The sequence below is a fragment of the Balaenoptera borealis genome (genome assembly GCF_965194805.1).
Source record: "Balaenoptera borealis genome assembly, chromosome: 4".
NCBI lineage: Eukaryota > Metazoa > Chordata > Mammalia > Artiodactyla > Balaenopteridae > Balaenoptera > Balaenoptera borealis.
Window position 1 is genome coordinate 63,388,370 of NC_138861.1, and position 144,179 is coordinate 63,532,548.

The 144,179-nt window shown below is 35.0% G+C and overlaps 1 protein-coding gene across 1 annotated transcript; it reads left to right on the top strand.

Moving 5' to 3' along the window:
• The first annotated feature begins 6,796 nt into the window (after window positions 1–6,796).
• SULT1B1 (sulfotransferase family 1B member 1) lies at window positions 6,797–102,548 on the top strand. The gene is made up of 15 exons (XM_082391619.1): window positions 6,797–19,027; window positions 22,899–23,060; window positions 25,093–25,218; window positions 26,221–26,318; window positions 36,203–36,329; window positions 38,255–38,349; window positions 41,552–41,732; window positions 43,651–43,760; window positions 87,555–87,726; window positions 88,008–88,136; window positions 91,825–91,922; window positions 93,689–93,815; window positions 94,457–94,551; window positions 96,462–96,642; window positions 101,375–102,548. Exons 2-15 carry the CDS (start codon window positions 22,910–22,912, stop codon window positions 101,485–101,487), a joined length of 1,803 nt encoding a protein of 600 aa, XP_082247745.1. The 5' UTR covers window positions 6,797–19,027; window positions 22,899–22,909; the 3' UTR covers window positions 101,488–102,548.
• The last annotated feature ends 41,631 nt before the right edge of the window (window positions 102,549–144,179 follow it).

Here is a 144,179-nt window from a genome sequence, read left to right on the forward strand (position 1 = left end):
TCATTTTCATCCAAGTCAGCATGGGCCATTGCCTGGATAGCTGCAAAAGCTCCTGCCAACTAAAGAATGTTGTTTGCCATCCGGCTCTACAAGGATTAGGTCATTAGCCACTGTGATTGCTGACCTTTAACACACCCTGAAAGGAGTTCAGGGTGGAGATTAGGAATGAGACACTCTGTGCTCTGGGAAAACTGGCAGAACAAACCTTCAGATAGTTAGGTACCTTCAGGAGAAATTCTTGAACCCCAAATCTTGCATCTTCTCATACCTAGAGAGGTACTAAAATCATTAATGGAGACATCTGCTCCCTGTGACTAGCAGCAACCTTCTACAGAGATGTGGACTTGGTTTCACATACCCTCTTCATGAAAATCATGTATATATACTGACCTCCCCACTACCTCTTCAGAGAAGTTCCTCACAGCTATCTGAGAGGCTGTCTCCCAGGCTATAGTCCTCAGTAAGCCCCAAATAAAACTGAACTCACAGCTCTCACATTGTTGTGTGTGTATGTTTTTTAGTTGAAACCCCAACTATTCTTTCTGCTCTACTCTTGCCTGCACCTCCAACCTCACATTTATTTTCAGTGCAGTCACCAGGGTAAATCTTTTAAAATAGAAATCAGATCTCTCAGTCCTCTGCTCAGATCTCTGTGATGAGTTCTCCCAGAACAACCAAAGATGTTACAGTAGACTGCAAACCCTTCTGTAATCTGGCTCTCCACTGCTGTTAACCTCTTCTCCTCCTACTTATCCCTTTTTCTCCTCCTTCCATACTAACAGCCTTACTATTCCCCAAACATACTTGGCACATTTGCACCTGCTGTGCCCTTTTTTCTGGAATGCTCTTCCCTAAAATATCTTTATGGCTCACTCACTTTTCTTATTCAGATCTGTGTTCAAATGCTACCTACTCAGAAATGAATTTCCTGATCACCATATTTAAAATAAACTACTCCTTACCCTATCATCCTGCTTTACTTATTAGAAATTAATGCTAATCACTATTTGGAATTCTATATGTCTCATTTATTTTGTCTATTGCCTGCTTCATCTCAACAGATTGTGGGGAATTATATCTGCTGTTATCCACTGTTGTACTTTGGTGCCTACTAGGCCCTCAATAAATACGTGTGAAACGAAAAAAGGAAAAATAATGTCTTTCAATCTCTGTTCTGAAAATGATGGGATTTTAAAAAAAAAAACACCAGGGAGACAGACACCTTCAACCCTGCCACAAAAGTATGACGTTCGATGAAATTGAATAACAGTGTTGTGGTCAGTTTTTAATACCTATATTTGTTCATATTATCTGAAAGTAAACATAAAATTTCTGGAGCAGAGATCAGAGGTATTATTACTCACCATCATAACTTTATTAATTCCTTTTTACCCTAATTCTTTCTCTGAAGTAATGTGATAACCAGATGGACACGCCTGCAAGTACAAATGCTGTTTTTGCATTACAGGAGTGGAACCTGAAAAATATAAATACGAGTTTATATACATGTTGCCTTCCTCTGGTCCAGAGAGAGGAAGGAAAGCTTAATTTCCCTAATTTAAACAAATTATAATTGGGAAATGAAGGAGAGGGTTTCAAGGTTCTTATCCTTTGGAATGTAAATGAATGTCTCCAGGGGTGTTGGAATGTGTCAAATACCTCCAGTTTTGCAAGCCCAGGAAAGTTTCCTGGATTCCAAATGTAAATGAATACGTCCCAGATAGTAAATCTCAGTCATCTTTTAACTGCCAAGGCTTGTTTCTTAACCTAGGTCCCAGATTTCTTTGCTCAGAAAGACTTAACTATACAAAAATTTAAAAATATTTTCTCTGCAGTCCTGCCATCCAGTCACCTTTTTATCTATGCTCTTTTTCTTCTACTGAGCATTCTTATTCTTTCTTCTCAACAAGTTTTTAATTTCCCAAGTAATACACGAATATACACACATACACACAATCCTACACAATCACATTTTATAAATTCAAATGATTAGAGAAAGCAAAGTCACTCTTTTGTACCACCCAATTTCATATTCTTTTTCAGAGATTCTTCCAAATCAGTTTGCAAGCATTTTGCCTGTATATATAGATATACAATCAGATATGTATACATATATTAAGAAATATATAATTGTTCATTTTACATTAGAGAGATGACACTTTATGAATTGTTTTTCTCCCAGCTTTTGTCACTCAAGAATGTCTTAGAGATAATTTCATATCAATATATCCACATCATTATTTTTAAGTACTAAATGATTAGATGTCTTACACCTGCTCTTCTCTCTAATTAGAATGTTATTTCTTCTCTTCCATTTTGTTCTTAAGAGAAATTTGACTCATCCTTTAAAACCTAGCTCAAGTATTACCTCTTGTATGAAACATTTCCTTACCATTCAGGGTACGTTAACTTCTGTTCTAATGGCCCGAAAGGCTGGGAGGAGAAGAGGAATAACCCCTGAATTAAAGGACCTGACCCATGTGTAGGGTTCATCCCCTTGGAGGGGTATCATAAATTAAAGCACAAGGTCCAGTGGAGAGGGATAAACTGGAGTGTAATTGTGGACAGTATTCATATCTATGGGCGAAAAGAGTAATATTTACAAATCAGCGGGCAAGAGGAGGAAGGTTTGTACTGGGGTTCTAGATATTTTCCTTTTTTGAAATAGAATTTTTTTCTACTAACTAAAGTGACCAAGGAAAACATCTGATCCTAAAGGAGATAGAATTGGGATCTGTGTCAGGATCTCTTCCAGTTTGTCTGAAGTTCAGCATAGAATTCCAGTCCCACTAAGGGACTATGGAAGAAATGGTTTCATGTGGATTAGTACACTTTTGAAATTAATGGAAAAGGTTGTAATAACACCATGAATAAAGAACTTTTCTGAGGAATGATCTTAAAATAAGAAAAATAATTTTAAATCCTTCTTTCCTAGCAGGCTCTATCAGGTTTGGTTCAAGAACTTGAGGGAATGACACTAGAAAAAAATGTTTTTTCTGAAATTGATTATGGATGGGAGAGTGAAGGCACATCCTTTTTCTCTCTGTACTTCCTTTGTATGTTACTGTTATCTTTAACGACATTTTCTGATAGTTAATATAGTATGAGTTCCTTGAAGGTAAGATTTACGTATGATTGAACTATGTGTGTTCAGTGACTAACGTAATACCTGGCACTTAGTTGATGCTAAGACATTGTTTCTCGAATTAATTTCTAAATCACTAACTATTTGAATCGCTTCAAAAAATGAAACAAAAATTTATTTACTCTTAAAGAACTTAATGAAACAGCAGAAAATTAGTAGAATTGATTCTCTTTAAACTTTCTGATCATCTTTGATATTCACTGTGCTCCAAGCCAGAAATCTAAAAATGAACTAATGTTGCAGTCAGTCTAGCAGCAGATATTGATATGTGCCAGTAGAGAGCAGCATGACCCTTTACTGCTAGTAGCACAAGGATTCTTTCCAGGACAAAACTTTAGTCGGGCTTCTCCGAGCCCTCTGCTCAACTAGGCCTGATCTTGGGATTATCTTAATACTTGTAGAGTCTAGTTTTGGCAGAATCCTGCTAAGTCCATTTAGCCAGAATCCCCCATGATTAATATCTGATCACCCTCAATATCTGCCCAAATTCCTTTATCCTCTACTATCCCCCAGGTAATATCTGATCATCCTGGCCTACCTTCAGCAAGAATCTTGTTAGGTCAGTTTAGCAAGAATAAAACCTTTCCCTCTTACTAATTTTCCATTTATTTCCACCATGTCCCCTCTTATTTGCTCCTTGACTATAAATTTCCACATTTCCTTGCTGTATTCAAAGCTGAGCCAAATAGCTCTCCCCTACTGCACAATTCCATTGCAATAATCCCTATACAAAGTGCAGCAGTCCTGAATAAAGTCTACCTTCACATCTCTAAGAAGTGTCATGAATAATGTTTTCTTTAACACAAGCATAGTCTAAAACCTCAGAAAATTCTGGGGTTGATCAGCTGGTATAAAGTCTTCTACAGTAAGTTACTCTACTTCTTTATATAGAAATGTACTTTATAAATAAACAATTCAAATAATTAAAAGATATAGATTTTGCCCTCAAAGGGCTGATATTTCTACAATTAATAAGTGAAATTTTCTTTTTGTATTGACATTGCATCAATTTTGCTCAAATATTTCCCAGATAATGAGATTTAAACAAGAACCTTGGATATCTAAAGTTTGAAAGGACTTATATTTATTTATTCATATGCCTTCTTTTTCTACAATATATTTGAGACTACTCTAAAATAAACAAATATATACATATACCACAAAAAAAGGAAAATTAATGTGATTATTTCTAGGAAGTGTAACTGATACTTAATATTCATTTCATCTATTACAATATTTTTGGTTTTATGGTTTGTTTTTTTCTTGGTACAATGGCTATATATGTCTTTCTAAATTAAAATGTAAATGTGGGGAAAACACTTAAGGTATTTGGTGTCAACTTGTTCTCTTGAGTTGAGATTGGCCAAATCTGATAGTGAAGAAGTGAAAAGAAGAAGGGCAGGAAGAGTACTAACTAGTGACCACCGTCAAAGTGGTGAAAAGCTCACTCTGCAATGCAACTCCAAGAGCTTGCAATTAATAAGGGAATCACCTGATAGAAGAGATAATGAAGAAAACTATTTACAAAAGCAGCAGTAATAACAAGAACAGCAATAACAGCAACAAAGATGAAACACCCTTCCCCATAAAGCTGGATTCATGTAAGACTTAAATGAAAAAAATCATGAAACCTACAGAAGGATGCAAACTAAGACTTGAGTAATTGAAAGATTCTGTGATTTTACATAGACACAAATTCATACAGTTAAGAATTCTTCCTAAGTTAGTTAATAAAACAAAAGTGATAAAAATACAGAGTTTGTTTTATATTTTAATTAGATATGCTGAATCTAAGGAAAGTCATATAGAAAAGTCAACTCCTGTGAGGTGGCCTCTTCTCCAGCTCTCACTGGGTTCTCGTAATATCCTTTTCCCTAGCCCCTTCAGGCCAAGAGTGGTGATCGCTTTCTACTGAAGCCAGTCTCTGGGTGCCTCATTATTCCTTATCAGTTCAGGTCCCTTAATCTTGCCTGCATCTTTGGAAATAGCCTCATGAAACTCACTTTAGTCAAATCCTCTTGAGTGGAATTATTCTTGCTTAGCTACAATCCAGTTTTCTGAGTGATTAGGTGGTAAAACAAAACTTGCCACCCCAAAATGTGTCTCTTTGGCTTGACAGTTAGTTTGAGCTGATAGTTTTTAAGAATCAAAAGGCTCAGGAAGTCTTTCTTTTTTCCTCCCCCTTAACTGCCTAAAAGAATTTAGATAAGGGGCCCTGTCCAGGAAGAGCCCTCTCACCAGAGATATCTGCAGAGAACATGGGCTACTGTGGTAGGGAAACTCAGCAGGGCCTGGAGACCAAAGTCCACTCTGTGTCCCACTGTCTCTATGGCATAGCAAACATTTGTTTACCAAAAATTTGTTTTTCCATCTCCATGTGAATTGACTTCCTCCCCTCTGAAACCTCAAACCCCTACCCCCTTCTTCTCTCAGATGGCATATAAGCCTTGATTGCCTAACTTGTCTTTGGGCCTCATAGTCTTATGGAAGCTCTATGCATATGCAGTTAAATTTGGTTTTTCTTCTGTTAATGTTTCATGTCAATTTAAGTGTTAGTCCAGTCAGAAGAACCTAGAAGAATAAAGTTTTTTCCTTCCCCAACAATTATAAATTGACTTCTGCAATTAGAGATTTTTTCAAATGAGGGTTCAACTTGTGTTGATGAGTTTACGCTGGATGAGAACAAACTATTGAGAGAATATTTAAATTTAGTAATAATTGAGTATGTCTTGATTTCCATTTAAATTAATTAAATACTAAAGCGGTATAGGATGCTGGTTTCATCAATAAAGTACACTCCTTACATGGATGCACGGATCATATATATAATCTCTCCTTTTCATTTAATCTTATTCTGATCCAATTTTCAATTTTCCTTTCTAAAAATAAAAAAAGGGAACTTCCCTGGTGGTCCAGTGGTAAAGAATCTGCCTTACAATGCAGGGGATGTGGGTTTGATCCCTGGTCAGGGAACTGAAATCCCACATGCCGTGGGGCAACTAAGCCCGCGTGCCACAACTGCTGAGCTCACGTGCCTCAACTAGAGAGCCTGAGTGCTGCAAACTACAGAGCCCATGCGCTCTGGAACCCGTGTGCCACAACTACAGAGCCCACGCACCCTGGAGCCTGCACGCCACAACTAGAGAGAAGCCCACACTCTGCAAGGAAGAGCCCGTGTGCCACAACTAAGACCCAATGCTGCCAAAAATAAATAAAATAAGTAAATAAATAATAAGTCTTTAAAAAATAAAAAATAAAAATAGAATAAATAACTGAAGAAGTTTGTTATAGAAATATACAGCTTCTGAAACTAGACACACAGTTTTCCCATGAGGGTAATCTTGGATCCTATGTCCAGGGGTGCAGCCTTCAGAAAGACACTTGAGACCGAAGAGAAAAGCTCCCAAGGATTTATCTTTTTCTCACATCTGCTCTTTTCTTCTCTCCCTGTATGGCTCTATCTACTCTTCAATTTCCAATGCAAACATAACTTTGCTGCTCTGGTGCCATAACTGAATTGTTTAAGAGCCCAACCCCAAATCCTACAGAACCTCTAGGTTTAGATTCCTGGTCATAATCTGATTAGCCCTACCTGGGGGAATATCTAATTCCTTCTTGATCATCTGTGATCAAAAGGGTCACTTTTACAAAATTGACTTTTGAGGTTCTAAAGCTGTAGAGTTCAGAACATCATTTTTAGCTGGAAACATACCCAAAAAGGTTTATTATTTCCAGAAATGGTGATCATCTTTTTGAATATATAATTTCATATACTTTTCCAGAAACCCTATAAGGAAGTTACTATATGAACATAATTAATAGATAAACCTCAAGAAGCATCAATCAATTGTTCGAGGTCACAACAATTAAGTGACAGAACCGGTATTTAAATTCAGGTCTGCCCCAAGTCTAGAGTTGGAGCTCTAAGCCACTCCATGAAACTCCTGTATTGAGTCTTGGCTCAATGAAATTATTCTGTGAGAAGACAAAATAAGCGAGTGTAAGTACATAGCTCTTTGACGGCCTGCCTTAATCCAAAAGTAACATTTTAAAATATCCAGAGAAACAGAATTCACTCCCTCAAACAGGTCTCTATAAATATTGCTTTTCATAACCTGGCTTTTGATGTGTACTGGACAGCATAGAATTCAAAGTTGCTATCTCTGGCAAGCTAAACCTAATTTACTCTTTCCTACTTAAGCAAGATGTGGAGGCAAGCTAGGGCGGAGGGAGCAGTATGTTCTAACAAACTAGCAGAGAGAACACTGGGCTCTTCCTGTCCCCTTGCACCTCTGCACCCACTCATTTGTTCAGCCAATATTCATTTTACACCTATTAAACTCATGTCTGATATTTTGCAATTTACAAAGCGTTTCCAAAGATTTTCATATTTGCCCCATTCCTTATAGTAAGAGAAGATGTGTTATTCTCTTTTATATTAAGAAATAGTAGTTAAAATAATTCCCTTGTATTGCTCAGTTCATCACAAGGAGACCAGGTAGCCTCACTATCAGGTCTATTTTCATTCACTATCTTGTTTGGTATTCTATGGAGGGCACCATGAACTTCAAGGGAAAAAATTACATTTGATTTCTCAGTGAATTTATAATTTATAAATTATAATTATATATTATATAATTTAATATATAATATATAAAAATTATAATTTATAACTTTAATTTATAATTTTATATAATATATATAAATTATAATTTATAATGTATATATTATATAATTTATATAATATATTCTTTATATTTAGAATTTATAATATCTCAGTGAATTTATAATTATGCTGACAATATTGAACTTTACCTGTTGTTCTCTGGAAAAGGGATTATTGCAAAGAAACACCCTTTCCTATATGACTTTGACAAGAGTCACAGATGCCCCCTTGTTTACTGGTAACACAGACACTGTTACCCTCCACATTTCCATTCTTGCCTTGTAAATGATTAACTGAACACAATGTTTGTTGACTAAACTTTGGTTTTGATTCTTTCCTTCCCCCAGGAGCCTGAACTTTGTCCTACCATCTGCCTGAATCAATAAACAACCCCATTTTATAAAATTTATTTTATGAGGTAACATTTGTTTAGAACATTATGTAAGTTTCATGTGCACAACATTATATTTCTACTTCTGTATAGACTACACCGTGCTCACCACCAAAAATTTAGTTTCCATCTATTACCATACAGTTGGCCTCTTTACCCATTTTCCCCTCTTCCCCCACCCATTCCCCTTTGGTAACCATTACTCTGTCCTCTGTATCTGTGTTCATTTTCGTTTGGTTTGGTTTGTTCATTTATTTTGTGTTTTTGTTAGTTTGTTTTTTAGATTCCACATATGAATGAAATCATACGGTATTTGTCTTTCTCTGTCTGACTTATTTCACTTATCATAATATCCTTAAGATCTATCTATGTTGTTGCAAATGGCAATATTTCATCTTTTTACATGGCTGAGTAGTAACAACCCCTTTTTAACAGCCCATCTGAGAATAGGCTGGCTTCAGGGTGAGACATTCTCTGATCGTCTATTCCATCATACCACCCTTCATCCCACTTCTCCACTCATGGTTCTTTCTAGCCTTGTTGACTTCTCCATATGAAAGAAAAAACCTTTTGCCTATCTCTTCCACCCCCAGCTTTCCTGAGGTATAACTGACAAATAAAAATTGTGTACATTTAAGTTGTGCAATGTGATGATTTGATATAAGCATGCACTGTGAAATGATTACCACGATCAAGTTAAATAACATGTCTATCATCTCTTACAGTTAACTTTGTCTGTGTGGTGAGAACACTGAAGATGTACTCTCAGCAAATTTCAAGTATACAATAGAGTATTATTAACTATAGTCACCATGCTGTACATTAGATCCACAGAACTTATTCATCTTATAGCTTGAAGTTTGTACCCTTTAACCAACATCTCCCCATTCTCCCACCCACTAGCTCCCTGGTAACCACCTTTCTACTCTCTGCTTCTACAAGTTTGACTTTTTAGATTCCACACATAAGTGAGATCACATAATATATACCTTGCCTGACTCTTAAGATGCTTGCTGATCTATCAGTCAGAATGTTCTCCCTATTGCAGTGGTTCTTCCTCCACCCCCCCCAATCCCCTGTCATCTTGAAATAGTTTAATTCTTTTAAATAAAGTTTCTTTCTACTAAGTCCATATTTGTTTGTTTTTTGAAACTACAATATTACAATCTATAAGGGACATTCTCCATTTCACTGTCAGAGTAAATGTTCTTTTGAAACAGTAATCTGACCTTATCCTTATCAAAGGTCAGATATTCCCATGTTCTTAGCTCTAGGTATTGTCCAATTCTCTCCATAATACCAACCCTAATTTTTAAAGCCTTTTATAGCTCTTCACTTCTAATTACATATGCCTTATGTCCTAGATAAAACAAGACACCTTTATTGTATTACAAAACCGTATTTTTTTCCTTAAATCTGTGCAAAGGTCCATAATACTAGGTTACTTTACTGTGCTCTGTAATATTTTTCTAAAATGCAGTGTACTTCCCTTATATTAATCAGTATCATATGTAGTATCATATATATCATGGCATGAATTAATTTGACCACTATTTGTTTAATCAGATTGGTTCATTTAGAAAGATACAGCTTTATTTTCTAGGATTTGCTCATTTGGCATTTATTGAAAGAACAGACAACTGCAAAACATCAGTGACTTATAATGAGAAAAATTAATTTCTTGCTCATGCCACTTGAAGGCTACAACTCAGTTATGGTGTAGTTGGGCTCTGCTGAGCTTCATTTGTCTTCTCGTTCAAAGACTGAAGATGAAGGAGGAGGTATTATCTGGTACATTATGTTCTCTTGGTGGAGGATAACAGAATCACAGCCAAAACACACAAAGACATTCCAAGCTTTTGCTCAGACATGGCCTATGTCATGTCTTATCATATTCTATTGGACAAAGCAAGTTACATGGTCAATTGTAAGATTATTGTAGTAGAGAACTATACTTCACCTTCAGGTAACAACGGCTGTGCATTTGTTTCCTAAGGCTGCCACAGTACCACAAATTAGGAGGCTTAAAACAACAGAAATTTATTCTCTCATAGTTCTGGAGGTTAGAAGTCCAAAATCAATATGTCAGCAGAGCCATATTTCCTTTGAGACTGTAGGTAGAATCCTTCCTTGCTTCTTCCTAGGTTTGATGGTGTCTGTCAGTCCTTGGTGTTCCTTGGATTGTAGATGCATAACTCCAATCTCTACCTCCATCTTCACATGGAGTTTTCCCCTTATATCTTTACACTGTCATCTATAAGGACATCATTATATTGGATTAAGGCTCCTCCCTACTACAGTAAGATCTTAACTAATATTCTGAGGTACCAGGGGTTAAGATTTTAACATATATTTTGAGGGGACATAATTCAACCCATAACAAGCAAAGAGGGAACTCATTCTTACAAATTATAAATCTGCCACCATTTTTCTTCCTTTCTCCCTGTTCATAACCTTTCAAGAATATACACTATAACAGTTACCTCAGTTACCTCCGAAATTGAGGAAGTAGAGGAATGGATCAAGATTCAAGATGGAATTCTTTCTTAGAAGATGGCCAGAATAGTAGAAAGTAGACTGACTACAGAGTGGAGATCAGAGCAGAAACCCACAGTTGCAGTGGACCCGCATAGGTGCAAGCTATTTCTGTGGCTTCAGATCTTCAGGAATTGCCCCAGTTCACCAGTCCCCTGGTGTAGTTGACTATGAGATTCCTGTGAGCAAAAGGAATATGGAAATTACACCTGAGTATAATGCACAGAGGCAGAAGCCCTTAGGTAGGTTAGAATGATTATCCCTTTCAGAATTGGCTCAACTCTAGCTAGGCAATCTCATCAGAGACAGAACTATTAGGAGCTAGTGAAAAAAAAGATGAAAATAAAGTTGGAATTCAATATGCTGATTAAAGATTAGAGAATTACTGGACTTGACTAAGCAATTGGGGGATATCTAAAAAACCATCTCTTCTCACTCCCCCAAAATCTTTCTGGTTTCCACAGCTGTGGCATCTCCTCATGCCCTGAAGCCAATCCTGCTAAGAATGAGGATGAAGTGAGAAGATGAAGCTAGACGTGGTGCAGGGAAGTGAGGTGTACTTAACTGCTACAGTCCTTTGCCACAGGGTTCTTTGAATGAGCTTTTGAATCAGTTGGCTTGGGTTCAAATCCCAAGTCAGCCACTTAGTGGCTGTAAATTTTTGCTACTTACCTAACCTAACTGAACTTCTTTTCTTTTGTCTTAAAATGAGGATAAAAGAACTAATTGATGTGAGGAGAAAAAGAGACAATCTATGAAAAGCACTCAGCATAGTTCCTGGGCTGAAATAAGCCCTCATGAAATTTGAGATAATTTTAGCAGTTTTACAAATCAGGTGAGGAACTCTGTCTTATGATAAAACCTGCATTATATCCCATTATATCCCAGGTTTCTCACTTTTCTTCCACATCTGAATCTTCATCTGGGTACCTTAAGTTCCTCTCATATAGGATTCAGACTTGTTTTTTTCTGTCTCTCTGGGAATTAGTCCTGCTCCTGAGCTCCAGGTTTATAGCAACACCTCTATCATCTGCTCAGCTCTTTCTGACCCTGTTCTCCAATTCCTGACTCTTAATACTCACCTTTCTGTTACCTACTACCCCATGTTCCCTGAATTCCATTGTCCTAGCACTTTCTGCCTATCTGTTCTGTGATAACATGGTTTTTTTTTTTTTGATCAAGAAATCTAATTCAAATCTGAATCATTTTAAAGAAGAAGACCATGACTTCTGGAAAGAGTTTAAGATTAGCCTAGGTTTCTCTCACTCTCTCTTCACCATGATGCGTCTTTGTGTAGTTGGTTTCCAGTATCACAGGTGTGTCCTCCCACCTGCATATCTCAGGACATAGTTGTAGGACATACTTCCATGGGATAAATGTGAAGATCACAGATAACTGTACACAAACTGAGTGGCATATAAATTCTGTAAATTTTACTATGTCCTCTTCTTATTGTCATTGTTGCTGCTGCAGACACATGAGTAGAGAAAGAGCCCAATTACTAGATACAGGCTAACAGTGGACCAGTAACAGGGCTGACTTACCATAAAAGAAATATAGTATTAATATTTTTTCAAAATAATTTTTAATTTGCCAAGAATTGGGAGTAGAATGTTCAGGAATGGTAAAATGAGGAAACTTGAACCTGCATATTGATATCATGTTTGAGAATTAGAGCCATCAAGAGGAATGGAATCAAAACAGTAAGAGGAACATATGATTTCATAATCTTCCTGGAAGCTGATACTTGCTTGAACTTAAGGTAAAAAATCCCTACAAAATAAAGAAATCCATGAAAAATAGGACTATAATGTAAGGATTTTAAAAGTATTTACCAAATTACCAGTGCCGTATTTAAAGTACAGCAATATTACACTAATAATGTCATGACCCATGTAGCAAAATACTATGAATTATAGTCTATTTTATATGTAGTTTATTACTTTCAAATGTACAACATTGTTAAAATAATTGGATAAGGCTCATTTGGAATTCACAGTATAATTTAGAGGCCAACAACTACTGTTTGAGCTTTAAAGGTAACTCTATCAAGTGGATAGCAAGTATATATCTGATAGGAATGAAAAATAAAGCACGAAATTTGATGTTGAAAAAACCTGAGTTCAAAAAGATTTTCTTTTACTAAGATAAACAAAGATGTTGAGTTTTGTAAGTCATTTAAAGATTTCTGGCATTCCAAGTATCAGGCATTTCAAAGAAGCTATCCGCTCTAATGAACACTACTGGAAAGTTAGTGGTGATGTCTTTTTTCCCTGATAAGACTCTCAGGGGACTTTTCACGAGTGGGAGAAGACTGTAGTCACTTTACATTTTTAGGCTCACAGAATATCAAAAAGTGAAGCCACATAGATGCATTAAAGTGCTGTCAGACTCCTGGATTTGCTCTGACATATAAAGAGCATGTAAATAGTCAATCATATCCCCACAACAAGAAAAAAAAAAACTGAACTGAACTGGAAATCAACAATGCGTCTTAGATCCATCAGAGAAATGAGGTCACAGGGCAAACTGCAGCCCCCAAAACTGGAGAGACAGGAGAATACATAGAATGAGAGTCAAGGAAAGTGAAAGCCAGTGGAGCCAGTAACTGGTAGGAACTGATGAAATGCTGGAGGCTCAGTGTGGATTAGTTTAAGAGTTAAAAACTCCTGAGGGCCCAGTCAGAGAGAAGCCCCAGGTTTTTGTGAGTTTTACTTCCAAGAGTCTCACCAGGTTATCATGTTGAAGAACAAATGGAGAAAAATCCCCTGGGTTCAGGCAGAGAGAGGGGAAAAATAACCATCTTAAAAAAAAAAAAAAAACCTAAAGGGAAAAAATGAGAATGCAAATTTCAAAAGTACCTGAAATTAGAAGGCTTTGAAAAGTGTCTATAGTCGTTAGTATCTTAATATAAACAGATGAAAGTAAAAATTCTAGTCATAGAGATATGGATGATAAATTGAACTTTGGGTCATTTATTTAGATGTTTGATATTGGGTGAATCCAGCCACATATTAAAGGAACTCTTATCCTTTGTTCTGCCTTCTTAATATTACAGTTACACAGATTTTCCAAGAGGAACATTATTTCATCAATATTTTGCTTACTTTCTACGCAAAGCTCACAATGTCTTCATGATTAATATGTACAGAGACAATGTCAAGGTATTTGATTTGTGTCTGTGTTTATTTTTAAAATACATTTAGGCCTAGTTCAAATATGAGAAGTCTCTTCAAACTTGAGGGTCATGGAAAAAAAGCATAGATGCATCTACTTAATAAAGTCTTCCTGAATGTTAGAGGATATTTTGAAACCTAAATCTGCTTATAAATAAAAGTTCCATCTGTGAGAAAGAATTGGAGATAAACAAAAAGAAAAATGTAGCTAAATATTCTGTCTAGTATTTGTACTGTTGAAAGATAATTGTCTTATTTTCTTCACCCTTCAAAATTCATTAAAAAATTTAAATATTTAAGGAAGTGTTTCCTAGAGTTATTCTTTTCAGAATTTCCATAGCTATTTTTGCTCTGTGTCTTTCAAATAAACTTTATAACCAACATGTTTTGCCGAAGAAAAGAAAAATAATAATAAAATAAACCTAGAGTGTCCTCCACAATAAGGGTCTACTCGTTAAAGAAAAAGATCTTACCATAATCTTATCTCACCCGGGGGAAGGGAAATACTCAACTACAGCCCCCTCTGGGCTTCCTGTCTCATAAAGGGGAGGAAAAAGACAACAGAGGAGACCAAAGCAAGGACACTAGAGGAAATTCAAGTATGTGACAGTATAGCAAACATTAAATACAGCCTAACTCTTAGATAATATCCAAAATTCTTACAGTACCAAATGCTGGCGAGGATGTGGAGCAGTAGGAATGCTGATTCACTGCTGGTGGGAGTGCAAAATGGTACAGCAACAGTGACAGTTTCCTACAAAGTCAAACATAGTCTTAAGCATTCAATCTCACAATAACACTTCTACATATTTACTCAAATGAGGTGCAGACTTATTTCCACACAAAAACCTGCACATGAATCTTTTTTTTTTTAACATCTTTATTGGAATATAATTGCTTTACAATGGTGTGTTAGTTTCTGCTTTATAACAAAGTGAATCAGTTATGCATATACATATGTTCCCATATCTCTTCCCTCTTGCATCTCCCTCCCACCCTCCCTATCCCACCCCTCTAGGTGGTCACAAAGCACCGAGCTGATCTCCCTGTGCTATGCGGCTGCTTCCCACTAGCTATCTATTTTACGTTTGGTAGTGTATATATGTCCATGCCACTCTCTCACTTTGTCCCAGCTTACCCTTCCCCCTCCCCATATCCTCAAGTCCATTCTCTAGTAGGTCTGTGTCTTTATTCCCGTCTTGCCACTAGGTTCTTCATGTCCTTTTTTTTTTTTTTTCTTAGATTCCATATATATGTGTTAGCATACGGTATTCGTTTTTCTCTTTCTGACTTACTTCACTCTGTATGACAGACTCTAGGTCCATCCACCTCACTACAAATAACTCCATTTCATTTCTTTTTATGGCTGAGTAATATTCCATTGTATATATGTGCCACATCTTCTTTAGGGTGTTTCTGTAGTGTAGTAGTTATCACGTTTGCCTCGCACATGAATCTTAATAGCAGCTTTATAGATACTCGTGAAAATTGGAAGCAGCCAAGAAGTCCCTCGATAGGTGAATGGATAAACAAATTTTGGTACCTTCAGACAATAGGATGTCATTCAGCAATTAAAGTAAATCAGCTATCAAAGCACCAAAAGACGTGGGGGAACTTTGAATGTGCATTGTTAAGTCAAAGCAGCTGATCTAAAAAGGCTACACATGCTGTTTGACTTCAACTATATGGCATTCTGGAAAAGACAAAACTACAGATACAGTAAAAGAATCAGTGATTGTCAGTTCACAGGCGGGGAATCAGGATGAATAGATATTCTTTTGTGTCGGTGGGGGCGGGGGTGGCGTTGAAACTATTCTGTATGACACCATAATGGTGGATGCTTGACATTAAGCATTTGTCAACACCCACAGAAATGTACAATACAAAAAATTGAACCTTAATGTAAACTATGGACTTCATTTAATACTAATGTTTCAACAACGGTTCTTCAATTATAACAGATATACCACATTGATGCAAGATGTTAATAAATAGGAGAAAGCAAACAGGGGATAAGAGATATATCAGACCTCTCTGTACTATCTGCTCATTTTTGTAAACCCAAAACTGTTCTGAAAAATAAAGTCTGCTACTAATAATAACAATAAAAACCCCTCCGTCACACAGCCACAGGTTTTCACTATAAATATCGAAATCTTGTCATTTATGAAACAAGTGTTAGGACCCTCAAATTAGATGTAAAAGAAGTAAGTGTGTCATACAGAAGGAAAAGAAAAAGCTAAACGCTCACAAATAAGGAAAAACCATTGTCTTGGGAGCATTTTGTCACACGGACATGCCAGTGCCACATTTGTTTTCAGTGTCGTAGAGTTTGACAGCGGTATGCTATCACATCTGCCCAAACTCTAAGAATCAAAATAAACATTTTAAAAATAGTTCCTTATTAGGGATTTATTTTCCTAGATCGAATGTACAAAGGAGGAAAGATCAAAACATGGACTCAAACGTTTTCTAACTTCCTCTATACTCACTGCTCATGGAGAAAGATGAAGGTTAATGTGGTCATTTTGCCTGTTGCTTTTTTTTTTATCAGCAAGTGAATCCTCATCATTTGAAAGATTTGTTAAGGCTAAATGTGTTTTGGACTTCAGTGGCTGCTAGCATCACATGGTTTAGAAACATTTGTAGTATCCTTGCAGCCAATTGCTTACAAGTGAAAGACAAGAGAGATGGCCTGAAAGACAAGAGAGAAGGTTAAATCTGTTCAGATTAGCCTTTGCTCATACCCTGACTTTTTAGATCAAAGAATATCTTGGTAAACAATGAAGGAAACATCACAGATCCTTATCATTAAATAATGATAATTTAAAAATTAAATTAAACTACACAATAGTGTTAAATATTACAGTCCATATTAAATTTGTATATTTAACAATTAAATGTTTTAACACATTTTATTCAACTCAAATAAATATAAAAAATAAAATGACCAACTACATAAGACCAAATAATATACAATCTAAAAATAAGCCCCTGGTTAAGCCTGCTCTACTTTGATTTTCTATCATGAAAAATTACCATTTTTCAAAAACCACCTAACTTTTCTTTTTTTTTTTGTTTGGTTTTTTTTTTTTGGTTTTATTTTTTGTTTGTTTGTTTTTGTTTTTTTGCTTTTTTTTTATTGGAGTAAAATTGCTTTACAGTGTTGTGTTAGTTTCTGCTGTACAATGAAGTGAATCAGCTGTATGTATACCTATATCCCCTCTCTCTTGGACCTCCCTCCCATCCCCCCCACCAACCCACCCATCTAGGTCATCACAGAGCACCGAGCTGAGCTACCTGTGCTATACAGCAGGTTCCCACTAACTATTTATTTCACACACGGTAGTGTATTTATGTTGTAGGGCTGGATATTAATGCCTTTTACAATTAACAACCACAGTTCTCTTAACTCCATTTTTTTCTTGAACACATGAGCCACTTTCATTCAGTTAATATGTATTCAATGCCCAGCCTGCTAAATGCCATCCAGTGAGCTAATTACGGAATAGCACTCTGTTTTAAATGTATACACAGACTAATAAGGGAGTTGGACAAGTAAATTTTAATTACGGCACAATGAGACAAATGCTAAATAGGTTGCGGTGCAAGGTTTCAAAGGTCACTTGGAGGGATATTCAGTCTTGCAAGAGTCAGTAAAAGCCTTTCAAAGAAAGTGCAATCAAATTAGAGTCAAGAGACAAAGGAGAACTAATCAGGCTTTGAACTAACTGGGTTGGAGGTATTGATGGGGGTATAAGGTGGGAGCAAAGGAGAATATCCTCAGCTGAAGACAGAGTAGGTGCAGAGACATGAAAAGAAAAAAATGTGAAGGATTCATGTGTTCCAAAACCCTTGGACTTTTTTTGAATTGAAGTATAGTTGAGGTAAATATTATATAAGTACAGGTGAAAAATATAGTGAGTTACAATTTTTAAGGGTTATACTCCATTTATAGTTATCATAAAATATTGGCAATATTCCTGGTGTTGTACAATATATCCTTGTAGCTTATTTTATACCTAACAATTCGTAACTCTTAATCTTCTATGCCTATCTTTCACCTCCCTCCTTCTCTCTCCCCACTGGTAACAGCTAGTTTGTTCTCTATATCTGTGAGTCTGCTGTTTTTTGTTATATTCACTAGTTTGTTGTATTTCTTTAGATTCCACATATAAGTGATGTCATATAGGATTTGTCTTTCTGTCTGACTTACTTTAATTAGCATAATGCACTCCAAGTCCATTTTTCTCATTCTCTTATCGAAATTCCAATGGTGCCAATGGTGCCAATGGCTAACTTTACCTGGAAATTTCACACTATATCATTGAACATGTGATTGGGAGCAGAGAGAAGTGAGATTTTAAAAATAATAATCCAAAGGTGAGTGCTGTTTACATTCTTTCCTTAGCTGTCACCTGTTTTTGATTTTCAGGGATACTTAAGAGTTAAAGGCAAAGATTTTTAAATAGAAGGTGTTTTCCAAGTGACTTAGAACACAAGCAAGTACTACAATGCCTTCTTTGACAGGTCTCCCTAAACTAATCTAGGTCTCCTGATCCAGGGTCCTCGATGCCCTCCTGTTTCTTCTCTGTTTCTTACTCCCCTAGTAAGTTTATTCTCTCAAAGGTCAAGCCCGCCCATTTGATTATTCATCAGTGAATGAGAAAGGGACGCTGTCTTCCAAGCTCTCTTATGTTCTGTTGCATCATGTTTACATTTTTCTCCCTCTTCTTTGCCTTCACTTCCTCTCCCTCCTTCTCCTCAACCCACAGATGGCTATTGGCAGATTTAGAAATTTGATCATGAACCAAGAATGAAAAATAACAGGAGAATTTCTACATCTCTGTATGAATAAACATGACTCTGTGTGGCTCACTGCATCTGCAGGTATGATTCCATATTTGTATTACTCCTTTGCAACACAAACTCCAGAAAGCCTAGCCCTGCAGATTAATCTCCGCCTCCTTCTCTGGCATTCAGAATAAAAGCTCACCAGAAACATTCCAAATGCACAGTAGTTCTCATCTTTTTTTGCAGCTTGAAACCTGAGTGGAGATTTGAAGAAAACTGGATTGGATCACCAAGTTTCTTTCACAGGACCGTCTGGACAGGTTTTATCTCATTATTGCTGACATTAATATTTAGATTTTAGATATAGGAAATACAGAATGCAAATTATTTATTACAAAGCTGTTTTAAAAAGGAAATATAGAGATAATGAAGTTTTATCAATACTTTAGTCACTTAATAATGTACATGTAAAGCTTTATTAAATCACTTATTTATCATTAAAGATAATATCTTGTATTTATATAATGCTTTGCTGTTTAAAGAGTTTTAACATAAAACTACAGTATCCTAATGGCCTTGTAAGTCCTGCATGTTGGACATGTTCTCTATTTTACTGATAAGAAAACAAAGCAACAGAGTAGAAAAGTTAGAGGGGAGACTGAATTCTAGTCAGGTGTTTACTTCTGTGAAATATGTCAGAAGCAGTCTATTACCACCAGAGGCCTTGAAAATATTACTATCACTTTTAAGTGAGAGATATGAGATACACAAGAGCAGAAATCCAAGTCCCTGGTAAGTCGTTGACAGGTAGACCATTGTCAGGATGGTACTTATTTTATCTAGGAGACTTTAGTGGAACCTAGAGAGCCCGAAGAGATTTGATCTAACAATTAAATAATTGAAATTAATGAGGATTTTTTAGCATCTATTTTGTGACACAGTGCTGAGGTTCTGGATAGAATGATGTACAAGAGGATATTCTCTACTTTCAGCCACTTTGCTCAAATCCATGTAAGTCGAAGAAGGTGAGGCTGAAGTGAGCTCTTTGCATCTACACTCACCCTGGTATTCAGCACTTACCACTGTGCTTGGTAACAACAGAGGAACTCAGGGAGAGAGTACTTGCTGAATGAAAGGCAGATTGGGAGTGGAGAAGGGGAGGATGGAGAAACACAGAAAGAAAAAGAGGAAGGAAAGAAGAAACAAAGAGAAAGAAGAAATATTTCTTCCTTCAACTGAATTTATGAATCACAGTTTTAATAATTTTTGTTGGTTTTTCTAGACAACAGTAACCTACATACTCAGGAAATGAAATTGACAATTTCTAACTGAAATAGGTCTTTTGAGAAAGAAAAAAGCAGCTAGAGGTGAATCTATACATTGTGATGTGAGATAATTTACTAAAAGAAGTTAAGTAAACAAAGCAAGAGATTTTATTATATGCCACCTAGTTTAACTCTGAGATTCAAATTGACCATGAAGGGTCAGCCAGAAGTCAGTCAACTGTTTGATAATAAATCAGCTACTCCCGATTGACTATAAGCCAATTCTTACAAACTTGGCAGAACATCAAGAAAGTTGTTCACATGAATAAACAAATCAACAGACAGGGCAAGGGATGCCTTCCGCACACAGTTTTTTCTAGTGATTGTATGAACAATAAACTTCTATGCAAACCATTAAGAAAGTTAAAGACAACTGGAAATACATGATGGGGAAATCTACAGATATCTTCAATTTATAAATAAATAATAAATTACTAGCTGTACATCAGTTAGGACAAAACAACACTCTGATGGGCAAAATTGATCAAAATGATTAAAAGAACCAATAAATTTATGAACTATGAAAACATGAAAAATTATAAAATATCTATGAAATACAGATTTTAAATAATATATATTCTATTATGAAAGATTGCAACAAATAAATTTCCAATACTTATGATGCAGTGAGAAAATAGGCAATTTCATATACTGCGCAAATGTGCACACTCTTTTAGTGATTTATTAAAGACAATTGCCAATTTCTTACATGTGTATACCTTTTACTTTGGCAATTCCATCATCACTGCAAAAATAAGTGTGAAAAGACATATGCTTGAAGAAATTTGTTGCAGTACTATTTATATTGGAAAAAAGGAAAAACAGGGATTCCCAACAATAAAGAATTGTATCATCTATGTTACATCCATACTATGGATTGCTATGTGTTATTTATAAAAATAAAAACAGAATTTGTGTACCAGCACCAAAATATGTTCACATCATACAGTTCAGTGTAAAAATAGATTACAAATGAATGTAAAATAGAATACAAATTAAACTACATTCATAAGTGTATAGATTTTATATATATTTAAATATTTAGAAACATAAAAACAGCATTATTAGGAATGGTCATTTCTTATGTGTAGAATAAAGGGAGCACTTTCATTTTCTCTATATCTTTTAATGTTTTCAACATGTCAAAAATAAGGATATTTATATGTGCATGTTTACATGAATGCATGAATGTGTGCAAATTTATCCTTCCTTGTGTAAGACGGATATGGTTCAATCCTCAAAAAGTCTCCTGCAGGACAAACTTAACCTAATCTATAATGATGTCTGCTTTTTCATAGAACCTTATGACATATGCATAAGGTTTTAAAATAAAACTTTTCAGGTCTGGCAAAAAGTGTCTAATAAATAACATCTATTTTCTTTCCAAGGGTGGTTTTAGAAAGAAAATAGGCACTTCTTACAGTGAGGCCATCTGGAAGGCTATTTTCATATTCAGTCAATAGTTGTTGAGCTTCCTAACTAGGGCAGTGACCAGGAAGATAGAAAAGAGAAGAAAATAATGGAGATGGAATCAATGGGTTTGAGTGCCTGGTGCTAGTGAGGGAGAGATAGGAGGTAACATCTGAAAGTTTTCATCTCTACTGTTTAGCCTGAAATGTAGTAGGGGAAACACTACCAGAAGGAGCTTTCAGTGTAAGTCAGTGGTCTAAATACTTGGTTCGATTTGTAGGTCACATCTTTCTAAAATTTTACCATCAGTTACTTCTTCCTTTGGGTTAATACATTTCTTACAATATCTGCTAGTTTCACTTCCTCTTTAGAGTGTACTTCTTCTCATAGTTTGGGATGTTCTGTATTAAAGGAAACATATTAGGTGACTAAAAGAACTACTGCCTCCAAGAGGCTCCTGTTATGGTATGAACTTTCTGAAAAAGACAGTAAAAGCCACAGCAGTCACAAATGTATAGGGGTATAACAACTTATCTGGCAGTTTTTTGGGCAAGGGTGGATATTAGCTGTAATGCTAATATCAAAGAAGGACATTTGTTGAGATGCTATATCACAAACTCAGAACGGGGTAAGTTTGGGGAGTAAAAATGTAGTGAAAGAAGTTGAAAGCCAATAAAGGAAAGTGTGCTTAATTAAAAATTTTAAGACTAACTCTGAACATGAAATGATTTAACAGGGGATCAGGAGAGGAACTGTCAATGATAAACATGTTGTTTAACCTTATAATTGTGACACAAGTCACTCAATGGGAGTGTTGACTTCTTTACTGATCAGGTGAGAGAGAAAAGTATAAGTAATGCTAGGGGTCACACAGGAATCTTCTCTACCCTCAAGAATCTGTGTCTTAGACATATCCATTACAGTGTCATTAATTTCATCTTCTTTTTAATACACTCAACAAGCATTTGATTTTTTTTCATTAAATGACACATATTCAGGAACTAAGGAAGCTCTGATTTTGATATCTGGCAATAACTATCAAATGTGACCATCAATCTTTATTGTTATTTAATGTATACAGAATTAATCAAAGTGATTCTTTGCCAAAGTATTGTTGTATTTTCTCAATCTCTTAGCTTTTTTATATGCCCCATCAGTTTTAACAGAGAAATCGAAGGCTCTGTTGAATGTATCACACATTTTGACATAGTTTTGAAACATCTTACTTTATTGTGTTTTGTACTTATTCTTTCATATGTTAGACTTATTAATAGGATTAGAAACTGTTAAAACACTAAGACTATGTTACATCCTTCTTTAATATGCCTTTACCCCATATGCTCAACAGCTAAGAAATGCTAGACACACAAGATAAACTCAATGTACTGGGCTATTATTAATGTTAAAACATTTTAAAGTACATACAAAGTGGAAAGCATATCTTTTTTTCTTTCAGTGTACCACTATATGATGAATTCTTCCAAACCTGCCTATTTAGATTACTTTGGCAGAATTCATGGAATTCTACTATATAAAGAATTTATCCAATATTGGCATGATGTGGAGGCATTTGAGGCAAGGCCAGATGACCTTGTCATTGTCACCTATCCCAAATCTGGTAAGTCTCTTTGTTATGTCAAAGTCATTCCCTTTTCACCTAGAAATGACAAACCCACCTTGACTGGTAAATATTGACCCATTCACCCCTCCCACACTCACTCTCTATATTAAATAAGGACAGATATAGCAGTTTTGGTATAGACATAGAAAAAGTGGCATACGCTAGGTCTATTCTAAGACCACAATCTGTACCTATAATTTGAGCAGCACATTGGCAAATGGGTATTGTTGGCCACTTTAGAAAATCACATAATATAGGTGGATGAATATGGAACCATAACTAAAATTTAAAACTACCCACTGTTTACCTTATGTCATTATTGTCATTGTTGTATAGACAAGGTATAAGCAATTTTCACAGATTTTTAAAAAATTAACACTTTTTCAGCTAACCAGCTCCTCTTTATAAAGTCCATCTCTGAAACTCTATTTGCAAGCAACGTCTTTTTTCCTGAAATTAGATTGTTAGTCATAACTCCGGAGTCTTACAATCCTAGACCTTTAGAAATTAGAAAGGTCCAGTACAGACTTCTTCTCTATCTTCTCTATCTCTAACTGTTCCAATTAGCAGTTAAGTATGTCAAACACTAAATATGTCTTTGGCTACTCTGACTGTAAAGAGCTCCTGCATTTCTCTTCCTTGTCTAGATCTATGTCAGCACAAAACCAGTCACATGAAGAGGACACCTGAGAGCTATTCCAGAGTCAATTTCTCTTACTCCTGCATCTCCCATATTCAATCAATCAATGTGTTTTGCCCATTTAGTCTCTTAGATATACCTCACAGTCAGTCTCTTACAGGTCTCTTGTCACCTTTCTTATTGACCCCTCACTCCATTGTTTTATTTACTTTGGCTCTAGAGGAATTCTTCCAAAATATAACCATGATAATCTTGCTTTCTTGCTTAATGTATGCTAATGCCTTTGAAAAACTTTTAGAAAACAACTTGAACTCTAGAATGAACTACAAGGCTTTTTAGGCTCAGTATCTGGTTGCTGCTGTAGGCTCATCTCCACCCATCCCTTCAGGTAGCCTCTGATTTAGTCTTTATAATCTACATCCAATTTGTTTCCTTGCCACTTTACTATTTGTAAGTATCTGGTCTTTGATTATAAAAAACAAACAAACAGATCTTCTGTCTGGTAGACCACTTTCCTACCTTACAAAACTTGTGAATTTATGCCAATAATTTGTTAAAGCTAAGCTCAATTATCATGGTCTTTTTTTTTTAAACATCTTTATTGGAGTATAATTGCTTTACAATGGTGTGTTAGTTTCTGCTTTATAACAAAGTGAATCAGTTATATGTATATATACGTTCCCATATCTCTTCCTTCTTGCGTCTCCCTCCCTCCCACCTTCCCCATCCCACCCCTCTAGGTGGTCACAAACCACCGAGCTGATCTCCCTGTGCTCTGAGGCTGCTTCCCACTATCATGGTCTCTTGAAGGCATTTCTTGTGGAAACATCACAGCAGCAGCAGAAGCACACAAAGTTCCTCCTTTACAGTCCTTTGAATCCCTGTGACCATCTGTATTACAACATCTTAAGGAAAAAGCAGTGTTGTAATTATTGAACATTCTTTCTGACTTTTCAGAGGGCCTGTGAACATCACAGGACAAGGACCAGATTTATTCTTTTCTATATACTCTGTACTAGGACTCAACCTGAGGCATAGAAGCTATCCAGAAAATTTGTGGATGAAAGCATGCTTACTTTCTAGATGTAAACATTTAGTTCCAAGACTGTTATCAGCTTGTACAGTGTCACAATTCATCATCGACAAATTCAGATTTCTACCACAGGTATATCTTATTACAATGTTCTTCCTTATTTATTGATGCTATGTTTGGATCCTATAAGATTAAATTTTAGAAGAAATATTTCTTGAGTCCTGTGGTTATTCTGGCATCTTTCAAATACTATTGCATTGGTAACTTCCTACTTTATCCGACTAGAAATCTATCACTCCCTGCATCATCAGCTATGCATCCTCAGTAGGAGACTCAGATTTGTTTAATTTTTTCAGGCACAACATGGGTTAGTGAAATTGTATACATGATTTATACAGAGGGTGATGTGGAAAAGTGCAAAGAAGATGCCATTTTTAATCGAATTCCTTACCTGGAATGCAGAACCGAAAAGGTGATGAATGGTAATGCTTAAGTTAATTTTAAAAGCTATATACATATAATTTTAAGTGTGGGTGTAAATGGTGCAAGGAAAGAGACTATAAGCAAAAGTGGTAATTAGTATTATGTCTTCTACATAGGAAAGAATGTAAATTTAATTTTCAATCTTGACAGAGTTTATGGTATAGCATATGCCTGGAATAGAGTGAATAACGATAGCTCTGACATGCTTTCAGCAGAGCCTAGTAATATGTGAGCATTTATCTCTTTATGGGATGTAGGCAACAGTACTTTAAATGCCAGGAAAATATCCATAAATTTTTCAAGGATGTATGCAAAAATATTTTTATCACAGATTCTTTTATTATTATGAAAAATTAGAAACAATATATATGTTAATCAACAAAAGAAGAGTTAAAAGTGATATGAAATCATTAAACATATTATGATGTCATATGTTTCTTGACATTGAAGTGTTGCTATAATATATTGAGAAAAATGCAATTAGGGAACTTCCTTGTCTGTCCAGTGGTTAAGACTTCACCTTCCAATGCAGAGGGTGCAGGTTTGATCCCTGGTCAGGGAGCTAAGATCCCACATGCTTCACGGCCAAAAAACCAAAACATAAAACAGAAGCAATATTGTAACAAATTAAATAAAGACTTAAAAAAATGGTCCACATGAAAAAAATCTTAAGAGAACAGAAAAATGCAATCAGAAGATATTAAAAATTTCATCTGTGTGTGTGGTATTTGTATGGCTGTGAGTCTGGGCGTATAGACATTCTTGTATGGAAGGATGCTTACCAAAACGTTAATAATGATTTTTTTCAAAGGTGAAATTTTATTTGATCTATTTTTTCTCTATAGTTTTCTCTACCTAAACTTCTGTCATAGTGAATATGTATTATTATTATGAAAACAATATAGAATATATAGTTACCTCTATTTTCTTAAATCTATGAAAATCCATATAAATATTTATAATTTTTGAAGTTGTCTAACTTTTGTTTTTTTAAAAATTAGGAGTAAAACAATTAAAACAGATGGCATCTCCTAGAATAGTGAAGTCTCATCTCCCACCTGAGCTTCTTCCAGCCTCATTTTGGGAAAAGAACTGTAAGGTAACCAGAGTCAAGTGTTCTTAGAACTTCACCCAACTCAAAGAATTTTACAATGATAAAGTTACGTAACATCCTAACTGTGTCTTATACACACTTGTTTATTTATTCCTTCATTGAATCTATAGACATTTTAAAAATGTGGATCATAGTCAGTACAGTCAGAGAGTCCAGATTTCAGTTCTAACTCCAGAGGTGATTCTGAGAAAAATAGGTAAACTCTCTAAGCTTCAGTTTCCTCATCTATAAAAGAGGGATAATAATTGCATTCCGCATAGAGTTGTTATAAGGATTAACTAAAATCATTCTTGTAAAGTGCTTAACATAGTACCTAGCATGTTATAAATAACATATGGTAGCTACTTTTGTATTTGCTGTTATTAGTAATTGCATTCAATGTACTCTTTTTGCAAACTATTGTGCTTGGCATTGTGAGGCATGCAAATGAACTAGACAAGGATAAACCAGAAAAAATAATATAATAATTATTTACTGAGTGCCTATGATGAGCCAGCAATGTGACAATTAACAAGATGCATGTAATCCTTGTCTTCATGGACACATGGTCCACAGGGGAAAGTGACAAATAAACAAACAATACAGAAGGTACTATGTCAAGAAGAGAAGAATTCTAGCCCAGACATTGAGGACATAGAAGTTATCCAGGAGCAAGTAACATCTCAGCTGCTATATGAAGGATGCATAGGAATTAGTCTATATAATCCCAGAGGCAACCCAAGGTGGGATGTGAAACCAGTTCAATTTAGCTGGAAAGCTGAGTGTCCATGCTGGCTGGATGAGTGAAGGGAGATAAGCTGGGTTTGTTTATAACAGATATGGAAGCCAATTTAGAAAGTTTGGGTTCCACTTTGATGATAATAAGGAGTTACAGCCATATTAAGCTGTTGATTTATATGATCAATTTTGCTTTTTAGAAAGAATAATACATGAAATCCTAAAGTACAGGCAAAACATTGTCTTAAAACACTGAAGCTGTTTCTCAAGACCTTACTAGCTTTATTAGGACACACTATGACCCATACTAAACATATAAGATATTAAAGCACTATATGTAGTCATTACTGACAAAGAAGGGGATCTATCTGAGCCATGAAACATTTCCATTTTGTACTCTGATGTAACAGGGCATATATGACATTTTCTGGAGATCCATGGTGCAAAATTTTGAAGATTCCAGTGATTTTTGTTTGTTTGTTCGTTTTTATCAAAGGCAGTCTTAGAAAGATCACATACATCCTGCTGAAGTCATTCCATACATAAGAGCTCTCTCTTTAATAAACGTTATTTATGTATCTTTTGGGAAACATGTCATTACTATTTTTTCAAGAGATTTGGCCAAGTTACTTGTTTTCTTTGGAGAACGGGATGAAGCCTTGATACCCCTTTATTTATTTATTTATTTTAATTTTAAAAAATTTAAAAATTTTTTTTTTATAAATTAATTAATTTATTTATTTTTGGCTGCGTTGGGTCTTTGTTGCTGCACGTGGGCTTTCTCTAGTTGCAGCGAGCGGGGGCTACTTTTCGTTGCAGTGCATGGACTTCTCATTGCAGTGGCTTCTCTTGTTGCGGAGCAGGGGCTTTAGGCTCACAGGCTTCAGTAGTTGTGGCATGCAGCCTCAGCAGTTGTGGCGTGCAGGCTCAGTAGCTGTGGCACATGGGCTTAGTTGTTCCGTGGCATGTGGGATCTTCCCGGACGAGGGCTTCAGCCCATATCCCCTGCATTGGCAGGTGGATTCTTAACCACCGTGCCACCAGGGAATTCCCCCCCTTTACTTTTAAATGAAAATTCATTCTGTACCTTTATAATAGCCTCAGTCTTCACAAAACTGCTGATCATCTCAGAGGTCATCAAAGACTAGGAGACAATTGGATGGATTCACATCCTGAGTACTTCCAGGGTGATTCACTGGTAGACAAGAAGAGACGTGGATTGAGACTGTTAGTAAAAGTGTGTTTGGAGTGTTGGACTAGAAACTTTAAGTTATAAAAAAGAAGAAAGTAAAAAAAAAAAGGGAACAGGCTAATAGATAAAAGAAACAATTGAGGCCAATAAACTTGAGAACTTGGAGTTGTTGCAGAAGAGGTATATTCCTGATAAGAAAGAAAGAATAAAGAAACAGGACTGTCTTGGAAGAAAACATGGTGCTCAAGGACAAGGCTTCAGAAATTTTAGGGTACTGACAAGTTTCAAGATTTGGCTAAAAATATTGTTAGCTGAAGTAATATAGAGGTAATGATCAATGACCACATGAACCTAGAGAATCAGATGGATCATGCATACAGACACTAAAATTATACAGTGTGGTGAAAAGTTTTGGTATGGAGAGTAACGCTATGAGGCAGGTGTTCAAATCTTCAATTAAAGCAAGGGAATGACCACAAACTTAAAAATGGCTCAGCTGGTTGAAGTATGAATTATTATACGATCAGGGGTTTTTCAAGTGTAGGAATTTTAAGATAGATTATGATCCCAAGTGAATTGTGGGCAAAATAGAAACTTTGACTTGAGAGAACTGAGTGGAAAGACCTAGATTTACCTCGAAGGCAGGAAGAGCATGTGCAGTGAAAAGTTAAGGAAGAGAATAGGATCTTCCAAAAAAGAGATAAGACAAACTGATGGAAGTTTAAGGAAAGAGGAATTGCTTTAACTTCCCACCTTCCTCCGTCCCACATCCTGGAGAATAAAAACTTTCATGGAGGACCTGGAGCAAAGGTTTAAATATGGATAGTATTTTTTAAAATTTAATTTAATTTATTTATACAGCAGGTTCTTATTAGTTATCTATTTTATACATATTAGTTTATATAAGTCAATCCCAATCTCCCAATTCATCCCACCACCACCCACGCCCCACTTACCCCTCTTGGTGTCCATACATTTATTCTCTACATCTGTGTCTCTATTTCTGCCTTGCAAACCAGTTCATCTGTACCATTTTTTCCAGATTCCACATATATGCGTTAATATAGGATATTTGTTTTTCTCTTTCTGACATACTTCACTCTGTATGACAGTCTCTAGGTCCATCCATGTCTCTACAAATGACCCAATTTCGTTCCTTTTTATGGTTGAGTAATATTCCATTGTACCACATCTTTATCCATTCATCTGTCGATGGGCATTTAGGTTGCTTCCGTGACCTGGCTATTGCAAATAGTGCTGCAATGAACATTGGGGTGCATGTGTCTCTTTGAATTATGGTTTTCTCTGGGTATATGCCCAGGAGTGGGATTGCTGGGTCATATGGTAATTCTATTTTTAGTATTTTAAGGAACCTCCATACTGCTCTCCATAGTGGCTGTATCAATTTATATTCCCACCAACAGTGCAAGAGGGTTCCCTTTTCTCCACAACCTCTCCAGCAATTGTTGCTTGTAGATTTTCTGATGATGCCCATTCTAACCAGTGTGAGGTAATACCTCACTGTAGTTTTGATTTACATTTATCTAATAATTAGTGATGTTGAGCAGCTTTTCATGTGCCTTTTGGCCATCTGTATGTCTTCTTTGGAGAAATGTCTATTTAGGTCTTTTGCCCATTTTTGGATTGGGTTTTTGTTTTTTTAATATTGAGCTGAATGAGCTGTTTATATATTTTGGAGATTAATCCTTTGTCCATTGATTCATTTGCAAATATTTTCTCCCATTCTGAGGATTGTCTTTTTGTCTTGTTTATAGTTTCCTTTGCTGTGCAAAAGCTTTGAAGTTTCATTAGGTCCCATTTGTTTATTTTTGTTTTTATTTCCATTACTCTAGGAGATGGGTCAAAAAAGATCTTGCTGTGATTTATGTCAAAGAGTGTTCTTCCTATGTTTTCCTCTAAGAGTTTTATAGTGTCCGGTCTTACATTTAGGTCTTTAATCCATTTTATTTTATTTATTTATTTTATTTGTGTATGGTGTTAAGGAGTGCTCTAATTTCATTCTTTTACATGTAGCTGTCCAGTTTTCCCAGCACCACTTATTGAAGAGACTGTCTTTTCTCCATTGTATATCTTTGCCTCCTTTGTCAAAGATTAGTTGACCATAAGTGCATGGGTTTATCTCTGTGCTTTCTATCCTGTTCCACTGATCTATATTTCTGTTTTTGTGTCAGTACCATATTGTCTTGATTACTGTAGCTTTGTAGTATAGTCTGAACTCAGGGAGTCTGATTCCTCCAGCTCCGTTTTTTCCCCTCAAGATTGCTTTGGCTATTCGGGGTCCTTTGTGTCTCCATACAAATTTTAAGATTTTTTGTTCTAGTTCTGTAAAAAATGCCATTGGTAATTTGATAGGAATTTCATTGAATCTGTAGATTGCTTTGGGTAGTATAGCTATTTTCACAATATTGATTCTTCCAATCCAAGAACATTGTATATCTCTCCATCTGTATGTGTCATCTTTGATTTCTTTCATCAGTGTCTTATAGTTTTCTGAGTACAGATCTTTTACCTCCTTGGGTAGGTTTATTCCCAGGTATTTTATTCTTTTTGTTGCAATGGTGAATGGGATTGTTTTCTTGATTTCTCTTTCTGATCTTTCATTGTTAGTGTGTAGGAATGCAAGAGATTTCTGTGCATTAATTTTGTATCCTGCTGCTTTACCAAATTAATTGATTAGCTCTAGTAGTTTTCTGGTGGTATGTTTAGGATTCTCTATGTATAATATCATGTCATCTGCAAACAGTGACAGTTTTACTTCTTCTATTCCAATTTGTATTCCTTTTATTTCTTTTCCTTCTCTGATTGCCATGGCTAGGACTTCCAAAACTATGTTGAATAATGGTGGCAAGAGTGGACATCCTTGTCTTGCTCCTGATCTTAGAGGAAATGCTTTCAGTTTTTCACCATTGAGAATGATGTTTGCTATGTGTTTGTCATATACAGTCTTTGTTTTGTTGAGGTATGTTCCCTCTATGCCCATTTTCTGGAGAGTTTTTAATCATAAATTGGTGTTGAATTTTGTCAAAAGCTTTTTCTGCATCTATTGATATGATCATATGGTTTTTATTCTTCAGTTTGTTAATATGGTGTATCACATTGATTGATTTGCATATATTGAAGTATCATTGCCTCCCTGGGATAAATCCCACTTGATCGTGGTGTATGATCCTTTTAATGTATTGTTGAATTTTGTTTGCTAGTATATTGTTAAGGGGTTTTGCATCTATATTCATCAGTGATATTGGTCTGTAATTTTCTTTTTTTTTGTAGTATCTTTGTCTGGTTTTGGTATCAGGGTGATGGTGGCCTCATAGAATGAGCTTGAGAATGTCCTTTCCTCTGCAATTTTTTGGAAGATTTTGAGAAGGATGGGTGTTAGCTGTTCTCTAAATCTTTGATAGAATTCACCTGTGAAGCCATCTGGTCCCGGACTTTTGTTTGTTGGAAGATTTAAAATCACATTTTCAATTTCATTACTTGTGCCTGTTCTGTTCATATTTTCTATTTCTTCCTGGTTCAGTCTTGGAAGGCTATAGCTTTCTAAGAATTTGTCCATTTCTTCCAAGTTGTCCATTTTATTGGCATAGAGTTGCTTGCAGTAGTCTCTTAGGATGCTTTGTATTTCTGCGGTGTCCATTGTAACTTCTCCTTTTTTATTTCTAATTTTATTGATTGGAGTCCTCTCCCTCTTTTTCTTGATGAGTCTGGCTAAAGTTTTATCAATCTTGTTTATCTTCTCAAAGAACCAGCTTTTAGTTTTATTCATCTTTGCTTTTGTTTTCTTTGTTTCTATTTCATTTATTTTTGCTCTGATCTTTATGATTTCTTTCCTTCTACTAACTTTGGGTTTTGTTTGTTTTCTTTCTCTAGTTACTTTAGGTGTAAGGTTACATTGTTTTTTTGAGATTTTTCTTGTTTCTTGATGTAGGAATATATTGCTATAAACTTCCCTCTTAGAACTGCTTTTGCTGAATCCCATAGGTTTTGGATGGTCGTGTTTTCCTTGTCATTTGTCTCTAGGTATTTTTTGATTTCCTCTTGATTTCCTCAGTGATCTCTTGGTTATTTAGTAACGTATTGTTTAGCTTCCACATGTTTGTGTTTTTTATGTTTTTTTCCATGTAATTGATTTCTAATCTCATTGCATTGTGGTTGGAAAAGATGCTTGATGTGATTTCAATTTTCTTAAATGTATCTAGGCTTGATTTGTGACCCAAGATGTGATCTATCCTGGAGAATGTTCTGTGTGCACTTGAGAAGAAAGTGTAATCAGCTGTTTTCGAATGGAATGTCCTATAAATATCAATTTAATCTATCTGGTCTATTGTGTCATTTAAAGCTTGTGTTTCCTTATTAATTTTCTGTCTGGATGATCTGTCCATTGGTGAAAGTGAGGTGTTAAAGTCCCCCACTATTATTGTGTTACTGTCAATTTCCTCTTTTATAGCTGTTAGCATTTGCCTTTTGTATTGAGGTGCATCTTTTTTGGGTGCATAAATATTTTCAATTGTTATATCTTCTTCTTGGATCGATCACTTGATCATTATGTAGTGTCCTTTCTTGTCTCTTGTAACATTCTTTATTTTAAAGTCCATTTTATCTGATATGAGTATTACTACTCCAGCTCTCTTTTGATTTCCATTTGCATGGAATATCTTTTTCCATTCCCTCACTTTCAGTCTGTATGTGTCCCTAGGTCTGAATTGGGTCTCCTGTAGAAAACATATAGATGGGTCTTGTTTTTGTATCCATTCAGTAAGCCTGTGTCTTTTGGTTGGAGCACTTAATCCATTCATATTTAAGGTAATTATCAATATGTATGTTCCTATTACCATTTTCTTAATTGTTTTGGGTTTGTTTTGTAGGTCCTTTTCTTCTCTTGTGTTTCCCACTTAGAGAAGTTCCTTTAGCATTTGTTGTAGAGCTGGTTTGGTGGTGCTGAATTCTCTTAGTTTTTGCTTGTCTGTAAAGCTTTTGATTTCTCCATCGAATTTTAATGAGATCCTTGCCAGGTAGAGTAAGCTTGGTTGTAGATTCTTCCCTTTCATCACTTTAAGTATATCATGCCACTCCCTTCTGGCTTGTAGCGTTTCTACTGAGAAATCAGCTGTTAACTTTATGGGAATTCCCTTGTATGTTGTCATTTTTCCCTTGTTGCTTTCAATAATTTTTCTTGCTTTCTTAATTTTTGTCAATTTGATTACTATGTGTCTCTGCATGTTTCTCCTTGGGTTTAACTTGCCTGGGACTCTCTGCACTTCCTGGACTTGGGTGGCTATTTCTTTTCCCATGTTAGGGAAGTTTTCGACTATAATCTCTTCAAGAATTTTCTCGGATCCTTTCTCTCTCTCTTCTCCTTCTGAGACCCCTATAATTCGAATGCTGGTGCATTTAATGTTGTCCCAGAGTTCTCTTGGGCTGTCTTCATTTATTTTCATTCTTTTTTCTTTATTCTGTCCACAGCAGTGAATTCCACCATTCTGTCTTCCAGGTCACTTATCCGTTCTTCTGCCTCAGTTATTTTGCTATTGATTCCTTCTAGTGTATTTTTCATTTCAGTTATTGTATTGTTCTTCTCTGTTTGTTTGTTCTTTAATTCTTCCAAGTGTTTGTTCTTTAATTCTTCTAGGTCTTGGTTAAACATTTCTTGCATATTCTCGATCTTTGCCTCCATTCTTTTTCCATGGTCCTGGATCATCTTCACTATCATTATTCTGAATTCTTTTTCTGGAAAGTTGCCTATCTCCACTTCACTTAGTTGTTTTTCTGGGGTTTTATCTTGTTCTTTAATCTGGTACATAGTCCTCTGCCTTTTCATTTTGTCTGTGTTTCTGTGAATGTAGTTTTCTTTTCACAGGCTCAGGATTGTTGTTCTTCTTGCTTCTGCTCTCTGCCCTCTGGTAGATGAGGCTATCTAAGAAGGTTGTGCAAGCTTCCTGATGGGAGGGACTGGTGGTGGGTAGAGCCGGGTGTTGCTCTGGTGGGCAGAGCTCACTAAAACTTTAATCCAGTTGTCTGCTCATGGGTGGGGCTGGGTTGCCTCCCTGTTGGTTGTTTGGCCTGAGGTGACCCAGGACTGAAGCCTACAGGTCCTTTGGTGGGGCTAATGGTGTACTTCAGGAAGGTTCATGCCAAGGAGTACTTCTCAGAACTTCTGCTGCTAGTGTCCTTGTACCTACAGTGAGCCACAGATGCCCCCCTCTTCTGCAGGAGACCCTCCAACACTAGCAGGTAGGTCTGGTTCAGTCTCCTGTGGGGTCACTGCTCCTTCCCCCTGGGTCTTGATGTGCACACTACTTTGTGTGTGCCCTTCAAGAGTGGAGTCTCTGTTTCCCCCAGTTCTGTCGAAATCTTGCAATCAAATCCTGTTAGCCTTCAAAGTCTGATTCTCTGGGAATTCCTCCTCCTTTTGCCAGAACCCCAGGTTGGGAAGCCTGACATGGGGCTCAGGACTTTCACCCCAGTGGGTGGACTTCTGTGGTATAATTTTTGTCCAGTTTGTGAGTCACCCACCCTCCATTTATGGGATTTGATTTGATTGTGAATGCTCCCCTACTACCGTCTCATTTCAGCTTCCCCTTTGTCTTTTGAGGTGGGGTATCTTTTTTGGTGAGTTCCAGTGTCTTCTTGTCAATGATTGTTCAGCCGTTAGTTGTGATTCTGGTGCTCTTGCAAGAGAGAGTAAGCGCACGTCTTTGTACCCCTCCATCTTGAACCAATCCATGGATAGTATTTTGAGATGCAGAGATTATTCAAGACAGAGGGAACAGCATGAATAAAAAAAAGGGATGAAAATTATGAAGTAAATTGTTGGATATAGTGGCAAAGAGTTCCATTCAGCTAATAGACAAAAAGGACTAGGGAGAGTTTTAAATAAGATTGGAAAAAATCAATATGGCTAATGATAGCTTTGATGAGAAAAGAAAGTTCACTTTATTTACTGTAGTATTTGGAGCTTTTTATAGTGGGATCTTAAAAATGAAAACCATACTTCTTAGAGTATACAAAAAGATTTCTTTAAAATTGTTTGAAAATGTATTAACTTGAGTAAGACAGGTTATGAGCCTGATCATATCCAGGAAAGAGTGGAGAGTCAAGAGCAGCCATTCCCAATGGCATTGCTCAGGTGCCTGAAGGAGGAAGTGGAAGACCAGAGAGATGGAGTTTACTTTTGCAGCTCTTTTCCTGCAGCACTGAGTGTCTGACCTAGAAAAGACTGTAACGATCTGATGTAACTCATTTGTTTAGTAGATAGAAAATGTAGGTCCAAAATGGTTGGTGCTTTGCACAAGATGGTAGAAATTAGTGCCAGAACCAGCGTCTAAAACCAAGGCTTCCTGACTGTTCATTTATTGATGTTTCCTCGCTATATAAAATGGAAACTCAACAAGGTGTGAGTGAAGATTATATATTTTCACTGACAGCAACATGTATTTAAAAAGAACCTCATAAACATGATTTTTTCTTCAAGATTGCAAGCAAGAAAATAACAGGACTTTTTTTTTAATTGCTATAAGGAATAGTCATGTAGTATAAAGGCCAGAAGACTTTTTACTCTCATTGGGTACATTTATTCTCAACCATGTATTCTGACTAAGCTTCAGTTTAGTTTCTTCACTTATAAATTGGGGATAATAATCTGCCTCATCCATTTTATATCAATGGAATTTGAAACACTCAAATGAAATATGTGAAATAAATATGAATATGGCACAAAAATGAAAAGTGAGAACTAACATTGAACAACAACGCAAAAGATGCTGTCACTTCAGATTATTTAAAGAGTTTTCTTCTTTATAGTTATATATATTTTATATATTTTCTACAATAAATATGTGTTATGTTTATAGTTGAAAACATAAACATTTCCTTTTTAAATCTTGATGAGACTATATTTGAAAAATATTAGCTGATTTAATATCTAATTTCATCTTCTTAGATCATCTATGTTTGCCGGAATGCCAAGGATGTTGTTGTTTCTTATTATTATTTCTTTTTAATGGTGACTGCTAATCCAGATCCTGGTTCTTTTCAAGATTTTGTGGAAAAATTCATGGATGGAGAAGGTATGAACAGTTTCTTTTCATGAATTCTTTCAAGGTAAATGATACAAGACAAATGGCATCTCTGGGCAAAAATTTTTGTTGTCTGTTCTAGTCTGTTATCCTTCCTGGTCCTTAATTAAAACACAGAAATTCTAGAAGACCTTGAACTTTAGAACAAGCATAGAGTTTCCAGATGCGGGTGGCAAATTGCAGAATCTGGATACTCTAGTTTGGTGCCCACAAATAAGTATACAGATGTATGTGTGTCCAATTCTCTCTCATCTCTTTTTACTACAGAAGCACTTCACAGTGTGTTATTACAACTTCATTGAACAAGAGAGGAAAAAGACAGAGGAGAGAAAATGTTCATTTGTTTCTAAGAAAAATTTCAGATACTACATGGGGCCAGAATTCACAAAGAAGTCTGAATATCTACAAAGTTCTTACTCATTCTAACCACTGTACAGTCTGAATAATTCAACTAGATTTCTCAGAACAGTACAAGAGTTACTTGAGCAGAAATTCTGGGAAATTTTGTCTTTTTATTTAACTCCCAACTAAAGCAACTGAGTATTCAAATTTGAGAAAGAAAGGGTTCAGGAGAATCTAATATTAACTAAAGAAGGCCATTCTAATCCTGTAGTAATAATTGTAAGGAAAAAAGATAATAACACCATTTTTATATCCACAAAATTTAATATTGACTCAATGAAAATGTGGTGTATGTGCTTTATGCTTGTTACTACATTTGAAAAATTTTATGCTAAAGCATCATGAATAAAATACATGCCTCAAGATCATCAAACAGGTGTTATAAGGCAGAGAAAGATAATGGACCTCTGCAAAATGAACGAATAAGATCACTATAAAAATCATTATATGACTTTTTCTGTAAAGAAACAAATGTAACAAAACAGAAACAGACCTACCCACATATACAGAAAACAAACTAGTGTTTACCACGGGGAGGGGGATGGGAAGGGGCAAAATAGATGAAGGGGATTATGAGGTACAAGCTGCTAGTTATAAAATAAATAAGTCATAGGGAAGTAATGGGCAACATAGGGAATATAGTCAATATTTTATTATAACTTTATGGTGTGTAATCTATTAAAATATTGAATCACTATGTTGTACAACCACTATAATACTGTAAGTCAACTATAATTAATAAATAAATAAATAAATAAATAAATAAATAAATAAATAAATAAATTGTCGGTAGAGTCAAAGAACAGAAGAGGTATGTAACGATTTAATGCAAAGCAGAGTACTTTGACTCACACATCATTATATTATCATGTCAGCTTTTTACTGGGTAAAACACTTGGATATATGTGAGAGAAGATGAAGGAAGAGAAAGGAAGAAACCGTATTTGGTCATACCACATCATCTCCAAAATCTTCTAATTTTTTAGAGTGAGAATGATACTAGGGGTCCCTAAGAGGACACCTCTTACCATTTAAACTGCGAGTAGTGTAACAAAAATTATATAGCTGCTAGCTTCAGTTACCAAAGCTGCTTTTTAAATGGTATATTTGAGACCTGGACTGAATTCTGATCATAATAATGTTGATAATTCCACTACTCAACTCCTTTCACTAACAACCTGATTTCACACACACACACACACACACACACACACACACACCCCATTTTCAAAAATGCTCTCATAGGCTCTGAATCAAATGGATGGAGTCTTCCTTCACTTTTCCCCTGAGTCATAAACCATGTCATAATAATGAAAGTTGAGAATATGTTTCTGTACATAGTTTATTCAACATACTGTGCTGCTTTTGCTGCAGAGAAATGTGCTTCAGATGTGCAGCTGATCTCTAGTTTTCATTCCATGACCATTTATTTATATTTCTTTGTCTGAAGACTCATTTTCAAGTTATATAAAGATGATGCTATCTCCTCACATTGTTTTTGTCTCTAATTTTAGTTCCTTATGGTTCCTGGTATGAACACACAAAATCTTGGTGGGAAAAGAGAGAGAATCCACAAGTGCTATTTCTTTTCTATGAAGACATGAAGGAGGTGAGAAACTCAAAACATATGGCAACTTAGTAATTCTCAAAATGTTAGAATTTGACAACATGGTAAATACAAAATTCTGCCTTTAAATAAATGATGCAGCCAACTCCAAAAGTTAAAATAATCCAGATACCTTAGCACAGATTTGAAGCTAGTAAATAAAAACCTTCTGTAAATGAATACATATAAACCCAAGTCTCAAAAAATTACCAAAGATAAAAGTTGAAGGAATTTGAGTTCATAAAACAAAACAACAACAACACGTACACACATATGCACACAAGGAATCACAATGGGCAAGAAGAGTTAACTGGTCTCCAAATCCATAGATGTAGGAATTATCAGACAAGGACCATAAAATAACTATGCTGAACATGTTTAAAGAAACAAAAGAAGAAATTAAAAATTTTACAAAAAAACAAGAGATTACTAAAATTGAGAAAGCAGATTTGGAAAAAAACCCAGCAAAATAGAATTTCTAAAATAATTTTTAAAAATTAAAATTACAAAATTAAAAGATAGTTTAAATAAAAGATAAGACATAGTTAAATAGTGAATTAGTAATGAAGAAGATGATGCTGAGGAAAGACCACAGGATGTACCACAGTGAGATAAACAGAATACTTCAGAAGAGGTAATGAATATATAAGATAGAGTAATAAGGTCCCACATATATCAACTCAAACTTCCAGAAGAAGAGAGTAAAGAGAATGCTGGAACAACAATATGAAAAAGAGTGAGGACATCACAATTTCTTCATAATCTGGTTTTTTTCCCCCAGCTTTGTTAATAATCAGGGTAATTCAAAATAAAAATTACTAGGATGCCCTTTCACATCCACCAGACTGACAACAATTAAAAAGTCTGACAGGGGCTTCCCTGGTGGCTCAGTGGTTGAGAGTCTGCCTGCTAATGCGGGGGACACGGGTTCGAGCCCTGGTCTGGGAAGATCCCACATGCCGCGGAGCGACTGGGCCCGTGAGCCACAACTGCTGAGCCTGCGCGTCTGGAGCCTGTGCTCCGCAACAAGAGAGGCCACGATAGTGAGAGGCCCGCGCACCGCGATGAAGAGTGGCCCCCGCTTGCCACAACTAGCGGGGAAAGCCCTAGCACAGAAACGAAGACCCAACATAGCAATCAATCAATTAATCAATTAATCAATAAAATAAATCTTTTAAAAAAAGTCTGACAATAATAAATACCAGTCAGGATGTGTATTAGTGAGAAGTAACACACTTCTGATAAGAGTATAAAAATAAACAAACACTATGGAAACAACATGTTACCTAGGGAGGGCAAACATGCACATAATTTAAGACTCAGAAATTCCACTAGTAGATATATGCTCTTGAGAAACACTGACTTGTGTGTAGTAGTTTATATATACAGCAACCTTCATAGCAGCATTCCCCATGACCATAAAAATTGGAAACAATCCAAATATACATATATTCAGGAATCAATATATGATATATACTATTATTCTACAATTAAATATTATATTGCAATGAAAAGGAATACACTTCAAATGTGCACATCAATTGGGTAAAACCAAACCATATGTTGTCTAGGGATACATACATGAGTTTCAAATCTACAGAGTAAAGCCCAGGATTGATTAGATCAATTTCAGGATAGCAAGTTTGTTGTTGTTTGTGGAAATTGGAATGGAGAATGAAAAGAATGAAGTTGGAAACTTGCAAATGGAAAAACTCAACCAATTATGAATGTTTTATTGCATACATTGGGTAGTAGGTAAGGGTGCTATATTGATTTTTATTCTTTAAAGCACATATGTGCACATATCAAATAATTTTAAAATGAAAGACAAAATACTGGGTCTTTTTATTAAGGGGTAAGAAATATCTTCTCTCATTCTTTATTAGTACTAAGAAAGCAATTGATATCCATGTCTTGTCCACATCTTTGCACAATTATTAAGATTCATGTGACAGTAATTCTAGATTTATATTGATGAGGACAAATTTGAAATAAAATCATAAGTATTATTTTAGAAACTGAATTATTATTTCTTTACAGAATTTAACACAGAACAAATTGGAATGAGAAGCAGCCATGATCTGTAGTTTATTTTATTACTTAAATTTGTGTTCTGTAACTAAAATATTGAAGACAGTAAATTTAAAAGGCACACGAAAAAAATTTATTAGTTAATCCAACCATTTCACCCTTTCAAATTGTTCATGTCCATTTACTCTCTATTTTGGTCAATAATGGCCATGTTTAGGTTTCTTCTCTATTTGAGTGAATGAGGAACAGAAGAATAAATGTTTACTCTTGTTTCTACAACATATCAAGTAGAAAGAGAAAAAGACAGCAACCTTGCTATGTAGAGATACTACCATTTTTTGTAGAAAACAAGTAAATAAAAAACATGTGAGAATACATATATGGTACAATGGATTTATATAGGGATTTATGGGAGCAAAAATAGAGTTATCTAACTCAAATTGGAATAGTCGAGGAAGTCATCCCAAAGAAGGTGATACTTAAGCTGAAGTTTGACAGGCAAGCTGTAATTTGTAGGACAGAGAATTAGAGAACAGCATTCTGTGTAAAGGGAACTACACACCAGAATAAGCATTATAGTTGGTTTTGAGAATCGTTGCATTGAAAGATTAAGCTGAATAATAGGGTATGCTATAGAAGTGACTAGAGATGAGGATGTTTGTAGCTATGGTTCATAAAAATCTGATATTGTTCCATGTTGAGTATTTGACTTTTTACACCCTTTCTTAATCTTTCTGGTTCCTTTGCTTCTCACTAGTTACACCAAGAAATTAAAAGAAAAATGAAAGCTGTCTGCATATTTTCAACCCAAAACTTGATCTGTCAAAGGGGACTGTAGTCTTTAAGAGTGTATATTATATTCACAGATAGTATTTATTGAGCATGTACTATGCATAAAGGATGAAAATAAATATTTTATAAACACCATCTCATTTAGTGTTCTAAAAATCTTTGAAGTTTCTTTTATGTCCATTTTATGAATGAGGAAAATTATGCTTAGAGAAGTTAAAAAATACCACTTCCCCAAGAAATGTTTTTGCTCTAGAAGCCTAATTCCAATATCAGTGGGGGGAAGAGGAGGGAAGAAAAGTTTTCTTTCTGTGTCCTTTTTTATCTACAAAGTAATGTATTCAATTTTAGTAACTGAGTCTTCAAAATACTTTTTTCTTCTTAGAATATCAGAAAAGAGGTGATGAAATTGATAGAATTTCTGGGAAGGAAGGCATCAGACGAGCTTGTGGACAAGATTATAAAACATACTTCATTCCAGGAGATGAAGAACAATCCATCTACCAATTACACAATGCTACCGGATGAAGTCATGAACCAAAAAGTATCTCCCTTCATGAGAAAGGGTGAGATAGTCATGTTATTTACCTCCATTGCTGTAGGAAGTCATAAGTTGAAATAGTTATAGGCAAACATCTATTAAGGTCTATTCATGCCTGTGGACCCTGTTTGTTTTCTTCAGAGCTGTTTCACATTTGAGTGACCAGTTCTGCAGAAGCATAAAATATTAGTACTACTACTAATACTACTAATAAATTACTATTACTTGTTGATTACTTGGTATATGCAGCAAATTATATTAAGAATGACCAGCGGCCACCCCAGCCTCAGTACTAGCACTAATACCACACTCTACTAGTTATTACTTATTAAGTCTTTGTGCCTTGGTGCTGTATCACATACATCATATAAATTGTAAATTCTAATTTTTTTAAAAAAATTCTAATGCAAGAGTTAAGAGAAACTTCTATTATAATCTAATTTTGAGATGAGGAAACAAGCTTAGAACAATTAGTCAGTTTTCCTTAACCAAGTGGAAGGAGTTTTTCAAGACTAAATGGCAAATATCCAAACTTATCAAATTGTGTACATTAAATATGTACAGTTCTCTGTATATTAATTATACCTCAATAAAGCTGTTTTAAAAAAGACTAAGTTTCAAAACACTTAGTGGCAAATACAGCTTGGCTTAGCAAAAATATCAAGATACAATGAGGTGACATCTATTGGGAGGAGGCATGGTGGTCTTGATGAGATATAGTCAGTTTATAAATCCAAAGGCATGTAGGATATGCAGAGTATTGGGACATCCAGTCTTACTGGTACGTGAAGCAGAAACAGAACAGAGAAAATCTTGCTTTTGGAACCAAATTGTCATTGAGAGGGTCAGGGATTTTTTAAACAATTGGAATAACAAACCTGCCACTGGGTGAAAATAGGGCACACATGAAAGAGAGTTAACATGCAGAGTAAATTTAAATTATTGAATCCTCAGATTATCTCAGTTTCTTTTCCCATAATGTCCTCATGTATTTTTAAGATAAAACAGCAAACTTAAAATAATGGCCATGTTTGTAAAGGGCTTTGTACTGTTATACCCTCAGACCCCACATGATTCTCAAGACACACATTTTCTATCTTCTGCTTTTTGGGTCTTTTCACTGGGAAAGTTTAGATCTCCTTGAGCTAACGGGGCAATTGAACAATTGATTAATTTAAAATACAAGGTGACTTCCTTCTGTCAGGGGAGGGTTGGATGTGATGTAAAGCAAAAGAGAAGAGCCTGCTAGGCTATTGTAACACACAGGTGGGAAACGCGGAGGAGCTTCTCTGTCGGTGGCAGCAGAAATGGAGAGAAGGCAATGGCTATGAAGAAAGTCTGAATATAAATAAAGAATTAGATATTGTGGTTGAAGGATAACTGCCAAGTTTATGCAGTGGCTACCTGCTGTTGCCATTAACCAGGTTATGGAAAAGGTCACCAAAAAAATGCAATTTTGTAGGGAAGGAAATGAATTTATTTTTAAACTGGGTGAATTTGAGCTGCTCGTATGGAATGAAAGTGGTCACATTAGGTAGGCACTTGGATATGAAGACGTAAGTCTGGATTTTAATATTATCAGCATGAAGATGATATTTAATATCTTGGGAGTAGGTAAAACATGGATCTCAGGAGCCCCAACATTTCAGAGGAAATTGGAGAAGAAAAATTAAGTGAAGTATTGATAGCATAACAGGGGAAGGTCAGAGAAATAAATTTGCTGTTTTTTTTGTCTGTTTTGTTTGGTTTTGTTTTAACAATCAGGACAAATCCTTGTTTGCGCTCTCAAATATATAGTATTTATGGTGTATATTTTATTTCTATAATTAAGGATTACAAGAATAAAATTTGATTAGGTGTTAATAAAAGTGATGAATATTAGAAAATTTCATTATTCTGGCTGGAAGACATAATATTTACTGTTTTTTTCTCTTTTGTTACAGGGATTGCAGGAGACTGGAAGAATTACTTTACAGTAGCCCTAAATGAGAAATTTGACACACACTATGAGCAGCAAATGAAGGGGTCTACACTGAAGTTACGAACCGAGATCTAGGAAGGGTTTTCTTGACACATCTGAGATTAAAGTGTTCTCATCATTCCTTACCTCTTTTATTTTAGACTAGTAAAGAACGAGTCATGTGAAAGATCATGATCAGGTTCACATGATTATTGAGATCTTCGTATAAAAAAGCAAGAAAGATTTTTTCCCTGCTGTTATCTTTTAATTTTTTTTCTTTTCTTTCTTTATTACAAATTATTACACAAATCTATAACCTATGAGAATGATGTAGGAACACACAAATTATTGAAGTTGTTAAAGCCTCATCAAAAATAACCAAACATTCCAAATTCTTTAACTTTGTTGTTACTTTTTTCCATTTATTAGTACATTTAGTATATACATATTCATTTATATACATATATGCATAAATATATATATTTACATGGAAACTGAAAACCTTGACAGAAAGAACTAAAGAATAAATAAATATGAGGGTATAAATAGATCTGTTATTTCCTTCCTGATATTTTCTTTCACTTTCTGCAAAATGGCTTAATTTGGAATTTACCTTAGTTTAATGTAAATTTGGGGCATAACAGAACTGATTTCCAGACGTTTATAAATAATCCCAATGAGTGTTATTTATGCTTGAATGTCTTTAGCTAATTTGAAATAGTTATGCTTTAGTATTATTTCTGTCCTATACACAATATAATAAAATTAAGCTCTGTAAAGTTTTAAAGAATGTGATATATGCCACTAAAATAAAATACAAACAAAAGTAAAAGAAGAATTATTATTTTTTTATTTAAACAATGTTGTTTTGGCTTATGTCTCCTATTTTTCTCTATTCTCTTGATCATTTTTTTCTATAGCATGTTTCTTTTAACAGTCAATGCTTCCTTTCTCTAAATCAGAAGACACACAAGATCTCAAAAAATTCACTATGGGTGTTTAGTAGAATAGAATGTCTTTACTTCCTAAACTCAAAGATCAAATCTAGGGAGAAACTGATATATGTTTTCTTACTCTTTGGGGGAAAAGCTAGGAATTTCTCAGCCCCCTATTTAATAATTATGATTTTCAGAATAAAAGCTATTTTTTAGTGTAACGTTGCTATGCATTATACAAAAATTGAAGAGTCTTGAAAACTTTTAAGATTTTGTTTGGGTTGAGGTGGGAATTAGAATCTCAGTCTCTGGAGGGAACAGCTGTTACATGCATACACACATGAATATACCTATACACACATTCAGACTCATTCATTATCATTATTCTTTTTCTGAACCATCTGAGATAAAGACATAATCACCCTTAAATATGCCAGTGTCTATTTCCCCCAAATAAGGCACTTTCCTGTATAATCACAACTATCCAAATCAGGAAATCAATATTGACACAGTACTACTGTCCAATCCATATATTACAATCACATCCATCCCAACTGCTTCATCAAAGGCTTTTTGTTTTTTCCTTCTGGTCTCGGATCCAATCTGAGATAACATGTTGCATTTTATTGTCATATTTCAGATTTCCTTCAGTCTCAACAGCTGCTCAGTATTTTCTGTGTTTCGTGACCTTTGCAGTTTTAGAATATAGACTTTTAATTTTGCACAATATCTTCCAATCTTGCCCATCTCAACTCTCAGGACATACAGAAAAATTGTGGCTCTCTCAGCACATCACATCAGAGGGCATGCAATACCAGCCTGTTCCACACTGGTGTTGTCAAGCTTGATCATTTGGTTAGATTGGCGTCTGCCCTTTTTATCTACCATAATGTCACTTTTCTATCTTTGTGATTGATTAGTATTTTGTGGGGAGATAATCTGAGACTATAATTCACTCCCTTGCATTTGGCATCCATCGATTATTTAGCCTAAATCTTTCACCACTAAAATGATTGCAAATTCTGTCAATAGTTTCTATTTCTATCATTCTTAATTTATTGCATGGCATTATATTATAAGAAAGGAATTTTTCTTTCCCCTCATTTATTTATTCATATCAATATGAACTCATGACTTCCCATTTAATTCAAAAGCTATTATATGTCATATCAAAATGTATTTGATACTCAAATTATCTCAGTTCTGGCCAGTGGGAGTCCCTTTAAACTGGCTCTGTGCCTTCTTGACATTCCCTTATCATCTTTTGAGAACTTATTTTCTGACTTATGTATTTTCCTTGCATCGACCTTGGAACAAGCTATTTTTTCCAAGGAACTTGAGTTAATTTAGTGGAAGGTACCATTTAGAAATCAACATCTGAGTATTTTGTGTGCTCATTGTTTCTAGACTGTCATTGCTTCTGAGTCACCTTAGTGCACAGCTATGTCACTCTTCGTTTCTCAATATCTTTCTCTATAGATAGATAGACATATAGATACATAGGGGTAAATGAATAGATAAATAGATAAATCTCTCTCTATATATATGTAATTTGAATCGAAGTATATGTACTATGAAAAATACAAGTTTACATCTACACCTATAACTTCAATAATATTATACGATCTTTTCATTTTCTAAATTTCTAAATTATTTCCCATTATCTTTAATGTACTTATTTTTTTGCTTAATCACACCCCTCTTTCCCCATAGATAACCAATCTCATGATCATGTTACTAGCTGCTCTTGCCTGCCACCTACTTGACCCCTAGATTCGCTGCCACTTTTTCCTCACCCAGGCATGCTGTTGCCTGCTAGACCCCAGTAACTCTTTAGCCCTTAGTAATGTTACCATTTTCAAGGAAAAGAAATATGAAGAAAAGAAATATGAATTTGAACTTATGTGGTCTTCAGGATTCAATTAAAAACACAGTGGTTATACAAGGCCTCTCCCCCATCTTTTTCTGGGGCCTAGAATCCAGCTTTTATCTTCCTAAACCCACAGGCCTCTCAAAACCTATGTTCAGCTTCTCAGCTACCTTTCAGGAAATCAGAAGTCCTTATGGGATTAGCAGGGTTCGATTCTCTAGATTTTTGTTTCTTCTAGATTTCTGGAACAGTATTTTCATTATTTCACCAAAGTAAAATAAGCCCCAAAGGAGCAGAAGGAAAGAAATGATAAAAATTTAAATCATAAATAAGTGAAATTGAATACAGAAAAAAAAAATAGAGAAAATTAATAAACTAAAAACTAGTTCTTAAAAAAAAGTCAATAAAATTGACAATCCTCTAGCAAGAGTGGCAAAGATGAAAGGATACAAGATGTAAATCATCAATATCAGGAATGGAAAGAAGAGATGTTACCATAGATTACATAGCCAATAAAAGGATAATAAGAAAATAGTATAAACAGTTTCATGCACATAAATTTGACAACTTAGAAAAAGATGAACCAATTACTTAAAAACCACAAGCTATCAAAACTCAGACCAGATGAAATATATAACCTGAATAGTCCTGTAACTATTAAAAATTGAATTTTTAATTAAAATGCCCTTGAAAAGGAAATACCCATTCCTAGCTCACTTCAGTGCAGAATTTTACCAAACATTTAAAGAAGAGTTAAGACCAATTTTACACAATCTCTTCTAGGATATAAAAAAGAAAAGAATGTTTTCCAACTCATAAAACCAATATTATCCTGATACTAAAACCAGACAAACATAGTACAAAAAAGAAAACCATAGGTCAATATCCATAATGAACTTAAACACAAAAATCCTCAACAAAAGTATTAGTGAACTGAATCTAGCAATATATATATTAAAAAAAACACACAATATGACCAATTGAAATTCATATTAAATATGTGAGGAGTTTTCAACATTTGAAAATCAACCTATATAGATCATCATATTAATAAGCTAAAGAAGAGTTATCATATGACCACATGAATTGATGTAGGAAAATCATTTGATAGAATTCATTGATAAAAACTCTCAGCAATTTGAGAATAAAGGAAAACTATATCAACTTGACACAGACTATCTGTAAAAAGCCTACAGCTAATATCACACTCAATTGTGAAAAGACTGAATCCTTTCATCTTAAAATCAGGAACAAGGCAAGAATACCTGTTCTCATCATTCTTATTAAACCTGGTAGTAGAAGCTCCGGCCACTGTAATAAGGCAAAAATAAATAAATAAATAAATAAATAAATAAATAAATAGCACACAGATTGCAAAGGAAGAAAGAAAACTGCCATGTCATGAGTATACTCAGCAACCTTGTGGACATTCCTTCATGACAAAGAAATTAGGTCATTTGTCAAAAACTGGAATGGAACTAAGCCTTCCTGTCAACAGCCATGCAAGTCAAAGAACTTAAAATTGAATTCTCCAATCCTAGTCAAGCCATTGGATGACTGGAACCCCAACCAACAATTTGACTATAACCTTGTGAGAGACCCAGAGCCAGAACTACCTTGCTAAGTCATTCCCATACTCCTAACCCTTTGAAATTGCATAAGATAATAAATGTTTGTTGCTTTACGCTACTACATTTTAGTGTATGTAATTTGTTACACTATAATATATAACGAATCCAGTGTAGAACTGGATATCGCAGATACTAAGTGTACCTCTCCAGACAATGCTAATCAATTACAAAGAGAGAAATGGTGACATTAAGATGCACAAAACCTATCAGACTCCAGCTTGATCAATAATCAAAGATAACATTCATTTTGTCTCTCTCCAATCTAAATACAGTTAAACTCCATGAAGGCAGGGACTATGTTTTATTCACTGATCAATACAAAGCCTTGTGTACGGTGACTTGTGTACAGTATATATTCATGAATATTAGATGAATGAATGAATGAATGTCTACCCAGGTACATATGTACATCTCTGTTATTAAAAAGAGTTTAAAAAATAAATTCCTTACTTATACCAATGAAAATGTCATTTTTCTCATTTATATCAACTCTTGAAACCATCGAACATTAATTTTAACTGAATTATATAGTACTTTTGTCCAAATCTCTAAATATTAAGACCAAAGTTGTCTATAAAGGAAAAGATTTATTGTACATATTTTAGAACAACTACTCACAGGAAAAATTTTAAACCAGTCTCCAACTTAGTAACTATTTTAGGGAAGGTCTGTGAGAAGCAATTATGTTAGCCAGCTTTACTAAAGAAACCAAACAATCTGAAATCTCTCATTACCTACAATAACAGAGGGCTAGTCCAAGTTCATGTTACCTTTATACTGCCATGCATTTCCAGGTTTTAGACAGGCTGAGACTCTGATACATGTTTTTCATTCTGGGACCCAAGCTGAAGAAGCAGCCTCCTTGGGGTACATGTTCATTCTCAAGTTAGACACAGTAAAGAACAAGAGATCCATTGTAAAATGTAAAGTCTCTTAAAGCATCATTGGTGTGTTCTCACTTCTGCTCACATTTAATTGGCCAAAGATATCATGGCCAAGTCCAAAGTTATTGGGCAGGAAAGTATATACTCCTTTCCCAGCAAAGTGGAGGACAGTGAATATTTGCCAAGATTAACATCAACTTCCATGATCTTCTCTTACCTTTTTATAGCCTTCATAATCAGAACTGTTGCTATCTATTTGATATTCTACAGGAAGAATTGCATTATCAAGAGTTCAAGCACTTTCTAGTTTCATTCATAACCCCCTGCCATCCCTAAAACTCAGTTATTAATTTTCTGGTTAAGAAAATGCTGAATTTATCACACAGTACTCACATTAAGGCCTCTGAGTCTCCCAATATTTGGCCCAAAGTGTAAGAATCATTTGTGACTCTTGGGCCACAGTGAAAACATCAAATTGATCCACACCTTAAAGATCATCCTTGTTGCTTATCTATTTTATACATACTAGTTTGTATCTCTTAAAACCATACCTCTATCTTGCCCTTCCCCTCTTCCCTATCCCCACTGGTAACCACTAGTTTGTTCTCTATATCACATTGCACAGTACTGGGAAATATAGCCATTGTTTTGTAAAAACTTTAAATGGAGTATAATCTATAAAAATATTGAATCACTATGTTGTACAACTAAAACTAATATAATATTGTAAGTCAACTATACTTCAATTTTTAAAAAAAAAGAGAGAGCAAATTAAACAAGGGAGGTATTAGCTGGGCTAAGGTCATGTTAGTCAACTTGCCATGAGATGATCATCTCTGTGGGAATATTTCCAGTGTAAAAAAAAACATCATCCATAGTACATTATGCCAAATCTAGTGATTTGAAATCAAATCTAGTGATGAGCAACTAGAGATCTATGCTTTGAGATAATCTTACCCTTAGGTTCAGTCTTATCAAATCCAGGATAATGTTGGTAAAATCCACTGATATGATACTCCCTCTCAAAAACTCACAGTCTTATGCTATGAATAATTCATCTTTAGATTAAGTATATATTTCCACTTATTTCAATCTTGATTTCTACACACACACACACACACACGTTCTGCAAACTTATAAGATTTATTCCTAAAGAGAATATTTAGTTACAAAATGTATCCCTACAGAAAAATATTTAGCACATTTTTTCACCAATCATATTGACAATGCTTTTTAGGAAAATAATAATTAGGGTTTTGTTAGGGTTTTCCCTCTGAAAAATGGGACAAGTTTGCCATGCCGTATATCTTTAGTTTACCCCTCCAGATTCATTCTCCACTTTTTTCCATCCTGTTCTGTGCCCTGGAGGCTGATGCATATGGATTACATCAGCAGGATTCTGGGCCCTCTGGTTTCTATTTGCCCAGAGATCTGAGGGAATAAGGATGGTGAAGTCAAGTTGATTAATTCCTGACTCTTTCCCATGAGGTCAAATTAAGTGAGCTGCATACTTCAATCAAATTAACTGGAAAAGTCTTACTAAAATGGAGAAGGACCCTGCAGGGGTATGCTTCATATATTTTGGGGACTTTGTTGTCTTGTGTGTATATATTTATAATTTTTTTATTACAAATTCAACTTCACTACTAGTAATTAGTATGTTCAGATGAGTTCGCTCCTACACTGTTGGTGGGAATGTAAATTGGTGCAGACACTATGGAAAATGGTATAGAAATTCTTTAAAAAAAAACTAAAAATAGAGCTACCATATGATCCAGCAATCCAATTCCTGGGTATATATACAAAAAATACAAAAACTCTACTTCAAAAAGATACATGCATCCCAATGTTCATAGCAGCACTATTTTCAATAACCAAGACATGGAAACAATCCAAGTGCCCATCAACAGATGATTGGCTTAAGAAGATTTGGTATGTATACAATGGAATATTACTCAGCCATAAAGAAGAATGAAATATTGCCATTTGCAGCAACATGGATGGACCCAGAGAATATTATACTTACTGAAGTAAGTTAGATAGCGAAGACAAATATTATATGACATCATTTATATGTGGAACCTAAAAGATAGTACAAATGAATCTATATACAAAACAGAAATAGACTCACAGACATAGAAAACAAACTTATGGTTACCAAAGGGGACAGGGAGGGGGAAGAGGGATAAATTAAGAGCATTGATAAGAATAGAGTAGGATAATTAAATAGTTTAGAAATCACACTAACAGATTAAAGACAGAAAGAGAATTTTAAGGGGGTTTGGGAGACTTATAATTTAATGACCACTCAAGAAAAGAATCCAGTAACCTAGAAACAATTTACATTACCTTGCAGGAAGACCAGGTGCAAGCAAGCACCAGACACACTCAAACCACAAATCCTGATAAACAATAGGTAAGGGGTCTGAATCTTCTTATATGGTAAGTCAGGGAGTTAATAGTCCTTGAAGAGTAGCATTTCTGTATGTAGCCAAGACAGGAATATAGGTGAAAGGGGAAAACAAAAAAAAAACAAAAAACTAGGTGAAAGGGGACATTGTACTGAAACCTGAATTACTGTATATCAGTATATGTTACCACCCTTCGGTTAATATGCGTATGATTTAAATAACACCATGACAGTCTTGATTAAACCTTATAAGGTCAAAGGAGGAGCTACTGATGTAAGCCTTGATGTCTGCCCAAGAATAAGGAAGGAGGTGGTCTTCTCCCCCTCCCCACTTTTCTTTTGTTTATAAAAATAAAGTCCTCTCAGACCTAGGCGCAGAGCCTTCTCGCCTGCATGCTAGTTTTTCTCACATGCGTCCTGAATGCTAATAAACTCACTCTTTGCCTGCCACTTTGTCTCTTGCTGGATTCTTTCTGTGCTGAGACAAAAGAACCTGAGCTTCAGCAAGTACTGACACCAGATGAGCAGTTTCAATTAAAAAACAATGAGTTTGAGTCCTCTCCTAATTCAGTGATCATAGGTTCAAGTCCCAATCTGAGTTTTGGTTGGTTTCGAGTCCCACCTGAGGAGTGTGGTTTCAGTATGAGATTAACAGATACAAATTATTATACATAAAATAGATAATCAACAAGGATTTACTGTATAGCACAGGGAACTATATTCAATATCTTATAATAACCTATAATGGAAAATAATCTCAAAAAATACATATGTGTCTATAACTAAATCAATCACTTTGCTGTACACCTGAAACAAACACAGTATTGTAAATCAACTATATACTTCAATTAAAAAAAAAAAAGATGTTTGGATTTGTTAAACGGACATCTTGTATCACATTAAAGAAAGAAATTATGCTGTGAAAATATACATATTTTTAGAGGTTTTAAGATCTGTTCATAAGTTTGCCAATCAAAAAATGCTAATATAACAAACAGTTCTTTGTTTGCACTAGAGATTAAAGTTTTTAAAGGTTAAAAATTGTAATACATATATAATTAGGAAAGCTGCTAAAAATAATAGTATTTCAATATATGAAAAATGTAAGATATATGTTGTCTGCAAAAATACAATCTAAAAAGTGGAAATATTTTTGTTAAGAGAAAAAGAGAGTAATTTTGTCCTAGAGCTGGTTGTTTCTAAATGGGAAAGAAAATAAGGGACAAACTAAATATTAGTTTTCCCTCATGTTCGGTAATATTACCACAATTCCCTTGTTTTCATTATGACACATTTTCCTTGGCTATATCTAGTTATCCTAATGCCTGAATCCCTACATTGCAATTTTTCTAGACTATAAATCCCCAGTCTCCTGCAAGGAGAGAAATGGGGCAGACATGGGGCATGCTGAGAACCTGAGGATCATTTTCTGGTTACAAGGCATGTAGAGAGGCAAACTAGGAATGCTTTTCCCTTGCTTTTCAGACTAAACTGTAAAAGCATCTAATTGCCTCTAGCTGTTCTGCCTTTCTGTAACTCTGTAGCAGCTTGACATTCAAGTTGTCTCTTGTTTTCTTCCCTGAATCACAGGACAGAAAAAATCTTATTCTAGATTTTCCCCAAGGGATTCAAATAAAATATTTGTATAGGATGTTCACAGAAGATAATAAAAAATATTTACATCTTCATATTTTGTTGAATGAGAGGTTTCAACTTCAAATTCCATTATTGTACAGATCTAAAAACTCACAGATTTTAAAAACTTTGCCCTTTGTCAATATCATGATTTCAGCATCTAGAGATAAAAAGGAACCAAGTCATAGAAAATATTTTGGTCATATGGAAAATCACAAGAGTTTCAAACAAGTTTTTTTCTATTTTGAATCAGGTGTTTTTACCACAGTCACCACTATTACTAGGTGGCTAAGAAAGGTGATATAGAGACCTGCCTCTAGATGGTACAGGCATTGTATAATATTCACACTATGCTCCAAATTTTCTTGGCTGTATTTCCTTTTCCCTTTGATCCCACACAGGGAGCATGCTCTTGCTTGTTGAACTTACGCTGGTACTTCTAGAGGTAAGGATAAATCACGTTTAAGTGAGGGTTTTTAATAGAAGCCCTGAAGCCATGAAAGAGCATCTGTATTTTACTTGGCCTTTATTGTTGAAATCAGAAGCAAAAGTCAAAGCAAAAGTAAAAGGCCTTCATTTACTACACATAATCATCTGAGAGCAGTTAATTACAGTTGCTAAACTTAGTAGATTTCCATGGGTTCTTTGTTTCATTTTATTTACCACCACAAGAGACAACAAAAAAGCCTTCTGGTAAGCCTTTAATGCTTAAAATAACAACAGACATTTTTTACAGTTTAGTCATCAACTTCATACAGTTCTATAGACTTCCTTTTTTTGCCTTCCTAATGCATAGGATGGATTATCTCAGCTGACTGAAACAACATATAGAGTGAAACTTCCATTAACCAATTGCAGTAGAAACAAAATCTGGACCTTCAGTTTTTTAAACTGGCACTAGGTAAGTGATTTATCGAATCTGTCTTCAAAGAGCCTATATTTTCCATAAAACTACTAAATTCAACAATTGAAAAATTATAAAATGAGAAATGGAAAACTCTAGTACAGCTGTTTTGCCACAAAATGGGATATATTTGGGAATTCTTTAGATTTCCTATCATAAATTCACAAGATTATTTTTCATATTTAAAATTGTGTTGAGGTAGTCAGCTCTACTAATTTTAGGTTGGTAAAGCTACAAGAAAATTTAAAGTCAATTAGTCTTCCACCTTCTTAATATTTCTAGTTAGTTCTAAAGGAATATTCATGCATGGTCTGCTGCTAGGTTGAGTTCTTAAAAAAATCTGTGTGGGAATATGAAAATCAGATCTAGGCAAAGATAATAGTTCTCACAACTCTGTTTTTGTGTACTTCTCAAAATTCCCAAAGACCATGTATTGTTTAGATGCTAGATAAATGCATTTTCCATTGATAACTGCTTTTTTTCCTTTTTCAAAAAATTTTGGCTACATGGCATATTTTTCACTACAATACATCTATGATCTTTTTTATTATAAAACCAGAGAACTACTATAATGATGTTTTCTTCAAATTTCTGGAAATTCATTACTTCCTAAAGGGTTTTGAAACAAGATTTGAGCTATTTTATTTTCACATATACCCTCCTATTGTCATTTTAATGATGACCACTTCAGTATGGTCTCTTATACATCCCTTAGTCTTTTCCCTGAGTTTATTACCAAAACAATATTCCAAGAACCCCACATCAGCACAAAAAGTTCTAATAAAAGAAGAGTCGCATGATATCATCATCTATTGTAGTAATGAGAATATTTAACCTTATTTTTTAACAACAAATGAAAAAAGATTCAATACATTTTAAACCCAAATATTTTAAATTAAATAAAATTCTAGTAAGTCAGATTCATCTATTTAGCCTAATGCCTGTGACTGGTCAATACAAAATTTTTTCAATGGATAAATGTTTCACAATTACTGTTTTATTTATTTATTTTTTAATCTAAATATTTTCCTCAGATACAGGAAAATATATATATATGTTTTAAATTTATAAGCCAATGTTCTGAAAATGTTCCAAAATTGTATTTTTATTTTTAATGGCATATAGATTTGTTAACTATCAATGTATATACTAAAAGAGGTTTTCATGTGATTGAAAAAAAAACATTCATTTTGGGTCACATGACTCATTTAGTATTTCATGATGGCCCAGCATATTAAGAAGATGCTCTTCAACATCATTGTGATTCTTTGTTCTCCTCTGAGCATTAACAAATTTATAACTTTGTTCATTGCATCTAAGAGTGACTTCCTTTTGTGGTCTGAAATTTGATACAAATAACCATGAAAGAGTTTTTGAAAGTGATTTCAAAAGTTGATAGGAAGTAGTTTTCAAAAGCCTTTAAAATTTTGCAGAATACTGTTACCGAACCGAGGTCCAGCTGCTCGCTGCTCAAAAGCCAAAACTCGAGAGACAAGTATTGGTAGGAAAGGAAAGTTTGCTTTATTTCAAAGGCCAGCAACCAGGGGAGAAGGTGGACTCCTGCCTGAGAACCAACTCCCAATTGCTGCTCAGGGGACAGGAGTTCTTAAAGGGGAGTTTCAGGATTGTATAAGTGGAGGGAGGAAGCAGAACAACATGGTCAGCTCTGACAGTCATCTCAAAATCAGTAATGCAGTGGTCTGATCAGCGTCATCTTGGTTGTTTTCAGTACAGTTAATCTTTAGTGCCCGGGTTTGTTCCCATTTCTCTGATGCCAGTTCTCAGAATTGTGTGAAGTGGAGCAGCTTATGTCATGGCTTCAATTTGGTCATCATGTAGTCATCTTCCTCCACCTGGTGGGAGCGTCAGTATCTGCAAAACAGCTCACAGGATGTGGCCCAGAATATTACCTATAGCCCTTGAGGTATAATTAAAGGTCCTTGGCTATGCTTAATGACTAAACTATTATTATTTAGCCTTGTTGGACTGTTTTCCTTTGTTTCTTCATTTTTTCACCTCTCTGATTAAACTTTATTCTTTGGTTAAAGTTTTTCCATAGATGAAAGGCAGATGGAGGACATGGGGGGCAAGGACCATGGGGTCCTGCTCTTTTTCAGTACTTTCAAGGACTTGTGGCCAGGCAGCAGAGGACTGGTGGCCAGGCAACATCTGAAATGTTACAATCTAAGATACTCAAGTGGGTTAAAGCAGGTAGTCATCTACTTCTATGAAGAATTGAAGGACTTCTTTGTTAAGTTTCACAATGTACCTATCTCATCTAATCTCACCACATCCTGAAAGCAGATTTTAGAGAGGAAGAAGATAACATTAATCTTTCCTAGAGAAGAGAAATTTATTCTTTGGGAAAAGGTTCGACAATAAGGGATCTGCCATTGCCCAGCTAATTTTCTTTGGGTCTGATTCAGGCCAACATGGATCACTTTGTCCTTGAAAATGTGGACTTAAGGCTATCCCTAACTCTAGGTTTCTCAAGTTAGCAGATATTATCAAAGTTTTTAACCTATATAAATATCATTATTTCTCAAAGAAAGACTCTGTATTTTGTATTCTATCTTCAAAAGAAACTCATGCTATAAAAGTTATAGTACTGATAGAAGTTGCAGAAGGGTAAGGAAGAAGGAAACATATTTTAAAGGAGAATAATGAAATACCTCTGTTAATAGAAGTGCATCTATATTGTCTAAGAATAAAAACTACATAAATATATTTATATACATATGTGTATGCATATGTACACATATATATGGATTTTTTAAAGGATTAGTTGAAAAAAAGATAACATATATAGACAAAAAACCCCACAAAAACCTAACAATACTATTGTCTCAAGACAGAGTTCAAAACAAAAAGAATTAAGTGATAGAAAGGTGTATCTATAATAATAAATATTATAGTCCATAATAAACATAAAAATTTATGCTTTAAATAACACACTTTCAAAGTAAAAAGGAAACTCACATGCTGTGTGTCAACTGAAAGGACCATGAAGTATAAAGAGGCAAAAAGGCATTTTATTTGGGCTATTAGAACTTCACTCGAGGACCACAGATTCCAGAGGAACCCAGAATAATGTCCCACTAGAGGAAAATGAATAGGGAATTTTATAGGAGAAAGGAGGAATTTAATGCTGACTTAACACAAGTTGTTTACCAAGAATTTGGATTGGAGGGTAAATTTAATCTGTACACATGATTGGGTTATGGAATGCATCTCACCTTTTATTAGGAAGAGATATGTTTTCTTTAGTCCAAAAGAGTCCAATTCTCAGCATTATTCTTTTCTTTTGGCAACTCAACAACTATCCAGACGTTTTATTTTTGAATCTTCAGTGGAATTTCTGCATGGGTAGCAAACATGGAAGTCCTCAGGTCATGTCTCAGTCATTCCTGACATAGTTCCTTTCACCTGTGTATGTTAAATTTTTGAGAAAAACTGATGGAAACATATGTGCAGAGGGTGATCTTAACACAATATTAATCTATCCAGCTGATTAAGTGTTTAAAAAAGATTTTGAAGATTTAAAAATATATTGTTCTTGAATTCATTTGTGTGTGTGTATATATAAACACACACATTTATGCTTATACTATCAATAAGTAATACAACTTGCAACATAATGATCATTTATTGGCACAAGAAAATCACAACCAAATCTAAAATGTAGAATTTGTGATGTTTGTATTCTCTAGACCAGCAAATTAACATACAGAGTCTAATTAAACATTATTGTAAAATGCAATTGATTAGAAAATTAAAACTAAACAAAATTCATTCTATTTAAAATAATTTATTGAGTCAGCAGTCATCATATAATTCAGCATAAATTATGTAGTGAATAATAAAAACTGGAAATATTAAAATCTCTGGGATTTGGCCAAAGCAATGATCAGTGGCAAATTCAAAACCTTAAATATTTTCATATTAGGTTAAAAAAAAAAAGAAATTATTTAACTGAAAAAAAAAAAAAAGCACACAATGGTCTCCAAAATCCATAAAACTGGTTGTGATTTTTTACTTCATTACATACTTGTTTGATTTTGGGAAATGTTCATAACTTCTCTAAGCCTGCTTCTTTTTCTGTAAGATAAGGATAAATAATATCCATCTCAAAAATTGCTGTAAGGTTAAATTATTATTATAGGTATTTTTTGTTGTTAATATTTTATTGATCTTTACTCTGCATCAAGCATTGCTCTAAGTACTTTACTCATTTAATTTTCACAACTATCCAATGTGATGGGGCATAAAATAATTCCCATTTTACAGATGAGGACATTATGGCAAAGAAAATGTACATGAATTATTCAAAATCACACTTGAATCGTCCTTTTGAGAACTTGGCTTAATCTCTAGTAGATGCTGCTTAAATGTTTATTTCTCCACCAATCTTCCCTTGCCTACTTTTGATTTTACAAAATAGGAAACTTTGGCTCAACCTGTGTTACAATCAGCTCTGCAGGATATTGTCTATTTCTCAATCTCCTACTTAAAACTTTAGGTAAAATCATGCAGCACTAGGGTGACAGGAAAACCAAATCATTAAAGAAAGAAAGAGAGATAAAATAAAGTTAAAAGAAACCCACATATGCAAACACACACATACACAGTTACATTTTTAATAAAGATCCATATTTGTTATCCTATTTCTAATAATATATTTCATTTAGGCTGACAAACAAGTAAGGCCTATTATAAAGCGGAGTTTTTTATGCTTTCAGGAACCGAGATGATGATCTCACTGATCTCTTCCATTGCTATGGTACTGGAAAGCTGTTTTCTGGATTTTATTAGACCCCAGGGACCCCGATGGAGAAGAGTATAATTAGCTCTTCACCATAAAATACCTACATTAAAAGACCCTGACAATAAGAGCGCCTAGTAGCAAATGGCATGCAGTACTTCCTGACTATATACAGTTAATTACTGAGTATATCAAAGAATAGAATATATTTAACCTTAGAACATCTGTATAAGATGAAGTGTGATTATCTCTAGTCAAAGGCTAAAGTCGCCAAGCACTAATAGGGTTAATGACTTGCTCAAGACTGATTGTAAAGCAGAGATCAAATATAAAAACTTAGACCCATTATCTCTTTTTGTGTGGAACTGACTGAAGGATGGAGAACTGTACTTTAGGTTAAAGAGAATGTATTTTTCCGCTGATTTGAGGCAGTGTTGATGTTAATAAAGAGCATGGACTTTGAGATTATGATGGTACCAGTGGCAATAATGTGATAATAATCCTGGTAATAGTTAAGCTTATACTGAGTGATTTTTACATGCCAGACAGCATGCTGCATCTTTATACATGTTAAATTATTTCATTTATGAGATTATAACAATGAAAATGACACAATGACAATGGTTTTATGAATTGGATACTATCAACTAAAATGAAGAATTCTATGCTCAAAAAATAAAGTTCAGTTGCCCAAAGCTACATAGGTGGTAAATTTAAAATTTTTCTAACAATGGCCTTTCCAGCAACAATGCTAAATGCTTTCACCATTAGTGTGTTACTTCCCAAGATTTGAAGCCTGATTTCACCATTCATAAGTTTTGTGTAGTTGGGCAGGTTACATTAAACTCTGAAAATTTCTAATGGTTATATGAATTTTAAAGCTATTATTATTAGGTTCAAGTGAAAATGTATGGTACAGAAATTATAATGCCTGTAAGTATTCAGTAAATATTAAGCTTCTTCATAGCCCATGGCGTGATGCTGGTCCATGTAGTTTTAGCCAATTAAATTCGATAATTGTAATATAGCCTAAGATTATTTATAAGATACAGAGTGTGGGAAAGGAACATAGCCACATTTCTAGATATACAGCAAGCAAAAAAAAGAGCAAAAAACAACAGTTGAAAGTCACATAATTGAATTATTTTATTGCAGAGATAAACTACCAATGGTCATATGAAAAATAAATATGAGGTAAGCAGCTCAGGGTCATTCAGCTAGTTCGTGGAAGAGCTGTACTAAATGCCTCTGTTCAGCTTCCCAAGGCTATGCTTAGAAGAGTCCTACAAATACAGCTTTCCTAGCATTAAAGTATTTTAGCTTTCACTTATTTAAAAAGGAGCTAATAAGATCTATCCTGTTAAGGTCAAAGATCTGCTGAATATCAAAGTATCACTTTCTAAAAGAATAATGTATTGATTATTATTAGTTTAATATTCATTTTTTATGATAAAGGCACATCATCATATCCTTAGGTAAAATATTGCATTGTTTTAACTCTTTAATGGACATGAGAGTGAATAGTTTTGTTTAAGTTAATGTGGTCTAACATTGACTTTTATCAGCGTGAAGGATACTAACTTATTTCCCATGTCTTGTAATTATCCTCCAGAGATAGTTATATTTCAAGGGACATTTTCAGAGGAGTAAACAAAAGAGCCCTAAAGCAAGCAACCATCTTTTTTCAACATTTCCTGAGCTTTCACCAACTCAATTTCTCTTAAACAGAGTAAGTTATACACCACACAAGGGTATCATCCTTTTAATGATTTGCTGGCCCTGATTCTTAACTTGAAGATATTCATTTAAAGCTCTCAGGAGTTTAAAGGTAAGTTAAATTTGACTGCATTTGTTCTATGAATAAATCAGTTTTTTTTCAGTTTTTTTGAGTCATAATGTTACTTTAGAATATTAAACTCATGCAAAATTTGAATCCAGTTCAGGAAGTATTAAAATACACTGATGTGATTAGTTCACCTTCAATGTATGATCCATAATAACCAGATATTGGAAAAAACACAAATATTCCAAAAGTTACAAAAACCTGTGTATAAATTAAATTAAAACATTTCATTGTACAGTTTTCATACATGAAACAAGGTTAAAATGCATAATATCTCCCTTTAGAAATGGTTCTGAATGAAATTTTATATAATCAGGTAAAAATATATGAGTATTAAAGGAAAACAAATATTATTAAAAGAAATCATTAGTGTGATCCAGTTTTTCTAAAAGTCATTTCCTATGCACTTTAGTAGTCGTTTCCATATATTTATGAAGCACTAGTGTGTGTGATATTGAGCAAAAAAGAATACTGTTTCTTTATTTTTTTCTACCTTGAATATTTTTTGAATCTCTAATTAGCCAAACGTTGCGGTCAAAATCAAATCACAGCTTGTACTAGAGATCTACCAACCAACCACCTTACCATAACTTGGCACTTCTCTTATATCATGTTGTATTAAAATTTACCTCTTCAAAGTTTATATTTAGAAGGTAGTGTAGAATAGTGATTAAGATTGCTGGCCCTGTAGTCAGACTATGTGGGTTTAAACCCAGTCCTGCCACTAACTGATAATGAGACCTGGGCAAATTACTTAAGTTTTCTCTATACTGATTTTCCACTTGGTAAAATAGGGATAATAGAACTTAAATTAGAAGACTTTTTCAATGATTGAATAACATAATACATGCACTGAAAGCAGGGTTGTGTGTGTATATACATGTGTGTGTGAATGTGTATGTATTTTGAATAATGAATTAGAGTGTAAACTCCTTGTTGATTGGGTCTATGACCTACTGATACTTCCCAGTATATCCCAAAGTCCTAACTTGATAATCAAAATTATAGTGGTAAGATAAAATAATTAAAACCCTGATTATTCCACCTAGAATATTAGAGAAACTTCATTTCATTTCAATATACAGTTATTAACCTCATTACAGTAAAGGCCTTGGAATTACAAAGTCAAATATATATTTCAATCTAGGGACAAGGAACCTAAATTCTAATCAGGGAAACACGTTGTAAACAGATAATAACAACATACTAAAATATATAAAATAATATCAGTATATTTAGTATATGGAAATGGAGAAGAAAGAGTAACTAATTTCTCTTTAGGTCACCAGGAGAGCTTTTCAGAGGATGTGAAACTTGTACAAGAGTTTGAGAAAAGAATGAGTTGCCTGGATAGACAAGAGAAATAAGAGTATCAGCTCAAAGACAGAAACATGCAAATGCAACAGCTAGATGTAAGGGGGTGGATCTATCATTTTTAAAAACTAGAGAGAGTCAGAGAAGTTTAATTGGAAAAACCATGGCAAAGCTCTTTAAACTTTATCCTTTCAACGTGGGGTTGTGATCAGGTGTTACAGAGATCATGATAGTTAGCAGGTGAAAGGGAGGAACTGAGCTTAGACATAAGGAGACTAATTTTAAGACTATTGCCCGAGTACAGGGTGAATGACGATAAGGACATAAATTAAGGCAGACTGTGGGGGATAATAATAATGATAATATTAATAATAGCTACCATTTACCAAATACACCCACCATGTTTTATGAACATTCATGTTACATCCATCTTCTGATTTCTCCATCACAATAGCTCTATAAAGTAAATAAGTCATTACCTCTGTTTTAAGATTGGGAAGTTGAACTTGAGTTTATGATTTGTCCAGAGTCCCACTGATAGTAAATGACAGATTTGGCATAGAATTCTGAATCTGGAGACCTTAGTCTTAACCACTAAGTTAGTTCATGAAGAGAAGCTGCTTTTCCCAGGGATACTTGAAAGATAAAAACAATCAGATTTATGAGCCAATTGGATTTGGAAGGGTCAAGGAGAAGGCAGAATCTAAGATGACTTCCAACTTTCCGACTTAAGTGGTGGAGTGAATGTGGTATCACCAAAATATGAGGTATGTAGGGAATCTAGGACAAGAACTGGTTCACTGGAGAGCAAGGCTAATGAGTTAAATTTGTAATTACTGAATTAGACTTGGCTGAGGAACTCTGGGGAAAGACAGGCAGTAGCAGTAGCAGTAACAGTTGGATATATAGGTCTGGAGCTCAGAACAGAAATTTTTAAAAGAAGATAAATCTATCTTCTGGAGGCATCAGCTTACAGGTGGTTGTTAAAACCATGGAAAAGTGTGTAAAATAAGGAAGTCAACCATGGGACTCAAAGGAAAAACAATACTTCTGGCCTAAATAGGTAGAAATATTTTTTTTGGAAATTGAGAATAAACAAAGAGATGGGAGATCAATGTGACAGTGGTCCTATACTATCCACAATATGTTTGGCTATACTACAGCAAAAAAAAAACAAAAACAAAAACAAAAAAAACAAACACCAAAATATCAACGGTTTAACGTGTTAAATAATTATTTTTCACTGCCACAGTATGAGGAAGATCATCTCCATCTTGTACCTAAGGATTCGAACACATAGACTCCAAGGGCTCCATGGCAGTGAAAGAGAGGACTGGATGTGGAGGAATGGATTTACATCATCCACAGCCCATCAGCTAGAACTCAGTCACATCCTCCCAATCTAGCTGCAAGGGAGTCTGAAACATAGTCTTTATGCTCAGAAAGAGATAAAGGTGCTGTGAATGCAAAGCACTTTTCCTGCCCCAGCCCCTGTTCTATCACCAGTGCCTGGAAATAGTATTTGGTATCCAGTAGTTTCCAGCAAATACTATTAAATAAATATATCAAAATATGTTATTTTGAAAGGAGGGTAAAGAAACAACTTCTAAATGTGCACTTTTTAAACTTTACATTTCTTATGCTTTCTTTTCACAGTTAGGAATTCATGAAACTTAGCCAAAATCGACAAGAAATATTACAGTACCAGTATGATTAAACTATACCCCAATGTTGTCATAAATTTACTTTTGAGGTATAACAAACACAAAAGGTAACTTTTCATGATCTACTGGTATTGAAACTATATGGTCTTTATAAATCCCCAAACTTTTTGGTTAAAAAAAAAATAACTTATATCACTAATACCTAATTATATACTCCTCTCCCAGTGGTGCTCAGAAACATCCCAGAATCAGTTGCATATCACCAGGCTCTTACATGAGGACAAAACTGCTGTTGAAACTATGCATAATGGCAAGTTAGTGGACACCCCTATTCTGGTAGATTCTAACCAGAAACTCAGTATATCCCAGACACACTTAATCACCCTGAAATTTCTAGTTTCTTACTACATAATTTGGTAAAGTATTCACACGCTACTCCTCACTTTGTACACTCCAGGCACACAGACCTTACTACTCTCTCTCCTCTCACAGGGTCTTTGCACATGCTATTTCCTGGCTGGAAAGTTCTCCTCTTTTCCAGATTAACTCTTACTCATTACTCAGGAGAAACATTTCTAAGCAGCTTGACTCTGTCAATTTCCCTCAATTTGTGGATATACCTCTGCCTCATAGCAGTTACCACTGATGAAAATTTCAATTTATTGGCATGATTGTTTAATAAGTATTTATCTTTCCCACCCACTTTTCTAAGCACCGTGAAGACAGCTACATATTTCCCCCCTCATCATTAGATTCTCCAGTGCACAGTGACTGCCAGATATTGAATAGTAGTATTCAATAGTAATATTCAATAAATTTTTAATTAATTTATTTTGCTTTCATGACATTGTCCTTTATGTCAGTATGTATGAGCTTAGATAGAATAATTTACCAATCCACTCTGTAATCTAAGGGGATGGAAGTACTAACTTAGGTCACTCCTGATTTTACAGTTAAGAAGGTCCAGTGCAGTTAAGGGGCTTGTTCAAATGCCCATTGTGATGCATTGGAGCACTGTGGTAAAGACAATTTCTCCTGACTCCAAAGTCCAGTAACTATTATTTAACAGAAGCACATAAATGAAATGAATTGTGCAATACCTCTTTAGTTTTTATAATACCTTCTTTTTCCACTGATTCATAATGCACAGTACTGTGATCTAGGCTGCTAGATCTAGAGTAATGAAACGTTATTTTATTTGATACAATATAAATTGATTTTTAATTTGATTGATACTATTAAAATAAAGACCATTTAACCTGCTCCCCTTTGTTTAAAATATAGTCTCTCCCACCAACAGTGCAAAAGGGTTCCCTTTTCTCCACACCCTCTCCAACATTTATTGTTTGTAGACTTTTTGATGATGGCCACTCTGACTGGTGTGAGGTGATACCTCATTGTAGTTTTGATTTGCATTTCTCTAATGATTAGTGATATTGAGCATCCTTTCATGTGTTTGCTGGCAATCTGTATATCTTCTTTGGAGAAATGTCTATTTAGGTCTTCTGCCCATTTTTGGATTGGGTTGTTTGTTTTTCTGATATTGAGCTGCATGAGCTGCTTGTATATTTTGGAGATTAATCTTTTGTCAGTTGCTTCGTTTGCAAATATTTTCTATGGAGAACAGTATGGAGGTTCCTTAACAAACTAAAAATAGAACTACCATATGACCCAGCAATCCCACTACTGGGCATATACCCTGAGAAAACCATAATTCAAAAAGAGTCATGTACCACAAAGTTCATTGCAGCTCTGTTTACAATAGCCAGGACATGGAAGCAACCTAAGTGTCCATCAACAGATGAATGGATAAAGAAGATGTGGCACATATATACAATGGAATATTATTCAGCGATAAAAAGAAATAAAATTGAGTTATTTGTAGTGAGGTGGATGGACCTAGAGACTGTCATACAGAATGAAGTAAGTCAGAAAGAGAAAAACAAATAATGTATGCTAACACATATATATGGAATCTAAAAAAAAAGAATGATTTTGAAAAACCTAGGGGTAGGACAGGAATAAAGACACAGATGTAGAGAATGGGCTTGAGGACATGAGAAGGGGGAAGGGTAAGCTTGGACGAAGTGAGAGAGTGGCATGGACATATATACACTACCAAATGTCAAATAGATAGCTAGTGGGAAGCAGCCGCATAGCACAGGGAGATCAGCTCGGTGCTTTGGGACCACCTAGAGGGGTGGGATAGGGAGGGTGGGAGGGAGGGAGATGCAAGAGGGAGGGAATATGGGGATATATGTATACATATAGCTGATTCACTTTGTTATACAGCAGAAACTAACACACCATTGTAAAGCAATTATACTCCGAAAAAGATGTTAAAAAAATAAAATTGAAAGCAAAAAAAAAAAAAAAAAAAATCTAGTGTCTCAAAAATGGACAGCAAGCTGGATGGATATCTTCAGGAGGGATTTGGTGGACGTTCAGGGTGTCCCCCTCTTTTGCAGCACTGTTGAGAACTGGTCCCAGGTGGAGTCATTTGAAAGCTGACCAGATGAACTTCTGATCTCCACCTGTCCCAAACTGGTAAGATGTTTTCACTTATTTGTACTAGCTGATTAGTTACTGATCCATATGCGTAAGACCACTGACCTGCAGATCACTTGACAAGTGAACACATGTAGCAGTTGTGGGACTGTTTTGTCTTAAATCACACAGACTCACTTCTTATTTTGAAAAGTCTGCAATCGGATGGAGGCTATATCTGGGGAAAATTAATGCAATTGTCTTTTCTTTTTAAAGTCAAATAAAAATTTTAAAACTGCCTATATAAAGGATTTACATTAGAATATATATACACATATAAACTTTCTATACATTTTTTTTTTTGGCCACATGTGGCATGCAGGATCTTGCATGTGGGATCTTAGTTCATCAACCAGGGATCGAACCCGCTCCCCCTGCAGAGGAAGCACGGGGTCTTAAGCACTGGACCACCAGGGAAGTGCCAAACATTCTATATCTTTGAATGTTTAAATATTTTGCTTATTTTAATATTTTAAACATATTTTGTAAAATATTTTATTATTTCAAACATATTTTATGAATATGTTTAGAAATATTTTGCTGTAAATTTAAACAACTTCTGATCTCAGTATACAATTTCAGAAAGGAGAATTTGACAGGACCATCAAGGTGGTGGAGGAATAAGATGTGGAGATCGCCTTCCTCCCCACAAATACATCAGAAATACATCTACATGTGGAACAGCTCCTACAGAACACCTACTGAACGCTGGCAGAAGACCTCAGACCTCCCAAAAGGCAAGAAACTCCCCACGTACCTGGGTAGGGTAAAAGAAAAAACAGAAACAAAAGAAGAGGGACGGGACCTGCACCAGTGGGAGGGAGCTGTGAAGGAGGAAAGGTTTCCACACACTAGGAAGCCCCTTCACTGGTGGAAAAAGGGGGTGGGCAGGCAGGGGGGGGGGGTAACTTCAGAACCACGGAAGAGAACGCAGCAACAGGGGTGCAGAGAGCAAAGTGGAGAGATTCCCGCACAGAGGATCAGTGCCAACCAGCGCTCACCAGCCTCGGGCTTCGGAGGTTGGATCCCAGGGAGAGAACTGGGGTTGGCTGTGTGAACATAGCCTGAAGGGGGCTAATGTGCCACAGCTAGCTGGGAGGGAGTCCAGGAAGAAGTCTGGAACTGCCTAAGAGGCAAGAAACCATTGTTTTGGGGTGCGTGAGGAGAGGAGACTCCTTCCCTGTCTGCCCACAGAAGGTAGAACACCGCCTAAATGAACTTCAGAGATGGTAGCTAGCCGCGGCTATCAGCGCAGACCACAGAGACGGGCATGAAATGCTAACGCTGCTGCTGCAGCCACCAAGAATCCTGTGTACAAGCACAGGTCGCTATCCAGGCCTCCCTCCCAGGAGCCTGTGCAGCCTGCCACTGCCAGGGTCCCATGATCCAGGGACAATTTCCCCAGGAGAACGCACGGCACATCTCAGGCTGTTGCAACGTCATGCCGGCCTCTGCCACGACAGGCTCACCCCGCATTCGGTACCCCTCCCTCCCCAGAGCCTGAGTGAGTGACAGCCCCCTAATCAGCCCCTCCGTTAGCTCCCTCCTGTCTGGGGGAAGAACAGATGCCAGAGAGGAACCTACATTCACAGGCGGGGCCAAATCCAAAGCTGAACCCCAGGAGCTGTGTGAACAAAGAAGAGAAAGGAAAATTTCTCCGTGCAGCATCAGGAGCAATGGATTAAATCTCCATGATCAACTTGATGTACCCTGCATCAGTGGAATAACTGAATAGACAACGAATCACCCCAAAATTGAGGAAGTGGACTTTGGGAGCAACTGTAGACTTGGGGTTTGCTGTAAGTGACTGACTAGTTTCTGATTTATATGTTTATCTTAGTTTAGTCTTTAGCACTTGTTATCATTGGTGGATTTGTTTATTGATTTGGTTGCTCTCTACTCTTTTTTTTATTACTATTTTTAATTTTTAATTTTAATAATTTTTTAATTTAATAACTTTATTTTATTTATTATTTTTTTCTTTCTTTCTTTTACTTTCTCCACTTTCTTCTGAGCCGTGTGGCTGACAGGGTCTTGGTGCTTTGGCCGGGTGTCAGGACTGAGCCTCTGAGGTGGGGGCTCTGAATTCAGGACATTGGTCCACCAGATACATCCCAGCCCCAGGTAATATAAATCAGTGAGAGCTCTCCCAAAGATCTCTGTCTCAGCGCTAAGACCAAGCTCCACTCAACAACCAGCAAGCTCCAGTGCTGGACACCCCATGCCAAACAACTAGCAAGACAGGAACACAACCCCACCCATTAACAGAGAGGCTGCCTAAAATCATAATAAGTTCACAGACACCCCAAAACACACCACTGGAAGTGGTCCTGCCCACCAGAAAGACAAGATCGAGCCTCATCCAGCAGAACACAGGCACAAATCCCCTCCACCAGGAGACCTACACAACCCACAGAACCAACCATACCCACTGGGGGCAGACACCAAAAACAATGGGAAGTACGAACCTGCAGCCTGGGAAAAGTAGATGCCAAACACAGTAAGTTAAGCAAAATGAGAAGACAGATAAATACACAGCAGATGAAGGAGAAAGGAAAAACCCACCAGACCAAACAAATGAAGAGGAAACAGGCAGTCTAACTGAAAAGAATTCAGAGTAATGATAGTAAAAATGATCCAAAATCTTGGAAATAGAATGGAGAAAATACAAGAAACGTTTAACATAGACTTAGAAGAACTAAACAGCAAACAAACAAAGATGAGCAGCACAATAAATGAAATTTAAAATTCTCTAGAAGGAATCAATAGCAGAATAACTGAGGCAGAAGAATGGATAAGTGACCTGGAAGACAAAATAGTGGAAATAATTACTGCAGAGCAGAATAAAGAAAAAAGAAGGAAAAGAATTGAGAACAGTCTCAGAGAACTCTGGGACAACAATAAACACACCAACATTCAAATTATAAGTGTCCCAGAAAAAGAAGAGAAAAAGAAAGGGACTGAAAAAATATTTAAAGAGATTACAGTTGAACGTCCCTAATATGGGAAAGGAAATAGTCAATCAAGTCCAGGAAGTGCAGAGAGTCCCATACAGGATAAATCCAAGGAGAAATATGCCAAGACACACATTAATCAAACAATCAAAAATTAAATACAAAGAAAAAATATTAAAAGCAGCAAGGGAAAAGCAACAAATAACTTGAAAGGGAATCCCCATAAGGTTAACAGCTGATCTTTCAGCAGAAACTCTGCAAGCCAGAAGGGAGTGGCAGGACATATTTAAAGTGATGAAAGGTAAAAAACTACAACCAAGATTACTCTACCCAGCAAGGAGTTTATTCAGATTCAGTGGAGAAATTAAAACCCTTACAGACAAGTAAAAGCTAAGAGAATTCAGCACCAGCAAACCAGCTTTAAAACAAATGCTAAAGGAACTTCTCTAGGCAGGAAACACAAGAGAAGGAAAAGAACTACAAAAACAAACCCAAAACAATTAAGAAAATGGTAATAGGAACATACATATTGATAACTACCTTAAATGTAAATGGATTAAATGCTCCAACCAAAAAAAATAGTCTGGCTGAACGGATGCAAAAACAAGACCTACATATATGCTGTCTACAAAAGACTCACTTCAGACCTAGGGACACATATTAACTGAAAGTGAGGGAATGGAAAAAGATATCCCATGGAATGGAAATCAAAAGAAAGCTGGTGTAGCAATTCTTATGTCAGACAAAGTAGACTTTGAAATAAAGACTATTACCAGAGACAAAGAAGGACACTACATAATGATCAAGGGATCAATCCAAGAAGAAGATATAACAATTGTAAATATTTATGCACCCAAAGTAGGAGCACCTCAATACATAAGGCAAATGCTAACAGCCATAAAAGGGAAAATCGACAATAACACAATAATAGTACGGGACTTTAACACCCCACTATCACCAATGGAAAGATCATCCAAAATGAAAATAAATAAGGAAACACAAGCTTTAAATGATACATTAAACAAGATGGACTTAAATGATATTTATAGGACATTCCATCCAAAAACAACAGAATACACTTCTCAAGTGCCCATGGAACATTCTCCAGGATAGATCATGTCATGTGTCACAAATCAAGCCCTGGTAAATTTAAGAATATTGAGATCATATCAAGTATCTTTTCTTACCATAGATCTATAAGACTAGATATCAATTACAGGAAAAAAAAAACTGTAAAAAATACAAACACATGGAGGCTAAATAATACACTACTACATAACCAAGGGATCACTGAAGAAATCAGAGGAAATAAACAAAAAACCTTGAAACAAATGACAATGAAAACACAAAGGCCCAAAACCTATGGGATGCACCAAAAGCAGTTCTAAGAGGGAAGTTTATAGCACTACAATCCTATCTCAAGAAACAGGAAATATCTCAAATAAACACCCTAACCTCACACCTAAAGCAATTAGAGAAAGAAGAACAAAAAAACCCCAAAGTTAACAGAAGGAAAGAAATCATAAAGATCAGATTAGAAGTAAATGAAAAAGAAATGAAAGAAACAATAACAAAGATCAATAAAACTAAAAGCTGGTTCTTTGAGAAGATAAACAATATTGATAAACCATTAGCCAGACTCATCAAGAAAAAAGGGGAGAAGATTCAAATCAACAGAATTAGAAATGCAAATGGAGAAGTAACAACAGAAACTGCAGAAATACAAGGGATCATGAGAGATTACTACAGGGAACTATATGCCAATAAAAAGGACAACATGGAATAAATGGACAAATTCTTAGAAAAGCACAACCTTCTGAGACTGAATGAGGAAGAAATAGAAACTATAAATAGACCAAACACAAGCATTGAAATTGAAACTGTGATTAAAAATCTTCCAACAAACTAAAGCCCAGGACCAGATGGCTTCACAGGCGAATTCTATCAAACATTTAGAGAAGAGCTAACACCTATCCTTCTCAAACTCTTCCAAAATATAGCAGAGGGAAGAACACACCCAAACTCATTCTACAAGGCCACTATCACCCTCATACCAAAACCAGACAAAGATGTCACAGAAAAATAAAACTACAAACGAATATCACTGATGAACATAGATGCAAAAATCCTCAACAAAATACTAGCAAACAGAATCCAAGAGCACACTGAAAAAATCATACACCATGATCAAGTGGGGTTTATCCCAGGAATGCAAGGATTCTTCAACATACGCAAATCAATCAATGTGATACACCATATTCACGAACTGAAGGAGAAAAATCATATGATCATCTCAATAGATGCAGAAAAACTTTTGACAAAATTCAACACCGATTTATGATAAAAACTTTCCAGGAAGTAGGCATAGAGGGAACTTACCTCATCATGATGAAGGCCATATATGACAAACCCACAGCCAACATCGTTCTCAATGGTGAAAACTGAAATGATTTCTACTAAGATCAGGAATAAGACAATGTTGCCTACTCTCACCACTATTATTCAACATAGTTTTGGAACTTTTAGCCAAAGCAATCAAAGAAGAAAAAAATAAAAGGAATCCAAATCGGACAAGAAGAAGTAAAACTGTCACTGTTTGCAGATGACATGATACTATACATAGAGAATCCTAAACATGTCACCAGAAAACTATTGGAGCTAATCAATGGATTTGGTAATGTAACAGGATACAAAATTAACACACAGAAATCTCTTGCATTCCTGTACAATAATGATGAAAAATCTGAAAGACAAATTAAGGAAACACTCCCATTTACCATTACAACAAAAAAATAAAATACCTGGGAATAAACCTACCTAAGGAGACAAAAGACCTGTACTCAGAAAACTATAAGGCACTGATGAAAGAAATTAAAGATGATACAAACAGATGGAGAGACATACCATGTTCTTCAATTCGAAGAATCAACATTGTGAAAACTACTATACTACCCAAAGCAATCTACAGATTCAATGCAATCCCTATCAAACTACCAATGGCATTTTTCACAGAACTAGAACAAAAAATTTCACAATTTGCACGGAAACACAAAAGACCCTAAATAGCCAAAGCAATCTTGAGAAAGAAAAACAGAGCTGGAGGAATCAGGCTTCCTGACTTCAGACTATACTACAAAGCTACAGTAATCAAAGCAACATGGTACAGCCACAAAAACAGAAATATAGATCAATGGAACAGGATTGAAAACCCAGAAATAAACCCACACACATATGGTCAACTTATCTTTGATAAAGGAGGCAAGAGTATACAATGGAGGAAAGACAGCCTCTTCAATAAGTGGTGCTGGGAAAACTGCACAGCTACATGTAAAAGAAGGAAATTAGAACACTTCCTAACACCATACACAAAAATAAACTCAAAATGGATTAAAGACCTAAATGTAAGGCCACACACTATAAGACTCTCAGAGGAAAACATAGGTAGAACACTCTATGACATAAATCACAGCAAGATCCTTTTTGACCCACCTCCTAGAGAAATGGAAATAAAGACAAAAATAAACAAATGGGACCTAATGAAACTTAAAAGCTTTTGCACAGCAAAAGAAACTGTAAACAAGACAAAAAGACAACCCTCAGAATGGGAGAAAATATTTGCAAACGAAGAAACTGACAAAGGATTAATCTCTATAATATACAAGCAGCTCATGCAGTGCAGCTCAATATCAAGAAAACAAATAACCAAATCCAAAAATGGACAGAAGACCTAAATAGACATTTCTCTAAAAAAAATATACAGATTGCCAGCAAACACATGAAAGGATTTTCAACATCACTAATCATTAGAGAAATGCAAATCAAAACTACAATTAGGTATCACTCATGCCATGCAGAATGGCCATCATCAAAAAGTCTACAAATAATAAATGCTGAAGTGGGTCTAGAGAAAAGGGAACCCTCTTGCAGTGTTGGTGGGAATGTAAATTGATACAGCCACTATGGAAAGCAGTATGGAGGTTCCTTAAAAAACTAAAAATAGAACTACCATAAGACCCAGCCATCCCACTACTGGGTATATACCTTGAGAAAACCACAATTCAAAAAGAGTCATGTACCATAGTGTTCATTGCAGCACTATTTACAATAGCCAGGACATGGAAGCAACTTAAGTGTCCATCAACAGCTGAATGGATAGAGAAGATGTGGCACATATATACAATGGAATGTTACTCAGCCATAAAAAGAAATGAAATTGAGTTATTTGTAGTGAGGTGGATGGACCTAGAGTCTGTCATACAGAGTGAAGTAAGTCAGAAAGAGAAAGACAAATACCATATGCTAACATATATATATGGAATCTAAAAAAAAAAAAAGTTCTGAAGAACCTAGGGGCAGGACAGGAATGAAGATGCAGATGTGGAGAATGGCCTTGAGGAGGGAGGGGGAAGGGTAAGCTGGGATGAAGTGAGAGAGTGGCATGGACATATATACACTACTAAATATAAAATGGATAGCTAGTGGGAAGAAGCGCATAGCATAGGGAGATCAGCTTGGTGCTTTGTGACCACTTAGAGGGGTGAGATAGGGACAGGGAGAGAGACACAAAAGGAAGCGGATATGGGGTTATATGTATATGTATAGCTGATTCACTTTGTTATACAGCAGAAACTAACCATTGTAAAGCAATTATACTCTCATAAAGATGTTTAAAAAAAAAAACAAAGTAATGAGATTTGTTTTACAATAGAAATAACTAACACCTGCTTTTCCAATACAAATCATTGAAATGAAGCAGTGGTCATCCCAAATTACATCAAACTGAAAAGGTTTTGCACAGAAAAGTAACTATCAACAACATGAATGAGAGAAGATATTTTCAAACCTAATATCTGATAAACGGTTAATATGCAAAATATACAAAGAACTCATACAACTCACCATCCAGAAAAACACACTTGATTAAAAATTGGGCAGAGGATCTGAATAGACATTTTTCCAAAGAAGATATACACATGCCCAGCAAGCACGTGAAAAGATGCTCAACATCACTAATCACCCGGGAAATACAAATCCAAACCACAATGAATTATCACCTCACACCTGTCAGAATGATTATTATCCAAAAAATATTATGTTATATTATATTTATATTATTATACTTTGTTATATATTATTATATTTGCTATATATTATACTTTGTTATATATATTATATATACGTATAATATACTATAATATATATTATATCATGTTGTTAGTGTATAGAAATGCAACATCTGCAAACAGTGACCGTTTTACTTTTTCCTTTCCAATTTGGGTGCCTTTTATTTCTTGTTCTTGTCTGATTGCTGTGGCTAGGACTTCTAATACTATGTTGAATAAAAGTGGTGAGAGTGGGCAGCCTTGTCTTGTCCCTGGTTTTAAGGAAAATGTTTTTAGCTTTTCACCACTGAGTATGATGGCTTCATAATTCCTGAGAGAAAACTTGGTAAGAGCAAACGTGAGCAATATAGGGAGCAATGGAGCCTGTGGTTGCTTTATGGTGTGTGAGTTTTAGGGGTTGGGGCGTTATAAGAAGAGAGGAAAGTAAGAAAACTAGAGTAGAGGAAGAGTGCAGAAATGCATTGAAATTTTATATGCACCTATAAGTATATAGTAGCAGAAGTGGACATCCTGATAGAGCTTTTTAAGAAAATGGAATGAAAAGCTCAAATGCAATTTATAGGGACTGCCCTGTAAAGGAAAGTAGACTTAGTAAATTTGAGGGGGAAGCCAGCTGTTGACGGTGGTTCCATAGGGATAAAGTCATACTGTTGTGGACAAAATTCTTTGAGAATAACTGCATCTGGTTCATTAAGAACTTAATTAAATTGCCCATTTCTACTTAGTCACTGCTCATAAGCCATCACCATTTTTCTAGCTTATCCTGCTACTGAATTAGAAAGTGAATGCAGGAATAAAAATGATGAAAGTTCACACCAACATAGTGCTAATTACCAGTGGAACATTGTACTAAGTGCTTCACGAACGTTGTTTTAAATTTGCACGCTGTCTTCATGAATTCGGTACAGTGTTATCATCATTTTATATAGGATAAAACTGAAGTACAAAGATAGTATGTAGCTTTCCCAATGTCCAAGAGAACTGGGATTGGAATCTAGGCAATTCTGTTCTGCTTTAAAACCCTACATCATCCTTGACCAAACTCAGTGCCTTACAAGTTAGAAAATTGACACTGGACAAATTAAGAAATATTTCCCAGTCTATACCAAGAGCAAGGTGGCAGAGACCAGGTTAGAAAGTATCTTTAGGTCTGACCTTCAACCTTAAATCTCTAACAAAATTGGCTGTAAACGGTGGAGACTAGAAAGTGAAGGGTATTTAAAAATGAAGTGATGACAAAACAAAAAAGAGTTAATTACATCCATCCTGCGGTCCAAATGACCACAAACAGTGTGAATGGAGTAGGGGTGTGATTTGTAACACACCATTCTGTGCTTGCTATACCTTCACCCCCTATAGACTTTCAGTATATTCAGCCTGTCTCAGAAAGTTATAATTCTTCAGGAAAAGTTAAAAATGATACAAAGAATAGCATGAGCCACCTATATTTATAGAAATCTGAATCACCATTCTGTGTTTATTTCCTGGTTAAAGTTCTTTATTATTTTATGAGTACTTTGAGATATTCATAGGGTGTGTGTTCAACCAACTGTGTCATTTAAAATACTGTATAGCCAGATAACATAAAATTAACCCTAGGCTCAGCATTTTATTTCTTTAAAAATATGTAGTACCTTAAAAGATCTCACAGATCTCAAGTTAATATAAACTTTGGAAATTTCAAGAACTATAGTGTATAATATCACCTTATTTTTATTAAAACCAAAATGAAAACATCATTAATAGTCCTTGCAGAAGAAAATAATGCATTTTATTTCATGCAAGTAAAAGCAATCATTTGCTTTGTATTTCAAATAGTCATAAAACAACCATTTTAGACTAGTCACCCTTGGGAATTCCCTGGCGGTCCAGTGGTTAGGATTCCGGGCTTTCACTGTTGGGGGCCCAGGTTTGATCCTTGGTCAGGGAACTAAGATCCTGCAAGCCACATGGCACTGCCAAAAAAAAAAAAAAAAAAAAGATGACTCACTCTTTGATATGTGTTTACCTCATCCAGCTATGAAAGTCAAAATTCTCAAGAGCATTAACAATATAACTTCTTCTAAAGCAGCAAATGATGGCAATTTATGCAAAAACAATTTCTATTAAAAATCTAGAAGATAGGAGCTTAAAAGAAAACAGAAAACTCTTCTAAGGACTTAGTTATGAAATCGTAATTTCTAAAGATGTTTTTAATAAAAAATTTATTATACAGTATTTTGACTCAGTTGATATACACAAAAGTACTACTCAGTCTAAAATACAAACTATTAAATATTCATTTATTTAAAACTTATACAAAGCAACGTACTCAGTAGGGATGCCTGCCCAATCAGGCTCAGAGTGGGTGCTGTTCAGATATGGGGCAGGTATCTCTAAAGCTGTAGAGGTCAGGGAGGGAGGAATGGAGGGGTAAAGTTTGGGATATTACAGTACAAATTACATGTTAATAGAAAATATCATTTTTACCTTTGCTGAGGCAGCTTATGAGGACTAGGGCTAAAGACACACTTCCTTAAGAGAGCTTTTGTTGTTTCTTTTTCAAGAAATGTAAACCACAGAAAAACGTATGGGCAGTAGAAGTAGCTGCTCGCTACCTCTACTTTCCCAAGCCTACAGAAGAAAAGAAGGAACCAACTTGTGTCTCTACTTTCTTCTCTTCCACCTTGGAATAATAGGAGAAATGTCTTCAACTCAAGCCCTTTTAACGTTATGGTGAACAAGAGTGGGGTTTACCCTCCTTGCATGTGTGTGTTGTGTGTTGTGTGTGTGTGTTGGGGGTGGAGTGGGTGTGTATAAATGGGAAGAAGACTGGACATCAGGTAGCAGGCTTGGTTATTTCCTTCTTCAGGGTCAAGATAAGGCCAGGATTATATACAAAAACCACAGCTGTCAAACAGGGCTTTTCTCTTCAGCAGCTAAAAGAGTAAGCATTCCTGTAGCACCCGATTATAACTTTGGTGCTGAGACATTCTCTGTCTATTGTTCTGAAAACTCACTTTTATTAACAATGCAAAGAAAGAAAAAAGAATACATGTCCATATTCACAGCCCCAAGAACCTTGCCTCACCTAACCGAATGAAGCTCTCTTTCTTGAGGAAGAAGAGAATATATTTGATTGGTGGCACTTGTATGTGAGAATTTACTTAATGCTCATTTCTGTTTTAATAGTGTGTACCCAATGAGCAACAAGAGAGAGAGTCTGTATTTGAACTCACGTGTATGTTGTAGACATTGAAGTTCATGATCTCATCACTCTACTATGTTCTCTCTGAAGGCTGATTACCAGACAGGGTCAAATTAATTATCAAAGAAATCAGTTGTGAGATTAATTACATGCTGACATTTACCAAACACATTTGATTAAATAAAATTAATCTGCTTCCTATACCTAGGACTAAAAACTTTTAATATATCACGTAACTCTATGATTATTAACATAAATCTAAAAGCCTTTAATTCATCAAAACGTTTACCAAGTTCATTCTAAGGCTCAGGATCAGTGTTAGTCTATAGCAACAGCAAGTACAGTTGTGACTGTTGTGTACTCTACAATTCTAGGAGGTAATATTCATACTGAAGTATAAAACCTGATGTCCCTAAGTGAGACCTTGAAAGACAATTCGTTTATGAAGAGGAATAAGCTCCAGGCTTTGCCATCAAGGGACTTTGAACTAAGTTGAATAAGTGGATTTCTTAGCTTTTGAAGACATCTAAGGAAATAAATCTGGATACTGTAAAGCTCACTTTTGGATATTTTCATTTCATTTCATTGACATTTCCCAATGTCAATAAATTTTTGTGTTTCTTGTGAATATTTCTTTATCCAATAATACCCCTCCACTGTTACCATCCTTCTTCTTCATTAAAGATGACCAAGGTGTAAAAGAATATCAATATTCAGATGAGGGATTTTCCAGTTCTGAATAGGGAAGTGAGGAAAAGAACATTCTGGTGACACATCAGTGTAACCTGCCTTCAGAAGGGAAGTAGATTGATCTTTACACTAATCCCTGCTTTCTTATGTAAATGAGCTATGATGACACAGGGAATTTCAAGGAAGTGATTCTTACCATTATTTCTATCACAGGAGGGAAAAGACAGCCTTGTCCTCAGGAGTTTACAGACAAGCAAGTAGTTTCAAAAAAGGTTAGCTTCTCCTTTGGACTCACACATTCTTAAGAAGGGTAACTAGAAAACTATTATATATGCAGACACCACTGGTATAAGAAAAATGAAATTTGGAGAACATTGATAAATATTAGGATATTAAATCAGATACTCTTAGATAAGAAAAATAAAATGTCCTTAAAACATAAAAAGAGAACTAGGGAAGGCATCATAATCTGAGAAAAACTGTCATCACTTTTGCCTTGAGTTATATATCACAAAAACAAAATGTCTAGTTTCAACGTTTTATCTCACTTTCATTTTTAAACTTGCTCTTTTAAAAATTTAGAACATTTATTCAGTATTACTAGGTTCACAATTTGAAGATATAATATTTATAAACATGTAGTTAAAAATAAAGTCCACTATGGTTATTATAAGCATGCATGGCTAAAATTTAGAAACCTTTTTCCTCACAAATGCGTATATAAAAATCACATATATATTCAGCATTTCTTTGTATTTGCTTTCCATATGCAATTTTTAAAGCATAAGACACACTCCCTGTCTTCAAAGAACTTATCTTCTTGTAAGATAAATAATAAAAAACTAAAATGTATTAATATATATCAGGCTATTATGCAAAGGTAAATTGCATGCCACAATTCCTGAGAAGAAAATAAATAAAATTAAAATGGCAAATTGGGGAAATATTTGTTCCACTTATGGAAGAAAAATGATTACTGTCCTTAATATATAAAAAGCTCTCAAACTTATCAGAACGTAAACATTTTAATAGAAAAAATAAAAAAGAGACTAACAGTAGTTTACCCACCCCTTTTAAAAATCATTAAATGAGAATAGCATAAAAAAGTCAAGCTCTAGGTAATTAAAGAAATGCCAACTAAAATAATGAGGTGGCAATTTTTACCTGTAAGATTATACTGCTCCGGGGCTTCCCTGGTGGCGCAGTGGTTAGGAATCCGCCTGCCAATGCAGGGAACACGGGTTCGAGCCCTGGTCTGGGAAGATCCCACATGCCGCGGAGCAGCTAAGCCCGTGCGCCACAACTACTGAGCCTGCGCGTCTGGAGCCTGTGCTCCGCAACAAGAGAGGCCGCGACAGTGAGAGGCCCGCGCACCGCGATGAAGAGTGGCCCCCGCTCGCCACAACTAGAGAAAGCCCTCGCACAGAAACGAAGACCCAACACAGCCAAAAATAAATAAATAAATAAATTAAAAAAAAAAAAAAAGATTATACTGCTCCACAATGGTAAGATTATACCATCTGCCATATCAGGTGTTGGTCATTAGGATTGATTAAAGGTGCACTGATAATCCGCTAATGAGAATTTAAATTGAATGAAGTACATACCTTTGATTTAGCAATTCTTCTTCTGAAAGTTTTTTTCCAAAGTATGAAATATTTTTCTTAATAGCGAAATTCAACATAAAACTGGTATGTATAACATAATACCATTTTGGGGGGACCAATTTGTGTAAAAATATTTAGAATATTCTGCAAATACCCAAATATTAATAGTGGTTGTTTCTGTGGGTGAAATTTAGAACAAATTTAAATCCACATTTTCTGTATCTTCTGGAACTATTTTGCAGTGTAACTATATTACTTTTACAAAAAAAAGAAAATTTTAAGATTTTGTGTGCCTTTAAAATTTTATCTTTCCCACCTGCCATAAAATAATTTCCTAATTTTTATTTAACTCTTCATAGAATTTATTTATGTATTTATTTTATTAGACACTCAGGGACACTGAAAGAATTCAAACTTCTTAAATACTTCCGTTTAGACTGGTTGATGTGTACACAGGGCTAATTTTAGGGAAAAAAGAATACATGCATTGTGAATCTTTTCTGTCTTTCTTAATCTCTCTTTTAACTCTATTATTTTGTTTCTTAAGCCCACATGACATGACTTAGAAGTCACAAGTTGTTTTCTGAGCCTGATTGTTTACCTAATGTTTATAGGATCTTAGCCAAATCATTTAGAATTTCTGAATCTCAAGGGGAAAATTTGAGCTATCAACAGACTGAGAATTCATTCAATCAATCAGTTTATTTATAAATCAGCAAGGCAAACACAATGCCTTTCTTTTTTTTCCTAGTGCAGCATCCTGGGACATGATAGATCTGGTGACTAAATAAATGAATAGATAGATAAATGAATGAATTAAGCGTAGAATATTAATACATGTTTTAAAACAAGAGTGAATTTTTATTCATGGTCCTCAAACCAGTAGCACCAGCACCATCTCAGAGTGTTGGAATAGCAAATTTTCAGGCTCCGCCCTAGACCAACTGAATCACAAACATTGTGGATGGGGACCCAGTAATCTGTGTTTTGTCATGGCCTCCAAAATGATTCTGAAACACGCTAAAATTCAAGAATCTCTGATTTAGGTTGTTTTTCAATTAGTATATACTAATCAAAGTTTGATGGGTTAATTGATAATGGGGTTGCCAGACAATCCATGCACATCTAAATAGTTTTCCTGAAATTAACACCTTATGCCAAAGTTTGCAAATTGCTTTCCTCGGCATGTGCCATACAAAAGTGACTATATTGTTTCATGTATGTAGTTAGGTGCCAATACTTAAACGTTGAGCATTTGGACAGCTCACAAAAAGAATCTAGATCTCTCAAAATGTTGCCCTCTTTTCTGCACGGCAAGGATATGCTGGACATTAACCCCTCCAGCATCATCACCACTTTATTCTCCTACTAAACTCCTTCTTTGTGTATTTGTGACTTAGAATTAAAAAAAAACAAAAAAACAAAAAACTGACAGGTCGTAGAAATGATTAGCGCGACAGAAAACAAGTGCATTCTGAAACCATCAGCTCTACCCTCTGGATTTCTGCCGCCAACATTATTTTATCTTCAGTGTATGTTTGTATATCTTTGCTCTTTTCATGATATTGGAAACTCATGTTTCTTTCAGATGAAAACACACACACATACAAACAACTTTTCATCATGACCAAAATTATTACAAGACATTCTTATAAGTTGTAGAGAAACAACAGACTTCCATCCACTGACAGTTCAAGTTCTTTCCCTTTGCATTTCCCTCAAACTCTTTGAAGCCATGTGGGAACCTTTAAACCTAGCTAATCTCTGACTTTGCTTACTTTTGGCCACCACCCTGATTCATTTCCTTCTCAGGGATTCCTGGCTCTTCCAGCTGTTGAAACAGCAGGCCCTGTCTCTGTGTGTGTAGTTCAAAATTTTTATATCTTAACTGCCTGTGAAGTCACTGACTACCACATTCGGATCGTATCCTTAAACATTTTTTCCCCAGAGACAGGAGTGAGCCTCCCTGAGCGCACCTTGCCCTGCCTCTCAGGACTACCACCAGTACCCAGTGTTCCTTTTGACAACTGCACCACCGACTGAAAACGAAAACTGAAAAAGGGATTAAATTGTGAGGTAAAGTTTTCTTTTTAAATCTCTTTTCTCTAAGTTTTGATCTTGCATCTACAGTGCATTGAGCTCCTTGAATGGTTTCCATTTTGATCACATGTTTATCATTGGGATGTTTTTGCCTAATTGCAATTTTCCCACGGGAAACTCAGTGTTTCCTGTTATGTTTTGCAGAAACTCTCAGGCTTTCAGTGATCCCTTTTTATTTTTCTGGGTTTAATGGGACTCTTGTGAAGCATGCCAGGATTGAGGGTCTTCTCATGAAACTGTAAGCCTCATAAGCGAAAAAGGAGTCCACTCCAAGTTCTCACTTCTCTGCTCCCATCTCCCCTTCACCCCTGTATACACACGTGCCCACACACACAGATACACACCACGTTAAGGTACGCTCCACAATACAGAACATATTATTTAATTCATTTATTTCAGTAGCTGGAGTTTGATGTAGACCAAGTAGAACTGTACTTTGTTAGGGTGAAACAAATGGAAGAAATATTATTTTCCCATTAAAAGAACCATTCACCTTTAGTGTCAGATGACTCAGTTACTTTCTCCTAAGAGGGGCATTGTTTTCTATTTTCTTTTTTTTTCTATTTTTTTTTTTAAAGTCAATTTTAGACATTTTAATTTTTAGCTTATGGCTCAACTTAACTAGGAAGATTTGTAGTATCATGTAGACCACATAAAATTTATATAACTACATAAAATTTTTTGTCACTTTCTGGTAAGATTTAAAAGATTTTTAGGAAATGATTTTTATATTTTAAAGTAAATATCACTCATAAACCAAAAAGACTTTTAGGAACCGACTTTTATATTTTAAAGTAAGTATCACTCATAAACTCAATAACATTAGTTATCTTATGTCTTCGGGCCCTCTTCCCTGAATCTATCTTCTCATATAATTCTAAGCTCATCATCATCCACTGGTCATGATGAAGCAATGTTAATTCAAGACTGCTACTCCAAGGTTCTTGAATTGGTTACACCCACTTCCCAGATGTGATTAGTATGTATTCACGATCATCCTGTTACTCATATCCATCCTTCTCTGACAACATTTTTGCAGCATGAGGAGTTAAAGCTTTTTGTCAGAGGGAAGTTTGCTTTGTCAAAAAAATTTTCCTACAATCAGGAACATCTTTGACTCTGGTCAGGCCCATCCATGTAGACATGCAGTATGACCAAGTGAGCAGAGCTGGGGAAACTGAACTCTATTTTTGAGACACACACTCAATTGCTGTGTGTCTGAGCAGACTCTCTGAAACTCTGTTTCCTAATCTCAATCTGTAAAATGAAAGTAAGACTTATCATCAGGGTGGGTAATGATTAGAGATAATATATATTAAGCACAATCAACACTGTTTTCTGGAAAAAACTTAATTCATTTTGATAAATCATTTATATACACCTTATATTGTCAGAGAGTAGATTAAAAGTGGTTTAAAATCATGCTTCCCAAATCTTCTTATGAGTATAAATTACTTGGGGATTTTATTGAAATATAGATTTAGATTCTGGATTGGGGCCTGAGATTCTGCATTTCTAACAAGCTCTCAAATGATGCCAATAGTATATGGTGCTTGTACATGGACTGTATTTAAATAGCAATTATGAATCAATTATATAAATATAAAATAATAGTACAAGTTAAATTAAAATGAATAAATAAAGAAATGAAAACGTTAAGACATGAAATGGAGCTAGGAATGATGTTATAAATGTATAACATAATGTTAACCACCTACTGTGTGGCGAAAAAATTTGTCTACATGATTTATAGCAGACAGTATGGAAAATAAATGTGTCCTCAATACTCACTTGCTTTCCCATAACAATCTGTATGTTTAATATGAGTTGGTAAGTGGACTTATAGTCCTACTAAATTTTATATTCTAGAGCCAAAGAAGAAAAAGAGAGCCTCACTTATTTTCCTCAATTAATTCAGAATATACAAGTGTTCAGATGAGGTCTGGGATTGATATTTACCTTTACATAGTCTGGAGAAAACAATTTGCTAAGAAATTCATAGAATAAAATGTTTCAAGGAAAACTATCTCATTTACTATGTGAGGTAAAAATCTAATATCTGAATATACTATGTTGATTTCTGCCGTCACTCATTCTTTATATCCAAACTCGGAAGTTACACTGTCCCCAAGAGCTTAGAAGATTCTGGATGGGAAGTGTAGGTCTCATCATTCATTCATTCATTTATTCAGTTCATTTAATACCTACTTTATTCCAAACACAGTGTTTACATACTCTGTTTCACTTCCTGCTCTGCTGAGTTCTTGACCAACCACATTATTTGTTCCCTTCATGAGGCTGCTGACATGATCCACAGTAATGCAGGCTGGAGAATTTTTTCTACTAGAACCTGCCACTGCACTAACAAGGGACCATGAAAGCAGCCAGATATTTTACCAAAAATAAAGGATAATTGAGAAGCATAGAAAAGGCAACAATTTAATATGGAATATTTAATAGAATTTTCCCCGAATGCCCAGACTACTCAGCTCTCACTGGCATCCTTTTCTTAGGATCTTGCCTGCTGTAAACATGTTTGTGTCTATTCTCTGCTGAGACTCTGCTCTTTCATTAATATACACTTTTCTAAGCTTCTGAGGCCCCAACTCCTTTATTCTATGAGCAGTAATGAAGATGCAAAATTCAAATGATTTGCACTGTATTTCTAGCATAAGATGCCGTATATTTTAAGAAAAATCCATTCTTTAATAACAACTTTTATTGGGAAAACTTAGAGACACACTATTGTTGTATGTATACCCATTAATTATAAGATATAAAATATGACATATAATTCATGTCTTATAATGTAAAATGAAAAAGATGTTTGTCCAGATTTCTCTCTTCTAGACTTTTTTAAGGGACTAGAGGATGGGGGTTAGTAGGGTGTAGAGAAGTTATCTCTAAAACACTAGTCTGTTACACCAACATATTTTTCCTAATCTAAAGCATAACTTTTTCTATACAAATCAATTTTAGGCATATGAGTTTAAATTATAGCTAGCTTTTATATTAGTGATTTTGTTTGTGGTTCCCATTACACAAGTTACTAGTGAAGCTTAATAAGTGCAATCACTGTTTAAAGCACCCTCAAAGAATTTGGAATCACCAAATTACTTTCAAAATATTTGCCTCATAAAAAAATATACGTATCAATCAATTTGTCAATTAGAGGTGTAATTTAGCTTGTTAATTCAAACTCTATTTATCTGTTGTATACATTATCTATTATTATCGATTGACAGATTCTCAGAAATAAATGGAAAAATAGCTTATGATGGATCCTATAACTTCTACATTCTGCATTTCCTTCTATTTCTGAGATGTTTACATTCCATGGGGGCAGGGAGAGGGTTGTAAAATGAGAAACACATTAGGAAGAGCAAGACTACAGTTTCACTTACAAAGTTCAGTGAAAATGAAGTGGAAAAAATAAATGAGTAGCTCTATGTGATGGTCAGTTCCGTGTGTCAACGTGATTGGCTCACAGGGAGCCCAGATATTTGGTCAAACATTATTCTAGCTGTGTCTGTTAGTGTATTTTGGGGTGAAATTAACATTTGAATTGGTAGACTAAGTAAAACAGACTGCCCTCTCTGGTGTGGACAGGCGTCAACCACTCAGCTGAAGGCCTGAATCACATAAAAAGGAGGGCCCTCTGGGAGTAAGGGAGAATCCCTCCTGCGTGGCTGTCTTTGACCTGGGACGTTGTTTTTCCTACCTTCACACTTAAACTGAAACATTAGTTCTTCCTGGGTCTCAAGCCTGCTGACCTTCAGAAGAGAACTACACCATTGGCTATCCTGGTTCTCCAGCCTGGGATAACTGCATATCTTTGGATTTGTCTGCATCCATAATCACGTGAGCCAATTGCTTATAATAAATTCCATCCCTCTTCTCTCTCTCTTTCTCTCTCTCTCTCTATACATACATATATATATATATATATATAATTGATTCTGTTTCTCTGGAGAACCCTGACTAATACAGTCTCTCAGGACCCAAAATGTTTTGAATAGCTTAGCGGATCAATAAGATTCTAATTCAGGGTTGGTATTATTAGGATTATTATGATAAGGATAGTTTATTAATTAAAGAAGATGCATAGCAATTTTTATATTATGTATATACACATAAAGAGATTTACTGTACATAATTGGCTTAGATAATTTTAGAGGCTGGCAGGTCCCAAAATGTGCAGGATGAATTGGCAAGCTGGAGACCCAGAATAGCTGATGATTTAGTTCCAGTTTGAGTTTGAATGCCTAAGAACAAGGAGAGCTAATGGTATAGTTCCAGTTCAAAACCTGCCAGGCTTCAGACCCAGGAAAAGTCGATGTTTTAGTTCCAGCCTGAACGCAGGAAAAAAGCTGATGTTACAGTTCAAAGGCCATCAGCTAGGAAGAATTCTTTCTTACTCAGACTTTTTGTTCTATTCAGGCCTTCAACTCACTGAATGAGGCCAACCCACATTAGGGAGAGCAATCTGCTTTATTTAATACACCCATTTACAGAGTAATCTCATCCCAAAACATTCTCCAGAAACACCCAGAATAATGTTTGACCAAATATCTGGACATCTCATGGTCCAGGCAAGTTGACACATAAAATTAATCATCATAGCTTCTAAGCAAAATAGAGTAACAGAAACTAAATTTGCCCCCTTGTGTGAAACAACCAAAATGAATGATAGTGGATAGGAAACAAACAAACTGAGCCTTACAATTTCCCCAGCTTACTGCCATGAGAGAATTTCTGGGCCACAGCTCAGGGAGGAAAACCCAGGTAAAACACCAGACAGCCAATAAAAAATATCTGGCAGGCAAACTAGCTGAAGAAGGCAACCATAGGGAAGGAAAAATTAGTTAATTGAAGACAATCTAGAACTCACACAGATGTTAGAGTTAGCCAAAAAAAATATTAAAACAGTCATTATAGCTATATTCAATATGCTCAAAAAGTTGAGACAGAAAAAGTAAAATCATTCCCAAAATGATCTTCTGGATATGAAAACTACGTCTGAGAAAAAAATTCATTGGATGGTATTAACATCAGATTACACATTTCAGAAGAAAAAGTTAGTGAACATGAAGAAATATAGCCATAGAAGTTATCCAAACTGAAACACAAAGAAAGAAAAGAAGATTTTACAAAACGAATAGAGCTGTTCAGTGAGCTGTGAACAACTTTACGTAGCCTGGATTCTCAGAAAAAGAGAGAGAAACAAAAAAAATTTTTTTTGGAAGAAATGATGACTGTCAACACACAATTCTCAGAAGTTCAATAAACGTGAAGCATAGGCACACAACCACAAACACATGAAAATAACCACACCAAGGCACATCATAATTTAGTTGCTCAAAACCAGTGATAAAAAAAGAGGATCTTAGAAGCAGACAGAGAAAACAAATTCATTATATTCAGAAGAAGCAAGGTGAGAAACACAACAGGTTTCCTGTGAGAAAAAATGAGGTACAACTGGAGTATAACAATGACTGATAGATTTATTTTGCCTTAGGTCCAGATATTTTTTAGCATATTTCTGTGAAGTGGGATTTTTAATTCAAAGTAAAATGTGCAGTTCTATTTCTTTCCAAAGCTTCCATTAAAGACCTTTGATCTGCTTGTCACTGAGCCAGCTGCTGCTCTTGCAATCTACAGCTGTACACCCATAAAAATGCCCTTTGTATTTAGATCTCTTGTGCTCAGTGTGTTAAAGGCCAATTTTACTGTCAAGTTGCAGTGTCTTAATAACATTAGTTACTCAGTTTCTTATTTTTATCCTCTTTTTTCTCCATGATTTGATTATTATTAAGTATTCTACTAAGTATTTTTACAGTCTGGAGCAAAGATGACTTCCCAAAAAGATGTCCTGAGAAAAAATCTGAAGCTAGTCCATGGCTGTCCCATCACCTATGCTTTCGCAAACAACTGGGAAAAGATTGAACAGTTCCAAAGCAGGCCAGATGACATCGTGATAGCCACTTACCCCAAATCAGGTGAGTTTTGTGGCCTGACAAACGCAGGTCTGACTTCAGCTTTTGTTTCCTGAAAATCAGCTTCTCTACAAAATCGTTAACATCCTAAATAAAGTTAGTATTCCTAAAAGTCAGTCTAGCCATCTACTTTGAGTATATTAAAATGGACATTTGGGGCATAGAAAGGGAAACTCTGCAGAATTAATTTTCTAAGATAATATATTAAGATGGCAGGCTTCCAACTGGGATTTTTTCCCCCCAGATTCAGGTGAAGGTTATAAAAATGTTGTCTTTTGCCACAGGTACCACTTGGATTAGTGAAATTTTGGACATGGTTCTAAATGATGGAGATGTTGAAAACTGTAAGCGAGATGTTATAACTGTGAAAGTTCCAATGTTGGAAATGGCTCTTCCTGGACTAAGGACTTCAGGTAATTTTAAATCACCCAGGAATTATAATTTTGTAGTAGTATTTACATCACATATTAAGTACTGTATTTGTGATGTCCATTCAAGGAAAATGGAGTATATTTGGTAACATAAAATGGAAGTTTTGCAAGCAGTACAATAAGCAAAAGGCATACAGAGAAACTGTAGCTTATTCCATTGCATGCACATCTGGGTATGCTAATCGAAGGTAAAAGAATTTTGTTATAGAAAACAACTAAAAATCTCATTGATAAAAAAAAATGTTTCTTATCTTTTACTGAATTTTGTTGTATAAAATTTGGCAGATTAGAACAGTAATTTCTTAATTTAGAACATCACTGTAATTAAATAAATAAGTACTGATGCCTCACAAAATATAAAATTTATTATTAATACAATTCATTTTTCATTGCACAAATATTTACTGAGTGCTTCTAAAGAGCTATGCACTGTGCTACGGACTAGTTAAGAAATGATCAGTAGGGGCTTCCCTGGTGGCGCAGTGGTTGAGAATCCGCCTGCCAATGCAGGGGACACGGGTTCGAGCCCTGGCCCAGGAAAATCCCACATGCCGCGGAGCGACTAGGCCCGTGAACCACAACTACTGAGCCTGCGCTCTAGAGCCCATGAGCCACAACTACTGAAGCCGGTGTGCCACAACTACTGAAGCCCGCATGCCTAGAGCCTGTGCTCTGCAACAAGAGAAGCCACCGCAATGAGAAGCCCTCACACTGCAACGAAGAGTAGCCCCTGCTCGCAGCACCTAGAGAAAGCCTGCGCACAGCAACGGAAGACCCAACGCAGCCAATAAATAAATAAATTAATTAATTAATTAAATCTATTAAAAAAAAAAAGATCAGTAAATTAGATGTCCTATCTCCAAGGAGCTTACAACAACATTGTGACATTAAATAAGTAAAGAAACTAGCAATATATGAATATTGTTAGCCTAACATATCCAGAGAACAGGGCTCTACGAAAGGGAACATCAGGAGACTTTACTTTAGATTGGGTAGTTAGGGATATCAGCTCTGAATGGAGACCTAAAGCTTTGCGCAATGCTGGAGAAAGCATATTTCAGGAAGATGAAGCATTAGGTGTGGGGGCCTAGATGCAGAAAAGACCTAGGTGTAGTCCAGGGACTAAAAAATCAACCACCACCACCACCACCAACAACAATGAAAGAACGGAAAATTGAGAAGCAAAACAACTGGAGACTAGACAGGGACAGATCATGCAGGGCTTGTAATTCTTAAGAAATACTCAGTGAGCTAAGAGAGAATCAGCAGAGTAGGGTATCATGTAAGTAAGTGAGAAGGGTTCAAAAAATGAGGGCTAGCTTTCATGCTGCTAGAAACCTGGGATAAAAAGACAGTAGTATGGTGGTGAATGTCTATCAATGTAAACAGCAGAATTCAAATTCTCTCCCCTACTGGAGCTAGTTACTTCCACAGGCAGAGAAGGACCAGCTGAGAGGGAATCATTCCCTCTGTGTGGTTGCCTGAAGTCAGAGAGCAAATGCTAAAGCTTGAAACTAAAGGATTACTCTGGGACAAGCAACCAAAATGAGTACCGAGTGAGTTAAGACTCCAGAACCATAGAAAAGTATGAAATGAAAAAGTGATAGAATCAAAGTAATCAGGGACAGGGGAGTCAGAGATTACTGGTGAGAGACGGAGGTTGGGGGTGGGGCGTGAGGCAGTGTAGCATCGCCAGAGAGTGAGTAGGTGAGGCTCAGCAGGTAAAGGAGAGTAAACTGACACTCAGATTTCCTCTGCAACCTGAATGTGCATACTTGCGATGTCATTACATATTCCCAACATTCACATTTAAGTATGTAAATGGTTCATTTAAAGGACCTCACATGGCAAAACAATCACAAGACAGAAGAGGTTGAGAAATCTTTCAGTGAAGTTAAGAGATGGAAGAGGAAGAACAGATAGTGAAAACTTTATAAAAGAGACAGACATAAAATTTCATGTCATGGACATTGAGGCAGAGTGAGTTGTGGAAGATTATGATTTCTCATTTCTAAATACTGGATAAAGTGGCTGCAGCTACCAGGTCAGTAGAAACATAATGAATTAGCTGGTGGAATTTTACAGGTGTATAACTAATAGTTCCAGATAAAATCCAGGATACCCAATTAAATTTGAAAATCAGATAGATACCTCTTTTATTTAGTATATTTCAAATATTGCAGGGGAGATACTTACAGGTATCTGTTGTTTATGTGAGGTTCAAATTTAACTGGGATTCTTGCATCTTTATTTCCTAAGTCTGTCAACCCTATCTGCATTGATATTAAGTGGTTCTTCTTGATACCGCCATGTGCTATGAACTATTCTCTACAGAATATTCACTGGTGAACATAACAAGTTACTCTTCTGCTCTTATGGAATCTCCATTCCAGTGTGTGTTTGGGAATGAAGATGGGAAGAGGCATGGGAACTGACAACAAAGAAATAAATAAGCATAAACTGTGAGACAAAATATGTGCTGTATAGAACATTTAAAAAGGATGATTTATTAGAAACTGAGTGGCTTTTTAACATATGTAGTTAGTTTTGTGAACAACTGAAGCATAGGATTGCTTTGAATGAGTGAGTCATACAATTTGGGGCAGGTGTGCCTTTGTATGCAAAATATGGGAAGATGATATACATAGGATTAACAGGTAATCTAGAGGTTAGACTGGGTGTAAGTAATATTGTGAAAAAATGTACAGGACTTTAAGATTGACTGGATGTGAAACCTGAAGGAGGAGACAAGAATAATTGAGATTTTAGGGACTGACGACTCTATATGGGATGGCATCATTAACAGATAAATCTGGGAAGTGATAAAGGCCACTGAGTCCATTAAAAAATCATAAATTAAGGGTTAGTCCAGCTCTTCCTGGTCTATGTCAGAAATTGTCCGAGTGTGCCTTTACCCCAAAAGTGCCCTCAGACTGGCCGAGTCACTTATAGATTGATCTAGGCCCCTGGGCTCTTCCTAGCTCTTCACGTAGAAAATAAATGGATACTTTCTGTCACAAGGAAGTTCATATAACCCTTAACCAAAGACTTAATTTAAAACTAAGTTCTATTACTTATTAGTTGTATGTCTTTAGAAACTTCAGCCAGCACCTAAAAATTGCACAAAAATTTCATTTTTTATATGCATAGTATATATATATATATGACACATAAAGGAAATAATGAAAATGCAGGTACAACAGGTGATGCTCTACAAAGATATCATCTATACTACAATAGCTGCTGCATAACAATAGCCAATATGTGAATTACCAGTTATCAGTATCTCTGACATACAGGAAACATTTTTGTAATTACTTGTAATAATGCAAAGGCATGATAAAACTCCAAATTGCTAAGTATTATTACTTGTCATTTTGGAGATGGATAAAGTGAAGCCTAGAGACTCTGGGATACTTTCAGATGTTTCATGATGATTAAGTGATAAAGTTAGGATTTGAACCCAAAGAGGCTAACCGCAGAACCTAAGCTCTTAACTATTAGAAAATATTGGCTCTTAGAATCCAGATAAATGATGCTTGAGATTGGTTCAAAATTTAGCAGCATTATATAGTGGTCAAAAATATTTTGAAAAGTTGGTTAAGAAAATCCAGAAATGCAGGCTCCTTGGAGACTCTAGTATCTCCATAACCAAACTAAATTTCCCCAGGTATAGAACAATTAGAGAAGAATCCATCACCCCGGCTTGTGAAGACACATCTACCAATTGATCTCATTCCTAAGTCTTTCTGGGAAAACAACTGCAAGGTATGCTCTAAACCGCAAGTAAATTTTTTAATGTAACTTTTAACCCTTTTTCGCTCACATAGTAAGTAAAGTAATTGCTCAAATGTTTTGTTTATCTGTTACCATGAGAAGTGAGCTACATTAAAAAAAGTGTTTCGATTAAAAGAATACGTTTTAGCCTAAACTTACAAGCTCAAGTTTTCCAAAGTTATGCAGCAACAAAACCCTTATCTCAGCACAATATTGCTACTATTATTTCCCAGCTGTCTTATATAGTCTGGCCTTCTCTGAAAACTCAGCATAAGGATATCAATTCTTATTTAATAGTTTGGTAAAATTCTTCAGTGAGACATTTGAGCCTGGATATTTGCTTTGGGGAAACTTTTAAATTTAAAACTCATTTTTTTTCCCCCAATAATTGTGAAGCTATTCAGATTGTCTATCTGACTTTTGCTAGTTTGTGATATGTGAGGAATTCTAAGTTGTTGAATTTTGTAATGAAATGTTGTTAGTAATATTCCCATCTTATTCTTTCTTTTAACAGGCTTTTTTTTTTTTTTACAACAATCTTATCTATTTTTAAAGCAAATTTATTTTGACAGAAAATTGAGAGGAAGTTAAAGAGGTTTTGCATATATCCCTTTCTCCCACATATGCATAGACTCTCCATCATCAATATCTCTGACCTCTCACCGGAGCGATACATTTGTTACAATTGATGAACCTACATGGACACATCATTATCTCCCAAAGTCCATAATTTACCTTACGGTTCACTATTGGTGTTGTACATTCCATGGGTTTGGACAAATGTATGACGACATGTATATACCATTATAGTACCATGCAGTGCGGTTTCACTGCCTATAAATCCTCTGTGCTCCACCTATTCCTTTCCTCCCCCCAACCCTGGCAACCACTGATCTTCTTATTGCCTCCATAGTTTTGCCTTTTCCAGTATGTCATATTGTTAGAATCATACTTATGTAGCCTTTTCAGATTGTATTCTTTCACTTAGTAATATGCCTTTAATATTCTTCCATGCCTTTTCATGGCTTGATAGCTCATTTCTTGTTAGTAATGAATAATAGTCTATTGACTGGAGGTACCAGAGTTTATTTATCCAGTAACCTACTGAAGGACATTATGGTTGTTTCCAAATTTTGGCAATTATGAACAAAGCTGGTATAAACATCCATTTGCAGGTTTTTGTGTGAACTCTATTTTTCAACTCCTTTGGGTAAATACCTAGTAATGCAATTTCTGGATCATATGGTAAAAGTATATTTTGTTTTGAAAGAAACAAGTGTCTTACGAAGTAGCAGTACCATTTTGCATCCCCACCAGCAATGAGTGAGAGTTCCTGTTGTGCCACACCCTCACCAGGATTTAGTGTTGTCACTGTTCTAGGTTTTGGCCATTCTAAAAAGTATGGAGTTGTGTCTCGTTGTTTTAATTTGCATTTCCCTGATGAAGTAAGATGTTTGGTATCTTTTCACACTCTTATTTTTCTTTTAATAGCTGCAAGATTTGTTGTGATATCCCCTGTTTTTTATTGATACTAGTAATTTGTGTCTTCTCTATTTATTTTGTCAGTCTTTTTAGATGTTTATCAATTTTGTTGATTTTTTTGAAAGATCCAGCTTTTTGTTTCATTAATTTTCTTAATATTTTCCTGTTTGTAATTTCATGGATTTCAAATCTGTTGGTTTACATGCTTACTATATGTTACTTTTTTTCTTAAATAAAATATCATGTATTTGATTTTTTTCATCCTCACCCTGCAGATGATTTATCTGGCTCGAAATGCCAAGGATGTTGCAGTCTCATTTTACCATTTTGACTTAATGAATAATTTACAACCTCTTCCGGGAACCTGGGGAGAATATCTAGAGAAATTCTTGACTGGAAATGGTAGGATGGCCTTGGCTAAAAATTAATGTCATTTAAAAATTAATTTAAAAAATAATATTAACCATTACAAGTATGAATTTTCCTTTCAAAATACTTATTTTTCCAAATCAGTAGCAAGTACATTCAAATACCATTTAAAGATTAAATCAAATACATCTAATATTTTACTATGACATTCAATATATAAACCTGGTATTAAACATTGGCTTAATGAAAATATTCTTGAATCTCTTTTCAGTTGCTAAAAACCCATTCTCAGTTCCTGCTCAGAATAGAAGTTGTTTAACTTGCCCAAATCATTACTTAAATCTGTTACAGATATATTTATAGTACTTAGGTAAATAATTGATTGAGTACTTCATAAAAGAATAGTTTTCTTCTGTGTGAGGCTAAGTATAACCTATTAGAGGTCAATGTATTTTCATTTGAAATGCGTCTTTTGTACTTAATATTTTTAAAAATCTGATTGTTTGTACATCCATAAATGGCTGATGGTATATAACTGTTTAAATTGGCTTTACAGCCTCAGTTCCCTTGAGTACTAAATTCCACAAAATGTTTGTCCACTTTGACTTATTGTTCACAAACAAATCTTTGATTTGATGAATGCTTATGGAAATAGACTTTTTCTCTGGTTTTAGTGGCCTTTGGCTCCTGGTTTAATCATGTTAAAAGCTGGTGGAAGAAAAAGGAAGAACACCCAATACTTTTCTTATTCTATGAAGATATGAAAGAGGTAAAATGGTAGAAATGCATTCTAGATAATTCTTCAGCTACATCTTGGGGTAAAAGGATTATTATATTTTTTCAACTTAATCTATGGAGTCCAAAATGACATGATTGCTTTGCCTATTTTCCATGCCTGCTTACCCAAATCTTGCTAAGATCATTAATGACGCTAACTGAAATCAATGACATTTTTATCCTCTTATCCTTTTTAACCATTGTGTTTCTTTTGAGCACCTTTTCTTTTCGAACTTCTCTCCTACATTTAATTGGTTATCACACTGTCATGGTTTTCCTGTGAATCTCTATCACTTAGTCATTTTTCTTTTTGAACTCTTTGCTATAGTTTGATGATCATGTCCAAGCCCACTGTTGCCAAAACTATTTATGGCTAATGACCCACCAAAAACTCCATTTTAACTTCTACCCTGAATTCAAACCCATGTTTTTATTAAAACAACCCTCAAATTTAACATGTTCAAAACTAAACTCATCTTGCTTCTCTCGATCCAACAGGTAATCCTTTTCCTTTATTCTCTCTTTTGGTTAATGATGTTTGGTTGTTCATTCAGTGTTCAAAGCTTGAAAGTAAATTGTCCTCACTGGCTTTCATGTAGCTGATATGGTTCCACTATATCCTGAATATCCCATTGTTTCACATGCTCTAACTATTATATCTTTCAAATGTGTCCTTCTCCTTTACATCAGCTCGGTGCTTTGTGACCAGGGGTGGGATAGGGAGGGTGGGAAGGAGATGCAAGAGGGAGGGGATATGGGGATATATGTATACATATAGCTGATTCACTTTGTTATACAGCAGAAACTAACACACTATTGTAAAGCAATTATACTCCAATAAAGATGTTAAAAAAAAAAAGACAACAAACTGAGATTGCAAAAAAAAAAAAAATACACAAGCACATACATTCACCACACACACACACACACACACACATAAACACACAGAGAGTTAATAAGACATATTATTAAATGCTGTTGCTTCCCTACTACATAATAGATACAGTCCAAATCCTTCAGCAGGACATCCAAGGATGTTCTCAATTTTACCCCAATTCATCTTTCTTGATTCATAGCCTCTCCCACTCCTATAAACAACTCAGCTCTAACTGCAACCACTTTGCTTTTTTTCTCCCTTGAACACACTGTGAGAACCTATACTTCCAAGAATTTTAACTATTTTCTCTGCTGGGAATTCACTCTCCAATAGCTCAGGAGACTGCATCTTGGTAAACTCTGACTCATCTTTCTAAACTCAGCTTAGATGTTACCCCCTCAAAATCTTTCTAGATATATCTATGTAGATTTTAACTTAGCTTCCTAAAAAGCTATAAATATTAAGTTTATGTCATTAGAATCTGAAAAAATGATTTCTTTCTCAGATTTTTTTCTTCTTATTCTCAAAGGCCAATGAATAATTTAGGTCTTGATATCTTTGCAACTTCATTGGAGTTTATTTTTAATAATTTACATCCAAGCAAGATTTCATCAGTATTTACACTTTAAAAAAATACCTGAAGTTTTCCCTGAATTTATTATTTTTGTTTTTAAATATTATTATTAAGAATAAGAAAGCAATTTTGATGAAGAACAGAAAAATAAAGGCAGAAGGAATAAAGATACTGGGTCCCTAAAACATTCACATTTCAAATCTGATTACAAATTGAGCTTAAAATCGTTGCTATAATCTTTTTCTCTAAATACTGTTAATATTTAGGCCAAGATTTATTCTTATTGTATTTTGAATGAAAACTAAAAATATAAGATTTAGAACAAACAATTTCCATTCTACTTTTACTAAACATAAATTATTGATTTTTTCATTTTTATGATTTTTTTCACATTATGTTAATGAATTATTGTTTACCATTTTCTTGGATATGTCTCTTTACCCACTGATAGAATCCAAGGAAAGAAATCAAGAAGATTGTTAGATTTCTAGAGAAGAACCTGAATGATGAGATCTTGGATAAGATAATCCATCATACCTCCTTTGAAATGATGAAGGACAACCCTCTGGTGAATTATACACATCTACCAAGTACAGTGATGGATCACAGTAAATCCTCTTTTATGCGCAAAGGTTAATATTTTGCTGAGTTTAATTTTCCTTTTTGGTTTCTTATGAATTACTCTGAAGTGAGGATTAGCTTTGTAATCTCTACCAAGTTACTTAGCCAGTTTTGATGTCAATTTCTTCATCTGTAAAATAAGGACACTAAAAATACCTACCACAAAAGTTGCTGAATTAGATTAGAAATTATTAAAGGAAATAATGCATGTAAACACGTTATTAAAGTACCCTGAGTACTTGATACATATTTCTCCTTCTATTTACTACCCTGCTAAAAGGGAGTGTTTTGTCAATTCTGATGTGAGTCATTCCAAATTTTTTATTACTAAATCTTAAATCTTTGTTTAAATTGGCATAGGCCTCCTTCTTCTCCCCAGTAATAAACTAATGTCACTCAATACAGTACCATCTTCTTTAAAGACCCCTTATCATTTAGAAAGCAGTGGTCATTTTGTTAAGAAGGATTCACCAAGAGTAACGACATTTTTTTACCATATGGGAAGTTTTTGCTCCCTAAAAATACTGTCTGAATTATAGGAAAACATGGAATCTAAAATTAAGTTAAAAAGATGACACTAGAGAAATATGGCATTCACTGTCAAAATACAGCTCTATTTCCATTAAGGCAAATACTGTATATTATGGTTTATTGTATATGGCTTGTGTTAAAAATGTGTTATTAATGATAAAAATAATGCATTTAACAAATTATTAACTTACATTTGAGAAATTATCCACCTAGTCTTGCCACCTTTCTTTTCAATGTCCTTTACTGGGTTGGAGAGAAAAAAGATAAAATTTCAGTTGGTGTGCCAGGAAGTAAAAACAACCCTAGGAATATATTGTGCATATGAACATGTGGATCAAAACCTGTTTTGAAAGAGTTAATTGATTTTGAAAGAGTTATATGATTACAGATATTTCTAACACAGTTTTCTCTGTACCTTAGTGTAGTCCTATACTAAAAACACTAAATTATGTTTTAATTTTCAAAAACACTGCACTTAAAAAAAACACTGCACTTAAAAAATAAGCTGTGGTATAAGAGGGCAAGGCAAATTTTGAAAGAGTTATATGATTACAGATATTTCTAACACAGTTTTCTCTGTACCTTAGTGTAGTCCTATACTAAAAACACTAAATTATGTTTTAATTTTCAAAAACACTGCACTTAAAAAATAAGCTGTGGTATAAGAGGGCAAGGCAAATTTTTCATTGTAAATGGTGCATTACAAGTTTGAACAAAGAAGACTGATACATGCACAGCACACACACAACACACACACATGTTTTTCTTGTAGAAGAAACAGAGACAAAAAACCTCTTTAATTAAACAAGGCAAATTTTCATTATGCCAGATCATTGAATGTAACTTCCAGGAGAGTTTTATCCCCAGTCATATGAAAATTGATACGATCCAATGATATCTCATTAGGGTATAAGGATAAATGAGATAAGCTCAGTATCTGGACTCCATGCTTTCGCCAACTTCAAAGGAAAAGGGTATATAAGAGAGACAGTCTTTACAACCCCTTTGGGAGTAGTGAAGAACATAACCTTTGTGGTCAGATTGCTCTGGGATTTATCAAGGCTATGCCACTCCCTGAACCTTTGACTTTGCATATATTAATAAATCTGCCAAAGTTTCGATTACATCACTGACAAAATGAAGAAAGGAATAACACCTATAGCACAAGTTTTGGGGGAGGATTTTGGTAAAAGATATATAAGCATTTACTATATTTTTTCTGACCAAAATGATATACACAAAAGTAGCAAGTCATATTAGTCTAATATGTTCTTATCTAATAGTTCGTTTCATCTATTCATTTATTCATTCATGCATTCAATAACACTTAAAGAATACCCTTTATTCATTAGTTAATACTTATGAAAAGCTCTTCATGAACACCTATATGCAGCTCATATTCTCTAGAATATAAATGACATGTACATCTGCTTCAAGAAGCTCATAATGTAATACAAGAGGCATTCATGTAATGAATATTGAAAAGGGCTCAAAAGTGAAGAATGAACAAAGGGCCAGGCATAGTTTGGCCTTCAGTCTTGAAGGAGTCCATGCTGGATAAATCAAGGTCAAAATTTAGTCACACAATAGTAACGATGTTAGGGAGAGGATAGATAATGTCCAATGTTTATGCCTATGTCCCAAACAGCAACAAAACAAAAAACCCTGGGATTTGGCAAGAATTTATTTTATCAAAAAAATTTTTATACTTCCCTCACTCTTGTGAAGCAAATGTGTTTGTGTATATAGTATTTATACTCAAAATAGAAGATTATTAGAATACTTTATATATGACTATTGTTTAAATCTGCACTTTCTCTTTTCAGTGGCATCTTTAGAGGTGTACTATCCCAGATATGCACTACCCTCACATACATTCCAAAGAACTATTATCATTTGGTGAAAACAGAATAAAGTAAAATAACCAGGGAAACAACCTTGTCTATGGGGATGTTTTCATTAAAAGGGTTTTAAATCTTCATGAAGCAATCATGGGTTAATAAGGCTTGAAATTCAATACGATTATATTTAATATCAAATAAATTGGCAAAATTAATGTTTTCCTCCAAACACATTGGCAGTACATTAAAAAATTATTAATTTTTCAAATATATATTTTTAAGTAACCAGTATAAAAGATTAAATGTAAATTTATATCCCAACAGTTCCACTTTTGTAAAAATGGTTCAGGGATTTTATGTGTTTGATTTTAATGCTATTCTTCTCCTCTAAAATTAAAATAAGATATGTCTAGTGAATTCAGGAAACACAAATATCATCCAAATATCATAACATCCTCATTTTTTTTTTTTGTGAAATGATACTTATCAGCTTTCTGTTTCATGGTTTGATTGTGCTCATGACCAGTCCTTTGTACAGTTTCCAAAAGTAACTCATGAAATGGAATACTCCCTGATCATTGATCCAGTGACCAGTGGTAACCCCATGACCTAGGACAATTAGAAACACTAAAAGAATCTCTTTTAGGAAACTATTGTACAGCCCATAAATTTAGACAAGAAAATTAACCCTTCTTATAATGTATTTTTAAAAGCTAGACTCCACACCTTATTTTTGATAAAGGAGGCAAGAATATACAATGGAGAAAAGACAGCCTCTTCAATAAGAGGTGCTGGGAAACTGGACAGCTACATGTAAACGAATGACATTAGAACACTTCCTAACACCATACACAAAAATAAACTCAAAATGGATTAAAGACCTAAATGTAAGGCCAGACACTGTAAAACTGTTAGAGGAAAACATAGGCAGGACACTCTATGACATAAATCACAGCAAGATCCTTTTTGACCCACCTTCTAGAGAAATAGAAATAAAAACAAAAATAAACAAATGGGACCTAATGAAACTTAAAAGCTTTTGCACAGCAAAGGAAACCATAAACAAGACCAAAAGACAACACTCAGAATGGGAGAAAATATTTGCAAACAAAGCAACTGACAAAGGATTAATCTCCAAAATTTACAAGCAGCTCAATATCAAAAAAACAAACAACCCAATCCAAAAATGTGCAGAAGAACTAAAGAGACATTTCTCCAAAGAATGTATACAGATTGCCAACAAACACATGAAAGGATGCTCAACATCATTAATCATTAGAGAAATGCAAACCAAAACTACAATGAGGTATCACCTCACACCAGTCAGAATGGCCATCACCAAAAAATCTACAAACAATAAATGCTGGAGAGGGTGTGGAGAAAAGGGAACCCTCTTGCACTGTTGGTGGGAATGTAAATTGATACAGCCACTATGGAGAACAGTATGGAGGTTCCTTAAAAAACTAAAAATAGAACTACCATACAACCCAGCAATCCCACTACTGGGCATATACCCTGAGAAAACCATAATTCAAAAAGAGTCATGTACCACAATGCTCATTGCAGTTCTATTTACAGTAGCCAGGACATGGAAGCAACCTAAGTGTCCATCGATGGATGAATGGATAAAGAAGATGTGGCACACATATAGAATGGAATATTACTCAGCCATAAAAAGAAACAAAATTGAGTTTTTTGTAGTGAGGTGGGTGGACCTAGAGTCTGTCATACAAGTGAAGTAAGTCAGAAAGAGGAAAACAAATACTGTATGCCAACACATATATATGGAACCAAAAAAAAAAAAAAAGAAAGGTCATGAAGAACCTAGTGGCAGGATGGGAATATAAAGACGCAGACCTACTAGAGAATGGACTTGAGGACATGGGCAGAGGGAAGGGTAAGCTGGGACAAAGTGAGAGAGTAGCGTTGCATATATATACTACCAAATGTAAAATCAATAGCTAGTGGGAAGCAGCCGCATAGCACAGGGAGATCAGCTTGGTGCTGTGTGACCACCTGGAGGGGTGGGATAGGGAGGGTGGGAGGGAGATGCAAGAGGGAGGAGATATGGGGATAAATGTTTATGTATAGCTGATTCACTTTGTTATAAAGCAGAAAGTAACACACCATTGTAAAACAATTATACTCCAATAAAGATGCTAAAATAAATAAATAAATAAAAGCCAGAGTCTGTTTAATTATAGATGGGAGTAATTACCAATAAAAAAAATAAATGACTTTTTAAAGTATTCTAATACAAGGAAAGTCTTCCTTTAAACTGTTTCAATCTTTTCTTTTGGTATACATTAGCTTTTCCTTCATAATGAAAATATTTTATTCATTCATATGTTTTCTTATTTGTAATTTTTAGGGATTGTAGGTGACTGGAAGCATTACTTCACTGTCGCCCAAAATGAGAAATTTGATGCCATTTATAAGAAGGAAATGTCTGAAACTGAACTTCATTTCCGCACAGAGATTTAAAGAGCCTAAACTGAGAATCTGAAGAGAGAAGTCTGACCTGCAGTTCGTTGAAACAGGGGCAGTTATGACTTGATTTGGGCAATCGAATGGTTTTATAAAGGGAAAAAAATGTGCTTTTAAAACTTTGATTTTTCAGTGTTGTTAATCAAGTCCCCACTCACCGAGCTTCTAAATTCCCTAAAATTAGGACAAACTGTTATCTTTTTGTAGGCTATTCCTGCCTTTTCCTAGACTAGCACTGACAAGAGAGAAAGTTTCCTACTCAATCTCCATACATTGTGGTTTAAAATGAAGTTCTACTCCCTACTAACCTAGCCCAAGAAATGCTGCTTTAACACTGACACTATGTTTCATAGCTCTGCCCCAATTTCCCTTTCCTAAAAACTTGACCCAGGATGCTCTCTTCCATTGCTGTCTTCTGGGTTTCATGTTGTTCCCTGAGTCATAGCTCATCTTGTAGTGTCTCTCTTGGAATTATACGGTTCATGTCCTAGATAGTATGGTTCAGATTTTGGAAATGTTATTTCCATACCTAATTTCTGTTTATCCAAATTTCTAATTTCTGAGTATGTAATTTTCGAGTCTCTAAAGGTGAAAGATCATCATTAGTCTCCCTAAGGCTCTCCCCTGGGAACAGGAGCTCTGGTCTGAGAGTCTGGGCTGAGGGCTGGAACCTGTTTCCTATGGAGAGTCCTTCCAAAATTCAACAGCTTCTTCTGAATTCTTGAGAATTTCTTATTGCCATGATATGGTTACCATTTGGGAACTTTGGTTTCTTCATCTTGTGTCTGAACAGATGTGTATCCCTTAATACCACTTTCAATACCCCAGATATAATCACATCTACCGCTAAAACTTTCCCAATCTGGTGCCTACAAGAGATTCTCTAGCCTGAATCTCCACTACACCCTCCAGACCCAATGTCCTTTCTACCTACTTTTCCACACTTAGGTCTATCTGCTGGTCTCTTTGATAGATGTTTCTTTGAAACATAAGTCTTTAAGTAAATGTTCGTAAGTTTTAAGGTAAATTTTACAGGAAATGTCTCATTTAATGAGACACATTAGCATTCTTTTATTTTTAATTGAAGCATAGTTGTTTTACAATATTATATTAGCTTCAGGTGTACAACATAATGAGTCAATTTTTTATAGACTGTACTACAAAGTTATTACAAAATAAAGACTATATTTCTCTGTGCTGTACAATATATACTCATTGCTTATTTATTTTACACATAGTAGTTTGCATAGTTTAATCACATACCACTATTTTGCCCCTCCCTACTTCCCTCTTCCCACTGGTAACCACTAATTTGTTCTCTATATCTCTGAATCTGTTTCTGTTATGTTATATTCATTTGTTTTATTTTTTAGATTCCACTCATAAGGGATAAGGTAGAGTATGTGTCTTTCTCTGTCCAACTCATTTCACTAAGCATAATAGCCTCTAAGTATATTTACATTATTGCAAATGTCAGAATTTCATTCTGCCTATGACTCAGTAATATTCTCTGTGCATATTTATCCATTCATCATCTTCTTTATACATTCATCAGTTGATGGATACTTAGGTTGCATCCATATCTCACCTATTGAAAATAATGCTGCTATGGACATTGGAGTGAATGAATCTTTCAAATTAGTGTTTTTGTTTTCTTTGTATTTATACCCAGCAGTGGAATTGCTGAATCATATGGTCATTCTATCTTTAGTTTTTTGAGGAACCTCCATAATGTTTTCCATAGTGCCTGTGCCAATTTATTTTCCCACCAACAGTGTACTAAGGTTCCCTTTTCTCCACATCCATGCCAAAACTTGTTATTTCTTGTCTTTTAAATGACAGCCTTTCTGACAAGTGTGAGATAATGTCTTCTTGTGGTTTTGATTTGCGTCTCTCTGATAATTAGCAATGCTGAGCATTTTTTTCATGTACCTGTTGGTGGTCTGTATATCTTTTTGTAAAAATGTCTATTCAGGTCTTCTGCCATTTTTTGATTGAGTTGTTTTTTTGATATCGAGTTGTATGAGCTGTTTGTATATTTTGGATATTAACCTGTTATTAATCATATAATTTGCAAATATTTTCTCCCATTCTCCCAGTAGGTTGTCTTTTCATTTTCTCTATGGTTTCCTTTGCTGTGCAAAATGTTTTAAGTTTAGTTAGGTCCCATTTATTTATTTTTACTTTTGTTTCTTTTTCCTTAGGAGACAGAACCAAAAACAAAATATTGCTATGATTTCTGTCAAACAGTGTTCTACCTATGTTCTCTTCTAGGAGATTTATGGTTTCAGGTCTTACATTTAGGTCTTTAATCCATTTTTATTTTATTTTTGTATAAGGTGTTAGAAAATGTTCTAATTTGACTTTGTTACACATAATTGTCCAGTTTTCCCAGCATCTCTTATTGAAGAGACTGCCTTTTCTCCACTTGCCTCCTTTGCCACAGATTAATTGACCATAAGTGTCTGGGTTTATTTCTGAGCTCTTTATTCTGTTCCATTTATCTATGTGTCTGATTTTGTGCCAATATCATGCTGTTTAGATTATTGTAGCTTTGTAGTGTAGTCTGAAATCAGGAAACATGATACTTCCAGCTTTGTCCTTTTTTTCTCAAGATTGCTTTGGCAATTCAGGGTTTTTTGTGGTTCCATGTATATTTTAGGATTATTTCTTCTAGTTCTGTGAAAAATGTCATGAGTGTTTTCTTAGGGATTACATTAAATCTCTAGATTGCTGTGCATAGTATGGACATTTTAAGAATACTAATTCTTCCAATCCAAAAACACAGGCTATCTTTCCATTTTTTTGCATCATCTTCAATCTCCTTCATCAATGTTTCATAGTTTCAGCATTTAGGTCTTTCACCTACTTGTTTAAGTTTATATTTTTGATGAGATATTTAAACAGTATTGTTTTATTGCTTTCTCTTTCTGAAAGTTTATTATTAGCATATAGAAAAGCAACATATTTCTTTATATTAATCTTGTATCCTGCAACTTTACTGAATTCATTTATTACTTCTAATTGTTTTTTCGTGGAGACTTTAGAGTTTTCTATGCACAGCATCTTGTCATCTGAAAATAATGACAGTTTTACTTCTTACCTTCCAATTTGGATTCATTTTACTTTTCATGTTTTATTGCTCTGGCTAGGGCTTCTAATACTATGTTAATAGAACAAGGATGCTAGAGTGGGCATCCTTATCTTGTTCCTGATTTTAGAGGAAAAGATTTTAGCTTTTTACCATTGAGTATGATGTTAAGTGTGGGTTTGACATAAATTAAATAGCCTTTATTAATTCCTCTATACCAACTTTGATGAGAGTTTTTACCTCATCAAATAGGTGTTGAATAGGTGTTAAATTCTGTCAAATGTCTTTCTGCATTTATTGAGATCATCATGTGAATGTGATGTATCACATTGATTTGAAAATATTGAACCAACCTTGCATCCCTGGAATAAATCCCATTTGATCATGGTGTATGATCCTTTTTATATATTGTTAAATTTGATTTGCTAACATTTTGTTGAGGATTTTTGCATTTATATTCATCAGAGATATTGGTCTGTAATTTTCATTTTTTGTTATTGTCTTTGTCTGGTTTAGGTATCAGGGTAATGGTGGCCTCGTATAATGTATCTGAAAGAGTTCCATTCTCTTCAATTTTTTGAAATAGTTTGAGAAGGATAGGGATTAGCTCTTTTTTACGTTTGGCAGCATTCCCGCTGTGAAGTCTTCTGGCCCTGCACTTTCATTTCCTGGGAGTATTTTTTAATTACTAATGTAATTTCACTACTAGCGATCAGTCTGTTTCAGATTGTCTATTTCTTCCTGATTAAGTCTTGGAAGATTGTATGTTTCTAGAAATTTCTCCATTCTTCGGAGGTTGTCCAATTTGTTGGCATATAACTGTTCATTATATTCTCTTGTGATTTATTGTATCTCTGTGATATCAGTTGTTATTTCTCCTCTTTCATTTCTTATTTTGTTCAGTTGGGTCCTCTTATTTTCTTGATTAACTTGGCAAAAGGTATATTAATTTTGTTATCTTTTCAAAGAAAATCTCTTGGTTTCATTGACCTATTCTATTTTGTTTTTGTGGTCTCTATTTTATCTTTATATTTTCTTCCTTCTGCTCACTTAGGGGTCTGTTTGTTCTTCTTTTTTTTTAATTCCTTTAGATGGTTGATTAGATTTTTTTTTCTTTAGGTAGACCTGTATCACTATAAACTTCCCACTTGGAACTACTCTTGCTCTGATTTTCAAAGTTTTGTTTCAATTCTCATTTGTCTTGAGGTATTTTCTGATTTCTTTTTCCATTTCTTCATTGACCCATTTGGTTTATAGTATCATATTGTTTAGTCTCCACATGTTTGTGCTTTTCCATTTTTCTTCCTGTAATTGATTTCTAGTTTTATACCATTGTGGTCAGAAAAATTGCTTGATATACTTTGTATCCTCTTAAGTCTGTTGAGACTTGTTTTGTGGCCTACCATGTGATCTATCCTGGAAAATGTTTCATGTTCATTTGAAAAGAATGTTTATTCTGCTGTTTTCAGATGAAATGTCCTGTAGATACCTATTAAGTACAACTGGTTTAATGTGTCATTTAAGACCACTGTTTCCTTATTGATTTTCTGTATGGATGATCTGTCCATTGGTGTAAATTAGGTGTTAAAGTCTGCTATGATTATTGTGTTATTGCTATTTTCTCCCTTTATGTCCGTTAATATATGCTTTATATATTTAAGTGCTTCTGTATTTAGTGCATATATGTTAGAGTGTTATATCCTCTTCTTGTATTGGTACCTTTATCATTATATAATGCCATTCTTTGTCTTTTATTATAGACTTGGTGTTAAAGTCTATTTTGTCTGATATGAGTATTGCTACCCCCACTTTCTTGTCATTTCTGTTTGCATGAAATATCTTTTTCCATGCCCTCAGTTTTAGTCTGTGTATGTCTTTGGCCCTGAAGTGAATCTTTTGTAGGCAGCATACTGAATGGTCTTGTTTTTTTAATCTAATCACCCACACCATGTCTTTTTATTGGAGCATTTAGTCCATTGACATTTAAAGTGATTATTGCTAGGTATGTCCTCATTGCTATTCTGTTACCTGTTTTGTGGTTGTTTTTGTCATTCTTCTCTGTTCTTTTCTTCTTTCTTTCCTTGTGGTTTGATGATTTTCTTTAGTGGTATGCTTGTGTTCCTTTCTCTCTAGTTTTTGTGTGTCTGTTGTAGTTTTTTTATTTGTGGTTACTATGGGCTTCCTATATGTAGACCTAAAACTGTATCTACTTATTTTAAACTGGTAGTCATTTAAGTTCAGACACATTCTAAAAGATCTATATTTTTTACTCCCCTCCTCCCACTTTTTTAAATGTCTTATTTTACATCTTTATGTAGTCACTTGAAATGTCAATGGACTAAGTTCTCCAATCAAAAGACTTAGTGTTTATCCCTTTATTGATTATTTAGTTATACTTGATTTTTACAATTTTTAGTCTTTTAATCATTGTTCTAGCTTACTTAAGTGGTTGATCCTCAGCCTTTACTATATATTTACCTTTACTAATAAATAAACTATATTTACCTTTATTAATAAATAAAAATGGGATTTTTCCTTTCCTATAGACACTTCTTGCCATAGCCTATTCTTTTTCACTTATAGAAGACCTTTTAACATTTCTTTTAGGATAGGTTTAGTATTGATGAGCTCCTTTAGTTTTTGCTTGTCTAAAAATTTCTTTATCTCTACTTCAATTCTAAATGATAATCTTTCTGGGTAGACTATCCTAGGTTGCATGTTTTTCCTTTTCAGCACTTTGACTATATCATGCCACTCCCTTCTGGCCTGCAAGGTTTCTGCAGAAAAATCAGCTGATAACATTATGGGCATTCTCTCTTATATGACTTTTTGTTTTTCTCTTGCTGCCTTTGAATTCTCTCTTTATCCTTAACTTTTGCCATTTTAATTATGATATTTCTTGGTATAAGTCAGTTTGCATTCATCTTGTTTGGGACCCTCTGTGCTTCCTGTACCTGGATATCTGTTTCTTTCTTTAAGCTTGGGAAATTTTTAGCCATGATTTCATCAAATACATTTTTGACTTTCTTCTCTCTCTCTCTTCTCCTTTTGGGACCCTTATAATGCAAATTTTGGTATACTTAATATTTTCCCAGCAATCCCTTAAGCTACTCTCATTTTAAAATTTTTAAAAAAATTTTTCCTGTTCTGATTGGGTGATTTCCATTATTTTATCTTCTAGATAACTTATGTATTTTTCAGTATCACCTTTGTCTTTCACAGCTGAGCTCTCCACTCGGCCACTCCCACTTTTGTCCTGGTGTGGAGCTGCACCACAGAACAAGTGGGGGCAGTTAAAGTGTTAAGTGTGGGTTGGGGCATGGGCTGTAGCGCTCCTTACACCAGTGTAGAGCTGCATTGCAAGTAAGTAGGGCCAAAGTGGTGGCTCAGCTCAGGCTGTGGTGTGCACCAGTGTGGTCACAGGAAACTGGCCAGTGACTTATGCAGTTTCAGTCTGCCTTCTCTTCCCCATTTGGGGAATAAGCAAGTGTGTGCATACTCCTCATGAGTGGAGTCCAGGCTTCCCACAGTCCTCCTGTTAGTCCCACCAGCGTTTCAACCAACCTAGGGGACTTGTCTTCCCAGTGCTGGGCCTCACGGCTGGGGCATCCAATCTGTGGCTCAAACCACTCACTTCTAGGCAGGGTCTCCATCCATGTAATCTCCCTTTTTTTATGAATCTTCTCCCAGGGGCATAGGTCCTGACCATATCACTTCTCTTCCCTTCCTACTTGATTCCATACGGACCTTTCTTACAACCTTGGTTGTGAAATAGTCTTTTTGCCAGTCCCCAGTTAGTTTTCAGTGAGAATTATTCCACATGTAGATGTATTTTTGATGTGTTCATGGGGGGAGATGAATTCCACATCCTCCTACTACAACATCTTCATCTCCTCTTGATTCAATTAGCTATTAAGTCCAGACATGATTACACACTGATAAAATCATATAGAATTCAGCATCAATTCTACCCTTGTTCAATTTTGTATTGCTATAAGTGTTGAAAAATTACTGTGAATAAGTAAATAAGATGATAGGAATTTTTCCCCCAATGTCATTCAATTCTCTAAATTAGTTCTGACAAAACTCACACATCAAAAATCATCAAAATCATAAAAATGTTAAAGATATATTGGATGACAACTCTATTAGACACTCCTTCTTTGTTATTTGCTAAAAGCAAAGAATTGAAAGTCATCTGATGTTCAAAAGGATTTTCTACCCAGTAAATAGAATCATGCTTTGTCTCAATTCTAATAAGGGTGCTAAAATGACTTTACCAAGACTTATCATACAATTTTTAATTAGTTCTGCTACATTTTCACTTAAAGGCAAATTATTTAACCTGAAAAACGTAGAAAAAATTGGGAAAAGAAAGTATTGGGAATTGATGTATACTGTTCCCAATTCAACATTTTTGATAAAATGTTTTTGTTGTTGTACACTTTATTTTTTAATTTTTTAAATTTTAAAAACATTAAAAAATTTCTTCATTGAAATATAGTTGATTTACAGCATTATGTTAGTTTCAGGTATACAGCAAAGTGATTCATATATGTACATATATATATATTCTTTTCCACACACTTGAAATAAATTTTCTTTAAAACTTTGGGATTCATAATTACCATATTAAATCTGCCATTTAAATTTATTGGTAATGTCAGTCCATATTGTCATACAATTAAATCAGATTTATTTTTATTAGTATTTTATTGTTTCAAGAACACTGAAGATTAGTAGATAAAAACTACTATATATAAAATAGATGAACAATAAGGTCTTATTGTATAGCCAGGGAATTATATCCAATATCCTGTAATAAACCAAAATGGAAAAGAATATGAAAAAGAATATATATATATACATACATATATATATATCTGAATCACTTTGCTGTACACCAGAAACTAACACAACATTGTAAATCAACTATTCTTCAATATATATGTATATAAAGGCTTGGTTAGTTCAGGTTTAAAAAAAAAAAAAAGAGCAATGAAGAACAGTCAAGTAAATTCAGACAAATGGTAGAAGTCTACAGTATTCGCAAGCATCCTCATTATCACAGCTTCTCCTTTCCAGAATTTATAGAATTATAAGGTAATTGCTTAAACCTCAAACTGTTTAGGTACATTGAAAAAAGTATCAAGTGATTTGCAGTTCTAAGGATGGTGTATTTGTCAGCATTAAACTCTCTAAAGAGAAGACCATACTAAATTAATTTTATTACGTAATAGAGGGACAGACCTTAAAGAAAAAGAGAAATGGCTAGATTTTTCATTTACTAGACCTCAGTTAGACTTCTATTTTCATCTTCTAGTCTAATTAGCAGTTAAGTCCAGAAGTTTATGGATCATATTCCATGGAATCCCCAGAGTCTGCAAAGAGGCCAAGGGACTGGGGATGCAACAATGGAGTGATGTGCATTTGGCCTCCCCTCTCTAATTTCAAATACAATAGTTGTGCTTTTCTTTTTTTTAACTTTTCATTTAGAACAATTTTAGATTTACAGAATTATTGCAAAGGTAGTACAGAGAACCTCACACCTGGATACCTCACACTCAGTTTCCTCTATAATTAATATCTTACATTAATATGACATACTTATCATGATAAATGAACAAATATTCATACATTGCTATTAACTAAAACCCAAACATTATTTAGATTTACTTGGTTATTCTCTAATGTTGTTTTTCTGTGCCTATTTCTGATCCTATTCAGGGCATCACATTACATTTAATCACTGTGTTCTTAGGTTCCTCTTAAGTGTCAAAATCTTCTCAGACTTCCCGTGTTTTTGATGATCTTGACAGTTTTGAGGAGTACTCAACTATTTTTTAGAATGTCCCTCATTTGATATTTATGTGATATTTTTCTCATGATTATACTAAGGTAATGTTTTGGGGGAAAAAGACTGTAGAGTTAAGGTACCATTCTCACCATACTAACTATATGACCTATCAGTGTTGATGTTCACCTTGCTCACCTGGTTGAAGTAGTATTTATCAGGTTTCTCCACTGCAAAGTTACTCTTTTTTTTTCTCCCTTTCCATATTGTACACTTTGGAAGAAAATCAGTCTGCAGCTCATACGTAATAAGCAGGAAATAATGCTTCATCTCCTGAAAGATGTAGTATCTACAGAAATTAGGATTACTCTGTGTGGGAGATTTTTAAATTCTCAACCATTTATTTATTTAATGATTTATTTAACCAGTAAGGGCTCATAGATATTTATATTATACTTTTGGTTATAAGTCAGTAATACTGTATTTTCTTGCTCAAATTGTTCCAGTTCTTCCATTGGGAGCTCTTTCAGTGCACTTCTGAATCCCTTTGACATACCCCCTTATTGTAGAGTTGTTTTTATTTGCTTATTTGTTTTGAGCACTTTATTAATTTCTGGCCCTACAAAATGCTTCAGACCCATGTTGTATATTCTGTGTCCTAGTTGTAGAATCAGCCATTTCTCCAAGGAGCTCTGCTTCCCTTTTTTGAGAATGTTAATAGAAATCAAGATTTGGGTGCTATGTATGTTTATTGCTACTGTGTTGTCATTGTTCCTAAGCCCTCTCAGCTAACAGAACAAGGAGTTATATGTTTGTATACTAACCTGTGGATACACATATATTTATAAATATTTCTATAGGTTGCTATCTTAGCGATATTAAGTAACACATGAATTCACACTGATGTCTCCAACAATAATCCATTAGACAGGAATCATAATTATTGTTATATTGTATTGCCATTTTTATTGATCATTTATTTCTTTTCATTAAAAAAAATTTATTTTACATTGGTGTATAGTTGATTAACAATGTTGAGTTAGTTTCAGGTGTACAGCAAAGTGAGTCAGTTATACATATACATGTATCTATTCTTTTTCAAATTCTTTTCCCATATAGGTTATTACAGAATATTGAGTAGAGTTCCCTGTGCTATACAGTAGGTCCTTGTTGGTTATCTATTTTAAGTATAACAGTGGATACATTTATTAAATGTCAGACAATCTTGTAGAAGTATTAGTACACTCATTTGAAGGTAAGGAAACTGAAACTTTGAACTAAAATTCAAAGCTATGTCTGCTTGACTCCAAAATGTCATTCTTAATCACTATATGACACTACATAAAATTACATATAAATAATCTCCTTCAGATATTACATATTTGATTACCTCTCAAAACATTCTCATAAACATAATTAGATAATGGTGTCCAAGCTGACCATACAAAGGTTCCAAGCTCCACCCAGTCTCAGAGTCCTACTGTTGAAGGGACACTGCCTGCAAACCTATGAAGGTTAGATTTGTGAATGTTTTTCCTCTATAAACTATGTCATAATTGGTACTTGTTTATTATTTAAATAAAGATGCAATAGCTTTGTTCAAGCTCATCTAGGTTAATGTGCATTTCGAGTGATATAATTAGGAAGGAATGTCCCACGTAAAACACATAGAGTCTAAATAAATGACTAATAGTTTTTGTAATGCAGCTTATTCATAAGATAGGGTCTGACTGTGCTCTGTCCTGTTTTTTTCCTATTCAGGGAGGAAGAGAACAAGCTGTCATAAATCTTACGGAGAAGATTCCTGTGCAACTTTGAGTATGAGAGAAAGAGGACCAGAAAGAACAAAATATTTCCTTGCAACTTGTATCCTCTTTATCTCCTCCCTTCTTCTGCTCCTAGTAGTATGAGTACCAAAATTCCTGAGCTTATTGGAAACATTTGTAAAGAAAGTCAGGTTCTTGGGGTTCTCCCTGGAGATTTTGATAAGATAGCCTAGACAGAGCCCCAGATTATGCATTTTTTTATGAACACCAAAGGTGATTTAATGGCTGTGTTATCTATTGTTATTTCCACATGACGAAGATTAACTATTCTTGTTTTTCAAGTAACTGCCAGAGAAGTAAATTAGAGAGAGAGACAGACAGATAATGACACTCCTTTTGTACTGATTGGATTTATATTTGAAAATGCAAAAAAATAAACAAATAAAAGTTAAACTGAGTGGTTTAATATAATTTGAAAGGAAGAAGGAAGTTAAGTGAATTATACAACTCAACATTGGGCCTTTAGCCAAATGTGCACTGTGTTTCAAAATAAAAGAAATGGGTAACTTTTCCAAGTACAGTTTGCCCAGTGTGTGAATATTCACTAGCTTAAACAATTGGTGTAGATTCAGTTACATTGAGAACATTTTTGCTCATTTCCTCGGTAATTATTCCTTCTATTGTGTAAGAGCTAAATTTCTAAATAGATTAGTATGTGTGAAAACTGTACTCTCCCATTGTTTTGCCTGAATTGTTCTTAATGACATACTTTGGTGTCTTAGGCTTGAAACACATTGGACCTCTGCAAAGAATCCAAAACACAAGGAAAGTAAACCAGAAAAAGACAAAAATATATAGTAAATAGATATAAAGTAAAATCTTTTCATAGCTGCCTACTGGTTCAGGCATAGTATTTGAGTGGTCCAAAAGTTCTATCCCAATATCTTAACTTTCCATCACCAGCATGAGTTTACTTTTTTGGAAGTATAACAGACACACAGAAGTGTACAAATCTTAAATATCCAGATAAATTTTCCCAAGTAAACATATCTGGGTAACCATATCCATATCTCAAGAAACAGAATAATATCAACATACAAGAGCTTTCCCCCCTCTTGTACCCCCTTCCAGTCAATATTTCCCACAATGAAAACCACAATCCTGATTTACAAAATCATAGATTTGATTGCTTTTTTTGAAATTTATATTAATGGGATGATACAGATGGTCTCTAACTTTCTGACTTTTTTCACTCAACATTATAATTGGGAGATTTACCCATGCTGCATCAGTTGTTTTTTTTAATCTCTATATAGTACTCCATTGTTGGAATATACCAATATTTATTTTCTCTTGATGGGCATTTGAAGACTTTCCTGTTTGGTTTTTACAAATATTTCTGCTATGAACATTCTAGTTCATATTTTTGGTATATATACATATTTTCAATGCATTTTCCTTGAGTTCAACCTAAGGGTTAAATTGCTAGATAATATGATATGCACAGGTTTAAGACATACCACCAAAGAGTTTTCTAAATTAGTTGTGCTGATTAATAACTACACTAACAGTGCATGAGAGTTTTAGTCCCATATTCTCCCCATCACTTAGTATTTTATGTAATTTCATTTTAGTCACCTTGGTAAGTTGTATTATGCTGTGGTTCTAATTTATATTTCCCTGTTGATTTATGGAGTTGAGTAACTTTTCATGTTAATTTGTCATTTTAATATCTTTTTTTATGAAGTGCCTTTTCAAATGTTTTGCTTGTTTTTCTATGTGCTGTCTTTTTACAAATTGATTTGAAAGATATATGTGTCTTTGTGTATATGTGTGTGTGTTTATACATATGTATGTATATGTATATAGGTGTGCAGTATATACATTCTGTAAGTCCTTTTTGTATTATCTGTATTTCAAATATCTTCCCTGATTCTGTGACTTGAGTTTTGGTCACTTAATGGTGTCTTTTGATATTCTTGGTCCAATTTATCATTTTTCCTTTATAGTGAGCATTTATATCTTATATAAGAATTATTTGCTTACTATCAGGTCATTCCAATGCTCTAGTTTTTTCTAAAATATTTATTGCTTACCTTTCACATACAAATCTACAATCTGTTTTTATTGTAAGACTCCAGATATGTTTTCCCCCAATAGAGATACCCAGCTGACCCAGTACAATTTAAAGTTGACCCTTGAACAACATGGGTTTTAACTGTATGGGTCCACTTATACATGGATTTTTTTTTTTTTGTTAACTGTAGGCAGTTCTACACAAACCGTGGTTGGTTGAATCCACAGATTAAAGACTGTGGATATAGAGGGCTGACTATGGGACTTCAGCATCCACTGATTTTGGTATCCACTGTGGGTCCTGGAACAAATCTCCCTTGGATACCAAAGGATGACTGAATTAAAAAGACCAATCTTTCTTCACTGTACTGAAGCCAACTTTGTTATAAATCAGTGTCTCATATATATGTGGGTCAGTTTCTGGACTCTATTTTATTCCATAGGTTTATTTTTTATTCTTGCACCAGCACCACACTGCTTTAATTAATATAACTTAATAATCTAACTGAATATCTGATAGTATGGCACTTTCAGTTTCATTTTCATCAAGATTGTCTTGATTATTGGCCTTTTGCATTTCCATATACATTTTAGCTTGTCAATTTCTATTAAAAAACTGCTATGGTATGTATTGGGACTACATTTAATGTATTGATCAATTTGTGGAGAAGTGACAAGTGTACAACACACATCCTTTTATTTGAGATTTCATTAATTTACCTTAAGATATTTTTTCAGTCTAAACATCTTACACAACTATTTTTTTTTCATGTGCCTATTAGCCATCTGTATGTCTCCTTCAGAAAAATGCCTATTCAGGTCCTCTGCACATTTTTTAATGGGGTTGTTTGTTTTTTTATATTGAGTTGTTTGAGTTCTTTATATATTTTGGATAGTTGTAGAGAAAAGGAAACCCTCATGCACTGTAGGTGGAAATGTAAATTGGAACAGCCACTGTGGGAAACAGTATGGAGGTTCCTCAAAACACTAAAAATATAACTACCATACATTCCAGCAATTCCATTCCTGGGTATTTACTGAAGAAAATAAAAACACTAATTTGAAAAGATATATGCACTCCAGTGTTCCTAGCAACATTATTTACAATAGCTAAGATATGGAAGCAGCCTAAGTGCACATCAACAGATGAATGGATAAAGGAAAATATGATATATATATATATATATATATACATATGTCATTTGTGATGACAGAGGTGGACCTGGAGGGTATTATGCTTAGTGAAATAAGTCAGACAAAGATAAATACTGTATGTTTTTACTTATATCTGAAATCTAGAAAATAAAACAAATGAACAAATATAACAAAACAGAAACAGATTCAGAGATACAGAGAACAAACTAGTGGCTACCAGAGAGGAGAGGGGAAAAATCGGTGAATGTGATTAAGAGGTACAAACTACTAGGTACAAAATACATAAGTTACAAGAATATAATGTACAGCACAGGGACTATAGTCAATATTTTATAGTAACTTTGTATGAGGTATAATCTATAAAAATATCAAATTAATATGTTGTAGAGCTGACACTAATATAATATTGTAAGTCAACTATACTTCAGTTAAAAAATAAAATAAAAATAAATGAGAAGACTATATTAAGAAAATCTTATACAACTTTTGTTAGATTTATTCCTCTATATTTTATCTATATTAATGTCCGTTTAAAAAATATCTGTTTAAAATTAAATTTCTGTTGTTGGTGTATAGATTGGTTTTTGTTTTTGATGTTATATACAGAGAACTTACTGAATTCATTTATTAATTTTAATAATTTGTACATTCTGTCAAGTGTTTTACACACACTATCATGTCATCTATGAATAATAACAGATTTTAATTCTTCCTTTACAAACTTTATTTTTCTTTTTTTCTTACTGTGCTGTCTAGGACATCTCATACATTATTGAACAAAAGTAGTCAATTGAGCACTCATGTCTTTTTCTCAGTCTTTCCCTCTTCCTTATTTAGGTTTGATCTTCTGTTCTTTTCAAGTAACTCAAAGCAATTTTCAGAGCCACTATTCTCCAGGGCTCCATACTCTCCTCCATCCCTCATCAAGTGATTCTTAAGATGAAAGTTTTGATCATTAATTTTCAGCTTTTTATTTTCCGATATATGTATTCAGATATAATTCACTTGAAAACTTCTTTATCTGAACCCTACAACTTCTGAAGTGCCATGTTTTATTAACATTTAGTTTAAATATATATGTTAATGTCCACTGAAATGTTTTATTAGATTTCTAACTTAATTCCACTGCAATGATAGAATATATTCTATCAAGTTTCATTTCTTTTATGTTTACTGACATTTTCTTTATAACCAATCAGCCAACCTTTGAAAGAAGTAAATCTCACTCTGGCAAGACTCTAAGAAACCCAGTGGGAAACAATAAATAGAATGTCAAAAATAAGTGAAAGTAGGAAAAAGTTCCCAAGACTGGGGGCTATCTATGGCATAAAAAAAAAAACCCAAAAAACTGAAATAGACCTATAATATAACTATATCAGACTTCCATAGAATCAAGGGGAACCACAAGCAACTTCCATCTATTTCAAAAGTGGCAACTTTGTAAAAGAAATTACAAAATGCAGTCTCTACCTTGTATCATCCTTAATTTCCAGAATCAATAAAAAAATTACTAGTCATTGAAGAAATATGCAAATGTGATCCATGATCTAGAGGAAAATCGGTCCTTATAAACAGACTCACAGATGACTCAGCTCTTGGAACTAACAGCAGGGCCATGATTAGGGTGAGATAAATGATGTACTTAAAGTACAAACTTTCAGGAGGCAATCATTCTCAGGGTTGTGCAAATGTAGGATCAAAACTTTAACAAACTTGGGATTTCCCTGGTGGTGCAGTGGTTAAGAACCCACCTGCCAATGCAGGGGACATGGGTTTGATCCCTGGTCCAGGAAGATCCCACATGCCATGGAGCAACAAAGCCCGTGCGCCACAACTACTGAGCCTGCTCTCTAGAGCCTGCGGGCCACAACTACTGAGCCTGCGTGCTGCAACTACTGAAGCCAGCGTGCATAGAGACCACGCTTGGCAACAAGAGAAGCCACTGCAATGAGAAGCCCACACATGGCAATGAAGAGTAGTCCCCGCTCACCGCAACTAGAGAAAGCCCACGTGCAGCAATGAAGACCCAATGCTGCCAAAAATAAGTAAATAAATAAATAAATAAATAATATATTAAAAAAAAGTTTAACAAACTTAAGAATGAGAACCTCCTTAAATATTGTGCACTCAGCACCTCACTTGCATTGATGTAGCCCTAGCCCTAATTATCTGACAAGGGCTTATAAATAACTATTTAAAAAATGCTAAAGAATTTACAGAGAATGAAGAGTATAGTGGATGAAAATATGTGAAATTTCAGGAGAGGTTTCAAACCAAAGAAGAACCAAACAAAAATCCTAGATCTGAAAAATATATGAATTAAAAAAAAATATATGCTGAATAGACTTAAAGGTGGATTAAGCACTACAAGAGAAAGAATCAAGAATCAAACGCAACTTAATGCATTCAAGTCTAAGGATATTGAAACTGATACACAGGCTGATAAAAGGGAGCCTCAATAACCTGTAGAAAAATATCAAGTAGCATAACTTCATAGGCAGAAGTCTTGCTCTGAATGATTATGTGAGTAAGAAATAAGCTCCTTTCTTGTTCAAGGTTTTATATTTAAGGGTTTATTTGTGTAATAGTTTAATTTTATGTGTTAACTTGACTGAGCTAAAGAATGTCCAGATAGCTGGTAAAACATCATGTCTGTGTGTATCTGTGAGAATGTTTCTGGAAGAGATTACATTTGAACTGATAGAATGAGTAAAGATCGCAAGTGAGGCATCAACCAATCACGACCGTGGAATTCCTCAGCCTCCAAAATCTCAAGCCAATTCCTATAATAAGTTTCTCTCTCTCTTTCTTCTCTGCATCTACCAATGGATATATATCTTTCCATTGATTCTGTTTCTTTGGAGAACGCTGATGAGTACAGTTTGTTATTACCTTTATCAACAGACACATCCAGTGCTTAATGTTGGCAAGAGAAGTTCTGTGGAGTGTTTGAGGGCATTTATCTCTGGCTCTCCATCACAGCACACCCCATCAAATGATTCTGAGAAAACTAAGCTTTTCAAGAAAATCTTTTCAGCTTAAAACAACCATAGTTGGCTTATGTTCTGGCAAGTAATGATAAAATTTAACAATAACTATAATGAGAATATGCCTTGTTCTAAGCATATCTATCAATTCACAGGTTTATGTATTTTCTTAGTTATAGAATAATTTCATTCACATAGAATGTTAGCCACCATGGCTAAAAATCAAAGTCTATAGAAATTCAGATGAATCAATTTCCAGCTCTAAATTATTATGAAAAGAAAATATAGACAATATCATATTATAATTATCAAACTTACTAAGAGAATAGATCTTAATTATTCTCACCACAGAAAAAGAAATGATAATTATGTGATGTGATGGAGGTGTTAACAATCATTACAATGACAAATACCTTACAACATATAAATGTGTCAAATTGACATGTAAACCTTAAATTTATACAATGTTATATGTCAAATATATTTCAATTAAAAAATGAAAGGAACTAAAATATGTAAACTCAGATTTACATATTCACACACCTGACAGTCTATATCTGTGTTTTTATCTGCTACAGACTTGTGGAAATAATTATTTTCTTAACAAATATGTCACAAAATATATTGAAAGCATTTGAGGCCTTAAGTTATTTTCTTAAGTAACAGTTCCACAGTGAAAACACGACTTCTATTCTGAAGAAAATTTAGGCTGCATATAGAAATGAGGAGAAAAAAATGACTTATTTAATAAACAAACATCTACCTATCTCACACATAGTAAATTCATGACCGTTTCCTTTATCTCTATTTCTTTCTCTTTCAACAATAGTTCATAGTTAGAATTATCAGAACGTCTGAAGACATGCAGAAATATCTTCAAAGAAAATATTCTTCAAAAATCTAACAACAACTTTTTCAGGTTGTCACCATCTGTCATTTACCCATCATTTGTCTCCAATAACTGGCTACAGACTGTATCCACTTCATTATTTTTGTTATTACTTGCAATTTCTCAAATTCATATCTTAGACTAAATTTTTTGCTTTTTTATGGATAATTAATATAATGGGTTTACAAGAATAACAGTGAAAACAATTTGAGAATGTCATATAGTTCTTATAGTTTGTAGGTGGGCATCTATCTGAACCCTTTTGCTTGATGGTCCCAGAAGAGCTGTTTGATCCTTTATTTTATCCCAAGAATGAAGCTCCTCAACCATACCCTTTTTTTCAGATACTTTTTTTCATAAATCTACTTTTCTTTAATATGAGGTTAGGATTAGATTATAGATTACAAAAAGCATCCCTTCAAGGATTTAGCAGTAGTAAGAACCAAGAAATATTTTAACTGTAGAACTCCTCCCAACTGCATGATTCCCAGTACAATAGTGCTTCTGATGCTTTTTAACTAAGCACAGAAAACACATTCTCAGGCTGGGTTTTGCCCTGTTTAGGTCTGACCAAAATCTCAAAATGTGAAAACTGACTGCCAGGGTAGCAGATGATGTGAACAGGTGAGCATTGCCCAGCAGTAGTGGCATATTTCTGAGATTTCCTCAAAGTGAAGGTAGCTTGGTTGTTTTAATTTTGAATTATTATTTATTCCTTTACTCACTCTGTTCATGAAAAATTTGAGAGAATGGCTGCCATATTCTTCTCATTGCTACTCTCTTCTCCTGGGGGTAAGCCTGTACTCTTTCTTAAGGGATAAATTCTGTCTGACTCTGAGGTTGACTGAGACCTGAAGTCATATTTTCCAGCTTCGCCTCTATCAATAATAATGGTAATATTTTGGCTCTACCTTCAAACATTTGTTTTATTTCTTATTGCACAGAAGCTGGACCAGGAAAAGTAGTGTTAATAGGTCCCTAAAGGACCCATTTGTGCTTGGGCTGAGAACATTGAAAAGTAAATCAGAATTTTTATATAAAATATAAATGAGTAGAGTCTTTTGGCATGGGAAGGACATTTGGTTCTGTTCCTTAAACTTTAGTATAAAGGGAGAGAATCCTTGGTGCTTTAATAAGGATTATAACGAGCCAGTCTTGACCCCTGCAGCCTTTGTGAGAGGCTTTATATCAATCTTATGGTATAGTGGTCTTGAAGGTAACTAGCTTATGCATGATTTAACCTTAGCTGAGTGCTTCTTTTTAAACAAGGTCTTGGACAAAGGTAGTATAATCATCAGAATGGCCTTGGGAAGAACCAGGAAAGGACCCAAGGCAAAAGGCAGCTAAATGAGTGGCCTCAGGGGATGCATTCAGGTCTGCAAGACAGAATTTGTAGATGCCAGCAGAACTTTCTACTATGTCTTAATAAAGTCAAAGATTTAATTGCTGGCACATAGGATCTTAGCAAATTATAGCCCTAAGGCCATGTAGCAGGCCCTGCTTTTCCACAACTGGAGCTGCTGAGGGCAAACACTCCCTATAAGGGAAAGAGTCCTTAATGCCTTTTAGTGATTGGTCGGCAGAACAGTATTGGCTGTTTCTAAACTGCAAAGCAGTTTAGTTCCCTGTGTGTTACAGAAATCAGGTTTTAGCAGAATATAGAAAGCAGTATAACCATTAACCCAAATTTTATTCTGTGCTCAGGGCCATGGAGGAAGCTGTAGAAAGGCTAACTTTTGGACCCATCTGATGCTGAACACACACTCAAGGGATACCCATCTCCCATGACATGACCTCAGATCGGCTACTCATTTGTTTAACCAGAGCACACTTAAATAGATTCCTTCACATACTCACTTCTTTCCAATATAGCAAGTCTTGAGTCAAAACTAACATCTTTCTGGGAGTTTGTTCACAGCCGATTTTGAGTTCACAGGTCATAGTGTGATGGTTAATTTTATGTGTCAACTTGGCTAGGCTATGTGTCCAGTTGTTTGGTCAAACACTAGCCTAGATGGTGCTGCAAAAGTATTTTGTAAATGTGATTAATGTTTCCAATCAGTTGACTTTAAGTAAAGGAGATTATCTTTATAAGAACAAAAAACTAGGTTTTTCTGAGAAGGAATTCTGCCTCAGGACTGTAACATAGAAACTTTGCCCACAGTTTCAGCCTGCCACCATACAGATTTCAGACTCAGGACTGCAACTTCAGCTCTTGCCTGATTTCCCATCTGCCTATGGATTTTGGACTTGCCAGCCCCCCAAATCATGTGAGTAAATTTCTCAAAATAAATCTCTTTACACACACCCACAGTCACTTGTACCCCTCCACACATATGTATATATGTACGTATGTGTGCCTATATTTATATTTATATTTATATTATTGGTTTTGTTTCCCTAGAGAACCCTGAAGGTTCACATGGTATCTGGATAGGTGAATCCTTACAATCTAACTGGCATCCTAGAAAAGTTAAAACTAGGAATAATTTCTCCTTTTGTCAAATGCCATTGAGTTTATGCTATAATCATGATGAATGTTAAGTACTGGGTTTCAGAAGCCCAAGTTTGCCTGGAATAAATGCTTTAGGGAATAGTTTCTTTTCTAACTGTGGTGGCGTTGTGGTATTTTTGTGTCTTACCACTTCTTTGAAATTTTTAATGTAATGCACATCAGAAACTTGTCTTAGATTTTCTGAGACCCTGAAGAACCAGGCCTGTTCTAATGATGAAAATTTTAGGCTGCAATTGCTGAAAGAACTCCTTTTTCTACTAACTTACTAAGAACCCATCTGGCTATGACTGAGGAGAATTAGAAATTGAAATAAATACTTTGGAATATGAACATCTATTTCTCAAGGGCAAGAAAATTTTATTTTGGTATTTGGTTTCTTTGGACCTGAAGTTGCAATGGGATTTAATGTTTAACTTTTAACTTCTCTTAGGAATTTGATAAACGAAGTGAGAATGTAGTCAAATTCGCAATATCCTTAGGCTATTAGCATTTACTTATTAGACTTTTTGCATTGTATCCTAATTATATCATATAATTTCATTGCAGAATCTCTGATAATCTATTTTAATCTGCATGACTGGACAAAATTTGGTTGAGAAACATAATAGGAAATAAATCATAGAATGACCTTTGAGTTGACTTAATTAATGTGTTGTTTTGAGTCATTTCACCATTTTTTTACGGGCAAAATCTAACTACCCACTTGCCATCCTGGAAGGGTAAACTAGGCTTGGAGGAATGACCTTGCAAAATTGGTACCAAGACAGTCCTGATTAAACTGCTGAACTCATTCCTCAAGGGCAATGACCTTATCCTTCGTTGATCATAGATCAATGGTCAAACCCAGTGAATAAAGAGAACAAATACTGAAAGAGTATTGGAGAGAGGAAATCAGAGATTATCATGGGAGCCTAGGACTAGACCTGAGACACCCCCTGATGATTTCCAGAAAAAATCCTGGAGAAATTTAAGGGCAACTAAAGTTTTTGTACAGTAGGTGAAGGGAAAACAGAAAAAATAGTGTTTTCATAATGTGTGTATGACTCCATCTTTACCCCTATGTTATTGTGACCTAAAATGAGCTTAATTTATACTTATAGGTTTCATTGTATTATTTTTTACTTAAATAAAAATGACTACCAGCATGACATGCAAAGTGGCAAGCCCTTCCTAGTTCACAGGAAATAATGAAGTTATTTTAAACAAATTGGTTTTCTTCTCCCTACATTGAGGACTTTATGTTTAAAATGTATGAAGTCAAGTGTCTGCTTGTTTGTGAATCTCTAATGCAGGAATTTACTTTTGAAAATGAGATGTTGATTATTGTGTGCAATTAGATAGTAAACTAGAATTTCATGACTGGAACTTGGCTTTTGAGGTATTTTGTTTAGACAGCAGAATTTTCGGTGCTGTTACTGGTGCTGGGGGTTTTGTAAGTTTGATCATTACTTTTTAAAGAATTTGAATATCTTTAGCTAGGACATAAAGTCTCCAGTTCAACATAAGCTGACCTACAGCCTCTTGTTGATTTATGCATTTATGTGACTTGGCTAATACCCAAAAAGCATTTTAGTTTCTGCTTGTCCAGAAAAGTGTCATCTAGATTCTTCTCTAAGATATCTGGTTTCCCTCAAGGTGATATTTTCTGTTTGCACAATTTGGTGTCAGATTTAATCTTTTATTTGAAGCTGAAATCTATTATTTTGTTAAAATATACAAAGTCTTCTCTGTTATCATCAAACACACACAAGCACACACAAATATAAAGCAAATAACAAATTTCAAAACAGCAAGGTACAAAAGTAAAATGAATTTAGTCTTTAGATACAAAACACCCCTCAGGTTAGCATCTGGATGCTCCCAGTTACTAGTTACATGACCTCAGCCGTCATGACTTGTTGGGTGGAGCAAATTTTAAACTTGGTGAATTTAAATTAAATTTTTCTTCCTTTCCCTTTTCCTAGCCTTGAAAGTTCCGACATCCTACAGTGAAAATTGAAGATATCTGAAGACCTTACTTAGTGATTAATGCCTGTCTTTTGGGTGTTTTAAATAAGCTTGCTTTAACTAGTGGCTACCAGTGGGGAGGGGGAAAAGAGGAGGGGCAATATAGGGGAAGGGAGGAAAAGTTTTATTAAGGGATTATATGAAATCATGCATGTGAAACTTTTGAAAATTGTAAAGCACTATAGAATTTAAAGAAACTTTCATTCAATTCAAATAAGTAAATAAATAAATAAAAATAATGAGATTGTTTTGAAAGCAGTGAGGAGTCTTTCCAAGAGAATGGCTTGTGACTGGATGCTATACATTTTTTGCTTAAGAAGATGTCTGAAAACTTTTCTAGAGCAAGTCAGGGTATACGTAGATAAATAAATAAATACATCTGCATAAGGGAAAAATATATATATAAATGGAAGAATTTCAAAATCCTTAACAGAAAATTGTGTCTAAATATTATTTATTTTGAAAAATGAATCAATGGAAGAACCATACAGAGAATATTCCTTATAATCGTTCTATCAAATCTATCTGTCAGGGGCTTCCCTGGTGGCGCAGTGGTTGAGAATCTGCCTGCCAATGCAGGGGACACGGGTTCGAGCCCTGGTCTGGGAGGATCCCACATGCCGTGGAGCAACTGTGCCCGTGCGCCACAACTACTGAGCTTGTGCGTCTGGAGCCTGTGCTCCGCAACAAAAGAGGCCTCGCACACCGCTATGAAGAGTGGCCCCTGCTTGCCACAACTAGAGAAAGCCCTAGCATAGAAACGAAGACCCAACACAACCATAAATAAATAAATAAATAAATAAATAAATAAATAAATAAATAAAATTAAAAAAAAAAATCTATCTGTCATACGTATACCATGGAGTGCAAAATTAAATATGATTAATCTGACATAAAGGTACACTTAAAACACTCAAAAAAAAAAAAAAGGAAAGAAAAAAGAAGACAAGAAAAGAGAAGAAAAGAAAAGAAAGAAGAAGAAAACAGAAGAGAAGAGAAGAAAAGAAAAGGAGGAAAAACACAGGCATGCTTAGAACTGGGAGAAAGTTACAAACTGCCTTAGACAACACCTTGTTTTGTAGCTGTGTTGATTCTGCCCCATTCAGTTGTCCAGGTGTGTTTAGTTCAAAGCATTTACTCAGTGAAATTTCCCAGGTAGTGAGAACATTCTGACGTGAGTGATAATGAGATACCTCTGTGATGTGGTTGACAAAAAAACAACACGTGGATCCTGTAAAAGGTAAGTGAAACCCAAAGAAATAAACAATGGTCTAATTTTATGTTTCATGGCTTGTTTATTATACATGAAACAATTCTTAGATACTGAAGGCCAATAAGACAAATTGGTTATTCTTTTTTCTGAAGTGAAATAATCTTGCTAAGTACAATGTCACTAAAGAGATATGAATTATTTTCAACCTGAATTCATGCATATTTTCTCATTTTGTCCTGATTTTCAAAGATCATGTAAAATAATTTACAAAGTCATAATACAGTTCAATAGAGAGATTTTTTAAAAATTCTAAAATGGAAAAAAGTTTCTTCTTTCTTCTTGCCCTCTAAAATTTCCTTTCTCCCACAATATTAGTGTATTCTTATTTTTTCCATCTCACTACACATGTGTTGAAAATAATCTCAATAACTTTACCATATTTCCAAATAATTTTGAATTTAGAATCAATGCATGAAAATCTTACAAGCAATAAGTTGGACAATCCATTTGTTTTATTTTAAAAACGCTTATTCAATATTTTTATACATCTTTATTGGAGTATAATTGCTTCACAATGCTGTGTTAGTTTCTGTTGTACAACAAAGTGAATCAGCCATATGCATACATATATCCCCATATACCCTCCCTCTTAAGCCTGCCTCCCACCCTCCCTATCCCACCCCTCTAGGTCGTCTCAAAGCACCAAGCTGATCTCCCTGTGCTATGCTGCTGCTTCCCACTAGCTATTTTACATTTGGTGGTGTATATATATGTCGATACTTTTCCTCAGCTTCCCCCTCCCTAGCCCCCATGTCCTCAAGTCCATTCTCTATGTCCGCGTCTTTATTCCTGCACTGCCACTAGGTTGATCAGTACCATTATTTTTTTATTCCATATATATGCGTTAGCATACGGTATTTGTTTTTCTCTTTCTGACTTACTTCACTCTGTATGACAGACTCCAGGTCCATCCACGTCACTACAAATAACTCAATTTCATTTCTTTTTATGAGTAATATTCCATTGTATATATGTGCCACATCTTCTTTATCCATTCATCTGTTGATGGACATTTAGGTTGCTTCCATGTCCTGGCTATTGTAAATAGTGCTGCAATGAACATTGCGGTACATGACTCTTTTTGAATATGGTTTTCTCAGGGTATGGGCCCAGTAATGGGATTGCTGGGTCATATGGTACTTCTATTTTTAGTTTTTTAAAGAACCTCCATACTGTTCTCCATAGTGGCTGTATCAATTTGCATTTCCACCAACAGTGCAAGAGGGTTCCCTTTTCTCCACACCCTCTCCAGCATTTACTGTTTCTACATTTTTCGATAATGGCCATTCTGACCAGAGTGAGGTGATACCTCATTGTAGTTTTGGTTTGCATTTCTCTAATGATTAGTGATGTTGAGCATCTTTTCATGTGTTTGTTGGCAATCTGTATGTCTTCTTTGGTGAAATGTCTATTTAGGTCTTCCACCCATTTTTTAATTGGGTTGTTTGTTTTTTTGATATTGAGCTACATGAGCTGTTTGTATATTTTGGAGATTAATCCTCTGTCCGTTGTTTCATTTACAGATATTTTCTCCTATTCTGAGGGTTGTCTTTTCATCTTGTTTATGGTATCCTTTGCTGTGCAAAGCTTTTAAGTTTCATTAGGTCCCATTTGTTTATTTTTGTTTTTATTTCCCTCTCTCTAAGAGGTGGGTCAAAAAGGATCTTGCTGTGATTTATGTCATAGAGTGTTTTTCCTCTAAGAATTCTATAGTGTCTGGCCTTACATTAAGGTCTTTAAACCATATGGAGTCTATTTTTGTGTATGGTGTTAGGGAGTGTTCTAATTTCATTCTTTTACATGTAGCTGTCCAGTTTTCCCAGCACCACTTATTAAAGAGGCTATCTTTTCTCCATTGTATACTCTGCCTCCTTTACCAAAGATAAGTTGACCATATGTGCATGGGTTTATCTCTGGGTTTTCTATCCTGTTCCATTGATCTATATTTCTGTTTTTGTGCCAGGACTATACTGTCTTGATTACTGTAGCTTTGGAGTATAATCTGAAGTCAGGGAGCCTAATTCCTGGAGCTCCATTTTTCTTTGTCAAAATTGCTTTGGCTATTCAGGGTCTTTTGTGTTTCCATACAAATTGTAAATTTTTTTGTTTTAATTCTGTGAAGAATGCCATTGGTAGTTTGATAGGGATAGCATTGAATTTGTAGATTGCTTTGGGTAATATAGTCACTTTCACAATACTGATTCTTCCAATCCAAGAATATGGTATATTTCTCCATCTGTTTATGTCATCTTTGATTTTTTTCATCAGTGTTTTATTCTGAGTACAAGTTTTTCACCTCCTTAGGTAGGTTGATTCCTAGATATTTTATTCTTTTTGTTGTGATGGTAAATGGGATTGTTTCCTTAATTTGTCTTTCTGATTTTTCATTGTTAGTGTATAGGAATGCCAGAGATTTCTGTGCATTAAATTTGTATCTTGCAACATTACCAAATTCATTGATTAGTTCTAGTAGTTTTCTGGTGGCATCTTTAGGATTATCTATGTATAGTTTCATGTCATCTGCAAACAGTGAGAGTTTTACTTCTTCTTTTCCTATTTGTATTCATTTTATTTCTTTTTCTTCTCTGATTGCCATGGCTAAGACTTCCAAAACTATGTTGAATAAAGTGGTGAGAGTGGACATCCTTGTTTTGTTCCTGATCTTAGTGGAAATGCTTTCAGTTTTTCACCATTGAGTATGATGTTTGCTGTGGGTTTGTCATATATGGCCCTTATTTTGTTGAGGTAAGTTCCCTTTATGCCCATTGTCTGGAGAGTTTTTATCATAAATTGGGGTTGAATTTTGTCAAAAGCTTTTTCTGCTTCTATTGAGATGATCATATGGTTTTTATTCTTCAGTTTGTTAATATGGTGTATCACATTGATTAATTTGTGTATTTTGAAGAATCCTGCATTTCTGGGATAAATCCCACTTGATCATGGTGTATGATCCTTTTAATATGTTGTTGGATTCTGTTTGCTAGTATTTGTTCAGGATTTTTGCATCTATGTTTATCAGTGATGTTGGTCTATAATTTTCTCTTTTTGTCATATCTTTTTCTTGTTTTGGTATCAGGGTGATGGTGGCTTCATAGAACGAATTTGGGAGTGTTCCTCCCTTTGCAATTTTTTGGAAGATTTTGAGAACGATGGGTCTTAGCTCTCCCATAAATGTTTGATAGAATTCGCCTGTGAAGCCATCTTTTGGTTGTTGGAAGATTTTTAATTACAGTTTTAATTTCATTACTTGTGATAAGTCTGTTTATATTTTCTAATTCTTCCTGGTTCAGTCTTGGAAAATTGTACCTTTCCAAGAATTTGTCCATTTCTTCATGGTTGTCCATTTTATTGGCATATAGTTGTTTGTAGTAGTCTCTTATAATCCTTTGTATTTCTGTGGTGTCAGTTGTGATTTCTCCTCTTTCATTTCTAGTTTTATTGATTTACATCCTCTCCCTTTTTTTCTTGATGAGTCTGGCTCAGGGTTTATCAATTTTGGTTATCTTCTCAAAGAATCAACTTTTAGTTTTATTGATCTTTGCTATTTTCTTCATTTCTATTTCATTTATTTTTGCTCTGATCTTTATGATTTCTTTCCTTTTACTGACTTTGGGTTTTCTTTGTTCTTCTTTCTCTAGTTGCTTTAGGTGTAGGGTTAGATTGTTTATTTGAGATTTTACTTCTCTCTTGATGTGAGATTGAATTGCTGTAAACTTCCCTGTTAGAACTGCTTTTGCTGTATCCCATAGGTTTTGGGTCATCATGTTTTCATTGTCATTTGTTTCTGTGTATTCTTTTATTTCTTCAGTGATCTCTTAGTTATTACTAGTGCACTGTTTAGCCTCCATATGTGTTTTTTTACAGTGTTTTTTTCCTGTAATTGATTTCCAATATCATAGCGTTGTGGTCAGAAATGATGCTTGATACAATTTCAATCTTTTAAAATTTTCCAAGGTTTGATTTGTGACCCAAGCTGTGATCTATCCTGGAGAATGTTCCATGTGCACTTGCGAAGAAAGTGCATTCTGTCACTTTCGGGTGGAATGTTCTAAAAATATCAATTAAATCTGTCTGGTCTATTGTCTCATTTAAAGCTTGTGTTTCCTTATTTATTTTCTGTTTGGATGATCTGTTCATTGGTGTAAGTGGGGTGTTAAAGTCCTCTACTATTATTTTGTTACTGTCGATTTCCCCTTTCATGGTTGTTAGCATTTGCCTTATGTATTGAGGTGGTCCTACGTTGGGTGCATATTTATTTATAATTGTTAGATCTTCTTCTTGGATTGATCACTTGATCATTGTGTAGTGTCTTTCCTTATCTCTTGTAACAGTCTTTATCTTAAAATCTATTTTATTATATGTGAGTATTGCTACTCCAGCTTCCTTTTGATTTCCATTTTCATGTAATATCTTTTTCCATCCCTTCACTTTCAGTCTGCATGTGTCCCTAGGTCTGAAGTGGGTCTCTTGTAGACAGCATATATATGGATATTGTTTTTGTATCCATTCAGCCAGTCTTTGTTCTTGGTTGAGGCCTTTAATCCGTTTACATTCAAGGTTATTATCAATATGTATGTTCCTATTACCGTTTTCTTAATTCTTTGGGGTTTTTTTTTTTGTGTGGGTCTTTTTCTTCTCTTGTGTTTCCTGCCTAGAGAAGTTTCTTTAGCATTTGTTGTAAAGCTGGTTTTGTGGTGCTGAATTCTCTTAACTTTTGCTTGTCTAAAAAGCTTTTGATTTCTCCATCAAATCTGAATGAGATCCTTGTTGTGTAGAGTAATCTTGGTTGTAGGTTTTTCTCTTTCATCACTTTAAGTATATCCTGCCACTCCATTCTGGCCTGCAGAGTTTCTGCTGAAAGATCAATTGATAACCTTATGGGGGTTCCTTTGTATGTCATTTTTGCTTTTCCCTTGCTGCTTTTAATATTTTTTCTTTGAATTTAATTTTTGTTAGTTTGATTAATATGTGTCTTGGTGTATTTCTCCTAGGGTTTATCCTGTGTGGGACTCTCTGTGCTTTCTGGACTTTGGTGACTATTTCCTTTCCCATGTTAAGGAAGTTTTCCACTATAATCTCTTCAAATATTTTCTCAGACCCTTTCTTTTTATCCTCTTCTTCTGGGACCCCTATAATTCAAATGTTCGTGCATTTAGTGTTGTCCCAAAGGTCTCTGAGATTGTCTTCAATTCTTTTCATTCTTTTTTCTTTACTCTGCTCCTCGGCAGTTATTTCCAGTATTCTGTCTTCCAGCTCAGTTATTCGTTCTTCTGCCTCAGTTATTCTGTTATTGATTCCTTCTAGTGTATTTTTCATTTCAGTTATTGTGTTGGTCATCTCTGTTTGTTTGTTCTTTAGTTCTTCAAGATCTTTGTTAAACATTTCTTGTATTTTCTCAATCTGTGCCTCCATTCTTTTTCCAAGATTCTGGATCATCTTTACTATCATTACTCTAAATTCTTTTTCAGGTATATTGCCTATTTCCTCTTCATTTGTTTGGTCTTGTAAGTTTTTGCTTTGCTCCTTCATCTGTGACATAATTTTTTGCTGTCTCATTTCTTTTTTTTTTTTGATGGGTGGGATTGTGTTCCTGTCTTACTGGTTGTTTGGCCTGAGGCTTCCAACACTGGAGTTTGAAGGCTGTTGGGTAGAGCTGGCTCTTGGTGCCAAGATGTGGACCACTGGGAGACCTCACTCCAATGAATATTCCCTGGGGTCTGAGGTTCTCTGTTAGTCCAGTAGTTCGGACTCAGAGCTCCCACTGCAGGAGCTTCAGCCCAACACCCAACTTGTGAACAATGATACCGCAAGCTGCACTGGGTTGCCAGAAAGAAAAGAATAAAAATAAGAGAATACCAAAGAGTAAAAAATAAAATTAGACTAGGAAACTAACAGATGTGTTAGAAATAATATAAAAATAAAAATATAGATGAAACAACAACTGGAAGGTAAAACAGAACCACAAGAGTAAAAAAGAGAAGAAAAAAAAATGTGGAAAAGTCCTTGGTTGTGTGAGGGGGGGCTTAGGCAGGGGCGGGGTTTAGGCAGTGGGCAGGGCCTATGCTTAGGAACCACAGGGCTGGAAAAGGCCCTGGGAGTGGTGTGTGGGGTGGATCTTAGGCTCAACGGAACAGAAGTGTCCCAGGTGTACCTCTGGTCTCAGAGGGCGTGCAACCCAGCCTGGGAGCCCAGCAGGCTTCTGGGCTCGAATGGGCAGGGCAAATGCCCTCCACTCTTCTCCCACTCCTCCAGTCCTAGAGGTCCCCTCCCACCTGCCTCTCCTGTTCTTCCCCGGCCTCTCTCCTATGCCCCAAGGACCAACGCAACCAGGAGGGGGCCTCTGAGGGCTGGGCAGGCTTCCCAGGCCGATTGGGCAAGGGAAACACTCAGCGTGCTCCCCCCTGATCCAAGGTCCCAAGGGTCCCTCCAGGAGTGGGAACCCCTCCCCCCTTCCAGCCACCCCTCAGTGGCGCCGGTCCTGTCTCACCTCCACTTCTCATCCCCCCTCAGTCCCCCCACATCCTACCAGTTCACCTGGGGGTTCCTCCCATCTTCTTGGGTGTCGAGGTCCCCCACCAGCATCTCGCAGGCACCCTAGTTGTGGGGAGATGCAAACTCTACTTCTTCCCATGCTGCCATCTTGAATCCACCCCTCCCCATTCAATTTTTTAAAAATGCATTTTTAATGAGCTAAGTTTTGGAATTTTAACTAGAATATAATAACTTGAGCTAAAATACTACTAAGGCCTTCTGTTTTGTGAAATTAAAAAAAGAATCATTCTTGAGGACACAGTCAAGTTAGAAAGTCTAAGTGACAACCATGGGTAGCATGAATTGAGCAGAGGCATTCAGAATCAGAACCTGATTTCTAATTCTGCATAAATAGCTATGTAATCATGGAAAACTCACTTCATTTTTCTGTGCTAATTTCTTCTTCCTCACAATGGGACTAAACGCATCTTGCCTGAGTGTAATTCTCCACAATCACTAAATCACTTTTCCTATTCAGAGGAGTGTTAAAAATTGCCAAATATGATTCTCCTGTAAGTAAGGGTGCCTGCTGGGAAAAAGCCATAATGTCTCCAGAGGAAGGAGATATTGCAGATGTTTAAGCAGATGGTTTCCAAGGAGTCAAAAGAGAAGTATGTGAGGTTTGGCATAACTAAGTCTCATGCAGAGTTTGGTGTTAAAAAAAAAAAAAATCTAGCTATTCAAGCAAGAGAAAAATGAATAGAACAGCAGCAGTGTGTGCTTTATTTAGGTTCTTTTCCTCCAAGAACATTTAGTATCAGTGGCCAGTAGCAAATAGGAAGTGAGGAAAAAACAGAAAATGGAGATAAAAGGAAGTAAAGGAAAATATAATGAGGAAACTCCAAGGTGTAAAAATCTAAATCAGAACCACTGGGTAGAAGAATTAAAGTCTTATAAAGCCCCCTGAGGATTAAGATTACTTAAGTAATTTCTGTACAGAATAATAATTTTATTAGTAGAACTTTGAAAGGAAGTTTTGTTGTGAAGATCCTCTGTGCCAGTCATTTTAAACTACTTGGATTTGAGTTTGAAGAATCTCAGTTTCTTCTCTCCCCAAATGTAGAAATTATACGATAAATGCTATTAAAGGTGCCACACAATATTTTTCAAATTATTTTTGAACAGAAATAAAATGGACACACATAATATGTAATAATTTTAATTTGTACAATTGAACCAACCACCATAGAACTTTAGGACTGGGAAAGTTAGGAAAGGTTCATGACCCCTGACCCAGCAAAATATTCAGCAAAATATTCAGTGGTTCAATTAAGATTGAACACATCATTGACTATATAATCACATTATAGATAGCTTTATTACTTATTGTTATATCTGATATTTCTCATATGACATATACATATTCATACATATGCAAAATAATCACACACATACACATACAGGCAATCGTTAGTGTTTCAGGTTATCTATTTTTATGTAACAAACTATCCCAAAAGGTAGTGGTATAAAACAAAACTATATTCTTACCCTCAAAGATGCTGAAGATCTTTGGTCCGACAAGATGAAAAGAGTATGGTTTGTTTTCTGCTCCGCAATGTAGGGGAACTCAACTGGGAAGACTCAAATTTCAAATCTCAAATGGCTGGGTACTGAAACATCTGGGAGGTGTTTTCAATCACAGGATCACAGGTTTGGAGCCTGGACTGTGTTGACTTGAAAACTGCACTCAACTGGTAAGGGAGACCAAACATGTTCTTTCCTTGTGGCTTCGGCTTCCTCATAGCATGGTGGCCTTAATGAAGTTTGATTTATTCCAGGAAGTTCAGGGCTCCAAGAGCAAGTGTTCTAGTAAACAAGATGGCTGTTACATAGCATTTTATGATCTAGCATCAGATGTTAAATGGTATCATTTCTGACATATTCTTCTAATTAAAGCAGTCACAAGCCTATCCATACTCAAGGGGAGGTGAAAAAGACCCCTTTCATTGAGAGAAGCATTAAAATTTTTACAGCCGTTTTTTTTTTAAAAACCACCACAATAGTGTTAATGATAAGTATTTAACAAAATTTTCTATTACAGCTGAAATCTTAATTGCCCTTAGTTTTATTCATTGTAATAAAATATATCATTTTATTTTTATTATTACTGTTTTTTCAGATTGGTTCTAAGTAAAAGAATAACAGTGGGATCTCTAGAAGGGGTATAGATTGCTCCCCCTATGTTTTCTCTCTGGTATGTTATGAGCTATGTGGTGAACTGTCCTAAGAGAGAGACATTTGCAGGTAGCTGTAAGACAGCTGATTTTTGCTCTCAGTAAAGTAAGAACAAAGTCCTAGTTAAAAGCACTAGGTGTCTGGTGTAGACATAGGAGCAAGAGAGCCAGCCTCTTGTAACCCAACTAAGAAAAAAAAATTAAACAGCTAGAGGATGCCACAAAGTGAAAACTATCCTTCACTGCTTAGCCTCACTCTCCCCATTGCCTGCCAGACTGGCTTTTCATGGCACTACAATTCCTTATCTTTCATTCCTCATCTGTCCTCTAGGATTTTTATTCTGTTGGTTAGTCTTTAGTCGAAAGAAATATATTCCTGGCTATAACTTGCTCATAAGCTTTAGAGAGCCATACCCTGGCCCTTCTCTGCCTGTACTTCTCTTTATTGGGCAAGGACTCCTGGGAGCCAGGGAGTCTGTCCTTTCTTCTTGACCATATTTTAGGAGGCCCAGATGCTGGAATTCCCTACCTGTAGAGCCCTAACCCACTCCCAGAGCTATGAAGTTTTCTTTCCAGGTCATTCCTCCTCAGGGCAGACCTCTGTTGCAGGCATGTGCAACCTTATAGGCTTGAAGGATGGTCAAGTGGTGGCTTTTTGCTTGGAAGGAGGGGTGTGGACAGAGCTTGAGCTTGTGGCTTAGTCTGTCCAAATACATTTATATGAGATCCTTTTGGGTGGTAAATGGAGCTAGGGTCTGGGCCAAGACTTCCATTTGTACTCTTCTCCTGAACTCGCAAATGTTAGGAGTGGGCCAGTTCCAGCTTGTTTTTTATTTGGTAAAAATAAAAGATAGTAACTCATAAAATGGTTCTCCTTCCTATTCTCTCTTAAGACACATTGACATATTAACTTATTTTTCTGAGACTTGAATCAATAGAGATGTAAATGTTAATATATTTCAGCCGATATGTGTTATTATTTGTCTGAATGAAAGTCACAGGATGTACAGTCATCAATAGGGGCCCTCACCTCTCTGAGACTCCAAGTTGGAACACTGAGTACACATTCTAGAAGGTTATTGTTCACAGTGATTAAGACATATAGGATATTTTGTCCTGTACAACATTTCGTGAAGTTAATTGTTTCTAGGAAAAGTGTTTTGTTTAGGCTGGTGAGAATTATAGAACAGGCAAAACTGGTAAACGTGTTCCAAAATATGTAACCTGCAAATGAATTTTTGACTGCAATTGGTTTAGAAATAGGCAATTACACTGAAATAGACAGCAAAACAAGTTTACCACTTGAAATTCTCCTGATTAAAATAGTACCATTTATCTTGAATTCATCTATGTAGAGGAACTTTTCAGAACACTAGAGTAAAGAAATGGAGAAAGAAACGGTGGTATTCAGCCCATTTAGGTTTGGTTTCAGATGTCTCTGAGCTCTGTGGGTGTCCTCTATAGGAGTCAGAACCCTAAGAGCTGAATACCTGAGGCTTGCATAACTTTTATTGTCACTGCTCATTACAATAAGCAGTTTTTATGAAATAGTTTTTTACAAAATTGTTGAAAGACTTATCTTTGTGTCATGCTAAATCATATACTTCCTGCAAAATGGCTAGAGCTAAGTTTGAGAAATAAAACTGGTTGATAAAAGGTGAAGAAAGAAAGATGGTATATTTATATTTGGGAAATTTGCTGATCTGTTGGACTAGTTACTTTTCAGGGCAATGTTAACTTGAAAAAGAAAGTCCTTATCTATACTGAAAGCAATAAGGAAAAATGTCTACTTCCACTTTGTTACAGGGCATAAGATGTAAGTTTTCACTTTTATAATGATTTTATTTTAACTAAATCTCTTTAGTACTCTGGAACTTATTCAAGGGGATTGGGCTTGATATCTAACTAAGGGTTGTAACAAAGGTTACCCTCAACAGTCTCCCGGGAATCCTGAGTAAACTTGAACATCTGTACCTGCTACCAGGATGAGTGAGTAAGAACCTTAACCATAATGTTTATGCTTGGCTTTGTCCCTTGATGGATAAGAACTCTTACTCAGAGCGCTGACAAGCAGCCCTAAAGTGTACAGTCACTTTACATTATCATGAAGTCCTCACAAAATTGAATCTGGGTAGGCTCCACATAAAAGACGTATAAATATATTGGCCATATGTTTGAGTTGACTAAATACATCATTTCGTACACCACCCCCATCATACTCTGAATAGTGGGGGTTAAACCATTTTAACAAAAAGGAAGACTAGGATGGGTGCTTAAACAATAAAAAAAGAAAGCAAAGGAAAACAGCAAAGAAGATATGAAATGGTTTTCTAGAAGAGGAGAGTGAAAGATAAGAAAATACAAAAAGACACCTGTAGGCATAGACATGGCCTTCAACTTGAAGTGAAACCAGGTACCATGGTAGTGTGGTTTTCTCAAGCCTTGTTTAGGCATAAAGTAGGTGGACTGTTGAGTTTAATTATGGTTAGGATTTTACAAAACAAGTAAGATGAAGGGTGAGAGAGGCAGCAAAGTTTAGTGAGTTAAAAAGTGGGTGATTAGAATGAGTTATCATGAAGTGTTTACTGAGTAAAGTCTCTAGGATATGGCTATTAAAAGTCATAAATTTAACAATGATAACTAGCATAGAATATTTTTTTGTGCCAAGCAATGGGCTGACCTTGTAACATTTCATTTAGCTCCATTTTATAAATGGAGAGACTGAGCAATTAAATACTCTAAATCAGATAGCTCATTTACTTAGCTATTAAGTAAAACATAGTCATAAAACCTATAAGAAATAGAACTAGGATGAAATCAAGACTGTGTAAAATTTTTAATTAAATAAATAAATAAGTACAATATTTTGGGGTTGTAAAGACATCTTGTAAAACATGTAGAAAATAGGAAATTAACCAATGATTATTGAGAGGGGTAAAAGAAAATGGGCAACCTGACCAGCAAAAGTAAGTTGTTATGAAAGAACACTTTTGGAGATTTAATCTCTTCAAGCAGGAAGGTCACATGAAAATACACCAATAGGAAGATCTTATTAAGTAATACTGAGAGAAACAACAAAATAGGAAGATCCTACTTAAACAGACTTAATGAAAAAAAAGAAAAGGAAAATTTTAAATAACGTTTTAAAATTCTTAGAAATGTAAGAATTTAAAGAATTTCAAAAGAAAGATAATTTAAAAAATCATACTTTCTAAATTAAAATATTCAATAGTGAAACATAAATAGATATTCATGAAAACTGAGTTATCTTGAAAGTTAAATGAAAGAGCTATTTTATAAAGAAAAATACCAAAAACTGCATTAGAGAAATGCAGGAAAGATCAGAGCACTCTGTAAAGAACAACAAGGGATTCAGAAACACAGAAAGAAATGAGACAATAAAACCAATAATCAAAAACTGATTTTAAGAAAAAGTGTTTTACTGTGCTAAAGAATCAATTGAAATTTAAGTTGAAATATGCCCAATAAATTCATGGTAGGATTTGAGAAACAAAGTCTCACACTGGCAAGATTTCAGAATTTGAAGAGAAAAAGTTTATGTTCTGTCAGATAGAATAAATTGGTTGATTTTATTTCAAAGGCAGAACAATCAGACCACTACTGGATTCCTCATCTATAACACTGGAAATTATAATGTCTACAGCTTTTTAGAGAGATAAATGTTTATTCCTTAAGAATCGTATCCACTGTCAAAATATTATTCATGTAGTAAGACCAAAGCAAAATATTTTGGGAACATTTAATGGTTCAAACAGTATTCCATTCATTTACATTTTTGAGAAAATTATTAAAAGTGTTTATAACCAAAAATAACTCAACCAGTGCAAAGATCTCGAAATAGAATGAAATGAGCCTGAAACAGTGCTGAGCAGAAACTAATGAAAAAGTAGTAGAATATACACAATGTTAATGTGCCTGGAAACTGCTTGAATAGGATTCTTAAAATAGGAAAGGTAAATATTGTGTATTAATAAAAATATTTGTAACACATATGAGTGACAAGATACTATTACTCAAAATATAAAAATTGACAAAACAATCTTCTTAAAAATGTGTGAAGATTAGGGGTAGAAAATTTTTCAGGAGATGTCGGAATGTCCATTAAACTCATTATTTCTAGTATTACAATTCAACAATCTTTCAACACATTGGGATAAACAATCCACTGACTTTGCCACTTGTCACTATCACGCATTTTCTCTCATATCCTTATTACATTTTTACCCTGCAGAGATTTTATGATACATTACATGAATCACTCTTTTGTGTCAACCATACACTCATTAGCTCCTTTACCCCATTGCAGTGAAAGGTGGCTGGAGAAATCCACACAATCATGCTGAATAGTACCATTTATATCCATAATCATGATTATGTTGACACAACATTCTGGTTTCATTCACTTTTCCATTCTTCTGGAAGACTACTCCATTCTTCCTCTGCTGTTCTCAAACCTCCAAAACCACCTCCGATTTCTGACAAAGATAGTCAGAAGAGAACATCCAAGTTCCTATATACCAGTTTGTGTGTGTGTGATCCCTTACAATCGTCTCACTTTTTTCTGTGGATGTACTGTCCATGTTGTCATACAATGCCAACCCTTCCAGAACTGCACTAGATCCCATGCCCACTTACTCTCTAGACTCTTCAATATCACTCCACCAATACTTCCCTCTTTCTTGCACAATCATTCCTTCATCTCATGAAATGTTATTTATAACATGTTAAAAACAAAATACAAAAATCTCTTTACCCTACTTTAGCCTTCAGCAATCACTTCATTTCTCTGCTCCCTTTACAGCAAATTCTTAGAAAGTGTTGACTATATTCACAATCTCCAGATTCTCTTCTTCCTCCTCAAATCTACTCTAGTGCAGCTTTCACCTCCACCACCTCACACGTCTGCTCTTTCCAAGTTCACCGAAAGCCTCCATATTGCTAAATTGTATGGCAAATCTTAACTAGCTTATTATCAGCATTGGACACAGTTAATTATTTTCTGCTTGAAAACTGACATTTGGCTTTTGGAACACTACTCCCAATTGGTTCTCCTCTTACCACATCAGCTGCTCTTCCTCAGTCTCCTTTGCTGCTTTCCCCTCATCATGACAACCTCTGAATATTGGAGTCTTCTAGGATTTAGCTTTAGGACCTCTTCTCTACCCACATTACACCATAGATGAGCTCATCCAGTCTCACTGCTTTAAAAATCATCTGCAAGCTGATGACTTCCCAGTTTATATTTCCGTTCCGGACTTTTCATCTGAACTCAAAACTTCTGTCTCCAAAAGTATACTCAGTACATGTACCTGAATGTCTAACAAGCATTTCAAATTCAGTGTGTCCCAAATTGAACTCTCTATTTCAACCTCCAAACCTGCTCCCACCACATCCTTCTTCATTTCAGTAAATATCAACTCTATCAGGTCAACATAATCTTAAAATCATTTCCAACCCCCTTTTCTCTGAGATTTGCAGAACTACCTTCAAAATATATCCAAAATTAACCTCTTCTCACCACATCTTCCACTATTACTTTTTCCAAAACTTCTGGTACCAATTGCTTTGATTATTGCAACAATTTCCTAACTGGTTTGCATATTTCAGCCCTTGTCCTCTTCAGCCAGTCATCTTATTGAAAGACTCTCTGACCACCCTATAGAATCTAATAGTCCCCAATTCATTCCTTCTTGCTTACTTTTTCTTTTTCTCTACATTACTTATCACCATCTATCATATTATATATTAATTTTATCATTTGTTTAGAGACTGTCTTTACCCAAACAATGTAAACTCTATGAGGGAAGGAACTTGATCTGTTTGTATACCACTGTGTGTTCAGCATGTAGAATAGTAAGTAGCAAGTACTCAATTATATACACTAAATGAATGAATGGACACATAAAAAGATGGTCAACCACACTAATAAGAGACTGACTACTAAGATAGTAAATTTCACCTAGTAAAATGACAAGGAAAATTATTGAAGCATCTGCTGCTGGTGGTAGAAATATAACAACAGGCTTTTAAAAATGTTTATTATAACTAAAAATACCATATTTTAACCCAGTAATCTTATTATTGGGAAATCTCTTCGAAAGAAATAGAAGCAACAGTATTTGTTTGTAGTGGTAACAAAGGATGTATTTTTATTGTCCACTGATATGGATTTGGTAGAATAAATTGTTGTAAATCTAAACTACAGAATAGGTCAATATAATATCATATATAGGTCATGAGGATGCTCGTGATACATGGCAAATTTACAAAGCAGACGATGATAATCACTTATGTGTAGAATCTGAAAAAAAGGATACAAAGGAACGTATTTACAAAACAGAAATGATTCACAGACAGAGAAAAAAAAACTTCTGGTTACCAAAGGGGAGTGGGGGGAGAAGGATAAATTAGGAGTTTGGGATTAAAATATACACACTAATATATATATATTAAATAGATAGCAAACAAGGGCCTACTGTATAGCACAGGGAACTATAGTCAATATCTTGTAATAATGTATAAAGGAAGAGAATGTAAAAAAAAAATGTATATATATATGTGTGTGTGTATAACTGAATCACTTTACTGTACACCTGAAACTGACACAACATTGTAAATCAACTATACTTCAATAAAATTTTTTTTAAAAAGCAAACTGTAGAGTGTTAAAGGCCACCTGTCAAAAAAGTTAATTATTTACTGAATCAAGAGAGTACTTGGATTTGTTTTAAGTGATTTGGGGAAGGGTTCAAGGAAGCTGGGATTTGTCCAATACTGGGCCAGTAAGAAAATGGAAACAATTCTATGATGAACATCTTAATATGTTATCTAGAAGGTGGAAGGAATAGAGTGAGGCTAAAACTGTCATTAATAAAGAAATATCAGTCACTTATATTAGCAGAGAGGTGTTTAATTACTTTCATTGTTCCACAGCGTTTTTGTTTTTGATTGGGCTTAGACATAATTACAGCATGATCTTGCTTTTGTCTCACTTATCCAGTCACAGAGTGATTTCATCTGATACTGGTGTTCTGTGAAATCTTTTATATTAAACAGGAAACATGGCCAAGGTGATAATGCTCAGCCAGCTGCCAGTTGCCAGCTGTCAAAGCTACCTTTTTCTTTTTCAAGATTAATGTGCATAATGTGATATCTTTTTAATTAAAACATATCATAGACAACAATATCAATAAATCATAAATATATTGTATATATCTGTGTATATATATGTACATATACATACCTGTATACATATGAAAGTGTAGGTCGGTACGTATGAGTAGGAGTATAGAAATAGGAAAAATACACAAGTGATTAACATTAGCTGAAGGAAGGGGAGTAATAAAATTTTGAGAAGAGGAGAAGGAAAAATTATCAAATTTTTCACTAAATAACTTTGATGTCCTTTATTGGTTGCCATCATCATGTACATGTAATATTGTAAATCGGAATGAGAAAGCTAATAAAATTTAAAGGCAAAAGAAAAAGAACAATTTTTTAAGTCTAAGGAACAATTTACTTATAACCTAAGACCAGGAATCCCAGAGTTTTCTAACAAAACCCAGGAATTGGGAGAGGGGTTAAAAGTGGGAAAGAAAGATTCTCAGGCACAGAAGTGACTCAAGAGCTTGGTACTTCCAGTTTAATATGTCCTGTAAAGCCACTGCTGTGCCCAGGTGAATGAATTTAGGTGAAAAATGAAGCCAGAACACTGTCTTTTTATCTTCTAACTGGATCATGAAAGAGTTTATTAAAAGGGATAAGGAATGGAGAAGTGCAAGCCACAAATTCCTCCATTTAGCTGAGATGGTAGCTGCTGTTTAAAAGTGAAGTAGTAGAAGGGCAGCATGGTACAGAGCAAAGATTACTGCACTTACAGTCAGGAGGCCTGAAGTCTGTCAGTTTTGCCACCTTCCCTTGCTGTTTGCAGCATGATTTTATATATATCACTTACCATGTCTCAGTTTTAAACTTTCCTTTGGTACTGAGGAAACTAGAAAAAGGGTGTTGATTTTACAACATACAATTCTCTGGCATCAACTGAATGCCCTACAATTCAATTCACTTCTCCAACTAATTATCCTCACAGAGGGTAGCTCAGGAGTTAACTCAGACCTCACAGGTTAAGGGATCAGTTCCACCAACCTGCCCCCACTTCAGATGCCAGCCACAGATGGGGCCCCCAGGCTACTTGAACTTCAGCCCAGCCAACTAGAAATTCAGGGGGGTTTCCACAATCCCATAATACACCCCTCAGCTTCAAAATTTTGCTACAATGATTCGCAAAACTCAGGAAAACACTATACTGACAATTACAGTTTTATTATAATGTCTACAACTCAGGAACAACCAAATGGAAGGGATGCATAAAGCAAGGAATTGGGGGAGTGCGGGTGTGCAGAGTTTCCATGGCTTCACCGGGCACACCATTCTCCCAGCACATCAGTGTGTTCACCAATCTGGAAGTTCCCTTAGCCTTGTGGCTTCAGAGTTTTTATCAAAGTTCTATTACACAGACATGATTAATTAAATCATTGGTCATTGGTGATTAAACTCAATCTCCAGCTTCTTTCTCCTCCAGGGAGGTTGGTGGTGGGACTAAAAATTCTAATCCTCTAATCTGGTGGTTCCTTTTTCTTCTAGCAATCAGCCCCGTAATGAAGCTATCTAGGTGCCCCCCAGGAGTCACTGCATATGCATAAATTTAGGTGTGGTCCAAAGGGACTCATTAAGAATAAGACATTCTTATCATCCTAAGAACCCCAAGTGTTTTAGGAGCTCTGTGTCAGCAACCAGGGACAAAGTCCAAATGTATATTTTTTTATTATGTCAAAAAGGGCAATCAACTAGATTATTTCTAAGTCCACTTCTAGTTCTAAATATTCTTCTATCGATTTTTATTTATACTCCAGTTTCTAAAGTCAGGTTCAGTACTACTGCGCACGAAACCATATAGCTATAGATGTGTAAAGACTATATGAATCTTAACGCAAAAACAAGATGAAAATGCTTTGCTCTGTATTCCTTACCACCATCACAAAAAGACAAGATTCTCAATGCTAACAAAATTTCTCAAGACTAAGTAGAAATAAATAGAAATAGAAAAAAAATAATAAACAAAAAAGAAAACAAGTTCATACAATAAATCTCATTATTTTGACTTCTCTGTAGATTTTGCTATATCTTAGACTCCAAATAATAGCAAATTTTTTTTCCCACAGACAATTCAAATAAATAGCATAAATATATTTTCTGAGAGAGCTACTTAATATGTATTTAAGATAATTAAACAATCAAAATTATATATATATTCATGAACAAAAAATATATATAATGATAGACTATTCACAACAATTTAGTCATCAAAACACAAATTCCCAGAGTCCCACATTAATCTATAATTTTACAAGTTTAACACGATAGGAGAATTTAGTTCTTATAGACTTCATCATTTCTTTTAAATTATAAAATTTGAAATTGTAAAAAGCAACAAAGAAAAGAAGAGGAAAAAATAAACTGGCCTTAGTCCTGATGAGTCAAACACAGTGAGAATTTTCTGTTCTCATGTTTTTGCTACACTATCATGTTTGTGGGAATTGTAACTAGAGATTTGTTGCTTCAGGATGCATAGGCAGCTATAGTAAGGATTTTACTCTTGACCTTGAGAGCAAAGTAGATGTTTTTTTCTCTAAATTATTTCCTGTACATCCTCTCATGACAAGTAACAAGTGATCAGAAAGCCACTGACAAAGGCTTTACTGTTAACTGGCAAGTAACCACAAAACAGCTTGGCGGCTAAACTTCGTTATTTCAAAATGTACTAAAGACAACTTATATTTCAATCAATAAAGGGAAGTCACATTTATAGCACCACCTTGTGAAAAAAATAAGAACTGGAATGCCAAAGTAACAAGCAAAAAGCAAGCCCTTCCAAGCTCATTAAAGGAAATGTTTTAAAAAGTATTTGTTCTTTCACTGTATATATATATATATATATATTTGTTTATAAGCAATTCAATTTGGAAAACTTTTCTGCTTATTTTCAATGTTTTTCTCTAAGCATAGTTAAATCATTTTGATATTAATCACTAGAGCTGCATGAAATAAAATTCTATGTTATGCTTAACAAATATGATTTTATATTCAGGAAAAATATTTATTCCTTTCCTGTCTCTCAGTATTCTCTTCTTTTAACCTCTTCTCTTTACCCCTCCATAGATATGAGGATACAATTTTTTTAAAAAAATGAAAAAAATAGAGGTCAGAGAATTCGTTTCTAAAGTTGCTCATAGCAGGGCATAAATTCGATCAATATAAATTGTGTGCTTCTTTTCCAGTATTCCAATCATTATTTGTTCTCCAAATTAAAAGTCAAAAATTTATGGTTGCTATGTTTCTTGTTATGAAGTT

What these genes read in the sequence shown, in the direction of transcription:
- SULT1B1 (XM_082391619.1), top strand. Translation starts at nt 22,910, where the DNA reads ATGATGAATTCTTCCAAACCTGCCTATTTAGATTACTTTGGCAGAATT. An exon ending in TGTCACCTATCCCAAATCTG is followed by an intron (nt 23,061 to 25,092) that starts GTAAGTCTCTTT and finishes TAATTTTTTCAG; the next exon opens with GCACAACATGGGTTAGTGAA. An exon ending in ATCCTCTTTTATGCGCAAAG is followed by an intron (nt 96,643 to 101,374) that starts GTTAATATTTTG and finishes TGTAATTTTTAG; the next exon opens with GGATTGTAGGTGACTGGAAG.